Consider the following 121,896-nt stretch of genomic DNA (forward strand, 5'->3'; position numbering starts at 1 on the left):
CTAATTTTTCCTTATTCTCACACTTCATATGGTGAATGATTTATGTGCCAACAAGAGCATTATCAAAAATGGATCTTGTCTCTCCAAAGGAAATACACTTTCCAATAATAAGTTTGACTCTGCTGTCCAATGTTTTAGAGATGATTTTATAAATGACATTGCATAAGAAAATGAGTTAAAGTCTCTCATGGTGGTTGGGTTTTAATTTTTAGGGATAAGAACCATGATTGTAGAATTAATCTCAGAAGAAGGGAGTCATTTTGAATCTAAAAATTTGTTGAGGTAAAAATTTCAGAAAAACAAAGATATGAAATATTTTTATAAAAAGTCGAATTGAGTCGCATATCTAATTCAAACCTTTTACATAATCATCTTAATTTTTTATTATGTAAAAAGTATTAACAGAAAAAAAGAAGGCTATAAAAGTTGAGGAAAGACAAAAGATGTGAAACACGAGTTTGACGAGTTGAAATTGCAAACACAAAAACAACACGTATGATGGAAGGGCAAATACGTAAGTTGCGAGAAAGAAAAAAAGAAGCAAAACAAGGTATATTTGCCGCATAATAATTCAGTGATTTCCACCACAACATCTCGGAGAGTTCGCCTATATATATGCCGTCAAAACCGTTCTAAACAAACCCAACGCTAAATTTCTCTCTCTTTCTAAACACCACTTTCTCCCAAAACTCATCTAGATTCTTCTCTCTTCACCATTCCAGATGAAGAAGTCCGTCCTCGCTGCCTCCGTCGCCGCCGCCGCTTCAGCCACCGCGGCATCTCTCTCCTCTTCTTCCCATCAGGTTCGCCTCTAGCTCGTCTGGCTATCTTTAGATTCAAGTTGGGAAAGAATTTTTCAAATTTCAATACACAATTGCGAATTTCAATGTACAAAAATAATAAAAAAAGAAGAATTTGTTGCTTCGGAAATAAAAGTTCTTGACTTAAATTCAATCATACACCCTAATTTGGTGGTTGAACAGCGATAGTTATTGTAAACTTTTTTGTATGTCTTTCATTTTTACGGATAAAAAAAAACATACACTTTAAATTTCGGTGGATTTGATTATGCTGTGTGAGGCTGATGTGGGTTTTTTTTTTTGCAGGATGAGAGAAGCCGTGAGAACTCTTCGTCGCAGAATTCATCTTCTACGGAGAAATTCGCTCCCAGATTTGATGGATTGCGCTTCATTGAAACCCTCGTAACTGCCCATAGATGATGATTATTCGAGGTTCCCCACTTCTCACTCAATTGGGGCCTCACTCCTTCTAACTCATCCCTTCCCTTTACCTTTTTTTTTTCCTTTCAGTTATGCCCTTTAGGAAAAAAAAAATCATCTATGGGAAAATTTTCAAGTCTTTTACTTCTGTTTTTCCCCCTCTTAGTCTTTGGAGAATTATAGAAAGAAAAAAATTGTAATTTTACGGAATTATTTCATTGCCCTTTCTGGGAAATAAAAAAGTAAAAGGTTTTAGATTTCTGCTTGTGTTTTATTTATTTATTATTATGTATTTGTTTATTTCCATTATTCTGTCTTTTACCAATCCTCGATTTTTTTAATATTAATGTGGTGTGGCTACTCGTATTCCCCAAAATGAGAGAAATAATATTAAAAAGAAATTTTATAAATTTTTTTGTGACATTTACATTTTTTTACACTTTATTTTAATTTAAATTTAATTTTTTTTATTTTCATCATTTAAATCAAACACATCCAAAGAAAGTTCAATCTGTCAATAGCTTATCCTTTCTTATAAATATTTTATTATTATTATTATTATTATTATTATTATTATTATTTATCATCTTTACTGACTAATTTTCGTAATGAAATTTGGTTGGTCCCAAAATTTTATTGGAGAGATTCAAGTAATCAAATCCTGTACCACTAACACTAAATGTTGATGTTTGCATAAATGGTTGATTCTTTCGAAATTGGATTTGTGTACCAGTTAACCTTAATGTCAATTAAAAAAAATACAGGGGGGGAAATGAAAGAAGAAAACAAGAAAAAGAATTGGGTGTATTTTTTCTCTCTTTCCTTTTTGTTTTGATCGAAGTTTGGTGTAGATATCATCTTGTTGAAGGGAATGATGGAAGATTGGTGTAGATGCCATCTTGTTTTAATTAATTTGCAAACAACGAATATGATATATACGCGTTGGATTAATTGAATCGGTAAATGGATTAAGCCATGTTTGCCTTTCCAATAAAATTGTGTTATTTGCAAATTTATGTGATGGCTGCGTGGTGTTATCTATGGAATATTCTTTCCGAAATAAATAAATATCTTGCAACTTGTGGTAGAAAAAATCATACAACCATTTATAGGATTTCGCCACCGCCCATGTTACGCCAGCCGTTAATATTGTCTGTTAAAATTTGTGGATCTGACCATGATTGTGAAATTAAACCCCAGTTACTTTATTGTATCTTCGTTGTCTAAAGATATTGTGATGACTGTGTTTCTTTGAGGACCAGAATGCCCTTATTTGGTTAAATGGCCTCTCATTGGTGTTGCCCTTACATAGTCTGAATGTGTGATATGAGCTTCTAGAAAATTATGTTAGGTTATGGTTTGCTTAAATAGATGAAAAATGGAAGAAAAAAAAAAGAAAAAAGAGAAAAGGTGTTTACAAGGAGGAAGGTGTAAGCAAAGTATGACTGGAATGTTCCATAGTCTGAATGAAGGATTTCCTGTGAGCTATATAATAGTCAACTTACAAGGGGGTTCTTTGCCCGTATGAAAAATACCTATAAGAAGCAAAAAAGAAAAATATTTTACTTAAAGAAAACCAAACAGATCGCCGTTAATATTGCACCAATAAGCGATTGTAGCTTGTTATTTGTTAGTGTGACTCACCAATTTAGTTCCTGAAATTATAATAGTATTTTAAATCAATTCTTAATGAAATGATAAAATAATTTCTCAAATTGTAATAATTAATTTAGTTTATGAATGGTCAGTCAAATTCGTCCCTAAAATTAAAAATGTTGCAAAATATTTCCTCAACTTGTTAATCATCAATTTAGTTTATTCGATTATGTCATTTAATATTGTTAATAAGCTGAATTATCATTAGCTAAGAGCCTAAGTGAAAGCCAACTAGGCACATATGTATAACCGCATTACATGAATAAAAATGACCAAATTGAAGAAATAATAATTGGATTTTTTTTTTCATTCCTCAATCTTTATTCGTCTTTTGCTCATTAGTTTTGCATTAATCTTCTAATATACCCATTAGGAAATATTGTCATAGTAAACCCTAAAATTAGGCTTATATTTTTCTTAATTATCAAGTGATATTGTCATTTAATATCAAGTTAAATGATATTTTTCTATATTAACCTAATTTAGAAAAATATTAAGAAAAATATCACTTATTTTTCTTAATTATCAAGTGATATTGTCATAGTAAACCCTAAAATTAGGTTTATATTAGCGATTGTAGCTTGTCATAGTAATTCCTAAAATCAAGTGATATTGTCATTTAATATCAAGTTATATAAAATAATTTATATTTTTAATAAATAGTTTTTTCTTTTTAGGTTTTTAACAAATAGTTCTTTTACTATATATTTGTAGTTTTTGTAACCGGACATTCATTAACATTGAGCTTATACCTTTTTTATTCTTCACTTACTCAAAAAGCCTAACCTAGTAACATAATCTTGACTCATATTCATCAATCAGCGAAGAGTCATTTTGGGGGGCTATAAGAAGTTAAGAACCCGAGACCAAATCCTTTTCAGGTCAAGCACCTTCTTAATTCCAATTCAACTTTCAAAATGCGAAATTCTCCACTAGCAAAAAGCATGGTTTGAAATTCGTGAACAACCCAAGGAGTATGCGCACAACTTGACCTAATCAAATGCAGTGTGTGTGGGTTCATATTCATATCACATAGTATCTCCACAGGTACATGATGCTGCTTGATGCGTCAAAATTGATGTTTCCAACTTTTGATCCCTTCAACTTTCCAGCCGATTTGGCCTTTACTCTTCAATTCCTTTCGGTGTAGGAATTTCCTTGATGCCCTTCAATACTTTATGCTATTTACATCCTTAATAATGATTGCTTGCAACACATTATTAATTGGATAATTTTTCATAATAGATATTCTAATCTCCCCATTTTAGGTCAAGTTATATGTTTTATTGTCTTAAAATTGATTTATCAAAACAAAATATGATGTCTATCTTTTTTTTTCTTTTCTTTAATAACTTTTTTTACCTCGACCTATAAGCAAATATTCTTGTAATTATTTTTTTATCATTATATTACTAATAGAAGATATTATTTTATCGATAATTAATCTAATGACTAACTATTTTTAGTGAGATTTTTTTCATTATAGATAATAAAGTTTTTTCTTCTAATATTTAATAGGATTACATATTTAAAATTCAAATTTCATACATTTGATTATTTTTTAAAATATTTGTGACTAGATCACATATTATTAAAAACAATTTGAATTGTTCTATGATATTTACCCGATAATTTATCTAATTAATAAAAGAACATTTAACATCATAAGCAATCTTCAAGCTGTTTTTATAAGTTTTTTTATGACAGAACACGCATCATTAAATAATTTGAATTAGTCTCTATTAATGATACTTGCACGAGAATTTATCTGAATAATAATAGATAATGTTAAACTGTTAGTGTTCAAATAATCATTATTATTTTTGTATATCGATGCTTTAGGTGTTTCTGCGTAGCATACAAGGGAATGAAATGATGGTCCCAATTCCTAACTGTAGCGTCCCTAAAAGGATGAGAACCAACAGAATTAGCATGGCTTGTGAAAATTCCCTTACAGAATGAAACAAGCAAGCAGGTTAAAGTTTGGATAAGGTAATAACGTCATCCAATACCAATGGGGCAACGGCAAATTTATCATCTTGGAAACAAAATAAACCATTGAAGGAGGTATACACGATGATGGCATGGGTGGACCAATAATTTGTTAACTGAAAGGTTCTTGTGCCAATTGTTCAGCTCCACAAAAATTTATTAGAGTCTTTCAACAGAATGTCAGCTTATGGTCCTGTTTTTTTTTTTTTTTCAAAAATAAATCAATTTTCATACATTTCCATGAAAATACACTATCCAATAAATATATATATATATATATATTACATTCTTCTAATTTCATTAATATTTCTTATTTTACTAAGTACGTACACTAAAAACGGGATTTTTACAAAAAGGATGAAAAAAATTTCAGTTTTTTCATCTGGGGTAGATTTTAAATTATTACAAAAAAAAAAGATAAATCGTGATAAATTTTACAAATTTTGAGGTAGAAGTTGTAATATTTTTCGTGGCTTATTATTTTTCTTTTTTAACTGAAGTCCTAAATTTTTTTAGGACTTCAGTTTAATTTTTTTTATTATTTATAACTTCAAAGTTGTATATGTGTTTTTGTTTAACTTATGATCTTGAAGTAAAGTTGTAAGTTTAGTTTTTTTTACCACTTTGAAGTTGTATTTTTTTTAAAAAAGAATTACATTTAAATTTTTTTGTTTTAAAATTTTTTATTTACTTGTATTTTTTTTGTTTTGTTTTCAATTTTTTTTTTAAAATGTAAATAATTTTATTTATTTAATTATTAAATAAATATTTTTAATTTTACTTGTTATTAGTTTTATTTAATATCTTGTATATATTTTTCATATGGTTTTATTTAATATGTTATGTATTTTATATATTTAATTAAATAAAACAAATATTAAAAATATATATATATATATATATATATTATATTTTTTGATATTTTTTAATTTACTATATTTGAAAATTTAAAATTTATATAATTTTTAATAATGATATTTAAGTTGATTTGTTCTGTGAATGAAATAAAAAACTAACATAATGATATTAAATATTTTTTAAAATATTTGTTTTATTTTAAATACTTAAATTTTAAAAAACTAAAATTTTAAAACAAATATTAAAATATTTTATTATTAATATCAACTTATAATTTATGAAATAATATTATTTATTTTGTATAAAGGAATTTATTATTAACAACATCGAATAATTTAGTAATAAAATAAGTTATTAAATTAAAAACAACATTATACATTAATATAAAATGAACAATATAAATTAAACAGAAACATAAAATGTAGAAATTATACTAACCGTCTACTTATATGCAATTATCTTAAATATGTAAAATTATCTAAATTTTAAATATACAAAATATTTTAGATAAAATATTACTCAAACAATATATAAAATAAAACAATATTAAAAAATATATATATAACATAATAAATAAAACCATACAAAAAAATATATACAAGATATTAAATAAAACTAATAACAAATAAAATTTAAAATATTTATTTAATAATTAAATAAATAAAATTATTTACAATTTTTTAAAAAAATTGAAAACAAAACAAAAAAAAATACAAGTAAATAAAAAATCCTAAAACTAAAAACTTTAAATATAATTTTTTTTAAAAAAAATTAAAAATAAAAATACAACTTCAAAGTCATAAAAAAACTTATGAATTCAAATTCGTAAGTTCAAAAAAAAAATATGTAGGACTTTTAGGTCGTAAAAAAAATTAAACTGAAGTAGAAAAATTTACTACTTCAGTTAAAAAAGTAAAATAAAAATAATAATAAGTCGTCGCGCATGCTCAAAAGTCGTAACACTTGTTACAACTTATCTCATTTTCGATAATGATTTAAAATTGACCTCAAATAAAAAAAATCAAATAAATTTTACACCCTTTTAATAAAAATTCCCACTAAAATCAAGATTGTAGTTGTAAAAAAAAAATTGGATAAAAAATTCATAGGGAGAGAATTTTAACACCCATTTAATCACAAACCATCATATCATAGTAAGTTAATTAATTTTTATAAAAAAAATACTTTAAAAGTTATATTAATTATGTTTTTAATTGATTGATAATGTAAATTTGTTTAATTAGTACATAAAAAAATAAACTAAAACATTTAATGGTTTCTTTGATTTTTAAAATGTCAAATTATTTTTAAAAAACTAAATTTTAAAAACAAACAATTATTTTCTAAAAACAGAGTAGTTTTTTTGTTTGTTATATTCTAATGATAATGATAAAAAGACACACCTCAAGATTTCAATGTAAACCATATGCGTTTGAATCCAATTAGAAAATTATAATAGAAACAGTACGATGCCCCTTCCTAGAACGAATCATTAGTTTAGGCAATATAGGGATCAATGGTCAACATTTATATTTTAATATGGACAAGATAGTTATCTTAGCGATATTGATATAGTGCAAATTTTAGAATTTGGATGCTAATTCAACTTATGGATAACATCTATCAGCCTTAAATTCTATTTGAACGTACAAGTAAAATTTGAAAGATACTTTTCATTTTGTATATTGTAAATTTTGTTTTAAGAGTATAGAAATGGACAAAGACACATCATCTCTATGACCGTCAGAAATCGAAAAGTTTGAACATGCGAAGCCAAACTTAACAGCGATCCACACTACTCATCAATAACTCTCAAGTCTCAACAATTTGTTTCTTCTTCTTGTTCTTTATTAACTATTTTATTATTACTTCTATGGTCAATCATTTATTTATTAATTAATTTTCTGAGCTTAGTCAATCATTGAATGATTTGCACTGCCGACTTTCTTCGTTCATCCCTAGCGTCTGTTTAATATTTTGCTTGGTCAGTGGAAGAGGATAAAGTGATAAGCTTGAAATGTGAGATTGTTATTTTACACACACAAAAAATAATCGTAGTGCTAACCCATTCTTTCAATTTTTGCCTACTTGGAGTCTTGTATGTTACGTGGGCACTTTTTAAATCAGAACCCCACTTCACATCATCATCACCTTAAAAAGGTTGATGTTAATCTGACACTTCTCAATTTGTTAATTCAATAATTGTCTCTACATTCCTGGTGTATTATTAGTAATTGTAGCATGGTACTACTTACCATTACAGGGTATATAAGAACTTGAAATCCAGACAAAACTAAAATAATACGCCTCCCCCTCTTTCCACTGAAGAGCAAATATGGGCTAGAGGGGGTGTGCCATAGATATTTACGTTGCTAAACATAAGTGAAGCACAATCAATTGTCATGTCATTAATCTCATTGGCACAAGGGCAACCAAATTGCTTGAAAGCCTCACAGCAAAACCTTGGCTGGATAAGGTTATTGTGGTCCCTTGGACCGGCTTGAGAGGCTTGTGTAGTTCTGGTTCTCAAAGTCAACTCCAAAAGCTTTAGAAGAGATAGGCATGTTACGCTGATTAACTTTATCATGAAAAAAGCCAGAGGTTTGACATTGAAAAAAAGGAAGAGAACAGATTAATTATTTCACTTTGCCATTCCTTTATTGGAAAAAGAGTAAGGGGTCACAAAATAACTTTGCTTGACTAATATAGGCCTATATTGTAGATGTCATTATTCTCATTCACTAAGTCAACACTTCTACTTGGATACCCCTTCAATAATAGAGGAATGCGTTGCTCGTAAGCAGTTCAAAATTCATACCAAAGTATGTTGATTCCTGTTTCAAGCCATTCACTCTTTTCTTCATTGACTATATGAGAAGAACCTGATTGGTTTTGGCACGCCTTAAGATAGATAACCTCCTTACTACTTAATAGAATTGGTTTTGCATTGACAGGATTACATCCACTGTTTCTGAGAATAACTTAGATTCCACGCATGTTATTACTTTATGATTAACCACATTTGAAATGATGAGAGGAAACATAATGAAGTACCGAATAATAAGACTAAGTTTTTTTTCTTAAAAAAAATAGTTGGGAGAAAGAGAGGAAGAGAAAGGAGACACGAGGGAGATTAATAATAATGGATTCAAACCATTATGTTCCATTCTTCTCCATTTTATCTTCCAAGGATATAATGATAGATTCAAACCATGGACTACTGAATTAAATTAGAAGTACAATTCTATCTTTTCAACAGAAAAAAAAACAAAAAAAATTCACTTCCATCCAATGTTGTAAATGGAAAGTAGAATCTATAACTCATACTCCAGACTGAAATTTAAGCCTTAAAACCTTTATCAAAGGTTAATATGTGAAGGAGTTGGAAAATCCTGACCACATAACCAAAAGCCATCATTTCTCAAAGAGTCTATGTACATGGTTGAGAATTTCTTTCTCCATTTCCAAAAATTCCAATATGCTTACTGTATAAGTTGTCAGAATAAACTTGGTTAGATTTTTATTGGATGTTGGTATGCCTCATTTTTCGTGTTATGGATCTTCCCATGCGAAGACGTCTATTTGTGAGGGCATCTAATAGGACTGTTAAAGCATGTTCTACTGCTTCTGCCTGTTTTTCCAATTCAACAGAGCTAAACTGTGGAAGAAGCTGGAGCTCTGAGAGCAGACCAGCAGCTGCTGCCGCTGTACATGTACGATCCCAAGATGGCTGTGGCCTGCCATCGAAATACAATAGATGGGCATAGATTACATTAAATGCCATGGAAAGTCGATAAAGAAAGAGAGAAAGAATATATTTTGCAGCACAGGTGTCAGTTAATCATAATTTCATTTTCTTACTCACCTAAGTTTATGCATAGCAGAAGCACCAGGATTTAGGGATATACAGGAAAGGTCCTCATCTCCCCAAACTGACTTTGCTTTATCCTGTTGAAATTAAATTTCACACCAAATTACAAACTAGCATAGAAAAATTGTAGATGGTGTTTCAACATAAATTAATTCATTCCATTGACTTTAAATACTTATATGTTGTTTTGATGATCCAATGAAGTTGTCATAAAACATGAAAGCCTATTCTTCTTGGGTGGTTGTTCCACCTCATTATCAACCCACAAAAAAACAAAAAACAAAAAAAAAATATGAACTTAATGATGTTTTCCTCTTTAAGGATCCATCCCAGATAAAAATTCCATATTATGACTAATTGCCAATCCTGCCTAGGGTAGCTTTGCTATTCTTAGCCGGTCCCAAGCCCGGATAAAAGGAGAGGGTTGTGTTAGGCTTTCGACAGCCAACGTTAAACTTTGTCGAATCTCTATGACATGGATCAATTACGTAATAATGTGAATGCTAGGTCGTTGCCCGGAAGCAACGCGCTGTATGGCTCGAGTACAGTGTCAAAAGAGCAAGAGCCGCTGCATCGCCGCCCGGATGTAGTGAAAAGTAAGCAAGGGTTCCCACATTTTCGTGAACGGGTGTGGGTAAAGAAGCTAGTTCATGACAGGAGGATTCGCTTTGGTACATGGAATATAGGCACACTTACTGGAAAATCTATGGAAATAGTGGATGTTATGGTGAGGAGGAAGATCAATTTTATGTGCCTACAAGAAACTAAGTGGACAGGTGAAAAAGCGAAAGAATTAGACAACTCGGGATTTAAGCTGTGATATACGGGAAAAATCAGATCAAGAAATGGGGTAGGGATTATTGTGGACAAGGAGTGGAAGAAGGATGTCGTGGATGTAAGAAGAGTAGGAGATCGTATCATAGTCTTAAAATTGGTAGTGGGACAGGACACCTTTAATGTTATTAGTGGGTACGCACCTCAGGTTGGGTTAGCAGAACACTTTAAGGTAAAATTTTGGGAGGATCTAGAAGGGGTACTTCAGGATATACCCCAAGGAGAGAAAGTTTTCCTAGGAGGGGATCTCAATGGACATGTAGGTAGCGTGGCTAGAGGTTTTGAGGGGGTGCATGGGGGTTTTGGCCTAGGGGAGATGAATGGGAAGGGTAAATCCATCTTGGAGTTTTCGGAGGCTTTGGATCTTTCTATAGCCAATACATGGTTTAAGAAAAGAGAGGAATATCTTATCACTTACAAAAGTGGAGGGACATGTTCTCAGATAGATTTCTTCCTTATCAGGAAGTCTGATAGGAAGTATTGCTTGAACTGTAAAATTATCCCGGGAGAGAGCTTGACTACCCAACATAGAGTTTTGGTTATGGATGTAAGAATTAGAGATAGGGCAAAGAGAAGAAGTCCTCTGGTAGCACCAAGGATCAAATGGTGGCACTTGAAGGGTGAGAAACAAGGAATCTTCCAACAAAAGATATGGGAGGGTTGGTGTGGACAATCACAAGGAAGTGCAAATGATATGTGGAACAAGATGTCCCAAGAGATTATTAAAGTGGCTAAAGAGACGTTGGGTGAATCTAGAGGTTTTGGACCTAGGGGTAAAGAATCGTGGTGGTGGAATGAAAATGTTCAGAGCAAAGTTAGAGTAAAAAAGGAGTGTTTCAAGGAGTGATCTAGGTGTAGAAATTCTGAAACTTGGGATAAGTATAAGATAGCTAGAAATGAAACCAAGAAGGCGGTGAGTGAGGCAAGAGCCCAAGCTTTTGACGGACTATACCAAGCTCTAGGAACCAGGGACGGAGAAAGATCTATATATAGGCTTGCTAAGGGTAGAGAGGGGAAGACTAGAGATTTGGATCAAGTAAAGTGTGTTAAGGATGAAGAAGGCAAAGTCTTAGTGCATGAAAAAGATATCAAGGAAAGGTGGAAGGCGTATTTCCACAACTTATTTAATGATGGATATGGATATGACTCTAGCAGTCTAGACACAAGAGAAGAGGACCGGAACTATAAGTACTATCGTCGGATTCAGAAACAGGAAGTAAAGGAAGCGTTGAAAAGAATGAGTAATGGTAAGGCAGTGGGGCCAGACAACATACCTATTGAAGGGTGGAAAACTCTTGGAGATAGAGGTCTTGAGTGGCTCACCGAACTCTTTAACGAAATTATGAGGTCAAAACGCATGCCGGAGGAATGGAGGAGAAACACGTTAGTGCCAATCTATAAGAACAAGGGGGATATACAAAATTGTGCAAATTATAGGGGAATCAAGCTCATGAGTCATACCATGAAATTATGGGAAAGAGTGATCGAACGGAGATTAAGAAAGGAGACTCAAGTTACTGAGAATCAATTTGGTTTCATGCCGGGAAGGTCGACCATGGAAGCGATTTATTTATTACGGCGGGTGATGGAGCAATATCGCATGGCCCAACAAGACTTGCACTTGATTTTTATTGACTTGGAGAAAGCGTATGATAGAGTGCCTAGAGAGATTTTGTGGAAAGCTCTAGAGAAGAAAGGGGTTAGGGTTGCATATATTCGAGCTATCCAAGATATGTATGATAGGGTATCGACTAGTGTTAGGACACAGGGTGGAGAGTCAGACGATTTTCCCATCACAATTGGTTTACATCAAGGGTCAACCCTTAGCCCCTACCTTTTTACCTTAATTCTGGATGTCCTCACGGAACAAATCCAAGAGATAGCGCCGAGATGCATGCTTTTTGCAGATGACATAGTCCTCCTTGGAGAGTCGAGGGAGGAGTTGAATGAGAGGTTGGAAACTTGGAGACGAGCTCTAGAAACACATGGCTTTCGCCTAAGCAGAAGCAAATCGGAGTATATGGAATGTAAGTTCAACAAAAGAAGGAGGGTTTCTAACTCAGAGGTGAAAATAGGAGACCATATTATCCCTCAAGTCACACGGTTTAAATATCTTGGGTCTGTAATACAGGATGATGGGGAAATTGAAGGGGATGTGAATCATCGCATTCAAGCAGGATGGATGAAATGGAGAAAAGCATCGGGGGTGTTATGTGATGCAAAGGTACCGATCAAGCTAAAGGGAAAGTTTTATCGGACTGCGGTAAGACCGGCGATTTTGTACGGAACAGAATGTTGGGCGGTCAAGAGCCAACATGAGAATAAAGTCGGTGTAGCGTAGATGAGGATGTTGCGGTGGATGTGTGGTAAGACTCGACAGGATAAAATTAGAAACGAAGCTATTAGAGAGAGGGTTGGAGTAGCGCCTATTGTAGAGAAGATGGTGGAAAATAGACTTAGGTGGTTTGGGCATGTAGAGAGAAGACCGGTAGACTCTGTAGTGAGGAGAGTAGACCAGATGGAGAGAAGACAAACAATTCGAGGCAGAGGAAGACCCAAAAAGACTATAAGAGAGGTTATAAAAAAGGATCTCGAAATTAATGGTTTGGATAGAAGTATGGTACTTGATAGAACATTATGACGGAAGTTGATCCATGTAGCCGACCCCACCTAGTGGGATAAGGCGTTGTTGTTGTTGTTGTTGTATGACTAATTGCCACACAGTCTGCCAAATAGGCATTCTCATCCTAAGGTGAAAAGGTGTGATAAAACAAAGTCTCACATAAATACATGATATTTACCTACATCACAGTTCTAATCACATGTCAAAAAAGAAAAGGGCATCATAATAATGTTGCTCAAGAGGTGATTTTTTCCTGGCATGAGAAATTCTAATGCCACAATTGCTGTATTTTCTCAGCAAAAAAGACAAGTATCTGATCATAAACAGTGCTAGCTTTTGTCCGCACTGCTTCATTAAAAGTTAAACTTTTCTATTTTCTTCCAATTTCTGAGTCATCAACTTGAACTTGTAACAGAAGAACATGTTAAAGACTTAAATCAGTAATATTTTAACTATCTCCTTGGCACACATCGCATGCGCCTAGTACCAATACGACAGAGAGCTCTAACATGTGCAAGAGGACTAGGAGATTTTATCCTGCCTTAACACATGGAGCAGATTAATTTTGTGCTGTTCAACTAGAACCATATTATGAAAATATACAACTTAAGAAAAGGAAGAAGAAAGCCACCCAGAAGTAACCTGAAGGCGCCTAAACATTGCTGCTGAATTGCTCCATGTCCCATCAATCAAAATAAAATGCTGGGTTGTATCTACTTTTAACTGCTTCATAATCAAAAGAAAACTATTACCAGATTGCACCAAATGGAAAACAGGAAAATCTAAATTAAAATGTCAAAAGCAACAAAAATAAATGATATTTACATTTCAAGTGTATAACAAAAAAATACTCTCTTTAGGGTGAACGGACACTTGAATTCCAAAAAAAAAAGGACACTTGTAACTGATGAGTTGTCATTGCAGTGCCAATAAATCCATATAAATTTGCAACTTTTGTTACACCTCCTAGCAATGTAACTTAGGGCTTAGATTATGAATTGGCTGTACATTCTGTATTAAGTTTTCCTAGTGTATAACAAAAAAAATACTCTCTTTAGGGTGAAAGGACACTTGAATTCCAAAAAAAAAGGACACTTGTAACTGACGAGTTGTCATTGCAGTGCCAATAAATCCATATAAATTTGCAACTTTTGTCACACCTAGCAATGTAATTTAGAGCTTAGATTATGAATTGGCTGTACATTCTGTATTAAGTTTTCCTAGTCAGCGTTCAAGCGGTAAATTCAAAACAAGTTTAAAAGCATGACTTTGTAACTTCTTAAAAAGACTTGCATTGTCATACAAACTGCTAGAAGCAAAACACAAGATGCAACTAGGATGCTGGCAGCCAAAGTTTATTTCCTGTCATTTGCATGAACTCACTATCATACAGCAAAGGTCATACTACAACTAGTGTGGGCAAATTAATTTAGCACCTGATCACCAATTAGGAAGGTTTACAAAAGGAGAAATAAGGATGGTCCTTGAAGTGTAGACCTCATAAGCTGTTAGAGTAGTCAATCAGTTATGTTGTTATAAATAGAGGAAGATGGAGAGGGAAGAGGAGGCAGTTAGTTGGTTGGGAATAGTTTTGGTGGGAGAGGTCAGGCTCTCGAATTCCCGGGAGCTTCTATTGTAAACCATTCTTGCTTTTCTTCACTTTGGGTTCTACTGATCCAGTGTAGTAGGAGTATATTCAACAATTTCTTTTTCCTTTCCATTAACACGTGTTTTCTGAACTAGTATCAAACAAATTAACATTAAATACACAAATAGTGCATATTGCTTCATGTATTCACACGCCTAACTCTTCAGCACAGACAAAATCACTAGCATTATTTGTTAATCAACAAGTAAAAATACAGTAATCACTATAATGTTTAAATAAAACCTTGGACGGTGCAACTTCATCCCTTGCAACTGATTCCTCACCAAACACATTTTGAACTGACTTTAAAACTGCATTCTTGTTGGGATAAAGGCACCACACGTTACTTTTTCCTGAAATAAGGACAATCCAGAACCAAAGCAATTGAGTGCAAAATGAGCACCAGGTTCAGATATCAAAAGAAACAGAACAGCTACATCCAAAATAACTGGCGAATTACTAATTTAAATTATGCACCAGTATCTAAATTGATATCAGGAATCCAGTTTAATTATTTAAACATGCTACTACCATTATAAAAAGCTATTTGAAAGGAAGAAATACAACCATTTCCCCTAATCAACTTTGTATAGAATAATATATTTTTCTGAGTATTTTTGAAGCAGCAAGAGTCAGCGATATTAAACTCTCCAAGAAACAACAGACATCAGAAATTGTATAAATAATAGATGCTAGAGTATGAATCAAAATCTGACTATATCAACAAACAGCATCTACATTCACTGCCAATTTACATAAACTGACAGACCTGCCATTTTAAGGGAATTCCACATGATTTCCTCATGTTCAGGAATACCAAAAAGGCACAAAGTCGCCGCATCAACCCCAAACACCTGCCACAAAATCTTTCCAGTGTTGTTCTGTCTCAAGAAATCCTGCATGTGATGACCAAAAAGTATATGCATTATGATAAGCAAACAACCCAAAAAAATGAGAATTACCAAGAAATGACAAGTTACATCAAAACCTTTGGATGCATATACAGCCAAAATCTGATTCCAGGGTAGAGCGAACAGGATGTGACTTTTGAACACATACAATCCTCCATGGGAAGCCAACACTACAAAGATTGAAAACGAAGTTCAAAATGCAAAAATGCATTCACTATCATCCAGCAACATCATATGACTGAAACTAAAACCACTTTAAAAATAGGAGTGTTTTCAGCACACTCTCTAAGACACTGTTCTCAACGAAAAATAATTAGTTGGTTTGCAATCGGCACGGGTCTATGGCCCCGACAAATCTATACATGGCATGTATTTAAGTTTTGTCAAGAATTAACAACACTCAATTATGAGTCATGTAGAGATTAGTAGGGACCCTCGTAGTCCTGTACCGCCTAAAAATTTCTCCTATCGTCATACTCTTTGATTAAAATTTATTGAAAACTCCAAAAACAAGTGAGGCTCAGACAATTTAGTGATTTCCTACAAATTTGAACCAATAGTGTGGGTAACAAAGTGTGTTGTTAACATTTCTCTTAAAAATGACAAACCTTTTGACAAAGGTAACCCCTGCTACCTAGTATGCGACAAGCAATCTGTCTAGCCGAATAAAACTGGAGCTTCTTTTCTGAATCACCCAAAGCCTGATACGTGGCACGGTGCTTCTTATCTTCTTGTACTCTAAAATTCCCCTAATAAGCACCCAAAACCTCAATCAATTAAGACCGAAAAAACTTAAGAGCACACGAACACAATGAGTGATGATGGGTTACCTCACTTACCTGTAATTTTCCACCATTGCCTCCAAAATTCATGTGGGCATCCAAATCTTCTTCCAGAACCTTCAAATCCTCAACGATTTGGGAAACCATGGTGGGGAGTGGGGAGGTGGTGCCCCAACCCTGCCATTCCTGCAACGAGACAACAACCCCTTCTTCGGTCATGTCTGTGTCAGAGAGTGGCGAATGACGGTGATGGTAACGGTAATGGTGTGTGAGTAGAACGCGGGTTTTGTTCCAGAACCACAACGGGAAGAAGGACTTTGTCCAAGGAACCGATGATACCATGTTTATGCTCATTCGTATTCCGCTTCACTTCTAGGATGTGTTGTCACTGCACACTATCCGAAGCAGCCCAAGTTTAAGAATTAAGGTTATGGCCCATATGAAATCTCAATAATTTTAACACAGTTGAAGGGAGGTCAGAAAAATAAGTGAGTTAAAATCTTTTCTGATATGTTTGGTCCTCCAAAAGTTTAGAAAATTCTTCATAATATTCTAATGAAATGAAAAAATAGGACTATGCTATAATTTTAAGTCGTTATTTAGTTACTGTGTATATGTTAATTTTTTTTTTACTTTTATGATAATTATTTTAAAAATTATATCAACAAAAATTGTGATCGAATATAATGTAAAACTATTTTATATTTATAATACATGACCTTTGTGCTTTGTTTAATTTTTTTGCTGAATAAATCATTTTAAGATTTTATTTTTTCTTTTTTTTTCTTTTTATTGATATATTTATAAAGATGCGATGATGTAAATTAAACAATAAGTTTTAAGTAAGAGGAATGCTAATAGTTTTAATATATTTCTTCCAAAGTTTTATAACGATCATAACGAGACTTAAACTTAAAATGTTATATAAATTACTCAAATTCTCTACAAAATTTACTTTAGTGAGTTTTTATAATGAGATTATGCGGAAAGAAAGTGAGGGAGGAAAACAAAAGAAAATTTAAAGAGTAAATAATAGTACAAAATTTAATCCTAGAAAAGTAAAAAAAAATTAACAAAGCAATAAAAATTCACTTCTATTGATAATATTTTATGTATGTCTCAATGGTATGATATAGCTTTGTCATAATTTTGTTACAATCATTATAAATTTTTTCAAATTATAATAATTAGTCAAAATCTATTATTAATGTTTATTATGATATATTTTCATACTTTTTACATTTTCGGAAACTAAATTTTACATTTTCATTCTTCATTGATGCATTGGTGGTTAGCTGAGTCAAATATGACAAATATGTCCCTATACTGATAATTAAAATTGATCAGGTTGATAATAATTTCAATAATAAATGTTTTCATTTGTATCACGTATGTTATTTTATTAACTGTGACAGACGAAAGTTAATCACCAGATATATTTGTCGCATTTTTTATACTTTCAAAAATTAAATTTTATATTTTCATCTTTAAGAGACACATTTATTTATACATTCAAGGCAAAAAGTGACTATTTACTAAAATAAAAGATTATTTTTTTCATTTTTTTACTTTTCTTTAACAGAAGAAAATAATATTAAATTTAAGTAGCATGCACGTTTCAGTTGACTTTTAAAAAAATTGGAGCAGAAACGCAAATATAATTTCTTTGTAAGGAGAACGTGGATGACGCGAAATGAAACCATTTTTACCTTGATGTTAATAAAAAGAACGTTGTCGGTGTGACTTGTGAGGTTAGGTATATCATCATCTGCTGTATTATTTATATTTCTCTGTGGATAACGACGATAACCAATCTTTATTCGATGTTCTGTTTAGAATAATTTGTTTTTGCGTCTTGGATAAGTCTTCGGTTGTTGTTCCTTTTTGTTCTCATTTTTTAAGGCCGAATCGTATGTCACATGATTTAACTTTAGACCATTTGCAAATTGATTTTTTTTGTTCACATTCATTTTTTTCTACCGAAATACAATTGAATTTTTATTTTATTTCTTAATTCATAAAACATATCTATAATAATTTAGGTGATTATAATAAATTTTTATTTTATTTCTTAATTCATAAAATATGCCTATATATATTCTAATTTTGAATTATTTAAGGAAATTATGGTCAATATATATGTTTTAAGGTAATTAAAAATTGATTATTCAAATAGAGATAATTAATATTTTTTAAATGTTTGCAGCAAATTATGTGTGCTTTAAAATCATAACCTACTTTGTATATTTATAACTTTTGAAATTATATTTTAAATAAATATAATATTGTACACTTATAATTTACTTTTATATATTACAAATATTTTGTCTAAAGACAAATATTAGATGATAAATACAAAATATGGTTTAATTAATCGTAATCTTGCCATGCTCTAAATTCTATTAAATTAGGCCCTTGGGATTTTGTTTGGTACTAATGAATAACGATGATATGATTTATTTAAATGTAATGTCTCTTTTTAAGCATTTATAATGCATGGATTCTTAAATTGGTTACTTATTTTAATTTTGTGATCCTATAATAATGTCATATAGATTTTAGCATTATACAGAAAATTTATTTCAGTATTAAGATTGCCAAAAAAAATTACTTAATTTAATTTTATGAATCCTAAGGTATATAAGAAAACATTTTTTCCTTAAAATTTATCAAGCAATATGTTGTTTATATAAACAAGTGCTTGTATAAAGAATGTCAAATCACTTACTCCACTGATATATTTAGTTGAAATATGTTGCTTAATTCGAAATATTGACGTTAGAGATGACCTTAATTAGTATTCTTATGAGAATTTATTTTCATTATACAGCAATTAGAATTAATTGAATAAGGTAAGTAGTATTTCAATTAAATAAAGAAAATGAAGTACGAGAACATAGTGATCATATCACCATGTATTAGGATTTTCTAAGATTATGATTAAGTTAAAAAGTATTATAATTTTTTAGGATGAATTAGAATACAGTTTATAGAGTAGAATTTCCAATATTTTCATTTTTCAATTAGGCACTTTTTTTTTAGTTGATTTCCATATAATATTTACGTAACTAGTACACAATTTTCTTTAATAAAGTAGACCATTTTATAAATCAACTTACACCTTTTGATACAAAGAAACAATTATTCTATAATAAAATTTTCTTTAATTTTCTATGCATACAAATAAAGAAAAACCTTGAGCCTTAATTTCATATCCAAACAAACAAAATACACAATTTTATAGATTAACTCGTACCTTTTGATAAAAAGAAACAATTTGTTTAAATTTTTTAAGTTAAAAAAACTTTTATTTTAATAAAATAAATAGTATTTTACTTCACATTTTATATATGAATTAAAAGTAACCATCTATTCTATTTTTGGTCGGATTAGCGGTTTGATCCATCAAATCTAAAATATTAAGAATAAATAAATAAATAATATTTTAATTGACTTTAATTCATTTTAAATTTTATAAATATTAAATAATAAATACTTACTGAAATAATTAAATGCATTACCTTAAATTTTGAATAATATTTTATTTAAATAAAAAAACTAATTAAAAATTAATAATGTATGTATAAAATATCAAAATAAATATTAATTTTTTAAAAGATAAAAATCTGATTAACATATTGACCCGCCTAATTTTTTCTTTTAACTTATTTTTAACTTATTTTTACCGGATCAAAACAGAATGAATTAAAGAGGATTGATGAATTAAAAATCCCAATCCAACTTTCAAGAAAAGATCAAAACAAGTTAACCTAGTAGGTCTAACTCGTGTTTTGTCACTCCTAAGTTTCAATCATAACCTTATAGAACATATATTTGTATAATACTCTCACTAAGAATGTGTTATAAAAAAATCCAACTCAGATTTTTTTAATAATTTTCATATAAATTGTGTTGTAAAATGAGTTACACTCTTTAAATATATACTGGTATACTTTAAACTTATTTTTCTCACCGTATCATATACTACTATTACATGTTAAAAGAAACCAGAAATTTAGGATTAGGCATCAGAGAAATTGGTAAACCGGTGGGCAAGCCGCGGCGTTGGGTTTTTTATTTTTTATTTTCTCTTATAAAAAATGATTAATCCGTACCAGTGGTAGAAGCTTGATGGAAGCTACTGTTGATTGTTGAAGTTTCTCTTCTCTTGCTCTGACTCCAATATTTCCTTTAAAATAAAAATAGCATTCTCTTCCTTCTTCCTTCTTCCATTCATTCATTCACATTCCACGCTTTCTTCAGAGCCTGCACTTGTTCCACCCTTCAACATACCACTCCTCCTCTTCCCCAATTCTCTTATCCGTGTAAGTATCTCATACCCTTCTCCCCCCCCCCCCCCCCCCCCCCCCCCTCTCTCTCTGCTACTGTCATGGGGTGCTTTCAATTGGGTTGTGTTTTTTTTTTCCTTTGGCTCTTTGGTTCATCTGGGTATTCAAATCTTCAATAAAAACATGTTTCTTTTTTCCTAATTATCAGGGAAAGCTTTGTCTTTTACTCGATCGTCTGCCTATTATTTTCAATCACGGTTTGTTTGTTGCATCTTTTTTAATGGCGTTTGCAGAGGTTTATGTTGAAAACTGAAACCTAGTATTCTCTTTTTCTGACCCTTTATATTCAAAATCATGGAGTTTTAGACCCTTCTTTTTCTTTCTGCCATCAACGTTTGTTATTGTTCACTTTTTTGTGCCTATTAAGGTATTTTTTTTGGCTGGTCACCGTTGCTTTTTTACCCTTCTCATGATTTTATTTTTCTCAATTCAACAAGTTTGATTTGATGCTTAAATTGTTTCAGTGGATTGCACCCTGGTCTTTGTTTTTCAGTATAGGGTCCATTGTTCGTTGATTATTCAATAATGATTATTGGAGAGAGATTTAATCGCCATTGGAATTTCTGAAAATTTCCACTGGAACGATTTAGCCAATGGTTTTATATTAGAATTTGCTGAAGAGGTTCTGGGAATTGAAGATGTCAAAACAAAATTCACACTGATTGTCTAGCGGTGTTGTATAGAGCTTTATAATAAAGCATGAATGTCTTGTTCTGAATGCAATTTTGTTTTTATTTACACAGTTTCTAGGATTTTTTTCCCTTATTAAATTGTTTACTGATTTAGTTATTTTAAAACTTTTTAGATCTTATTGTGTTGATGAAACTTCTTTATGGAGGAGGGATTATCTATTAGCAGACACTTACAATTCTCACACTTTGTTTTTCAGAATCTGGCACTCTTCAGAGAAGACTTTGTAAGATAAAAAGAGAAATGGCCTTAGACCAGTATTTTGATGAGGCTGTGCCCCAGTTGGATTCCTTGGAAGATAAATCGTCTCTCGAAACATGGAAATGTGGCAGTGACGATATTGCAGATTCGGATAGAAATGCCTCTGGTGGCTTTGATTGCAACATATGCCTGGAGTGTGTGCAAGATCCAGTGGTCACTCTTTGTGGCCATCTCTACTGCTGGCCCTGTATTTACAAATGGCTTAATTTACAAACTGCCTCTTCTGAAAATGAAGAAGAGAAGCAACAATGTCCAGTCTGCAAATCAGAAATCTCACAGTCGTCCCTTGTTCCACTATACGGCCGCGGCCAAACCGTGTTACCATCTAAAGGCAAAGGCCACCAAGTAGGGGTTGTCATACCAAGAAGACCCCTTGGTCCTACACTTGATTCCGCAACTGTTTCCCCACCTATTTCTCACGTTTATCATCGCCATTATCCGAATCATCCTCAACAATTCAACTCAATTCCTGGCAGTTACACTTCAATGTTCAACACAGGTGGTTCACTAGCAAATGCTTTTGATACAACATATGGAGTCTTTGGTGAGATGATATATGCAAGGGTCTTTGGGAACCAGATGACTAACACATATACATACCCGAATTCTTATGATCTTTCAAGGAACAGTAATCCGAGGATCAGAAGGCATTTAATGCAAGTTGATAGATCACTCAATAGAATCACTTTTTTCCTCCTTTGTTGCATTGTTTTGTGCCTTCTCTTATTCTGACTGCTATTGCATATTTTTTGTGCAATACATCCCTGTATAGAATACAAGCAGTATGCAGATTCTGCCAGATGCATCATATACTCAGAAGTTGTTTGATGATGAGAGAGATATCTGTAACTAATAGGCCCTTTTGGGTACATAGCTTAATTAAGGACATATTGAGTAAATGCTTATCATACGATAATCGTTTCCGTATAAATTGTTTCTATAATCGAAGAAAAAATAAGGTTAAACTATTGTCAATCTGTCATATAAATTATAAGCTGTTTGTTTTCGTTAGTTATTCTGAAGAGTTTATTGAAATATGTACAGAAAATTTATGGACAGATCATGTTATTTTCTTTTTGCTTGAAGCAAGGTATCCTCATAGCCAGAAACATGAGACAAACCCTTGAAGGTAGAGGTCACCAAAATGAGTTTTGTTTCTTCTAACAAAATCTTTTTCACACACATGACCAAAGAACCAAACCTCTTTAGCATGGTTAAACAACTTAGTCATCTTCTAACTGATACTGTGCTGGACCTTCTTGGTTCATATATTATTTTTATAAGCTCTGAAATTGATGTTCGCCCTAAGTTTGCATTTACATTTACATTTCCAGATTTCTTTTTTGTTGGGATATACTGTCCAAAGTTCTGTATAGCAGAAGAGGGAAGTTATATTAGCTTGCATGCTTTACTTGGATTCAGCGTAGGTCGGCTTTGCTTATGAGTGAAGGCAGGAATTGGATGTCTTAATAAATTCAAGAGTTCCGTGTCGCAGGATTAAAATACTTATAATGAGATCTTAACGTGATTTTATTGTAATATATTTTTTCTTCTAGCCCATTGTAGTCATCCTAAAGGAGTTAATGCGTGTTTGGTTTATGTTGGACTTTTTAGAATGATGTTTGTCGTATTTCCTAATACCCCTTTACAGTGTTGTGCTAGAATAGACAAACTTACCTGAATAGGCAAGAAGAATTAAGATGCTATATAGGTTTTGATACTTAGTTATCATCTTAAAACTAATTAATATTAAAAGAAATTGTCTAACATATATATAAATTGTATCTTAAAAATTAAGTCAGGTGATAATGTCCGACTTCTTAACATTTTACATGTTTAGTTTTATGATAAAAAATTGATTCTAATTTAAAGTAATTTTAATAACATGTTTGATTCAACATTTCACATGTGATTTTCAAAAGTTAATAAGGAACAATTTTAATATTTCAATTGTGATTCCTCTTAATGAGTTTAAGAAGCTTTAGCGTTCAATAGAAAAAATTATAGTTTTACTACTAATCCATTTTTATAATAAAATCATTTAAACATAATTCATGTCATTTTAAAATTAATGTTAACCAAAATGAATTTTGTTAATATTTTAATGAATATTTATTTTTGAAAAAGAAAGACTCTCTAGGTGATATTTATGCTACCTTTGAATAAACAATTGAATTTTGTGTTTATTTATTAAGTTTTTATCAAATGAGAGTTTATTTGTAAATTTTATTAAGATAAATTTTAAAAAATTAGGAGTTCGCCTGTCCAAGTAAGCCTTTTAAAACACTTCTTTACTCTGCTTTTGTTGCAAGAAAATCACTTTTCTTTCTACTTTACAGAAGAGAGAGAAAAAGATGATAAGGGAATGGGGAAAATGGATGAAGTCCACTTACGTTTCTAGTTTTTAAATTCAAGTTGGTTGCAGATAAAATTCAGATTTCCAACCTTTAAAATCAGGTTTTACAATAGTAACAATGTATGTTTAGTAAGTTTTCTTGATTATCAGCATCAATTTTGTAGTAAATAGAGTTGGTTTAGTGAGTAGAATTCAATTTTTTTCACTGTATTATCCAAACAAAAAATAATTATTCTAGAATCACTTTTTAAAAAATCAATGTTTTCATTTTCAACATCAATTCTTTTAAAATTCTCTGTCAGAACTCAAAATAACCAGACAGACCTATTATCTATAAAGTGAGTAAGGAAAAATGCACTTGTTAATATGTTTTAATCAATTAGAAGTGAGATGTATTTGATGTTAAATTTTACCTTTTATTTAATAAAAATCGAGGAGGAAAGAAAGCAATATGTATATACAATATAGGAAACGCCAAATGAGTTGAATCAGCAACAGAAAATAAATTTGGGTGAAGCAGAGAATAGGATGTTCCCAAACCAAACCAGACGCAAAGATTAATGATTTATGAAGCCTTCCCAATTTTGGTCCTTAAAAACATAACATTATGATTTATAAATGCTGGCCATGGGACATGGGACTTAAATTGGAAATCATCATAAAAGATTGTTTTGTTAAATGAAAGTGACTCCTTGGCCTAATTATTAAAGTGGTTGAGGAATAACTTCTAATTAGCAGAAAGACTCGTAGACTCATAAAGCAGTCTCCTTCATTTAAACTTCAAATTAAAGGCTGAAATTGGAGTGTCCACTGGGCATACAGATATTTTTATTTTTTTATTACGTAAACTGCTTCTAGAATAGGTTTTGTTAAAAGGGTGGTTACGTATTATTGCAAAATCTTTTTCAAACTTACACTGGATTATGGATGGCGATTAATTACCTGCCATCACCATCTGGAAAGCCACACGGAGAAGGTGTGTGCATATATTTGCTAAATGTTGAAATGAAGTTGCTACATCTTTTTATTGCCTCCACCACCACCCCACTTCTAAACTCATCTTTTGGTTACGAAACTGGATTCCATAAATCATTAAGAACTAAAGGATGGAGTTTAATTACCTAACCGTGACCATTTTCAAATTTAACTTTCTTTCCAATAATCATTTGGTTTGAGTACTTAATTATATTCCTTAAACAAGTCATCAGAGGTTTGTAATTTGATTCTTGCGTATGAAAAAAATTTAATGGAAGGAACAACTCTGTTATAGTTAAAAATGAGGAGACTTCCTCTAATTATTATTATTTTTGGTTTTTAAAACACTTGTTTTTTGAAAATAATTTTCTAAATCTTATAAATTTTAGATGAAAAATTAATTATTGAATATTGGAAAATTATTTTTAAAAACAGTCTTTAAAAGTGAGAAGAAAATCAATTAAGCCCGAATTATTCATGATCTCGTTTAATTTGAGTTGAGCTGTGTAAATTCATTTAAGAAAACAAAGATCTTTCAACGCTTATTTTACCAAACCCAAATCCAATTTCTTGCTCGAGAAGGACTACTACTTTAAACTGATGAAGCCAAAATTTTAGGCCCCAAATACTTATATTATTTGTAGTTAATTAAATTTACTAATGCTTAATAAAATACAATTTGCTTGGAAAAATAGAGTTCACAAGAGAAAGAGGTACTATAGAGCTAGTCTTAGCTAGCATAGATTAATGGAATAATGGCTACAAGCTAACTATTAAAATCCTCCTATCCAGCCACAATCTAAATTGGTTAATTAGAATGTTAATTCAATCACTGGAACATAATGATGAAAGTGGGAACTGAGCCTCTAAAAACAATCAGAGTAAAAGAAACAGAGCCATAAGCTATATGCCTAGTGCTAGAGCTACACAATTTATTCTTTCTTGGAAAATTTTAACACATCCTGTACAAATAATGCAGTTGTGCCTACCTTTTAGATTCAACCATCACTTTTCCAATTTAAAAGAAGCTACGTGTTTTCATTTTCATCCACTTGATAATCTCCTTTAATAAAATCAAGGGGTTATGTATCCTGAATTTCATTATCAACATAACTTACCATTCTATCATATGAAGTTACTGAGATATGGATGTTGTCTATGAAGCCACTTACTTTAGCCCTTAAATCAATTTGAGAATTCAGATTTTGTCACTTAATATAGAAGATTTTGACTTTAAACAAAATCACTTAATCTGTGTCGAAATTTTTTCATAACACTGATAGGTTTTGACTTTCAAGGTTACGCGGTATCACAGAAACATTTTCCTTTTAGATTCACGTGCAGTTAATTGATTCTTCACATTTAAATATTTAATATCATCTTATTCATCATTGTTCAAATAGCACTACACTAACCCACAAGTCTCCCCTACATCCTATTTCGTTGAAATACTTGCTCTGGTTGAGAATGCATACAATTCTCCAATTAAATAATGATAAAGATATAATAAATAAGTTAAGTTGTTAAAACCATTTCCAGCTCCGTTTATTGTTAGTCTTTTTCTTCTTCTTAATCTCTTATATTGTAGAAAGAAAAAGATATAACAAGTAACAAGTAAAATTTGCACAGTAGGATCCATCAGCGAAATTACTCGACAGATAGATACAATTATTTTCATTTACCAAAGAAGAAGAAAAATAATCGAGCACAATTAAAATGTCAATTAAATTAATTGATGAATAAACAGGCCAACTCTAACTATTTTTGTTTTTTGGCTTTTAAAACAGTTATTTTGGAAACAATTTTAAAAACCTAATAGATTTTATATGAGAAATTAATTGTTTAGCAGTACAGAACTATTTCAAAAAAAGTAGTAGTTTTTAAGACCAAAAAAAAAGTGAGAAGGAAATCAAACAACTGAAACAGTTTTAAAAAAATGAATGAAAAGAGAATTAAACAAAACCTTATAATCCAATTCACTTTACGGCTCGATTTACATGAGTTGAGCTATTAAATTTCATTTATGCAAACAACGATCTTTCAACGCATATTTTACCGAACCCAAATCCAATTTCTCAGTTGAGAGGGAATACTCTCCATACTGCTTAAAACGAAGTGTCTCGGTAAGCATATAAGTGATGAAGCTCTTGCTTCAGGATACCGAAAATTTATGCATCAAAACTTTTTTATTTATAAGAAATTAAATTTCCTAATGCTTAATGAAATCTAATTTGCATGAGAAAATAGAGTTCACAAGAGGAAGAGGAAGAGGTAGAGAGCTTGCATAGATTAATGAAATAATTCTACAAGCTAACAAATATAATCCTCCTATTGAGCCACAATCTAAGTTGGTTAAATGATAATATTATGACAGTGAATATATTAGGATGCTAATTCAATCACTGGAACGTAATGATGAAAGTAGCAACCGAGCCTCTAAAAACACTTAAAAGGAAAATAAAACAGAGCTATCAGCTATGGCTAGTGCTAGAGTTAGATAAATTATTTTCCTGGGAACAATTTGACAAATCCTTTACAAATAATGCAGTTCTTCCCACCTTTTAGATTCAACCATTAGTTCTCCCCATCAAGAAGTTGAGTGTTTTCATTTTCAAACATTTGATAATCTCCTTTGATAAGATCAAGGGGTCCTGTATCCGGGGTTTCACTATGCACATAACTTGACAGTCCATCATAGGAAGTGACTGAGATATGGCTGTTCTCTATGCATAACTTAAGAATCTCAAGGGCTAAATCCAAGTCTCCTTTTTCTTTCAGGTATTTAACACACGCAACCAGAGTAAAGGGGTCTGGCCTCCTTCCTCCTAGATTTTTCGAGACTGCTTTCTTCATTGCCTGAACTGCTTTCTCCATATCATTACCTGCTTTATAGCCACATGCCAATCGGTCCCATGTTCTTCCATCTAATTGCTTGCCACCATCCAAAAGCCTCCTGATATAGGCCTCAGCCTTATCAAACTGACCCCATTTACAATAAGCACTGATCATCAAATTTGGAATTCTGACATCAAAATTTGCATATTTGGATTCCCATTCTTCCAAAATCTTTTCAGCCCCATCGATTTCATCCAGCTTCGCTAATGAGCTTAACATACGTATGTAACTTGAGTTGTTGGGTTTCTTAAGACTTGTGCACATATTCCAAAGTCGATAAACCTCATCCTTATTCCCAATAATAGCATACATAGTTTGAATAGATTCAAAAGCAAGCCTCCTAGTATTGCCTCTGGCTAAATGCTCAGATTTCTTTAACATTTCCGCGACCTTCTCAAAATTGTGAACTCTCCGATAACCATTAGCTGCAGTCATGTATGTATACCAGTCCACAGTTGCCACGGGATCAGCTTCCATTTGCATAAGTAACTTCTCCATCCCCTTTATGTCTGTGACGACCACATATGCATTTAACCGAATCGTGTATGTACTAGCATTGCAGATATCTTTCTCTTTCATTTCTTGCATCAACCTATCCAATTTCTCGTATTTACCCTTCTTAGCATAGAGTTCCAACATCATATTACAACATGGAGTTATATTCACAGGATGTAACTCCTTAATTTATTTCATGACAGCCTCCGCTTCCTCCACAGATTTATGTTCCGCATAGCATCTCAAAAGAGCAGCATAGATCTTGAACTCAATTTTATCATCAGGGATGCCTCTAAAATATCTCTCTGCTTGTTCAAGGCCATGGACTTTTGATATCAGGTTGATCTGTTTAGCAATGCTTCCCGGAGACAACTCATAGTTCCTTTCATTGCTCATCCACTCCAACACCTTACAAAAACCATATTTCCTTCACTCTAGATTTTAAGGGGTCAAGTGCAATATCACCAACTAAGTAACTAAAAGCATATTTCCTTGACCCTTGATTTTAAGGGGATCAAATGCAATACAGCAAACTTAATGTGAGTTTGGTTCCGTAGTGGCACCACAAAAATCACATTTTCTTACATAGAAATCTGAAAGCTACAATGAGTTTCAGTGCCCACGAACATGAAAAAATAATTGCATCTCTTTCACCGCACCACAGAACCAAACACACTTCAGTAACCAACTAAGCACACAAGGATCCAAGCAACTTGAAATAGAGTTCAACACAACTTGGATTTCTAATTCTACCTCTCTCTATCAGCTTCTCTTAGTTCTCTATCATTAAAAACCACCAAGACTAAAAGGCTAAGGTTATGTTTGGATATCTAATAGTAAGTGAAATAGAATGAAATGGAATAAAATTACCATTTCATTGTATTGTATCCACGAAACGGGAAAAACAAAACTAAGGTAAACTATATTCATTTGGTTCTTATGGTTGTTCTCACGTAAGTTTTAGTTCCTCATGAAAAAACTGTACGTAAAATTTTGAGGCTGTGTAATTGTAGCAAAATTTTATACAGTAAAAAAGTTTCCTCAAAACAAAACATCAAAACCTGGCATGGCATCATTCTATTCCAATTCACTCCATCCATTCCACCACTTTACCTCAATCCAAACACAACCTAAATAAACATTCCATTAATCCATGAATGATGAAAATCACTACATGGACACCAAATACACATTTAATAGTGGAAATTAGTCCATGAAAAAGGGCAAATGTGAAATTACCTGAAGGGCATGTGTGAAGCGACGAGATTGAGTGAGGCGGTAAGCGAGATCTTCGAGCTGAAGTTTGGTGACTTCTCTGCCTTCTTCCACCCATTGATTTAGAATGGGACTCACTGAACTCAATGGGTCCCCATTCTTAAACACGCCATTTTCGAGACTCGCCACCACGCTTTCCGTCGAGTACATGCACATTCCGAGAGACCCACAAACAGAAACACCACACATTTTCACAAGTTTGCATTTTGATCGGATTAGCATCATTTTTCTTGTTATTGCTCGCCGCTCTCAACTCTCATCAGTCATCACCACTCAGCACTTGCTTCAGTATGCAGAGGGTAGAGCACGAATTTTATTTTTCTCTTGGATTTTTTTATTTATTTAGGAAATGGGCTGCAGGCCCAGGCTATTGAACAACCACAAACCGATATTAAAATAACTAGTAAAAAACAATCAGATATATCAGCCAAAAATCGATTCACAAGGTAATAAAAAATATTTAGTATGATATCATTTTAATTTTTACAAAAAAATGAAAAATTGATTTAAGGTATTTCGTAATATCTTTTTTAGAAGTGAATTTGTTATTATTCATGAATATTTTTGTATATCATTGAAACTTAAGTCTAAGTATATATTATGATATATTTAATTTAAATTTTTGTGTATTTTGAATGTTAAGTAGTGGTGTTTTATTTTTATTTATTAGATTTATAACATTATGATATTATATTTCATAGAAATGATCGTGTTAATTAATGACATTCTATTTTGGGGTACATGGCTTTACCAACAATATCTAACTGAGATTTTTTTTTTTAACAAAAATTCTGGCAGCTGCTATATCCACTCTCTCTTTATAATAATCCACTCCCTTTCTATCATTCTTTTTCCAAATTACCCTGCAAAACACACTCCCCTCGCAGATTATTTTCCATAAATATATAAAACAAAACACACACTCCCTCTCATCTGCGATGTTTTTCCAAACAGTACTGTTGCAGCTGTGACAACATTCAAACTCTAAAACCCCAATTGAACTACCCAAAGAATAACCACTGCCCAAAATTGACTTCATTTAAAGAACTGCAACAATTATTCATTTAAAGAATAATCACGAGAAGGCAACAAAACGACAACAATTATTCACTTAAAGAATAAACAAACGGCGACAATTACAAGCTCGGGCTGTTGTGTATTGGCTACCAAAAGTGATATCGATCCAACAGAAAAAAGTGTTTTTCTCTGAGTTTGTATTCGATGTAGTGGTGTGGTTTTCGGGGTCTGATACATGAAGCTTTTAAGAGATGTTATAAACATGCTATTGCTGCAACGTTAACGTGAATAGGGGATAGTTGGCCTGGTGCATGCGAGTTTTGATGGGGGAATTTGTTTATGCTAACTGTAATATTTTAAGTAGCAGCGGAGAATTTGGAATATGTAATATTGCAGCTTGAGGGGTGATACTGGTATATGTTTTGTAACCTCTATCATGTATGATGTATCTGTTTCATGGTTGGGTCATCTATTCCAGGTTTACTTTCATTAATAAAGTTATTCCTTTGCCTAAAAAAAGACATACGCTAATATATATCGTCATGATCATTGAGTAAGACCCTATGAAAAAATACTTTTCTGATTTTTCTTGTTATACTTATTAATATTAATGTAGAGCATCGTATGTGTGAATACAAGAGTGTAGATCTGGTGCAGGTGCGGGAGTTTTTTCTTCTTTTTAGAATTACACGAGAGGGAGAGGAGGGGTGTGTTTAGTGTTTAGTGTGGGGTAGATTGGGGACAAAAATTGAGAAGGGGAGTGCTTTAGTATGAAAGGGAGTGAAAATAGCAATTCCCAAAATTCCCCTGGGAAATTTTTTACTCGTGTTATCCTTTCTTGGTTAACTAAGTACCTGTATCCATTTTTTAACTGGTCCACATAAACTATTATTGATAAATTCAGAAAAATATTATTTGAACAATAATTTGTACGTACGGTATACGAAATTTTACAACTAATGAAAAAAAGGGGAACAAAAATATGAAATATTATAAAAGATTTTTTTATCCATGATAATTAAATATGATATAAAAAATTTATAACCCTCACATGTTGAATCAATTAAGTTAGCTCCAGATAAATGTAATAAATGATGAAATAGAGAGAGATTAACACAAAATATTAAATTATTGTATACACAACACAACAATAAAGACATTGTAAAAAAAAAAAAAAACTGATAAAGACAAGTTCAAAATTTATGTAAATTGTAACAGCCAACAATGCAGATAGACAAATGGGACACTAGCATGGATCAGTTAATGTCAGGACTTGGTGCTGAAGGTGGCACAGGGCCTCTTGGAAGCAACTCTGCAAGGGTTTCGAGCCTTTTCATTTGTCCTCCATTTTCAACTTGACTTCTTGATCTTCCTATATCTTTCAAGCGATAAACTTCCCTTCCTTCTGTCAATGAAGTTTCCATGAGAGAAAAAACAAGAAACACAAACATTAAGAACCATATCAACTTCTTGCTTTGGTGCCTGTAATAAGAATAATATGCCATTGTATTTGTAATTGTATTGTGCCTATGACTTATATATACATATAATTGAAGCTTGGAACAAAGTCACCATGCACCAAATTAACTGTGCCCGCCGGCTTTGTGAACTGGGATTGCATGCATGCAGCTAATATTTTCTTGTACTTGCCGGCATATGATTCATCTGCATCCTGGAATGTTTAAAAGTCAACATATATAGTTATAAAATTCTCAATCTGCACGCTTTGCCATTTGTTTGATTTGGAGTATCATATGATAGACTTCTTAATTTGTAATTTATTTTACTCGGTTTATCGTCAGCTAAGTGTAAATTCATGTCATATATGATAGACTTCTTGCAAAACCAACATATTACATATATGGTAGCTAGCTTCTGCATAAATTTGGGACTTGATCCATGATAGACTAGCTAAAATAGGAGGGGGAAAACGTGCATCCAAACACCTTTACTTGATTCATGTAGATTTTGCATGGGTAGTTGCTTGTGCATAAATTTGGGACTTGACGTGAATATATATACTGACAAATAAGTGCACGTATCAAACGTGCAAGCAAAATACTCGCTTCTTGGTTGCGTTTTTAAGAATCCATTTCCTCTTTTTTCCATGTTGTCAGAACCTTAATGGAGCATATACTTTTGTCTGATGATAGACAATTTCCATTTCCGCTTAATATCACTCTTTGTTAATGCCTCTCTTTTTTTATCTTTTCATTTTTTATACTAGAAATTAATAATAATGGAATTTGAACCTAAGACATTATCCAAACTAGAATAAACAGCAGCAAAAAACTAGAATAAGGGATCAATTTCATCATTAAAATATTATTCTTTATCCTAAATAAATTCCTCAAATATAAGAATCAAGCTAATTAGCATTCTAAATATTAAAAAATTCTTTATACTAATCCCTGAATATTAGTAAAATATACCAATTCAAGGATTAAAGTATAGACATTCAATACTTTAAAAACATTTTATACAATTTTATTACTTTAAAAATATTTAGGAGAGAAAGTGATACTTGAAGGACCAAAATGGTTTAAATTCTCCAAACTATTGCCCCTCCAACTAAACCAACCTTGGTAAGTTGTCTTGTTTCTTGTGGTATGACGCATTTACATCTAAGATTTTTTCACTCTTCCGTTCCCATCCTTTTCTTTCTCAAATAACATTATTAACATACACCCTAGCTAAAGGGACATGAAAATAACTTCTTTCAATTTAAATAAAAATTAGTTGTACATAAATTGTATAATTTTCATCTTAAAAACAAATTCTATCTTCAAATAAAAATGAAATTAAGCAATCCTGATTTTAATAATCAATAGGATTTAGAAAATTGTCTTATTTTAAATTCAATCATTAATTTTATAACTATGACATCTAATATTTCATCTTTAATTTCTTTTTCATATCATTTATGTACATAAATATATATCTAACAAAATTATATAATATTAAAATCTTAACAATTATTTTTTTAATCATTATATTCTTTATTCACCTAAGGAAAAATATATATGGCTATAATTTTAACGTTTATAATTTTTATCTATACCTTTTAATTAAAAGTTATACTTTTTACGATCTATAAATTTTAATTAAAAATTATAATGAAAATGTTGAAAAAATATTTGAAGTATTATACTTAGAAGTTGTAGAATAAATGAAAACTATTTACCTAAGCTGAATTAAAAAATAATCATTAAGATTTTAATATTTATAATTTTATTATAATTTTAATTATTAACTTTTAATTAAAAAATATAAAATTTAAATTTTTACACATAAATAACATGAATTTTTTTTTAAATAATGCATTAAATGTCATAGTCCTAACATTAATGATAGAATTTTAATAATTGTCAAAATTCTATTTGATTATTCAAAATGTTGTTTAACTCCATTTTTACATAGGATTAATTAGACAAACCCTTCATTCAAACACGGAATCTCTATTGTTTAATACTTGCTTGCAATCCAGTGTTTACCAAGGAATAACTACAATATTGGCAAAAAAATAATCCAGAAATAAAAAGTGAGGCAACAATGGTGGCATTCTTGAACGTTATCTGTTCTTTACCATGTACACATAGGTCACTATGTCAGCATCAAGCAATGTGCACTTACACACACTCATTAGCAACAGGTATACACAATTTAATCTGGTCACTATCTATGAGGCTATATAACCCAGTCTATCGACCAACATTTACCTAAAAAGTTACACATAACTCTTAAAAATATAAGACCAATATACTCAGATGTATACGAAACGTTTGCCCGGTTGTTATGCCCCACTCTGATCATCAGCACGATAAAAATGCAGTAAATTTATGGGTTCCACTTTTTCCTGAAATCAAAGCAATAATCACAATAAATTTATTAGAAGATATTATACAATTGAAAATCTAATTTAAATGTAATAAGTGCAGAAATGTTAAAGACCTCAAATATCTCTTCAGATTGTGAAGGGAAGTGAAACCCAGTTGAGCAATTCTGCAAAACTTCAGGACTCTTGATCCAATCTCTGCGTGCATCACATGCCTTTATTTTGAATTTGAACATCTGCAAGAAGATTAGGTAATATCCGATAAATTCCAAATAAACTTGTTTTCTGAACATAAGACGAGTATATTTACCAGGAATAAAAGTATTTGTGCTAAAAAAATGAAAAGAGAAAAGGGATTGATTATATACTAGATAAGCTTGATGATTAACAAAGAATTATCGATGTAATAAACAAACCTGCGACAAAGAAAATTCTGGCTGCTCCACCCCATCTCCATCAATGATCATACCAGTACCTTGGCACTCTGGGCAGAATACAGTTCTTATATGTTTTCCTATATCTTTTTCTTTTCCCATTTTGTCGCCATCTGACGCAACCTTTCTCTTCACTACTCGTCTAATATTTGGACGGACTAAATGATTTATGATTATCTCAAATTCACACAAGATTATCCAGTGTATAAGACATGATGTATGGAACACGTGAAATGCCTGCATATAAATGCCAATGTAACTTGTGTAAATCGGTAAATGAAACATGAATATAATGAAGTTTCAATATATTAAGTTCAGAATATGCATGATATGAATACAATGAAGTTTCAATATGTTAAGATTCCATACAAGCCTCACTATCAACAAACTAACATAAAAAACAAAATCAGAATTCAGAACATTAATAAAATTGTCTTTACCCCAGTTCTATTCCGACTGCTGCATGCTACTCTTCTAGTCTTCAAATTCAAAAGAGCTGCTACATCTTTACCAGGAAGCATTTTTTGTTGACAGATGTTACACACTTTCTCTGCTGCCAGCCGCTGTTTCCGTCTCAATTCTTTCCTCAAAGCCTTGCTTGAAATGAACCTTGTGCAAAGATGATTGTTGAATTGATCTAGTGTCAATCGTGAGCTGGAGTTGTTTGAATCAGAAGACTCTTCTGCAGATGAATCATACTGATTGCATAAAAAATCGCTAACATCATCAGAGTCAGACAATGAAGTCTTTCCCTTTTGGCCAGCAGAAACAGGGAGCAATGTCTTGACATCATCAAGCAAACCAGACCGACCCAGATCATAATTATAAGCAAAAATCACAACTGCAAAATCATGCTCTAGAACCTCAACACCATCTCGTTCACCATTACTTTCTTTGCCTAACCATTCACACCATATTCTTTTAATCCCATTCAAAGCATGACACTTCTCAAGGAATCTTGCGGCAATCTTCCCCAAGCCAACTTCTTTAACTTTTAGATCAAATATTTCATCTCCAATCAGCAAATTAGGAATCACTAATGCACACTCATCATCTTGCATACCCTCAATCGAACATGGTTTAGCATTTGACTGAACCCCTTCACCAAACTTCACAATCGCAAGACTGCTGTCATCGTCGTTAAACTTCAACAACCTGTTTCGGTAACTATCTGCAACTTCCAACTCTTTATCACTTTCAGTTGAAGTATCAAAGAAAACAAGACCATCGTTGAAAGGCCACGGTTTTGGTCCAAGCAGAGTAACCTTAGCAGCAGATAGTCTCTCCCTGTGAAGATTACCTTTCAAGTGATCAAACAGAACATCATCACTGTAACACGGCGCAAGACACAAAGTGCAGAAATAAATGAATTTTTTCCCGTTCTCGCGCAACTCAACATACGGATGTCCTTGAGATCTAACAATTTTCAGTATCTTCCTCGCTGCTTGTTCCTTCGGATTGGAAATATCGGACTTCGGAGGCCCCAATTCCAACTTTCCAGCCATTAAAATTTCCCCAACCAAACACTCAAACGCAAAATTCAACACCGAACAATCTCCAACAACCAAATTAAAACACAAACACAACAGGAGTCTCTCTTAAATTCCAAAACCACGAAACTCCTAACAGGAATCTCTCTAAAATTCCAGATCAAGGTTTCAGAGACATTGCGGACTTGGTTCCAAACCCTAAAATAGCATAACAGAACATTTTCCGAGACTAACTCAAACTAAAAATTCTCCTATATCCAAACTTCGCACAGAGACAAATAACCAATCTAAGTCACTAACAACACATGATTGACGAATGAAACGGAAATCACGAGTCAACGATATCCTACTGTTGGAATTCCGAGCATAAACAGCGAAATAAACGAATAGATATGGAGAGCGAAGAAAGGACCTTAAAACGAGGGCGTAAAAGGAGATATTCGTGGGGCAATCGGTATAGAACTGTTCGGTAATCGTGGAGATCGTCCGCGTCGGAGGAAAGCGTCGAGAACCGTGGAGAGAATCTCGTAGGAGCGCGAATCCTCCATTGACGACATCTCCATGTATCGCAGAGAAAGAAGAAGAATTGCACGCTGTTTGGAGGGAGAGAAAGTGAGGGAAGAAGGAAGATGAAAAGCGTGATACGAAACGAAAACTAAAATTAACAGAAATTTGAGACTCTTTTTCTTTAACACAGGTCATTTATTAGTTTTAATTAATTAACTGATCATTGTAAATAAGGCTCTCCGCAACGGTGTGTGAAGTTCATTTCTGGCCGTTTATTGTTTTATGATTAACGGTGATGATGGAGTCCAGTTGAAGCTATTTGGATAAGGTGGGAGCGAGAGCGAAATGTATTGGGTAGATTCGAATTTTGAACGGAGATTCCTGGCCTTTTCTTTTCTTTTCTTTTTCTTCGAGTAAAGCCTACTACTCTATTTTAATTACATATTGTTATCAATCATCAATAACGATGTTGTACCAAAAAATATTAATAATAACGATGATGCTAACTCGATAACAATTAAATCAAAATTAAACATCGCGTGTGATTCATTTATATGAACTGAATTTGTTTCTGAAAATTATTTATTCTTAGAAAGAAATTTAAATAATGGTGCATTTCGATGTATAAAAAAAGGAAATATTGAAAAGGTAAAATCCCATTTCTTTTTTATCAGCGATGTAAAATCCCATGTTAGGGAGTGCTATATGTATCTATATAAAAAAAAAGGGTTATATGGATAAAACTTCTAAGAGATACTTAAAGAAGAAAAACAAGAAAGTTAAATGACTTAAACTTCTTCCATAATTTTAAATTAGATTATACTTAAATTAATTTATAAAAAAGTTTCGTTTAACTTTTTCAAAAGTTGATTTTAACTTCCAATCAGAACCTGAGTCAGTTTTACACTTTTACTAAATTCATACATGATGTTGTTCGCATTGCAACATGTAGTTTGATTTTTAGACTAAAAAAATCGTCTAAATCAAACATAAAAGTAACATGTAATTCAATTTGAAAGCAAAATTAAATTTAAATCAAACAAAATTGATAACAAGGATTTGTTTGGTTCAATTTGACAACTATTTATTTATTCTTATATAACTTCAAAATTATTTCTATTATTTAATTTGATAGCTGGTAAACCAAAATTAACACATTGTAAAATTTCATAACTAAAATTTATGTATTTATTGTGTTGTGTTGGTTTTAGAAAAACACAACTTTTTTATAATAAAAAACTAATACATTTTCCTTTTTTGTTCAACAGATACCAAATAACTGAGAAAAAAAAAACTTAGATGACAAGGGGTAAAAACAAACAAATCTTCTAGGAAATAATCTCAAATCGAGAGTGGGAGCGAGCAGAGTTATTGATAAATTAGTAGTCAAATCGATATTTTTGCATCCTTTTGAAATGATTTTGTGGTATTGTGATTCATCAAAGAAAAGAAGATAAAACTTTTTTTTTAAAAAAAAAAAAAAAAGGTAGAGGAAGTGTCAAAATGAGATACGAAGCTAGAGGTATATATCCCAGAGGGATTGTCATGACTTTTTGAAGCAGATTGTCACGACTTAAGGTTAGGATAGTGAGATTTTATAAAGAGGTGTAAAAGTAGAATTAATTCAAGCATAAATTACCTTCTATATATAAAGACCAACAGAAATTGTTCCAAATAGTAAGAAATATACTCATTATTCTTTATCATAATCTATGTGAAATTATATGTAAATATTATATTATCTCGTATTATTAGCATATGATCATGTAAATCAATTTGTTTTTAGTTTAGACGTAATTTTAGAAGTTTTATTTGAAGATTCAATCTGTATAGTTCAATCTTAGAAGATTTTATTGTAATTCTCTTGTATAAATTTATGCCTTAGCAAAACATGAAAGACAAAACAAAATTATTTTGTCAGAAAATCCTTTGTGGTATCAGAACCAACAAGTTTTGTTTAAAATTTGGTGACAATGAGTCATCATGAAGAGGAGACTCCTATAAGCAAGAAGAATATAAGATGGTGAAGAAGATTTCATCACCGTATGAATTGAATTCCAACGACGATTCAAAAACTGGACGAGGAAAAGGAGGAACAATGCGTACAAATGTTATGCACAGTGGTGAAAAAAGTGTAGACACCAGAATCTCTGAAGGAGATAATTCAGGTTTGACTGGGCTTACTACAGAGCAATGGTGGACGCTGGTAAAATTACTAAATGCTCAGAAAACAAACTCTAATGACAAGATGACAGGTGAACGTGATACCAATACATGGATAATTGACACAGGAGTTTCCAACCACATGACTAGAAATCTGAATCATATGCATGAACTACGAGATATTCAAAGTTGTCTAGTTAGACTTCCTAATGGACAACATACAACAACGATTAAAGAAGGAAGCGTAGTGCTAGACGAAGGCTTAAAACTTACTAATGTTCTCTATGTGCCTAAATTAAATTGCAATTTGATATCTGTTTCACAGATAATGTATGAATTGAAATGTGTTGTTCAATTCACTGATAAATTATGTGTTGTGCAGGATCATATTTCGAGGACGCTGATTGGACTTTATTTCCTCATAGGGGTTCGAAATGTGAGAGCTTACAAAACTGATGGTTTGCATTCCATGGACTTGTGGCATAAATGGTTGGGACATCCTTCTTTGAAGATCACCTAGTTGATTCCTGAGGTTAGAAAACACAAAGATAGCAATGTAGTGAATAAAACATGTGAAGTCTGTTTTAAAGCCAAACAAACTAGAAAGAAGTTTCCTTTGAGTAAACATAAGGCCAATAGTGCATTTGAATTAGTTCATTGTGATTTATGGGGACCATATAGAACTCCTTCTACTTGTGTTTTTTATTTCTTGATAATACTTCGATGATTATTCACATGTTGTATGGGTATACCTATTAGGTAATAAACGAGAAGTATCGACAATGCTTCACAATTTTTTTGCTCTACTTGAGAGGCAATTTCATAAACAAGTCAAAATATTTAAAAGTGATAACGAGACATAATTCACATGCATGAAAAGATATTTTCTTGATCATGGAATAATTTTTTAGACATCTTACACCAGAACACCCTAACAACATGGGAGAGTGGAACGAAAACATAGACATATTTTGAATGTGGCTCGAGCACTGCGATTTCAAGATAATCCTCCTATTAAGTTCTAGGAAAATGTATTTTAACTACAACATATTTGATCAACCGAACTCCTTCCACTATTTTGAATGGAAAAACTCCATGTGAGATGCTATATGGGCAACAACCTGCATATGAACATTTGAGAATATTTGACTTCTTATGTTACACCCATAATCAAAGAAGGAATGGTGATAAATTTGCAAGTAGGAGTAAGAAGTGTGTGTTTATTGGCTACCCGTATGACAAGAAAGGGTGGAAGCTGCTTGACTTAAAAACAAAAGAGATTTTTGTCTCTCGAGATGTTGAATTCGTTGAGATCAATTATCCTTTTTCTATTGATGTTATTATCAAAGAAGATGTTCCTCCTAAAAATTGGAGTTGTGAAGAAATTGTTGGTGATGTGACTGATGGTGTAGAAGAAACGGATCACACAAGAGGTACTGAAAAAAGTGATGATATGACAATGGATGATAGAGAGGGTGAGCCAAATGCGGGGTTCGATGAACAAGGTGTTACTCTCCAAAATATGGACACACAAGATACAATGCTTCCATCTATATCACTAACTGAGCCATTATTGGGTAGAGGACATAGAACCAAACAACCTTCTACTCGATTGCAAGATTATGTGACAAATACCACCAAAAGATTGAGCCCATCCAACTGTTCACCCTCTCCAAAGGCAGACTCAGGTGTGCCATATCTCATAACTGATTATGTGAATTATGACCATTTTTCTCTTGCACATCGTGCTTTTCTTGCATTCATTTCATAGGAAAAAAAGTCTGTCACTTATACTGACGCGGTGAAAGATAGCCGATGGAGAGATACAGTGAAAAGTGAGATACATGCCCCTGAAACCAATGGAACTTGAACAGTCACACAATTGCCTCTAAGAAAGAAAGCACTTGGCTACAAGTGGGTGTACAAAATAAAGCATAAAATTGATGGAAGTGTAGAACGATTCAAAGCACGATTAGTAATTCTTGACAATCATCAAAAGGAGGGGATCACTTACACAGAGACTTTTGCACCCGTTGTAAAAATGGTAATGGTCCGCACAGTGTTAGCCATAGCAGCCACACAAGCTTGGGAATTACATTAAATGGATGTGCACAATGCATTTTTACACCGGGACCTTGAGGATGTTGTGTACATGAAGCCGCCTCCTAGCTTTCTTCCTCAACAATATGACATGGTGTGTAAACTCAACAAATCCTTATATGGGCTCAAACAAGCACCTCGTTGTTGGTTTGCCAAGCTATCCGTTGCACTAAAACACTACGAATTTTGGTAATCTCTATCTGATTATTCTTTTTTCGTCTTGTAAAGACTGTATGCATAATTAGCTGATATTTTTACTAAGGCCCTTGGTTCCACTTAGTTCACCCCTCTCTGCTGTGTAAGTTGGGGATATGTAATTTACATGCTTCAACTTAAGAGGGGTAATGATATCATGATGAGATAACAGAATCTATGTGGAATTATATGTAATTATTATATTATCCCGTATTATTAACCTGTGATCATGTAGATCAATTTGTTTTTAATCTAGACATAATCTTAGGAGTTTTATTTGGAGAATCAATTTGTATAACTCAATCTTAAGAGATTTTGTCGTAACTCTCTTATATATATTTATGCATTAGCAAACCATGAAAGATAGAAAATAATTATTCTGTCATAAAATCTTTTATTTTCCCTACAAACTATTTAAGCCATTGTCCTTTTTTTTTTTTTTATCAAGTAAGTCATTGTCCTTTATCATAGAGTCCAACCAACACATTTTGTAAGCAAATTCACAATCATATGGTCATATGAGGAGGATTGAATCAGAAATATATCAAATTGTCAATAGTAGTTAGAGTCATTTTTTTTAATATAGGCTTAGTAGTTAACCGTCGCTTCATATTGCTTATGGTGTCAAAGGACATCACAAATTGCCCTATTAGCTTAACTTAAATTAAGAAAAGATTAACGTGAAATGACTCTCGAGTCAGGTTTGCTTGGAATACATGAGGTGATTCTTTAAAAAAAAGAAAGTAGAATATGAAGAGAAGAGTAATAATATGGGAAAGGAATGAAATATAGAGTTGCAAAATAAAGAAAAGTCATGGATGGAAATGAAAATTTTGACAAAAAAAATGTTGGAAACAAAATAAGATACACTAATGTGATACTAAATTAAATTTAGAAGATGAAAAATTAAAATTTACTAAATGATATTTTTATTACTGTACGTCTTCTTTCATTTTAATTATCTTCTTTTATTTTAGACAAAAAGGTTTTAAAGCTTTTTTTTAAAAAATCATTTATTTAACCACACACATTTTGTAAATATTATACAACTTTGGATAAAATATATTTTTATTATTCAAAATTCAGCTTTACTTTTTGTAAAAATTTAAAGTATTTTTAGGTGTAGCCTAACTAAAAAAAAAGAAATCACGTGGAAAAAAACTAAAAATAAACAAAAAATTAATACAAATTTTTATATACTGCACATGATAACCACTACACCACACCAACTTAATTATTTAGCAAGTAATTATAATATTAAATGTCTTAGAAGAGCAACCAGAACCAGATCCATCAATTCTTCGGCCCAATTTCGTGCATGCTTTGCCTTTACCGTGGTGGGCAGAGTTTTGTTTTGGACTTTTGGTTCTAATTAACACCTTAAGTTTTGAATGGAATTAGACCCCTAAATGAAATTGTGGATGAATTTGATAAAGTGTTTTTCATTCAAATCATCATGGAATTCGGTTCTGATTAAATCTTCTAACATACTTCAATTATTTAAAACACAAAGTATTCTTCTAAAAAAACATAAAGTATTGAATAAAAATTGTTGAATTTTCACCAAAAATAAAAAATTGTTGACTACTTTAGAAACTGCCAAAGCAAAAAAAATAAAAAATTGTGATGAAACTTAAAAAACATCTATTATTTGTTTTTGTATATTTGGAGGATTATTTAGGTTCACTAATTAAAATGGCATAGAACTGCTTCAGTGAAGTTTAATTTATTAAAGGCAGAAACAAGTACCTTATGTGACATTAATTATATGCACTTATGGTTAGGGGTAATGATTTGGTTTTTCATAAAAATTATCTGAAACAAACTTAAAAAATATATTTAATTTAGTTTAATTTGATTTTGATTTAAAATAAAATTTGAACGAAATCAAATCAAATATTTTGCGATTTTTTTAAGTTTGAGTTTTGTGTTTTTTATTAAATTATTATTATTTTATTAAAATTTATATATTTTTCATTTTTAAATTAAATTACATTAAAAATTTGCTAATAACAATCTACAAACTATATTAATATGCTAAACATTATACAATAAAAATCTATATAATTTTTATCCATTTTAAATCAAACATATATTAAAAAAGTTATTTAAAAAAAATTATATTGTATACACAACACTACAAATATTATAAAATTCAAATGATATATACATAGAATATTAAAATAATACGAGTGTTAATAAAAATATTACGGTTTGGTTCAATTTCAAAAACATAAATAATAAATTAAACCAAAATGATTAATTTAAGAGAAAAATCATCCAAAAAAATAACAAAAAATCAATTTAGTTCAATTTTCAGTTTTTTTTAATGATTTTTTATTTTTATGTTAAATTGATTTGAATTTAAAAACTCCTGTGCTATGAAAAACCCAAATATCCCAATACAACGGCTTGCATATTCTATTGAAAGTGTATCAGGAAGTTGGACGAGCATATATGAATAAAAAATGTTTTGATGGATTAACGCGTTACAAGCTTTTCATCCCATCTTCTTCATCTTTTTTTAACAACATTTTCTTCATCCTTTGTGTGGATAAAAAATGAAGATTAGGGCATATTCTTGGAGCATCCACACAAAACTTTATCAATTATATTTATAAATTTGTTTCTCTCTCCCTTGAGCTCCAGTTTTAATTGAATTTGTTTTTCATTGATAAAATTCTCGCTCTCTCTCTGTCTAATTCGAAGACTTCTGATGCTGAGAATAATTTATTTTGGTCACCAAACTACGTGGGAGGAGAAAAGTGATTTGTTTTTTAAATGTGTAAATGACGCCTTAAATTACATAAGTATCTTTACATGCCAAAAAATCTCAACATACTAACATTATTCCTTGTTTTCAATGTTCAAAAGACAAAGAAAGAACTTTAGTGCATATATGTAGTGTTTCAAGTTTTCTGTACAATTTAGAGATACATGCAAGAACAGAAAGAAAGGAAGCAAAATGCTGTTTTCACATCCCATTGAGCTGGGTACACTTCTGTTTTTTTTATGCAGATTGAGTGACTGACATCGTTATTACTTATTAGAATGCTGCACTACAGAAAAAAAATGTTACACATTAACGTCTTGATGATGAAATTAGCCTTTAATAATTAGTATAACTTTTCTTCAGTAGAAGTTAAACTATTACGAATTCACACCATTAGTGTATGCAAATTGCTAGCGCGATTTTATTGACATTAAAAATTATTATATACTATCGTTACATAAAAGTTAAGTAGGTTCACAATATTTGTATTAAAAGTTTAATTTCTAATAAACAAAGACTACACTAACTAAAACAATCTTAAAGCCTTAACATTTTTTTCCTTAAAAAAAAATTAAAAAACACTTTTTTACCGTTTGTGTACTTTGTAAACAACATTCTTTTTTTGTGGTGCCAAGATAACCCAATAACACGCATGCATCATATGCATAAAGCTAGTATGCATCATTTGTACTGTATTGTACAAAAATCCATAACCTTGCATCAGTTGCATACATGTTACAATGTTAGTATTTAATTAAAATTTAAGTCTAGCTTGAATAATTTTCCCAATAAACACTCACAAGAAAAAAAAGTAAAATAATAAAATCAAAGATCTTACATAAGTTAAAATTAAATTATATATATACCTATATATTTTCAACTTTTCCAGAAATAATTTTATTTAAGTTTTTCCCATAAGTTATAATTACTGTAGAACTTACTTTTAATTTATAAGAAAATGAATTATTTTATTTCTTTATTTTACCTTCTTCTTTTTTAATCATAACAATGATGAAGTATTTGTCCACTTGTTGATGACTAACACCACCGGAAACATCACTAAAAGTGAAGTCTTCCTTTTCTATTATTAAATACTTTCTTCCTTACAAATAAATACTCTCCTTATTTCAAAATTATTGGTCTTTTATTTCATTTTGCAAAATTTATTTCATGAATTTCCATATCAAATTATTAGAACTTATTTGTTTTCTATTTCTAAGAAAATAAATTTATTTTGAAAAAAATATCAAACTAATTTCAATATATTTGTTTAAGCTTAAATAAAATAGAATTAGAAACTACTTTTCTGATTATTTAAAAAATTATGTCGAGCACCTTTTGAAATAAAAAACTTCTATTTTCATAAAATCTCTGAAAAGTAAATTAATTTTTAATACCTTCTTAAAAAAAATTAAATTTAAACAAATTGATCCTTAATATTTCTTTTTAATTTAATTATCTATGATCAATTAAAGGAGAATTACTTTCTTTATTTTTTTTTATTCTTTACTGGAGGAGAGAAGCACTCCGTATCTCTTTACAAAAAGATTTAGAAGTAAAAAAAAAAATTATATAAGAATAGTGAATAATTATTAAGTGAGAGTAATAAGAGTTTAGGAACTGATAAATAATAAAATTATCTAAAATTTGGGAACACCAGAAAAAGATATATATTATTATGGGATAACAAGTTTAATGAAATATTTACATTTCATCATTAAAATAATATTGTGTCTATTAAATTAAATTTTAAACATCTCTGTATAAATTGAATTAAGTATCCGTGTAATTGCTAGTTATTATATATTTTTGAAATCAATGATTTTATCGTTTAGTCTTTACAACTGCCAAACAAAGCTTTACATGGATTAAATTTCACTATATCGAATCCTCTTTTTAAAAAGCATTCGAGTCCATATCTTTGCTTGGTTTGATTTGATGCTTTAGAGTTTAGACCTTTTGTTCTAAAAGCTTTGTATACTTACAAGTGATTTGGTAATCCCACTCAAACTTGATGTTCCGATAATTAAGGAATCAAGAGTACATAACAATTTCTAATGGACAATGGTGCAATTAGTTTCTTATCAATATCCATTTACACTAATACTAATTAAGCAGGATCAAAAGGAGCCATCATTTGAAATGTATTAGTTGATCTCAGTAAATTTGTGAGCCTGTCGGCACTTATCGTACGTGTTTCTGGTCAAAATGCGAGATATTCCGATTCAGGTAAGTCACAAAAAAGTAGCTATTTTTATTATTATTTTATTAATATAAGCTTTTAGATTAATTTTAGCTAATAAAATAAAAATGTTTAAATATTTTTCCACTTTTAATTATTTAAAATCGGTTGTAATAATTAATGTTAAAAAATCAGCATCATTATGATTATTATTATAATTATTGATACATTATTTGTAATGCTAGTAGTTTTTTATTCGTTTTCCCCCCATATCATCATTATGCTGCTATCTTACTAGTCGGCACCACCTTCCAGAATTGCTGACCTTGGATCAACTACAATTTATGAAGCTAACCATCCACGGATTTTCATGAATAATTAATCCGCAGACAGCAGGTCTGGAGATAAGTTATAAGCATGACAAGATAGGAAAAAAAACACTAATTATGATATTAGTGCTAACTAACTATATAAACTCCCTCTCCCAGTTCCATTAATTGCTTTACCTTTACGATCGAATTGATCAGTAAAATTGAATTCAATAAAACTTGATTTACCCTCACAGACTTAATTAGGCATCACTGTTATCCAAGCAGGTGTTTCAAATTATTGCCTCATATTATGTCATATCCCAATTCCTAATACAGAGACTACACTTAGCAGAAGCAGCATATACATGTGATTTTATTTACACACACACACACACATATATATATATATATATATATATATATATATCAAATGTCTGGTCCACGAAAGTCCATAAAACACAAAAACAAGGACAATAATCCCAATATTACAAGTTATAGTTGATTGCCTCAATGGCCAATAATCATTCTCAAATCTGCTCACTATTTTCTTCACTGGGAGACATGGCATTGGCATCCACTACAGAATAGACTCCTCACCCATGTTATTATCTGAAAATTCCAAGCAAGTCTTTCTAACTTTTATAATGTCATAAATATCAAGGAATTTTTTTCAAGAATGGGGACCATTTTTTTTCAAAAAAGAAGAGAAGAAAAGTCGATAGCTAATTGTTTGATTGACCTTTTTAATTTTTCTTATATAATTTATTTCTACACATGTGCGATCATTGCCTTTTATATTTGAGTTAATTAAACAAAGCCAACGATAATAATACAATAAAATAGCTAATCTTAGGTCAAAATAATCCACACCCACAATTTCGCACCAACTGCAACAAGGTGGGAACAGTAGTACTCTTGGGCGAATCGTTTTCGGGCAAACGACAATTGGGGTCCTCAAAACAACGTCATTTTCTAAAAACGCTACATTCTCGCTTTCACGTTCATTCGATCGTTAAAAAAAAAGAAAGAAAAAAGAACGAGGTTAACGGTAGCAAAAATTAAATAATTTCTGTTATGGACCAATATCATACCCACTTGCTTCGTCTTAAGAGCACGTACATGCGGAGTTTACGCTTCAACCGCCGGTGGGACCCAGCACAAAAGGACAAAAGGGACAATAAGGCCATGACAGTTATTCCGTTGAATGGACTCCAGCGTTGCACTATAAAAGAACCCAAAAGCCATTAACGGTCTCATAAAATAAAACCGCCTGTCGGCGACATATCCGAATCACTGAAAATGCAGTGCCAGCGCTTCTCCGCCGTGCTTTTTCTAAGCTTATGCTTTAGAATTGCGCAAGTATACGCGCACGGGGATTCTGATCTGGACGAACATTGGTACACCGGAACCGCCACGTGGTACGGCGACCCCGAAGGCAACGGTAGCAACGGTAAGGACTAAATTAGATTAAACACAGACTCGGCGAGTTGATTATTATTATGTAGGTGAATGTTAATGTAGATTGATGAGCACGTTAACGTTCAGGAGGGGCATGTGGGTATGGTACGTTGGTGGACGTGAAGCCTTTGAAGGGAAGGGTGGCAGCAGTGGGGCCAGTGCTGTTTAAGAAGGGTGAAGGTTGTGGTGCTTGCTATAAGGTCAAGTGTTTGGACCGTAGCATTTGTTCCAAACGGGCAGTGACGGTTATAATAACCGATGAGTGCCCGGGCTGTCGGACTGACCGAACGCACTTCGACCTCAGTGGCTCTGCCTTTGGCCGCATGGCGCTTTCGGGTGAAAACGTTAAGCTCAGAAACCGAGGTGAAATCCCAATCCTTTATCGAAGGTACTCATAACATCATAATGTCTACATTTTTTTCTCTCTCTTTTTCGGCTTAACCTAGTTTGATTGTATTTTTGGCAGAGCATCATGCAAGTATGGTGGCAAAAACATTGTCTTCCATGTCAATGAAGGTTCCACACCTTTTTGGCTATCTCTTCAGGTGGAGTTTCAAAATGGAGATGGGGTGATTGGCTCCATGCATATACAACAGGTACGCTTTCTCTCTTCTGTTTTGTTCATATTTTACTTGACATCATTTTTAACTATACATTTATTCCTTAAAATCTCAATTTCCAACCATTTACCGTCATTCACATCTAGCTAGAATAATATATACTATTACTAGAATAGCAAAATGAAGAAAGATAGTTGAACCCCATAAGAGTGAGAGAGAAGAAACCTTCAACTTCTGGTGTCCATAAAATCATTTACAACTACTGGTAGTAGCATCTGATGTCTACAAGAACGTGATGAGATACTCTATATATTTTAATATTTCATATATAGCTAGAACGTACAGATGCTTTACTTAATTAAAGTGCAACACATAGTAAACTAGTAATAATCTCTGGGGCCCAAGGAACTGTCATACTCATACCATCAAACTGATTGCGTACATTAGGTGAAGCTAATAAATTATCCATCGATTTCAAATTTAAAATTGTGGAAATGTAGTTACATTAAAAATTAAGATGAAAGCATGGACATGTATGGTTAGGACATGATTCGGTGGACAATTCCAATTCCAATTCCAATTCCAAATGTTGTGGATGTCTTTTTAGATCACGTGCCGGTGCTATGCAGTTCCATCTTTTGTACTTTACATTGGAATCATTGGATTATATGCCCAAGGTTGTAATCCATTTCTACCCTATTAAAAATACACTATCCAAAGTGTTATCCTCACATCATGGTCACCATTGGCATCCAATGTTCCTCTTGTGGTACCCTTTTCCTATATCTTTTGAACTAGAAGCCTGTGACATGGAAACTGTAAAGAAAATTCCTTTCCCAATTTCTCCCCCACAATAAATAATATCTTCTAGGTAGGTCATAGGTGCATGACTTAGATCAACCCAATTTGGATTTAACTTGCATTGCATTATTATTCTTATGATACCGTTACAACATGTTACATGTACACTATTTTTCCTTTTTCTCTCTGTAAAATTTCTGTGTCATAATAAAATATACAACAAGCATATACGTTATACAAATATAATTTCTCTTCCAATTTCATATAGACAAATGGAGAAAACTTGGATACAATTAGTTATATTTGGTTGTGTTTTTCTCTAATTAGAATTGAAGTTTTGAATAAACAATCTGCATACTTGTTTAATGTAAACTTTTATTACATGTATTAGTGAGATGAAACTTTATGTAAGTTTTGTACAATACAAATTCAACAAAAGGAATAATGAGATTGATTTTCTTTTATTGTGATTGGATATTGGTATTTGCAGGCAGGGTCGAGTGAGTGGCTGCAGATGAAGCGTGAATGGGGTGCAAATTGGTGCATCATTAAGGGGCCATTAAAAGGACCTTTCTCTGTTAAGCTAAGCACATCCACAGGGAAAAGCCTCATTGCCAAAGATGTTATTCCAAGCAATTGGGCTCCAAAAGCCAGTTATACTTCTCGCTTAAATTTCCTGTCTTAACACAGGGTTTGCCAACTGAACAATCACCAAGGCCCTTCTTCGCAAAGGGAGTAATTAATAAAGCACTTATTACAAAGTTGAAGTTGCTCAAGTTCCATAATACAGAGAGTCAAACTACTTGGCCTTCGTGTCTTAGTGTTTTTTAATAAGAAAGAAAAGTAGCCGTTGAGTGCACAAGGCTATCCAATGGTGTTTCCTTTTCTTAGTTTTATTCTTTTGTTTTTGTATACCTATAAATTTGTCATTTTTGTGGTGTGCAACTGTTTGCACCAGAAGTCATGGTATTATTGGTAGCCCTCTCCAAACAGGAGAGAGCCTGTAGTGTATCTGATAGGGAAGCATACACAGCAACAGAAAACAGAAACAAAGAAGCAGAACCAGAGGTGCAAATAGTGAAGCCCAAAAGAAAGATTAAGAAACCAGCATACCTCAGGGATTTGGTTTAGAAGATTAGCTGTGCTAGGAACAGGATCTTGCTAGGAATAAAAGTTGTCTGTTATCAGGGGACATCCCTAACAGATTTGGGCATTTTGTAATATTCCTGTAATCACAAAGAGACAAATCCTGCTAGTAAGGAATCATTATAGATAGCCATGTAATAAAGCAAGTGGAAATCAATGAGAAATATAGAATTCCTCTCCTTCTTCGTTCTTCTTCTTCTTGGAGGAGCTGACCCTCGAAGCCAGCTCTATTAGTTACTATCAGTATCAGTATCGTAGAATGTGTGTACTGTGCCCAGTGGGCTTTAAATTGAATGAATATATATATATATATATATATATATATATATATATATATATATATATATATATATATATATATATATATATATATGTTAGAACCAGTGAATATTGTTTACTATTTTACTCACTACAATTTTACTTCCCTGTTAATATAGTACTATTTGGGATGAACCTGGCATTGTGGTCCTCATAATGTGTTGTCTAAATTGAAATATCGTTAATAAATATTTAAATCTTTAGATATTAAAAAACAACATTGCAAGATAATTTATTGATAAAATAATTTGCTTATATTGCTGATGAATTAAAGTCATAAATACCATTTTAGGCAAGCAAAACAAAAAACCCCAAGTAATAGAATACTATTTTTTACTATTAGAAGAGAAACTCTAAACAGAGTTTCTCAATCTAATTACAAATAAGAGTAATATAAGTTTGCGTTAGTATAGGCTAGCGGAGCAACAATGGTTGCTTAAGATGAAGTAATATTTCTAGTTGTTTTTTTTACTTATTGTTATAGATTGTTATGCTACAAAATATGGACTTTCAACTAATTATGGTAGTTGGTGCAATTTTCCAAGAGAATATTTTGAGATGTCAGAAGCTGCATTTGTTGAAATTGCCATGAGAAAATATGATATGGTTCCATTTCAATATAGAAGGTACTGGACGAAACCATGTTTTTAATGTTTAAACTTTTGGCTAATATAACTAATTTTATGGGAAAATTCTCAATGTGAATATTGTGCTAAATAAAGGGTCAAGGGAAGTGGTGGTTTGGAATTCATGATGAGTTCAGTAATCACTTTTATCAAGTTTTCATTACCAATGCTGAGTTTGATGGCGAAGTGGTTGTTGTGAAAGTGAAGGAATTTGACATGGATATACCTATGGTAAGGAATTGGGGGCAAAACTAGCACTTCAATGTGAACCTTCAATGACAGTCTCTATCCTTTGAGGTAACAATCAACAGTGAAAAAACACTTATATTTTATAGTGTGGCCTTTGATAACTGGCATTTTGGACAAACATTTGAAGGAATTAAAATAGTTCTACAATGAGAAGGTTCGTCATTCTTGATGCTATACGTTTTAAGCAACTTAAATATTTGAATTGTTGTAATTTATGACTTTTGCATATACTTGGTTTTTAGTGAACAAAGCGACATCGTTCAATTCAAGTAGCTGACATAACTTACTAGGAAAAGGCTTTTGTTGTTATAAATGTGATTTGTGAAGTAAATGATGCGATCACTAACTACTATATTTGCTTATGAATCAAGAATTCGTGATCAAACTTGGCTTAGTTGCATACATGACGAAGATAGTAAATTATAGAAATTGTAAAATGAACTCAGAATTCCATAGTTTGACTAATTCAAGGATAGTGTTTAACTTTTAACGGTTTATACAAGAACAAACTCGTTTAGGATTCTTAAATGTGTGGTCAAACCAATTATATCTTATATGTTCTTTTCTAGTTGATTTTAATTAGTTAAAACTTATCAAAAGTAACTTGATCACCAATTAAATAAAGTTAAATGAGCAATTGAAATGAAATAGACTATAATTTTCAATCCCACTAGATCTAAGTGCACCACTTTGTGGTATCATCTGTTAGCTTGATAAAAATTTGCACTAGGAAGTAAGAACCAGTGAATCTACACAAACATCTTCTAAATGCTTTTTGTTTTTCTTGCAACAATATTTCATATTGCTCGAGCTATAAAAAAAGCTTGTAAATAGTTAGCCTAGCCATTTTTATAGCTTTGGGACCTCAATTATATACTTCAAGGTTGATATGAACAAAACAAAAGCCTTTGAATTAGCAAAAGCAAAGTTAAGTATACTTGTTACAGAGAGAAAAACCATATGCAAAGAGAAAACAATTCTAGAAAAATTATACTTTAATTAGAAGTATTAATGTAAGATGGCACCAAAAGATCTGCATCTAAAACCTACAATTCTAGGATAATAGTTTGGATTAAAGCTCTCCACTGGGCATTCTGCAAAGCCTAACGTATCTTCATTTGGCCACCACTTATTCTCCATCAATATAGCAACAAAAATTAGCAAGATCAAAGGAATACAAAATATATTTAAAAAGAATTGCTATAAAAAACAGTAATGTCTTCATCACTAAGCAGCTTTTGGTTCAGAACTAGCTACTTGCTCACCCTCAACAATAGCAGGATCTTGTGGTTCACCATTAGCAGCAACATCTTTTGCAGGGGAAGAAGGTTTATTTTCTACAACACCTGTTGTTGCAGTTGGTGTTGAGCTTTTCACATCTTTATCATCCTTCCCTTCCTTTGCATTTTTGTTATCTTTGCCATCTTTGCCTTCTTTTGCATCTTTCTCTTCTTTGGGTGGGGGAGGCATCATATGAGAAGGGGGGTTCTGTTTAAGCTTCAAAATCATTTGGCGCATTCTTGCAAGATCAGTGGGTTTTCCCGGCTTTGGACCTTGAATAACATGAACAGAAGGCTTATTCTCACCTTCTTTCTTCCCTCTTCTCTTCTCGATATTAGGAACCTCGCGAGGAATTATCTCAGCTATTGCTTTCCAGTAATGGTTGTGAGCTTCTTTGTGAAATTTCTCTTGGTTGGCCAAGTGTATCTACACATACACTCATTCTTTTTATTTGTATACAAACAAAGAAGTATGATAAGGCTCAATGAATACATGGTTCATAAAATTGAATAGAGGAATAACAACGTGAGTAATTTACTTAACTGTGGCAAATAGGGAATGAACTTTACTAGCTCTGGCTCTCAAGTAAAGTTCATTCCCTATACTCTTTTCTCTATGCAAATACGAAAGTATGACAATGCTCGTTGAATGCATGGTTTACAAAATGGACTAAAGGAATTATAATATAGGGAGTTACTTAAGGAATTAAATTATAGCATAGGAAGTATATTTCTACCTTTTCTCTTTCCCTATTGTTCTCTTTGTTTTTCTCACAGTTGACCTTTCTTTTCTCATAGAAAGCTTCCTTATACTCTTCAGCTTCCTTTATAATCTGATTCCGCATCTCTTTCTCTCTTGTCTCTTTTTCCTCAAGATGAATGGCATTTAGACTGCATCAACGGAAGTCATGAAAATTATAATATCAGAAAAGCAAATGTAATATTATATGTATAACCAACAAAGAAACACGCCTATACTCACACACGAACAAGAAAATAATACTTTTCTCACCACCACAAAAATCAAGATCCATTTAATACTTCAAAGGCATAATACTATAATGAGTTACATAAAGGGAACATTTATTACAACACAAGATTACTAAACCTATACAATTTTTTTTGCAATTCAAAGAACAATTAAACATCTACATCACTCTTTCAATTTTCAACACAATCTAATCCACAAAAGAGAAAAGCTCAATAAAAAAAATATTAAAGAAGAATTAAATAGATCAACTATGGAACAAGTTCCTTGTCATGGGAAAAAAATTCCAAAACAAACCCAAAACATGCTCACCTTTCTGGCAATAAAAAAACATGAAATCTAAAAATATTGTAAATGAGAAAAAGAAAATGTTGCATGCACACTTTTTTTTTTTTCCTGGTTCAAATATCACAAGTGTTTCTCAACATATTGGATCAAGAGACTAATCAAGATAGAAGAAGTAGAATATGGGTTTCCCATTAAATAGATCATTTTTCACCACCACCATGGCTTACCTTGCTGACATGTAAAATAGTATAAAAGAAAAACATTTGAAATGAAACTAAATCTGACCGTCGCCATTCACGTCTAGCACGGCCTTCCTCTTGCATTTGAGATGGGTCGGGGAGCATTGGACCGTCGGAGGAGAAGGTCGTGTCATCAGCGGCAGCTGGTTCGAAGGGGGAAACGAAGTCGGGGTTGGGGGTGGAAATGCCGAAGCCATAAACAGGAGGAGAATGTGCGTTATCGCTGAAGTTGTTGTTGTTTGGATCCACGTTGTTGAATTGAGGATGTTGGTCATCGTAATCATAATGCTGATGAGACTCGTAGCCCATGCCCATGTCCGTGTAGCTGTTGTCATCCTCGAAGGGTCCCCTTGTCGGCGATTGATGTGATTGTTCCTCGAACGAGTCGAACGACGCCATTTCTGATGGATGCTTCTCTCCAACGTTGCCTTCGGATCACAAATCACTACCAAACTCAGAAAATGTTGGAGTTGCCTCCCGTCCAACGTTATATCATGGGTGCAGTTTTGTTCTTTCACCTCTATTTTTTTTTTTTTTATATTTCTTATATAAATATTTTTTCCAATGAAAATTAATGTGTAAACTACGTGTTGCAGTACAAATAAAAAAAGTTAATGCTTTTGAAAATATAAATTATTTTTAGTTTCTTACGCGGTACACTTGGTTTTTTTTGCTAATAATTTTTCTAGTGAACTCTGTGGAAGGCCTATTATTATGTAGGCCCAATCCATTTCACCATGCATGAAAAATAAAAAAGGTTAACAATCATGGTAAACCAATTAGCTTCAACTTGCTTGCATTGCCCATTTTTTTACCTCCACTTCCATTACACAACTTGTGCTTTCGTTATTGTTAAGTTGCCACGCAGTTAGGCACTGTGTTAACCTATGACTGGATATGGACATGTGTTATAGGTTAATTAGTGAACTATTTAAAATTTGTTCGATTACAAAGCATGTTAAAACATATATATATTTTTATCTCTTACTAATGTGTTAGTTCAATTTATATGTGATTTTTAACTATAATATAAGCTTATTATAGCAAATTTCATATGTTTTGCATGTAATTTAACATTTAACCTTAGCATAATTTAACACTATTTCTCCTTTGTTGATATTTTATATCTTTTGGCAAAGTCTTATATAAATATGTTTTTCTTATTATAAGTTTTAACACATGATTACATGAATTAACGATTATGTTTTATATACATGAGTGAACTATATTCTTCAGTCTTGCACATTATATGTTTTAGTATTTAAAATTTAAATGTGTAGGTATATTATTGGTAATATTAAATTTACATGCATTTTATTTGAAGACAAATGCTGACCTGTATTGTTGAGACATTAATTAAAAAACTAAAATATGAATTAAACTGATGCATTGAATAGTTCTTTAACCAACACCTTGATTATCCAGACCTTAATTTGAATCAGAATAATGGATTTGTATTAAAGTTTTGTGAAGGAAAAATGATTAGCAAAATTGTGAGACATAAAATGACAACTTTAAACAATGAAATGCATTAATAAGAATTTAATGAATAATTGAAAGGAGAGAACTTTCTCATTCTTAACGATCTTATTAAGTTCGAATAATATTGTCTACCATAACTGTTATGCTTTAGGAGGATTCCTAATTAATCATCTCATATTTTTACATTCTACTATTGAATTTTTTTCTTTCATAAAAAACTCAAGCGTCTGGTTTTCTTAACCAAATAAATAAGAAATTCATAGTTTGAGATATTGAGTATTTGTATTCTACTCTGAAAAAAAGTGAAAATAAAATATTTTGTTGAAGTAGTGTATCTTCAGTTTTAATAATTAATGTTTTGTGGTATTCATATACTAATTGCTTGTGAATTATAGTGATACTTTCGAGGTTTTTTTTAATAAAAAAATCAGCATTAATAACATTTATTAATGAGCTGCACAAGATTTTTTTTTTCAAGATTTTTTTTAAATCAGCAATAATATCTATCCAAAATAAGTGACAAATGTTTCAGAATAAATCTCGAATTTGATTCTTCACTTATTATCATCCGTTGGTATCCGTTTGAAAAATACTCACTAGTATCTATGAATGATGGATACTTAAAAAAAAAAAATTAAAAAAAAAGTGATTTTCAACATCAAGTAAAATTAATGAATTGAAAACCTTTTTGAAGAGTAAAAAAGAAATATTAATACAACAAAATTAAATATAAAATAAGTATCTCTTAAATATAAATAAATATAAATCCAAAGTACAAATAAAATTATAATATCTTTGAAGCATAAGTTCAAAGAAAAATATAAGTTCAAATAATTTGAAAATACATAATATATATAAAAAACTTTTATAACTTTACGAGTATTGAATATTCACGGATAAAATCCTATGATCGATATCCATATCTTTTTTCATTAATCAGCACGTAAAAAAATACCTATAGATATATACAAGATACCCATTTAAAATATCCATGAATTTTTTTCCACCCTTGTATATAAGAGAAATTTTAGGAAAAGTTAAAAAAAGAAACACATGATAAGAGAGAAGAGTGTGAAGTATACCATTTCATGTGAAAAGAATATTCAAATGAATATAAGAAAGAGTAGCACAATGAGAAGGCAAGTAAACTTATACATTTATATATACACGAGGAGATGTGCAAAAATTGATAATATGATAATAAAATGTGAAAAAACTTAAATAGTAAAATTTGATTTATTTTATGTGAGAATTGTAATAATAATATTTGAAACAAAAAGATATAATCATCCTACATGACGTGACTCACAAATCACAATACCATAGGTATACAGAGACTACCTGAAAAAATAGAATTAGAGAGTTGAATAAGATTTATTTAAGCTTTAAAGTGAGTAATATAGTTGAAGTAAAAGAATAATGATGACATAAATCAACTTGGTGAAAAAAATAGATGAAATATATTCTAAATTTGTTATACTGCTTGCAAACTAAAAAGACTACAATTTGCCAAACTTGTATGTGCTTTGAGCTGAATCAATTTTCATTTTATTATAAAAATTAATAATTTTATAATGTAAGATATATTTGAAGAGAAAATACATTATCAATAAGAATAATTGATTATTTGAAGATCGTTAACCCAATACAGATTTATCGTTGAGACACAACCATGGTGTTCATCGTGTCACCCAATCACAAAACCTTCTCCATAGACATAAACCCTAACACCACCACCCTCCATCTCCTCAAACTCGCTATCCAACACATCCTAACCCTTCCAATCTCCCACCAGCGCCTCTTCCTCTCCCACAGTCGCCGATTATCCGCCGACAATGACGGTTCCGACGATTCCCTTCTCATCTCCGATCTCGGCGTCGGACCCTACTCAACCCTAACCCTCCACGTTCCCTTCCTCGGCGGCACCAACCCCCCTGCGGTCCCCAAACCCCGCTTCGACTTCCTCAACTCCAAGCCGCCTCCGAATTATGTCGCCGGTCTCGGCCGTGGAGCCACCGGATTCACCACACGGTCCGATATCGGTCCCGCCCGCGCCGCTCCCGACCTCCCTGACCGCTCCGCCACCACCATTGGCGGAACCTCCGGCGCCGGACGTGGCCGCGGGAAGCCCGGGGAGGACGAGGACGACGACGATGGGGAAGACAAAGGCTACGACGAGAATCAGAAGTTTGATGAATTCGAAGGGAACGATGTTGGGTTATTCGCTTCAGCGGAATATGATGAAGATGACAAAGAAGCAGATGCGGTTTGGGAAGCAGTCGATAAGAGAATGGATTCTAGGAGGAAGGATAGGAGGGAAGCGAGGTTGAAGCAGGAGATTGAGAAATACCGTGCTTCGAACCCTAAAATCACTGAGCAATTCGCTGATTTGAAGAGAAGATTGTATACTCTTTCCCCTGATGATTGGCAGAGTCTTGAGAAGTTCGAGAGTGGGGGGTATTCGTCGAGGAACAAGAAGAAGAGGTTTGAGAGTTTTGTGCCTGTGCCTGATACTCTTTTGGAGAAGGCAAGGCAGGAACAAGAGCACGTGACAGCGTTGGATCCTAAGAGTAGGGCTGCTAATGGGACTGAGACTCCTTGGGCACAGACCCCGGTTACTGATTTGACTGCTGTTGGTGAGGGTAGAGGGACTGTGTTGTCTTTGAAGTTGGATAGGTTGTCGGATTCGGTTTCTGGGATGACTAATGTGGATCCTAAAGGGTACTTGACTGTGCTTAATAGTATGAAGATTACCAGTGATGCTGAGATTTCGGATTTCAAGAAGGCTAGGTTGCTTCTCAAGAGTGTCACGCAGACGAATCCAAAGCACCCTCCGGGTTGGATTGCGGCTGCGAGGCTGGAGGAGTTGGCGGGGAAGCTTCAAGCGGCAAGGCAGTTGATACAGAAAGGGTGTGAGGAGTGTCCCAAGAATGAGGATGTGTGGCTGGAGGCTTGTAGGCTGGCGAATCCGGATGAGGCAAAGGCAGTGATTGCACGGGGTGTTAAGTCCATTCCTAATTCGGTGAAGCTGTGGATGCAGGCTTCAAAGTTGGAGAATGATGATGCAAATAAGAGCAGGGTTTTGAGGAAGGGGTTGGAGCACATTCCTGATTCTGTTAGGCTGTGGAAGGCTGTTGTGGAGCTTGCTAATGAGGAGGATGCTAGGCTTTTGCTTCACAGGGCTGTGGAGTGTTGTCCTTTGCATGTTGAACTGTGGCTTGCACTTGCGCGGTTGGAGACTTATGACAATGCTAAAAAGGTTCTTAATAGGGCGAGGGAGAGGCTGTCCAAGGAGCCGGCTATATGGATAACTGCTGCCAAGTTGGAGGAAGCTAATGGGAATACTTCCATGGTTGGCAAGATCATTGAGAGGGGTATAAGGGCTTTGCAGAGAGAAGGTGTGGTGATTGATAGGGAAGCTTGGATGAAGGAAGCAGAGGCAGCCGAGCGTGCTGGGTCCATTGTAACTTGCCAAGCAATAATTCATAATACTATTGGGGTTGGAGTTGAAGAAGAAGATAGGAAGAGGACATGGGTTGCTGATGCGGAGGAATGTAAGAAAAGAGGTTCTATTGAGACTGCCAGAGCTATATATGCTCATGCCTTGACTGTCTTCTTAACTAAGAAGAGCATATGGATCAAAGCAGCACAGCTGGAAAAGAGTCATGGTACCAGAGAATCTCTTGATGCATTACTTCGTAAAGCAGTTACCTACAGACCACAGGCTGAAGTTCTTTGGCTTATGGGTGCCAAAGAGAAGTGGCTTGCTGGAGATGTGCCCGCAGCTCGAGCTATCCTCCAAGAAGCTTATGCTGCCATTCCCAATTCCGAGGAAATATGGCTTGCTGCTTTCAAGCTAGAATTTGAAAACCATGAACCTGAGAGAGCTAGGATGCTGTTGGCTAAAGCCAGAGAGAGAGGAGGTACAGAAAGAGTCTGGATGAAATCAGCAATTGTGGAGAGAGAACTGGGGAACATTGAAGAGGAGAGGAGATTGTTAGATGAAGGTCTGAAGCAATTCCCTTCATTCTTTAAATTGTGGTTGATGCTTGGCCAGCTTGAGGAACAGCTTGCTGAGAATGAAAAGCGGCTTGATCGCATGAATGCAGCTAAGAAGGTCTATGAAGCTGGATTGAGAAACTGTCCTAATTGTGTACCACTTTGGCTCTCTCTTGCTAATCTTGAAGAGGAGATGAATGGACTGAGTAAAGAACGTGCAGTTCTCACAATGGCTCGCAAGAAGAATCCTCAAAACCCTGAACTCTGGCTTGCTGCTGTTAGAGCGGAATTGAAGCATGGATATAAGAAAGAAGCTGATATTTTGATGGCAAAAGCATTGCAGGAGTGTCCTAACAGTGGTATTCTGTGGGCAGCATCGATTGAGATGGTTCCTCGCCCCCAACGTAAAACCAAGAGCGCGGATGCCATCAAGAAATGTGACCATGATCCCCATGTTATTGCTGCTGTGGCCAAATTATTCTGGCATGATAGGAAGGTGGACAAAGCCAGGACTTGGTTGAGTAGGGCTGTGACACTAGCTCCTGATATTGGGGATTTTTGGGCATTGCTATACAAATTTGAACTGCAGCATGGAACTGAGGAGAACCAGAAGGATGTACTGAAGAGATGTATTGCTGCTGAACCAAAACATGGAGAGAAATGGCAAGCAATCTCAAAGGCTGTTGAGAATTCTCATCAACCAACCGAATCCATCTTGAAGAAAGTAGTGGTTGCACTTGGGAAAGAAGAGAATGCGGCTGAGAATAATAAACATTGATTTGCCAAGTTTCAGCTGTGTCATAAATGATTAGTTTTGAAGAGAACTTTGAACATTATTGAATGTCTCTTGTAGAATATTGAAGGAACTTGTATATTAGTTTGATCCATGTTTCTTTCATTTGCTTTTTTTTTTCTTTCATCTGCAACTTCTGTATTTTTGTGTATTAGTCTTCTGTCATCTAACCATTCTCTTGATTTTCTACTTTATTGCATATGTTCACACCTATTTAAAAATGCTTGTACTGAGTATTATTCAAGTATCTTCTGTAGGCATCTTTGTATAGGCAACTCTGTGAGTTCAGACTATTTTAGGATACTAAAGAATCTCAAACTCAAAGCTGGTTATTTAAAGTTGTCCTTCATTTATTTTGATGCTAATTTCATGAAATTCCATATACTGGTATTAGATCTCAAGCTTCATTAGGATTGTTTGAAGATGGGTTGTATACTTAGATCTCGAGCTTCATTAGGATTGTTTAACAGTGACCAAAGATGGTGATTATACATACAGTGACCAACTGACTTAGGTAATCAGATTATGATTGATAAACAATTTCTGCAGATTGATGGACGCTCGGCATGTGATGGAGGATGAAGCTGTTTAAGAACAACTTTAGGCAACCAAGTACGATCCATGCACTAAGGCAATGGGATTGGCACAAAATCTAGTTATATAATATTAGCTGTTTGACTTTTATAGTCAGCGTCGCTGGTCATCAATGAGATGATTGATCATTAATGTTGAGGATAGAGCAAAAGCAATTCTATACGAATTACATAGTATTTATCAAAATGTCTGTAGAGTGTAGATCAAAGTTCTATCGAATAAGTACTCATTCAAGTTACTTATTGCCTTATTTGGAAATAAGTGATTCCTTAAAAATCATCCCGCCACAGAGAGTTGCTTCTTATACAATATTGCATCCTACTCTGAGCTTCAGATCAGACAATCAAATGCTTTGTTTGTTAAGGAATTCAATGATGAGCTGGTTCACCTTCTCAGGAAATTGTTCATGCACAAAATGGCTTCCTTCTGGAATATATATGATTTCCAAGTCTGGCACAAAATGTTTCACTGCGCCACTTCGGATGTAGTCCTCCATTCCAAAACACTTGAAGACATAGTCTTTCTCACCCATGATCAGCAGTGCCGGAACTGTGATTTTAGGATCACTTATGCCACTATCCACTCCAAGAGTCCTGTGTGGATCATTAACTGAGATAATATTACTGAAGTACCCTAGACTTGAAAACTATTTTAGAGCATTGAAACAGAAGACTTCAACTTAAGAAACCTGGTTTAAGGAAAATGTCATGTCATGTCTCATATAAAAGAACCTTAGATACAATTATTTAGAATAAGATTTCAATTCTTGAGAATAACATGCCAATATTGAAATACAAGGAAAATGAATCCACTTTTTTAGATTTCTAGAAGAAGTACTGTACTGGGATTACCTGTATGGAACCTGCAATGCAAATCTGAAGCCAGATTTTTCGTATAGTGATGCATAGGTTGCCAGGTCTTCCTCAGAGAACCATGGTGGCAGGGGAGTAGTTGGGTCATACAAATCCATGATTTCCTGATTATCACCTGCTATTGGTATCTCACTTCCAGAGAAGAGTGTGTAGATGTTCCTTATAACTGACTTAACATCAAAGCGGCCAAAATCTGCTTCTGCCCTCCCAGGCTCCTGAATTTAGTTAATCATTAGTTCATTATTGACAAAGAGGGAGATGAAAATGATGGGAGAGAATTTACACCTGCCACTTAATAACGTAGGAGCCTTTTGGGAGGTTCTGAATAGCAGAGGGACCTGGAAGCATGAATGGAACACCTAACATTATGACTGAATCTACTTTGTCTGGATGGAGAGCGGCAACAATATACGCTGGAAAGGCACCAAAGTCCTTACCAACAAGCACAGCCTGTGACGCAAACAATTGAAATTGCACATACAATTAGTCTAAGTTTTCACTTGAATCAAAAGGGTGTTGTTTGATATAACCACATAAGTATGAGATAAATCAACCATGGTTTTAGTTTTCTATCTTGCTCTCTTTACTATGGGTCTGCTTATATTTGAAACAAGTTTTAATGGAACTAGCATGTAGACAAAGACAATGGCAAGATGCTCAGAATTGTATTGTATATGAATGTATTTTAATGGGTCTGCTTATATTTGAAACAAGTCTTAATTTCAGAATTGTCTATGAATGTATTATTCTATAATTCTTGAAACTCGTGTAGTTTGATAGATATGATAGATATTACTCAAATTGTATTGTATAGCACATGTTGTTGCATACCTTGGTAATGCTTAATGAATCCAACAGACCCACGACATCATCAACAAGGTCAAGTAAGTTTGCTTTTTCTGGCTCCGCAGGATGCTCAGAAAGTCCATAGCCTCTGAAATCAAAGGCAATAGCCCGGTAGCCAGCATTTGCTGCAGCAATCATCTGGTGCCTCCATGTATACCATATTTCTGGGAATCCATGTAAGAAAACCAGTGCCTTTTGACCTGCACCAACAGAATTATCACTAAAAAATGAAATTTGAGGAACCTAATCAATCAACAATGTTCTGATAAGGGTAGGGTGTTCAAGGAGTGACCACTTCCAATCTCAGCAACATGGAGCTTTAGTCCCTTAACTTCCACGTGACTGTGCTGGATGTTTTCCATCGAAGGAGTTTGGAGCAGGGTGTTTCACTGCAGAGTGTGTGAGAAAAGGGTGGGGAAATTATGATTTATGAGGGGAGAAAATGATAACGGACAAATGAAGAACCTTGCTCATGTTGTGTATGTGCAGATACAAACAAATGAGAAGATACTGTTATCTTATCAGTACCAAAAAAATTTAAATGGATATTCTCTTATGCCATTTGATTAACATACAAAGAAGTTATTTGTAATCTTGCAGAGTAAATTCATTTAAGATACTAGTTATCATGGTTGCAATTACACTTGTGGTATCCGTCACGAGGTTGCTTGTATGGTTTTTTTTTTTAGGCATGTTGCTTGTAAGGCTGTGAACTAGAAAACATGGATATGACCTGGGATGCACAATTTTTATTTGGGAAATCCTCAACAAATAAGGAAAAGATCATGGAATGGAAGAGATTTCGGAAAGTGAAAGAAATTACAAGTTTTTTAATATAAAGCGCAAAACATTCTCTTTTTGATAATAACAGAATACAAGCACTAAGATAAATAGATAGATAACCTTACAAGTAGGGATAATCATGACCTGACATGTCCGGAAGAAACTTTTGATGGATTTGGACTTATGAACTTAGACTCGATATATTTTAAAGATGGATTCAAACTATACTTTAGATCTTTGTAATCCAGTTATAAAGCATACTTTTCTTTGATAAGTATAATTTTTAAAAATAATTATGTATTATTAATAATAATCCTTTTTGACTAAATAAACATTGTCTGTATTTATATTATTTATCTTAAAATATAAATTGTAAAATATAATTATATATATTTTTAATTCTATGATTAATTATATTAAGATTAATATATTATGCTAACAAATTGGATTAATCAGATTTTGTCGCATATTGGTCGAGTCTTAATTGAATTTGAGTTCATAAATTTGATCCTATCAAAATTTCAAGGAATAACCTGTCTGATGAACACCTCGGCTTAGAAGAAAAAAATATATTCATTTTCTGATTTTTTTTCTCTAGGAAAATGAAAAAGGTATATAATAAAAAAGAAAATAATGAGACTTGCTTTAAAGCTTCACCTAAACATTCTTTTAGACTTTTAATGGTAACTAAAAGCCTAACGTGAGACTCCTAACAAATTTTCTGCTCCAACATATAATACTCGATCAAATCTTCAGTTTAGAGAATTATTAAAAGTCCTCCGTGCAAGCAAAGTCCTCCCCAGAATGTCACACATACAGAATACTTATATCCAACTAGTGGAATTTGTGTATCCCTGGCATAACTCCACAACCTCTTCAAATCATCATAGAGTTCATCTTAAACATGGGCTAATAAAATTAATTTGTCAAAACTGTTTTGTCCTGCACAAGTTGTTCAACTTCAACATCTCCTAACTCCATTTCACTTCCTTCCCTCTCATGTTCATTCTTAAACATGATCTCTATCTGCTCCAATGACTTCCCTTTGGTCTCAGGAACTAGCATGTAGACAAAGACAATGGCAAGAGAAGAGATAGCAGCAAACACAAAGAATGCTCCAGCCACTGTAATTGCTCGCGAAACCGAAAGGAAAGACATGTCCACAAGGCCACTACACACCCTATTCCCCACAGCTCCAAGTGAAGATGCTTGAGCACGCACCCTTAGAGGGAAGATTTCAGATGTCAAAACCCAACACACAGGGCCTAATCCAACAGAAAAGAAAGCCACATTCCCACAAACAAATAGAATTGCCAATGCAATCACAAATGACCCTTGTGGAAACAAAGAAAGACTAACACCTATGCTAAACAAACAAATTGTCATCCCAATTGTGCTTACCAATAGCAGTGGCCTTCTACCTTTTTTGTCAATAAGAAAGATTGCTACCAATATAAAGAGGGTCTTTGTCACACCAACAGCAACAGTAGCAGCTAGGAGTTTTGCATTATCCTCAATCCCAGCTGCTTTGAAAATTTCAGGACTATAATACAGAGTTGCATCAATTCCAGAAATCTGTTGAAAACACTGAATCCCTATTCCTGTGATCATCATTCGACGAAGCGAAGGCGAAGGAAACAAAAGTTCATACCACACAGGTTTCTCCTCATAATTTTCACAATTGGCCACACCAGCAGCCTGTTGTATTTCAGCTAGCCTCTCCTCCACTTCCCTATCACTTTCATTTGTTTTCAAAAGCACTGATCTTGCTTCTTCGATTCGGTTCTGCATTACCAACCACCTTGGTGACTCAGGAATGATGAAAAGAGCAAATCCAATGAAGACTGAGGGCAAAATCCCCACAGCAAGCATTATCCTCCAGTTTATGTGTGGTGAAAAGCCTGAAAATGAATAGTTTGACACATAACCAAGAAGAATTCCTATATTAATGAAAATCTCTGGAAAGGTAGTGAGAAAGCCTCTGGTGTTGTTTGGTGATATCTCTGCAATATATATAGGGCCAATCGAGCCTCCAAATCCTATTGCAACACCGGCTAAAAGTCTTCCAACCATTAGTATTGAAAATGAAGGAGCAAGAGTCATTATGAGAGAGCCAATTTGGAAAATCACTGCAGCTATGGCCATTGTCCATTTTCTACCAATAATATCCGAAGTTCTTCCACCACCTAGACTTCCCAGCAGAGAAATAATACTCAATATAGCAACCAAAAACTCTTCCTTCACCTCAGATATCTTCAGATCCTCTTTGATAAATATAACTGCTCCACTCATCACACCCACATCTACAGGTTGACAAGAGTAAATCATGTAAACATTTATGAATAAATAATATATGCACTATCAATTTAAACTATCGCTTAATAATAAATCGTCATGTATAATAAGTTTGTCAAGATTTATAATAAATATCTTAAAAGTGATACTATTAATGATTTCTGATTAGTTGATAGTATAAAAAAAAACTAAAAACACTTTTTATTTAATGTTGGAAGTTCTTCTTTCATGAACTTTAGACTAATACAGAGATGGATCACAAATAAATCAGACACTAGGCTGATAAGGCATACCATAGCCGAGAAGGAGATTGTTGAGAGAAGCATAGAAGGCGCATGCTATGACATACTTCCAGGTACTGTTCCTCCTTGCTTCTTGATGCAAAACATCATCGCAACCTTCTGGAAGCTCGGAGTTCATCCTCTTGTACTTGTTCTTTGTTCCAAAAGTGATTCCAGACAACCCCACTTCCGCATTCCCTTGTTGGAACCCCATATTTGCCCTTTGTTTCTGTGTAGCTTTCAGTAACCTCTGAGATTGTGTTTGGATCTGAGTCTTATGAGAGTGTACAAAAACCATTCCATGGGCATGAACATTGTCCTTCCGGAATACAAGGATAAGACTCAACAACAAGTGGGGGCACTTTTTATGACATGAAAGAAAAAGCACCCCCAGATCCTAGTACCATATTTTATTTACTTACATGGGACTTTTACCGGGTGTAAGTTTTTCCCATTTTTTTTTATTTGAAGACTGATTTTAAAATATTATAAAAAATAAAATAAGTCATAATATCACTTATGAGTTACAAGTTATAACATATTTTTTATTTTTTTATCTTTCTAAATTTTTTGTTTCAGGATTTTTATTTATTTCTACCTTCTTTCTTTTGCTTTCAATTTTTTTTAAAATATAAATAATTGTATTTATTTAATTATAAAATAAATATTTTTAATTTTAATTTTTATTAGTTTATTTAATATTTTGTATATATATTTTTATATGATTTTATTTAATATTTTTTATTTAAAATATTTTATATAATTTTTGAAGAATATTTTATTTAATATATTTTGTATATTTAAAATTTAGATAACTTTTTTAATAATGTTATTGAGTTGAATATGTTTTGTAAACGAAAGAAATAATATAAAAAACTAAAATTTTAAAATAAGTAAATTTAAAAATTCAAAATATTTAAATAAAAATTATATATTTTTTTAACATAATCATAATAATTGTTCATATAAATAAGTAGATGGCTAATATAATTTATAGGTTTTATGTTTTTTTTAATTTGTATTATTCAATTTATATTAATGTATTATGTTATTTTTAATTTAATAACTACTTCTCTTATTGAATTATTAGATGTTGTTAATAATAAACTCTTTTATACAAAATAAATAATATTATTTCATAAGTTAATATTAACAAAAAAATATTTTAATATTTATTTTAAAATTTTATATTTTTAAAATTTATGTATTTAAAATAAAAAATATTCAAAAAAATATATTAAATATAATTATGTTAGTTTTTTTTATTTCATTTACAAAATAAATCAAATTCAATAACATTATTAAAAAATTATCTAAATTTTAAATATACAAAATATATTAAATAAAATCATATTAAAAAATATAAAAAATATTAAATAAAATCATATAAAATGTATACAAAATATTAAATAAACCTAATAACAAGTAAAATTAAGAATATTTATTTAATAATTAAAAATAAAATTATTTATAATTGTTTTAAAAAAAAAGAAAATACAAATAAATAAAAAAAACCTAAAACAAAAACTTAAAAAATAAATAAATAAAAAATTAAACTTCAAAGTCGAAAAAAAAAGAACTTATGACTTCAAAGTCGTAAGTTAAGAAAAAAATATATACAACTTTAAAATCGTAGATAAAAAAAATTTAAATCGAAGTTGTACAAAAGTTTAAAACTTCCGTTAAAAAAATCATAATAAATGTTTTCTAACTCAGAGGTGGTCTTACTCTTTTTTCGATTAAAAAAAGGAACTTATGACTTAAAAGTAGTAAGTTAAAAAAAAATATACGACTTTAAAGTCGTAAATAAAAAAAATAAACTAAAGTTGTAAGATTTTTTTTATAATCGATGTGTGTTCAATGTTTGAGAGATCCATTGGTGGTGCATTGTACTTTGTCACCTTCATTGATGACCATTCAAGGAAGGTGTGGTTGCACCTGTTAAAATCAAAGGATCAAGGGCTTGACGCCTTCAAAGAATTCCATGCTCTAGTGGAGCGTGAGACTGGAAGAATGATCAAGAACATATGATCTGACAATGAAGGTGAGTATAGAGGTCCCTTTGAAGTCTATTGTAAGAAATATGACATTAGGCTAGAGAAAACTCCACCCAAGACACCACAGTTGAATGGGCTAACTGAGAGAATGAACCGAACAATTGAAGAAAGAGTTCGATGCGTGCTTTCTCATGCTAAATTACCTAAATCATTTTGGGGAGAAGCTATAATGGCCGTGGTTGACATTGTCAACCTTACACCATCAATTCCTTTGGAAGGGGCTATTCTAGAGGAAGTTTGGACGGACAAGAAAGCTTCATACAATCATCTCAAGGTGTTCGGGTGTAAGGCATTTATTCACATCCCCAAAGATGAGCAAGCTAAGCTTGATGCATAGACGAAGGAATGTATCTACCTTTGCTCACCCAAAGATGAATTTGGCTATCGGCTTTGGGATCCAATCAATAAGAAGGTTGTCCGTAGTAGAGATGTTGTATTCTTTGAAGACTAAAAGATCGAAGACATTAACAATTCAGAGAAGCCAAGATTGAGAAGCAGCAAGAACACTGAACTTACTCTAGTTTGACGTGAGGATAATGACACGACAAAAAATAGTGATGCTTAAGATCATGAGCCTGTGTTAGAGCAAAACAATTAGGAGACTCATGATGAACCAGCTCAGGAAGATCCTCAATCAAGCTCTCTGTCAGCGCCAGAGCCGAGACGATCCTCTAGGGAAAGAAGGCCATCCACTCGATATAACACATAGGAGTACATGATGCTCACTAATGAGGGGGAGCCTCAAAGCTATGAAGAAGCAATCAATGATATTCATAAAGAAGAGTGGAAAAGAGCCATGTGAGAAGAGATGCAATCCTTGCATGAGAATAACACCTATGAATTGGTGAAGCTACCAAAAAGGAGAAGAGCGTTGAAGAATAAGTGGGTGTATCGAATCAAGATCGAAGGTAGTAAATCAAAGTCTCGCTATAAAGCTTAGTTGGTCGTTAAAGGATTTGGTCAAGAAGAAGGCATTGACTTTGAAGAAATATTCTCTCCCGTGGTAAAGATGTCATCCATCCGAGTTATCCTTGGTCTAGCAGTAGTGCAAGATTTGGAGATTGAACAACTCGATGTCAAGATGACGTTCCTTCATGGTGATCTAGAGGAAGAGATCTACATGGAGCAGCCCGAGGAATTCAAAGTTTTGGGCAATGAAAACTTAGTGTGTCGCCACATGAAGAGTTTATATGGCCTTAAGCAAGCACTAAGGCAATGGTATAAGAAGTTTGACGCTTTCATGGCAGAACATGATTTCAAAAGGACGGAAAGCGATCATTGTGTCTTCATAAAGAGGTATGCAAGTGGTGACTTTCTCATACTTCTACTCTGTGTGGATGATATGTTGATTGTTGGACAAGATCGCATAAAGATAGCTGCTTTGAAGAAAGATCTAAGCAAGAGTTTTTCCATGAAAGATTTGGGACCGGCTAAACAAATCCATGGGATGAGAATAACCTGTGATAGGACTAAAAGACTGTTATAGTTATCCCAAGAGAGATATGTTGAGAAGGTGTTGGAAAGATTCAACATGCACAAATCAAAGTCGGTTAACACACCACTTGCTGGACACTTCAAGCTGAGTTTGAAGCAAAGTCCCACAAGTGAGAAAGAAATGAAGGAAATGAAGAAGATTCCATATTCATCTGTAGTAGGCAGTCTCATGTATGTAATGATATGCACAAGACCAGATATCGCCTATGCAGTTGGAGTTGTTAGTCGCTTCTTGGTCAACTCAAGGAATGAACATTGAGTTGCTGTCAAATGGATCCTCCGATATCTACATGGAACTTCCAAAAGATGTCTATGCTTTGGAAATGGAAAACCTGTGTTAGAAGGATACACAAATGCAAACTTGGCCGGTGATATTGATTTAAGGAAATCAACATCAGGATATCTAACTACTTTTGCAGGGGGGGCTATTTCCTGGCAATCAAAGCTACAAAAGTGTGTTGCATTATCCACCACTGAGGCGGAGTACATCGCATCCACTGAAGCTTATAAGGAGATGTTGTGGATGAATAACATGTTGCAAGAGCTGGGAATAGATCAATATAGGTATGTGTTGAAGTGCGATAATCAAAGTGCAATTTACTTGGCAAAGAACTCAACATTTCATTCCCGCACAAAGCACATTGACATAAGGTATCATTGGATCTGAGCTGTCCTCGAGGAAAAGAAAGTACATCTGGACAAGGTTCACACAAGCGAGAACTGGTCAGACATGATGACCAAAGTACTACCAACAAAGAAGTTTGAAGATTGTTGCCAAGGTGTCGGTTTGCTACTACCCCCCAATTAAGTTGGAAGAGGAAGATTTGTTGGAATCCCTCCTTAATTGGAGAGGTTCTAGAAAATTTTAGAGCTTTCTAGAAAAGTGTAAAATTTTCTAGAACGTCCTGGAAAATTCTAGAGTAGTGTAGAACTCTCTAGAAGCTTAATGTGGAAACCTCTGGAATATTCTGGAGATGTGTGGAACCTTGTGAAAGAGTATGGAAGGATATAAAAGGGAGTAGAAGAGTGTAGAGACTCCTAGAATGTGTGGAGCATTCTAGAGAATTAATCTCCACCTTAGGATACAAGTAATCTCCACCATTCATTGTGGAGATGGAGTAGTATAAATAAGGGTAGGAGCCTTCATTCCTAACCATTCAAGACAAGAGTGAATCCACTTCTTAGAGTGAGAAAGTTAGAAAGTTAGAAAACCTCTTTGAGAGTGAAGATAAATAGATTGGGAAGTCTCTATCTTCAAGCTTGAGTGAGTTATCCAGTCAATTTTGTAAACACATCCTTATAACCTTACTATTCTTTTGTATAGTGAAAGAATCTTCATATTGAAGAATTATAATCGTGTGTTCCCATTACTAAGTGTCTATCTTAACTTCACGAAGCAGGAAAAGACGAGTTTTCCCTGAATATTCAACACTTTTGTCTTTTAGCTCGTCACATGGCAGACTTGCAATTGTTCTTTAAAATATTTTCGTTTGGATCAGATTAAACTATTTCCGTTGGATTGTTAGTCGCAATCGCATAATCAAATCAAATGCATTGAACATCAGGTAAACGAAATCTATTTTTTTAATTAATAATCAATCCACATAAGATAGCATTCACGGAAAGGTATCGTAACAACTCCTCAAGGAAATTTTTAATGGTTTGATAGTGTATATCGTGCTATTTAAATTTTTTTGCTGCCCTAAAAATTGAATTACCTACGTATAGACTTCTGGATTGTCTAATTGTTATAGCCTTTTTGAGTTCATTTTATTTTAGTTTTTTAATAAATATCTTATATAAAAAATAATATTATTTGAGACACAAACACTAAATGTAAGTTTATATATAGGTGAGAAAATTGGATTGAACCACTTGATCCAATTAACTAGTTTGATCCATACCCTCTTTGATAGGTAATTTGAAAATCAGTCAAGAATACCCTATGAATCAGGTAAAAACTGGCCAGTTTAATTCCAAATAGCTATGCTACTCTCACCCTTGGCTAGTTAGTTGCAATTCTTTATTATATTATATTTTAATTGTCAGTAATAATTTTTATTGGTTGACATAAATAGCCATTAAACTTATCTTTTTTGTATAACTAGCAATTAAACGCTTTAAAATTGAACAAAACTTAATTTCTTGTAATTTTATATTAAATTATTACTTAATATATTGCTTAATATTAAAAAATATGTTTATTATTAACAATTCAATTACAGTTAAACCAATAAATTGTGAATTAATATGTTCATCAATTTAACGACTGCTATGATTTTAATTAAAAACATTATATGTAAATACACTTAAAAAGCCTTTTCATTTTTCGATAAACTTGGAGGCTTTTCAAAATTGTTGAAATAATCTCTGTATTTACTTAAGAGTGGGCCGGATAGACATACTTGAGTGTTCACACTTCAGGTAAGGTGTGTCTGCATACGTAGCAGAAACTGGCTTTATCAAGGGTGAATTATCACATTACTCCTTTCTGCATGTTACTTTATGTTTGATGTTTTAAGCATTGAGAAATTTAGTCACCAAATATACATGTTAAGATACTTCATATATGTGCTTCTCCTTTTCAGGATGGTGATTTGCTGCACTTCTAAATTAACTTATCTATCGTTTGAATCAATTTCACTTTGTAAGTAGCAACAAGGAAGCGCTAGTGTTTGATCGATCCCTATTGAAGTAGAAACATGTAATCTTAGTAAAAAAAAAAACTTGACTATTGTCTATTCTATTGCTTTTTATGGCAATTCAAATAATTGCCAAATTTATCTAGAGTATTTTTACTGTTAATCTTTTGCAAAAGACAAGTAAAATTGGTGAAAAAGAATATAAACCAAAATTTCCTAAAATGCTATATATAGTTTGAATCTTCCTAACTCCACTCTTGCATCTTAATGTAGAATGAACAATCTAAAATGCGATATAAACCAAAGGATATGTAGATTGAACAATCCATGACGAAACACTAGATAAGGATTGCAGAAAGGAAGCAAGTATAAGATTGGAATCGTCAAAGAGCCATTTGGTCATTTCATCTAACAACCAAAATATATGCGTGTGTTGATGATGTGTGTATTTGAGTCAAGGCATTTATTTCCTGCACTCCCATTGTTGCATCCTGCATCTCTCATTGTATTTTGAAAAGTCCATTCTGAAATATAAATTTACATTCCGGAATGCAATATAAGGTGTGGGATGCAATAGTGGGAGTGGTTCTACTTGGAGTTTCAGCTTGAACAATGGTAAGAGGTTCAGCTTGAGCAACTGGTATTGGACTTGTAGGTAGTGCATAATTCTAGGCCCATTTTGATTCCAAGGGTCAGACATATCTATGTAACAATGCATAGATGTCTCAAAGTGCCTCTACTTGGAGTTTAAGGCCACAAGATCATTTTATCTTTTCATGAGTGATAGAAGTGCTATTTCTGTTGTTAGTGAATTATGTCTGTTATTTTGACAGAATCTATTACAGGTTCTGTGGCGTTCTTTGAAGTGTCATGTATCGATTGCACCTTCACAATAGCATGACTTGTAGGCTTGAAGCACCTAAGTGCAGGCTTCTATTCTTAAACTATTGCATTATAATATGATGAAGCATGCAATATATCTATACTAGTATTTTTTATTGCTTGATAACGGAAACCAATTGAATAACAAAGCTTTCATATAGAGTGAACTGGCAAAAGGGAATTTGTATGGCCATCTGATTGATTAAAGGATGGTGATAACTCAATCTGGGATTCGGTCCCAGCCAACTAGGATTTTGATTTTTGAGTAATGTTTTTAAAATTAACGAGTGTTTCATGTTTTACCCCAAAAATAAGGGCACATTTTAAGAGGTGTGGGATTCTTTAATAGTATTTTCTTTCTTCCATCTATTACTCTTTTTGTTAGATCCTTTTGCTACAAAAAGCAACTAAGTCTCCAACTGATTATGAGCATTTTCAAAATTTCACGTTGCTTTGTCTAAACTGTGATATGATCAACCCTTTAGAAATATAACCGTCTATTAGTGTATGACCAGACATTTTCTCGGTTCTTTAGGGAAAAGAGATCCTATATCCTCTGTTGTATACACTATTCATAGACAAGTGTGACCAAGTTTCCTAATTACAATTTTACAATTTCTATACCTGCATGGCTGCATCATACTGATACCAGTACTTGAGTTTTTCTAGAGGCATAGCTGCTGCCACCTATAGCCTATCCTGATTGCTTATTGTTTCTGCAAGAATTGTCTTGTGAAAAAGCTGCTGAAGTCATAGGCTCATAGATATACATGCCTCTGTTTTTTATTGGTTGTGGCACTGATTTTTTGGTATGAGTCTATGAGATCACATATATTTTTCTCGAAGTATTTAACAAAATGGCATATTTAGGCACCAACTTTGATACCATTAGTTAAGCCAGAACAACAAAGTGCTAGTTGATCCACAAGTCTATGCGCTTGGTGGTGGTTGTGGCACTAGTTTAATCAAATCTCAAATGTTTTTATATGAATAAGGAAATCGTTTTCTGCTTTTTGTTTTGTATGGTTCTAGGTTTGTGGTAACAAAGAAGACCATGTAAGCTTCATCAGTCTTGGTAGATATAGATGTAATTGCTAGTTTGAATTAAACAAGACATTGCTTCTAATTACTTGAAGTTTGGGTATGATGTGGATAAGGTATTAATGCATGATTGAAACCAATAGGTGATGGATATAGTTCAAATAGTAGGAAAGCAATTATGATTTTGGCTATATGCTTGTTGGCAAGGCAACTTGGAGAACAAAATCAAGGAGCTTTGAAACCCACTTGCCTCTGAACTTGTTGAAAAGGTTTTCTTAGCTTTTACTACCTCACTTTTGAACTGAACCTGATTAGACAGTTGGCTAATTTGGCTTTCTTGTGGGATCAAAGCTAACCTTATCAGTGATGTATGCAATAATGCTATAATTGGCTGAGGGGAACTGTACAAATAACTAACCTTATATCCTTTAACGAGTTAACTTGGGAATGGGATTACGTATTTTAACTAATCCATATTTCAAAATCTTCGTTTGAATCCATTTTTTCCAGTTACTTTTAATTTCGTTCGCACAACACAATGGCAGCTGGTCTTCTTCCAGTTTTATCCCTGTGAACCATAGTAAATTGTATCATTCTGATAACTATGATTCACAATTGTATGATACATATTCGAAAAGTCTATTTCTTACATAGAACACTATATAATATATTTGACGTAATTTTTTAATATCTTAAAATCTTATGATCTGAAATAAATTATGATTCACGATTCAAAAAGTAGATTAATAATTCACAATTTAAATCTCGATGGTCTAACATTGCTCTAGACATGAAATACTTCCTATATCCATACAGGCTTAGCAGAAGCAAACATGGTGTAACACCTCAAGTGATCAAGTTGCGAATAATGATGAGTAGTCCTTAGAATCCTGGGGGATATGGCGTAGCTAAACATGTTATGAACGACCCATTTTTTTTTAAATTGAACAATGTGGTACTAAAACTAAATAATACATTCATAAAAGAAGTTAAAGTAGCAGCCCCTATTTCGAATTTATAACACAAAAACATATATATACTATATAATTATATATGTACGCTATTTAACATCTCAAGTGGCATCATATGTCCATTCGGAAGTCTGATGTAGTTTTGCTTATACTTAAGGATCTAGTTAGTGGTTTCCCTCAAACTAATTACTTTTTTTACAATACTTTATTTAACTTCTGTTAAACAAAAATGCAAGCACACGGCTTCGAAATCAATTTGTATGAGAACTCTTCGTATCAAATACCAGTCTTCATATGTAATATACCTATTTTATTTTGTTCCCATATTTGTTGATGCTGTAACACACTAAAATTGGTTAGAGGTTATGTGAAGTATAATAACCAAATTGAAAATGACTACATGCACAGGACAAAAATATATATAACCAAATTTGATTCCTAAACTTTATTTTTATATAACTCCAACAAATGACGTGGTAGCAGCAATGTGCACTATAGATCACATTGAAAATGATTATATATATGACTTTAATTAAAAATTTATTTTTATATAAGGATCAAATTAAAAGGTTGTACCATGTGTAGAAACAAATTAAATATGACACTTGGGAAGGAAAAAAAATCCATGTTTGCTTTAAAGTTTATTTATATATTTATTTAAAATAATAATTGTTATGGCAGCTCCCTTCATCACAAGGACATTAAAAGATTAATTAGGTTTGGTTTAGATGAGGATCAACAGTGAACTTACTTAACTTTGGCAACGTCACTGGCATCCTGCTCCTAGATATTTTTTTTTATCGTTTAGTATTACCTTGAACATGTATATGATCGTTATCATGCTGTTAAATTAACTACATGATTTTGGATTAAAATCATTGTTAATAATGAAAGCTCATCGTTATCGTGCCGTCGCAAGTAAGAAATGTGATGATCTCATGGGCCGGTGAATGGGCCCACTTTGCTCATCATACTTAATTATCCTTTGAAAATAAAATATTAGTTGCAATAATTAACGTGGAAACTCTGCGTTTACTTTTGTCCTTATTTGTTCTCGTTTGTCACGAAGAAAGAAGAGACAATTTTGGATTCCATATTTGGTGGGATTCATAGTCGAGAAAACAAAAGGGCAATTTTCCTTTTATAATTAGGGAAAAGTTAGCGGGAGAAGGTAAAAATAAAATGTGATAAAAAAAGATAAAATTATTATAAAAGTACTGTAAATGGTATATAGTCAAGAAGAAAAATATTTTATTTTGTATAGCTAGAAGATTTTTCTGAAACTTTTATTTAACATCTAATTAATCTTCATTCCATCTTGTTAATATATTTTAAGATAAAACAGTATCTTCAGTTAGTATTACTCATAAAAATAACTCATTATCACTAACCTTAAAATTTGGGTTTTACTTATCACACGCACTTGGAGTGTACTTTAAGTACTTTTGATTTTATTTTCAAATTAATGTATGATTTCATCTTTTCTATTTGCTACAACCTCAAATTTAGCATGTAATTTTTTTTTCATTCTTGAGAATATGCTTCCTAACAATGATATTTCTTGGAAAACATTATTTGTAGCTAGTAATTTTACCAAAACTGTTTAATATGTCTAAAGATTTCTAAAAAATGTTATCACAAGTGTGGTAAAAAGTTGCCCATCTTTATGAGATCATGCATATTCACGTCCTTTGTGTAAGGTTATGCCGTAAAACATAGTTAAGAAAATATTATTGGGAATGAATTTTGTTTTTTTTATTCTCCACATGTATCATCTTTTAAAAGACAATCTTGTTCAAAACAGACTTGAATATTAAATGTGGATCTCTCTTCCTTATTATACATATATACACATAATTGTATTTTTTTTCAAATTTTAGGTTTATTTAGTAATGAAATGTGAGAAAATTTGTTTGTCTATTATAATTTGTATACGTAGATAAAATGATATAACTTAATGTTTCTTAAATTATAAATTTTGTTAAAAATATACAGATTGATTTGAGTTAAAATTATTAATATTTAAAACAACATATAATCACTTTATATATATATATATATATAAACACATTATCAGTTATCAATTTAGTTGGCATTTTTCAAGACCAACTAATTAAATGCAGGATATTGATTGAATTCGTTAAGATGTTTAATTGAACTATTTGAAGGATAAAACCTAAATACAAATTCTTAGGTGTTGTTTGTGGTGTTCTCTAATTATAATTGGAGTTTTTCTTTGGTAATCCATTGAACAAAGTTTGCAATATTGATCAATGGATTAGGCCAATTACTAGATTCAATTCTGTTTGCAGAATAACACAACATTTAAAAACTGTATTTAAGTTTTGTCCATATTTACTACTAAATGCTAAGTTTCTTAAATTAATTTTTACCCAACGTTGATGTCTTTTAAGAATGTTTCTTTATTTTTTTTTTCCTTTGATTTGTTAATACTTTTGTACGCAGAATGATTTCTTTTAAAATATTGCAGATATAATATCTAGTTCTTGTTGTTGAAGAATATGCCCACCAACAGCTATAACAAACCAAAAGAAAATACATACATAAGATTAGTTGTTTATGAGCGCATGCTCAATGATGAGCGAGTTTGATATTTCCAGATTTGAAGTTAATCATTTGTATTATTATATTCGGCCAAAAAAATTATTAAGAAAATTCTTAATTGCTTTTATGAGAAGAGATGAGTACGAGCTAGTCTTATTTTGGTGATACACAAGTTGTCTCAAACCTGAGAGAGAGAGAGAAAAAAAAAAGGATGGATAGAGAAAGAAGAAGAAGAAAGCGATTGAACTTTAAATAAAAGTATATTTTCAAGAGACAAGTCATGCCCGTTATCTTTCTCTTGAAAATTGATTTGAGTTTAATTATACTTTTATTCTATCTTTTAATTTATACTACAAATAAACTTGATGTACTCAAGTTTTTTTCTTCATAAATTAAGGTTTTTTATTTTGAAAATTAAGCAAATTTGATATCTTCTTCCTAGAGTTCTCGAATTCTAATTTTCTATTTAAATATGTGGGAGTGTATAATGGATTTGGAATTTAAAATAATTCTTAAAGTTTAAAAATAGTAAAATTTAAATAATACTTTAAAAGTTCTGTTACATGCGAGATTAAGGTTTGAAGATAAAAAAAAAATTGATCTATTTATTTTTTATATTGATTTCTTTTTGGGTTAAACCATAGACATCCTTTTTATTAGAAATAACTCTGTTTAAATCATATATTATTATTATTAACAATTAACAACATTTTTTAAAATATTTAACATAATTGCATATTCATAATTTAAACCTTATATTTATGTTAAATTAACTACAACAATAATCTTATGTGAATTGATTTCCATGTTTTGATGGTTTTTTTTATTTATCTCCCATTACCTTTTCATTTCCTATTTATTTCTTACTTTTCGAACCTATTTCTCGCCAAAGGGGTAACAAAACGAAATATGCTCTCGGGATAACAATAGCTAGCTAGGCCGATATCAAATAAAATAAATTTATGCTTCTTCAAAAATTATTGCGTGGTCAAACGTATGGGAACTAGAAATTCCTAGTGTTTCCCCACAGACGGTGGATTGGTAACATTAGTAGTAGATTGATGTTAGTCAACATTATCTGCTTTGAATATTAGAGTAGGGGACCTAGGTCTCTGATACTTCCAACTTATAACACAAGGCAAGTATAGTAGATATTTAATGTTTTGTTATTTTCCTTTCTTCAGTTGTTCCAAAACAAAACAATAGGAAGACGAAAGGTGGACCATAAACAAGCAAAGAAGTATGTATGCTAATTACGAATTACATTCACATATATAGATGCTGCGAAACTACAAAGTGTTGGATATTTAATATAACAACAAAAAAAGGATACATAACATGGTAGCTTACAAACTACAAATGAAGTAATATGATTATATATATAAATCCATCCTTGGAGCTGAAAAACATAGCTCATAACGGATGGAGCAACCGAGAAGGAAATCAAAAAACCGTCTCCTTCTTCCCTGGTCATGCCAATCTACCTTTACCAAATACATTAAATATTTTTTTAAAAAAAACAACAAAAATAGTCAAGTAAGGAAAAAAATGCTGCAAGACCCTGAAATACACGGAGCCTTAGTTCAGCAGAAAAGAAGTTAAAAAGGAAATGAATATAGTAGTAGTAGTAGTAGGCAAGGTTCATAGGTTGTGTGGTGAAAATATGTGCTACTAGTGAGTGAGAAGTAACTAAGGAACCATCAAAGTATATAGAAAATGAACTTAAAGTTTCAATCCTGATCCTTCCATAGGTAACCTGGTCCTGTGTTTTGTTCCTGTCTCTGAGCATCATCAGCATCATTGAACTGTTGTTGATTGGGATTGGAAAAAGGAATGTGTGATTGGCAAAGAAGATTATTGGTGGCATCCAAATCATCCCACATGGGACTACCAGGACCCCAAGCAGCAGGAATAGCATTGAACCATGCAGACATTTCTCCCCAAACCAGTTCCTGAGAAACCCCTTCGGAACTCGCTGTAGCAGCAGGAGCATGAACCTCGTCGCTCACGGTGGCGTCACCTGAGTCATTTTCGTTAGACTCTTCTATCGTGACGTCACGGTGGTGGGCAGGAGGAGGTTCATTCTGCTTTGCAATAGCCGAAAGAACCGGCGAAGAAGCTTCTTCTTCTCCTTGTTCTTTTTTGTCCTTGTTGAAGAACAATTCGGGGAAATTGAGCCTTGCATTCTCTCCTCGTTGCTTGAAGGCTTCGCGGTCGTAGGCCATGGCGGCGTCTTCGGCCGTGTCAAATGTGCCTAGCCAGAGACGCGTTCTGTTTCGTGGAAGACGGATTTCAGCGACCCATTTGCCCCAATGGCGTTGCCTCACTCCCCTATAGAGTTTTGTTGTGTTTATGCGCTGTGTTGGAGGACTAAACAATGGCCTTCCATCTGGCCCCAACCTTGTTAACATTCCTCTTGGACTTAGATTCAACGCGCCACTCCAATACTGAAGAAGTTGCTGCTGATGCTGTTGTTGTTGTTGATGATGATGATGTACAAGTGAAGAAGAATCTCGGGCTATGATTGGTGGATATGCGAGATTGTTATGTTGTTGGGAAGACCCAAATGATATCATCTGGTGTTGCTGGTTTTGGAAAGATGGGTGAGGGAAAGGTGAGTTTGTTGTGGTTCCAAATTGGTGAGGGAATTGCATGGGGTGTTGGGAACCATCAAAAGCAAAAGGAAACACTATTCTTGAAGAGGAAGGAGGAGGATTAGAGAGTGGAGAAGGTTCAAAAGGAGTAGTAGAAGAAGAAGAAGAAGAAGATTGGTTTGTTTCTTGGCGATCGGGGCTGCGGATTTTCTTGAGAGGTCTATTGTATGAGATGGAAGCGTCATCAAAAACTGGCTTCCATTGACGCCTCTGTGAGCTTGAACAATCCACGCCCTTTCCCTTCTCAATCTCCCAATCTTGGCTTTCACTACCCTTTCGTGAATTCTTGTGAGTTTCATCTCCCACGTCGAATTTGCCACTGTTCGCTGCAGCCATGAGTGTCTATAAATACACAACACTCTTTGCTCGCTCTCTTAAAATCAAAGCTTGTTCTTGTTCCGAGGAAATTAATAACAAATAACAAGATGGGTGTGAGTCAAAAAAGAAAAATTCGAATCCGAGTGATCCAAGTTCAGGACTCAGATTCAGATTTGGTCGTCCAATTAAAGAAAGAACAAAATTTTAGAATCTGTATACCGATGAAATCAAAAACAGAATCTGATGCCAAAGTTATTTCCTTAAGACCTACCCATCTTCAATTTAGTGTGTGGAAAGAACAAAATCAGATAAGAGAGCAAGCGGGGATCAGGGCGATGACTGATTTTTCTTTTGGTAGTACCAATTTTTGTGGGACGAGCAAGAGAAACTCTCAGGTGGTGAAAGCAGGGGAGATTGTGTTGTTTGTGACTTGTGAGGAACAAAAGAGTGTTGGGAGAGAGGTTTTTATATGAGAGTCAGAAAGGTGTTTAAATCCAACTTTTTTTATGAATTCAATTGAACAAAGAAAGAAGCATATGAATAGAGTTAGACAGTTGCCTCATTGGTTGGCTAAAGTGGGACCCACACGGTTCTGTCTTTGCTTCAAACCAATCTCCTTCTTTCCTTTCAACCACCTTTGGTCACGTTTGGGTCACGCACTTTGAGATTAATGTATCTCACTATCTCCTATGTCTTTAGCTTTCCACATGTTGCAACAAGGGAACACCCAAGGAAAACAGTTATGTAACTGTGCTGTTTGTCCATACGCGTGATGTGTTGAACGCTGATTGGTGGCTCCATCATTGGTGAGATATTTTCTATAGACATTCTATTTTTACTCTATTTTTTATATATATTATCATATTATTGTATGAGCAAGATGAAAAAAAAAAGTGAGACAAGATTCATGACTTGATGAAAAAGCTTTTTACAGTGATTGTGCTGTGGAGGAGGTGGTGATTCATGCACTCAGATCAAAATGATAAAAAAAAGCTAATCGATGTTTTTGGTGGAAGATATTTATGCTTTTAAGTATATTTTTATAAATTTTTATATGCGGAAGTATTTTTCAATTTCAGCAAGAGATGACTCTAGCTTGCAGCATCAACAGACAACAGAATTTTCGTCTGAATCATGGCTTGTTCTCAATCTCAAATGTACAATAATTAATTAACTACTCTTACCAAATTCGATTAAAGTAGTTGAAACAATAGCACATTATAAGTTTTTTTTTTTCAAAAAAAAATTCCATTGTTTTCAAGAGGATTAAAGAAGATTAAAAAGGATACCTAGTGATTGGTCAAGACTTTTATACAAACAAAACTACAACAATCCATTAATTCAAGTAAATTCTAAAATATATTTATGGACATATTGATTATAATGACATGATTATAGTACGTTGCATAAGGGGTGTTGCTCCAAAGATGAAAGATGGTTTCTTCTTGCATAGTGTTTGGGATATTCTTTGCATCATGTGAATCAAGGGTGTTAGAAATAGAACACACATTCATAGATATGTTTGCCTGCTTTTGATATATATGGATCTTTATGGTTCTCTAAGGGTCTTAAACTGGGGAGACATGTGAACAGATACATAAGAATTGGGTCGGATAAAGCTCTTGATTGCTTTTTATTTGGTTGGAATGTGCTTGGCTCATTTCTAACATATTGAGACACTGGCTAGTTTTGTTTTGAGCCTTTTCACCAAAACTATCGACCATAAACTTTTATTATAATTGAAGCTTGAGATCAGGTTGCACGTATCTTGAACAACGGTAGTCTTCAGTTAGACAGCATGCATAGAGTTAGTTTTCTAATGTGAAACAAAAGTATTATTCCTATACTTCATTTTTATAAAGAAGAAGAACTAAACATTTTTTGCTCATAAATGAGAAGTATAACATAATGCGAGAGGGAAAAAAAGACGTGTTATTAAATATGAAAAGCTAGTGTTTGAAAATTGTTCTTTTTTAAAAGTGTAATTAGTTCATATAGAAGCAACTTGCATTGCTTGAAGTATGCTTATTTTTTATAAGCAAGTATTTTTATTATCATCTCCATCAAATAGAGTTGTTTTAGGCTTCTTTTTTTCTCCCCTTCTCAAGTCTTTGATGTTTACAAATCTAAATTCTTGTTAATTTTTTCTGCATACACTCGAATTTATCATAAATAATAAAATATGTTATGAGCTATATATAAACCTCAAATAAAACATCATAAATGAGAAGTATAACATAATGCAAGAGGGAAAAAAAGACGTGTTATTAAATATGAAAAGCTAGTGTTTGAAAATTCTTCCTTTTGAAAGTTTAATTAGTTCATATAGAAGCAACTTGCTTGAAGTATGTTTATTTTTTTATAAGCAAGTATTTTTATCATCATCTCCATCAAATAGAGTTGTTTTAGGCTTTTTTTTTTTCTCCCCTTCTCAAGTCTTTGGTGTTTACAAATCTAAATTCTTGTTAATTTTTTCTACATACACTCATATTTATCATACATAATAAAATATGTCATGAGCTATACATAAACCTCAAATAAAACATTATAAATATTATTCACTTTAATTTTCCATTTTTTATTTTATTATTTTATTATTAAGTTTTTAATTACAAGTGACCTATAGAATTGACATAATGATGTAAAACTCATTATATTTATATGTGAGAGAATAATATATTTAACGAAAAACATGTGTTTTGATTTTTTTTGTAAGATTCTTTTGGGCAGCTATACTCACATGTTATAAGCAGACTTAATCTATAATACAGTAGATTATGATCAAAATTAATAATAATAAAAAAGTCATTACGGGTAAAGCTCCTTGCCATCACTGCCATTGGAAATGTCCACACAATGAGAAGCTCATGAACAACTGCTCTTAATTTCACTATGAATTTTTTTTCCAATATCAAGAAATTAAAATCCCTAAATCAAACTCCAATTAATTGGCAATAATTTTCATAGAAATTCCTTACTTACGTTAATAACTCCGCGTGCGTTTTGTGTGAAAAAGAATTCAATCAAAGCTAGGTGCTAATTTGAATTGGTCAAATTCATTCTTCATGAGGCTGCGATCAATTCAATTTTTCTCAAGATATATAGTAGCGTTGCATGTGGGTAAAGAAAACCTGGTGAGTGAAGCAGTGCAAGTTTGTGTCAGGCACAGGATCCACGTATTGCTCCCCTCACTTTCACTTTCACTTTCGGTGGAACAATGCCAAGGATTCAAACATTGAAACCACTCTCGGATATGCTTGTGAGCTTGTCGTTACAAAAGTCAACACCATAACATTGTTTTATCATTTAGGTCGGTGAAAATCGGCACGTGTCGGTGGTCCATTATAGAGTTCCATCATTTTGTTCTCCTACTACTATAATACTATTTGTGTGCTGTTTACAATTTTTTTTTTTATTAGCATAATATTTATTTCGTTTTCGGTCAAAGTCATATGACATGCATAATTCAAAATATCAAAGCCAACCAAAACCTTTTGGTAACAGACATGAGATGAGATGAAATGAACTGTACTTGATAAGTTATTTTAATTGATTTACAATTTATTTAATTAGTTTATAAGATTATTTGATTAGAATTAGGTGTTTGGTATAATGTTTAATATTTATTAATATACAGTTTTTCGTGTACTATTTAAATATTTAATAATGAGTTTATATTTTTTTCTTTGATACTTTAATAAAAAAAGATTTATTATCTCCTTTATTATTACATTATTTATTTTAGTAGAATATTCTTTTAATATTACACTATATTTTAATTGCTACACCATTTCACTATTTTTTATCTTTTAATAAAATTTTGATTACATTTACCAACTAGTTTAATTAAAAATTAATTTTACTAAGTTTTTTTTTTCTAATATATGAAGCTAATTTCAATTAAATTATTTTAAATTAATTTTCAACTTTCATCAATTTTGTAATTTTTTTATATCAAACATAGCTATTTGAAATTATTGAATGGATCAATATTCATAGTGAATTTTCATCCAATCTTGTTATGTTAAAATTTTATATCTTTTTTTTTTCTCATGGGAATTCATGAAGAAAGGGGTAAACACGCAATTTTTATATTAAGATATTACGAGAATATTTATCATGAGAGAATACATTTTCAGATATTTTTACACATTTGATCTAATCTAAAATATTTATGATACTAATTTCTGTTCAACCGCAGACAATCTTGTTGTGTGAAAATTTTATATCTTTTTTTTCCCTCATGGAAATTCACGAGGAAAGGGATAAACACGCAATTTTTATATTACAAGATTAAGTGAATATTTAACATCTACATTTTCAAATATTTTTACACATTTGATCTAATCCAAATTTCCAAATTATTTATGATACTAATTTCTGTTCAATGCCAGGAGGGCAAAGAGAGTTATTAATTTTCTCACAAGTGTGTGAGAAAGATTAATTAAAATTAGTTTTAATTACTCATTTAATTATTATATTTTCAAACTCATTTCTTTTAGTTTCTATAGTTAATAAGTAAATTTTTTAGTTCTCAAAATTTACATTTTAATTTTCAAAAAGTCTTCAACAGAATTAAAGAATTTTAATAACATAAATATTTTGGAAATTAAAATTTAAACTTTAAAAATTAAAAAATTCACTTATTAAATTTTAAGGATTAAAAAATTCACTTATTAGTTTGGTTATTATTTTCACTAGTCATCCTAAGTATCAAATTCAAAACAAAGACCTTGATATTATTTAGCGTGATTAACCCACCCAACTCAATTTTAAAACACAAACTACGTACACAGGCTTAATTACATTTCTTCTAATAAATCTCATTAATAGTCACATTAATTTAGATATCCAACTTTGCAAGCAAACACATTATATTAGCTGGATATATGATTAGCTTCTTTTCAACGCAGTTTTGATATAGATTTAACTTTGTCTCAATATTCTTTTATTTTTTTTACAGCAAATCTCAAATATTCTGTGTTCTATTATTTACTACGTACGTAGATTAAAATATACACTAGTTCAATCACATAACTGCTAGTTTTTTCTTTTCAGATTTGGTGAAAGTTAAGGGAATATCCGAATATAGATTTAACTTTGTCTCAAATATTCTTTTTTACAGCAAAACTCTATTATTCTATGTTCTATTATTTCCTACGTAAGGTACATTAAAATATACACTAGTTCAACCACATAATTGCTAGTTTTTTTTTCTTCAGATCGGTCAAAGTTAAAGGGAAAAACTCAAAAGTTACCGTAAGAACACTAATATAAAACATAAGATTCATTTGATTGAAGAATAATAAAAAGAGAATAAAAGAAGAAAATCACAAGTTCAAATTCTTTAACTAATATTTTTTGATAAAAAATAATAACATAACATGAGTTTTGATATATATAACAAATAACAAATTAATTCAATCCAAGTGAATTTGACCTGAGTTATTTCAACATTATCGCTATTTTGATTTTAAGTTTTTATGTAAGTGTCTTAAATATTTAGATAAATTTTTTTTATTAAATTTATAGTAATCCTGTTTAACTTGAATATATTATGTTTCATAAAAATACATATCCTCTGAAAACAATATATAGTACCAAATGTTCCCGAGTCAACCAGAAAACGAAAAACAAAAATTCATGAAAATATCAACATCATGGTTCATAGGAGCAATAACAAAAAATAGAATATCATTCAATTAACACGTGGCTTCAACTCCTACATTTGTGGGTTCAAGCAAAAATATCTGAAGTGGAATCATCGGAGATGCGTTTTCCATCTCTTTTATTATAGCACTGAAAGAAGAACATTTTGGGGGGTCACTTTCTTTGACCAGGCAACACAATGCAAATGCAATTCACCTACTTCTCTTCTCTCAGCACTAATTTAGGACACGTATATGTACGATGAATATGTTGCGGAATGAAATATGAGCACTTCTAACACTTTCTCACAAATGGAAAATGTTAGTTACCATCACATAAATTATAGTATCACGTAATTTTATTTTATTTTATAATAAAAATGCAAGCAAAAGCCAATAAAGAGAAACATCTATCCCAACTATCTAGTATAATTCCAAGTATGCTTTATTTAATGTTTATAATATTATCAAGAATTTGAATTTTAGAATAATTTAAATTTATATATAATATTATTAATAATTGGGAATTAATGTGTTTGTTCGAGTTTGATTGAATCATTTGTTTTAAAAATAAATTATAAAATGATTAATTTCACAGTTGATTTTTTTAATATTGGAAGTAAAATTATTTTTGAACTTTAATTACAGGGATGTTTCAAGTGGAAAAAAAACTAATGAAACAGTATTGACGTCGTCATTAAAATAAATTATAAACTTTTTTTTTTACCGCAATCAATTATAAACTATTAAAGGATTAAAAGTGGTTCTCATTAATTGATTCTTCAAACTTAAATTAAAGTATTTAAAGGAAAAACTGTATTAGATTTCGACAACATTTTATTTGATGTTTTAAATTCTTAAATGAGTTAGCTTAACACCAGACTATAACTTATCCATTTTGGGTACATTAAATAATTTAGGACTTGTGGAAATGGTAAGAGAAAATGATACAAGTGATCACTGCTCTAAAAACAATTAATTACCCATATTTTATTTCTCATCCATTTTCGTCTCCAGTATTGTCAATCATTTTAGATAGATTTCATGACTTAAGATAGTCAGGTTCCTAGCACCAACAATTGTTCCTTAAACACGTGGACTGAAAATTTATTTTTCTAGGTTTGTATGTTTGGAAAAAAAACTTTTGTTGAAAAAGATTAACTGATCCTTAAATATATCTTAATATCTTATGGAATTAGTTTTGAAATTTTGAAAAATATTCAAAAGAAGAATATCTAAGTTCATAGGCAAATTAAACATAATATGCAATATGATTTTCCTTATAAGGGTAGCTGGACAAACAACAGAGTGGACTTTGCTTCATATATTGGAGGTCACATCCTACTGGTTCAAGCATTTGAATCCAGGGGAAAGTCATCGCCACTGGTGGCCATAGAATACAAAATTATGTTCAAACAAAGTCAACTCGTTTATGGATTGGAAATGCTCCAAACATGGCGCATATTGAAAATACATAAATATAAAAAAAAAAGAGAGAGAGAGAGAGACTTTCCGTGTTCATGAAGAATAATGTTGAGTTTAATCCATTATATTATGTGATCAAAAGTACAATATTCTACATTGATTTAACACAAATATTTAAAATTATCCATTTACTTCACATTTCGGCGCCTTTCTTTTTGCTCTCTTATTGTTACATTATGTAATGTTAATATAAAATTTGAATGGCAAGCACTCTCGGACAAAAAACACAGAATAAACTGGGCCATTTTGAAGCACCATTGTTCTCTGTAAACTTAGAATTAAGACCTTGCCAAAAGAAAAGATTATCCCATTTTGACTAATTCAGCTCCAACATGGGTGGAGGCTATGAAAGGAGTCACATTAATGAATTAACTACTTTGATTACTTAATCAGTAAAGCAAGGGAGTGAACAAAAACTTTGGCTATACCAAGTTGTTGACCTGCCATTGGCATGTAAGGCATAGTTATCGTCGAAGAGCCACTTTAGTGTAAAATATTGCGATAGGAATATTATAATTTTGGAAGAAGAGTTGTCTATATCGATATCATTCTGGCAATTGGATGAAGCATACGTGCGCGTATATCAAAGTATTGTCGTAATAATCATTGTTGCCCCATTTAGGGATAATAGTTCCATTATCAATTGCTTTCCACTCTCAAGGTATATATTGGCACTCATAATTAGACACCCTCTAATGGTGGTCCACTAATTAATTGCAAGTATATAAGTTTGGAATTCGATTAAGAGAAATGTGATAAACAGTCTCTGTAACATTTTCTCTTTTGCTGAAATCTATTGCTACCCATATTTTTAGGAATTTATTTTCAGCTTGTTACAAAGCCTTGTATATTTAATCAATGAAGTGCTATGATAAGTGAATGATATATACTTCTGTTTAATTCTTATCACTTTTCTAAGTACGCACTGTCACACATTAGTTTAATCTGGGTCAAATGGTTTAAGTGGTACATGATTGAAATCATAGAGGCTAGATAAAGATGGAGCAGTCCTATGGACAACACCATTCTTTACAAAGCTTACATAATGTAGAATTTAGTCTAAGAATTGTCTTAACCTTTGAACTTGGACATCTAACTCCGTTAAATGTAGACTATATTAAAAAAAATATATATCTAATAACTTTTATTGATATAACTCACTGCACAAGAATTTAGATCAATTAAAATTTAAATTCAAATCATAACTAATTTCTATAGTTAAAGAATTCTACCAGACTAAGACTAAGGTTTATATAAAATTATTTATTTATTATAAATAAAGTTTAGAAGAAAAAAAACTGAATTAGTAAATTAGTCTAATTTATTGTAGCTTTTTTTTTTTTTTTTTTGTATAAAACGGTTGCACTCTTATCCTTATGCATATTATCCAAATTCATTGCAGCTCTCTAGTCAATACAAATGAGTTGATTTTGATCTCAGCTAGATCGGATTGTACCAAATTAACATTAACATTTTTTTATAAGAAAAGCCAATTCCATTAAGACTCTTACTTAACACAAAATGTGAGCAAGATAGAGAAAAAGGGGTACAAATCGAAATAATATATTTAAATACAAACCCACCTCATACGAGTAAAATAAAAGAAATCTCCAAAAGTAACTCATGTGGCTGTCAAATTCTCTTTTCAAATTAACATTAATGTTAGACATAAAATTTTAAATTTCAATCCACACCATATATATATTAGACTAATTTGACATTTTTAACTAATTAATTACCAATAATCAAAATATATCACTTGGCTCGGCATTTTAACTTTGGATCGAACTCTTGCTTCGTGGAACCCCTGAACTAGGTTCCCATGGAAATTTAACTGCATAATCGCACAGATTCATTGTATGTTTGACCGGGCAAACGTCGATTTGGTGCTCTCAAGCTTACATTTACAATCAACCTTAATTTCTCTCTCTAGCCTTAGGCCATGAATTACTCTGAATTAAAAAGTGCATCACTAAATTTATTGGAAAAAAAATTAGTTTAGAAAGAGTATTATAAGCCTATATTCTCATTAGTTTTTAACTTCTTTTATTAGGTAAACAAATTTTTTTAAATAACTTAATAAAATTTTGAGTAATTTCTAACGTTTTTAAAATATTAACTTCTAACTTTTTTTAATTTTATTTTATTCTTTTTTATCCTTAAAATATTTATTTAATTTTTTAATTACTCTTTTTAAACATGTTATTTATATTATTCTATATTTTTCAGCTACTTTAATTATTAATTTTATATAATACTTATAATTTAATAAACTAATTTAAAAAATTTTAAGTAGCAACTTTTTACTTTCCGTTAACTTTTCAAGCTATTTTTTTTCCAAAAATAATCATAATAGTTAGCAAAAACTAGTCCCTAACTTTATAGAGCAAACAATGAACATATATTTTACACTTACACGCACTTTATTAATTCCATTTTCACTGAATAAACCAAAATCCTTCTATTAATAATAAATACTTTATTTTTTAGATTATCGTTGATCAATTCATGGATGACTTTTCAGTTATTTCCTTTTCTCGTTTATCTGTCTTGTTGAGCTGTTAGTCGCGTTACTATTTCTTATTTTTACATTAAAAAAAGAAATATTATATAAATTATAAAATAAATTAATTTTGATTTTTAATAGCAGCTTATAAGATTGATTTTGAACAATTTAAAAGGAAAGCTTTTTATCAAAACAAAAAAAATATTAATTAGAAATATAATAATGTGATAATACTTATAGTTCTCACATTTTAAAAAAACATCGTATTACAATATAAATTATTATTTGAAAATATTTATATATTAAATTTTTTAAGTATAATATAATTTCTATATTTAAAATATTTCTTTGAAATTTTGATTATTAAAAGATATTCATTTTACACATCACACAGATTACAATGCTAGTTTTCTACTAATTTTCTTGAACGGGCCGGGGCCCGGGAGGCAAGAAAGGCCTCCTTAAGAAAGTCCACTTTCGCAAAAAGGCCGAACGGATAAATTTGGGTTATTATTTCCTGCATCTCCAAATTACTTCCTGCATTCTTTCTGGAACATTTTCTTATCTTTCGGATTGTTCATTCCAAAAGCCGAAAAAGGGATACATTCTGGAATGTAATTTTATATTTCAAAGTGACCATTCTAAAAGTCAAAAAGGGGGTGCAGGATAGAAGCATAGTGAAGTTAACGGGATTATGTATGTGCCTTGGCTAGAGCATAAAGGATAGAAGCATACTGAAGTCTCCACAATACAATGCCTAGAAAATCAAGAGAGGAGGAAAACAAGAAGGTAGAAAAAAGTAGAAAAGTGTTTCACAGAAGTCAAGCAAACAAATAGTGGGTTTCCAATGCTGTTGTGCATGTGTTTCTTAACGTGAGTACGGAACATAGATAAGGATGAAGGGCCATATTCTTGTTTTCCAATGACAATTATTAATTATAAGGAAATAAAATTATTTAGGACCATTTAAAACCTTTGTTTCTAATAGTTTTACGAGCCGAAAAAGAATAAGATATTCTAGTACATAAACCTATTTCTATAGTTGTATTGCCGTTATACTAAAATAGCTCATTTAAGCTCAACAAACCAATTAATGAAAATCTCAATCTAATTTTTAATTTGTTAGATTGATTGGCAACCTTCTCATTTTTCTTACAGATAGTAAAAATTAAATTGTAATCTTACATGGATGAAGGCCAAAGAATATTTAGTGATATCTAAAAACAAGCTCAAATAATATTTGAATGAGTGATTCAAAATTTAATAGGGCAGTATTATACAAATGCTGTATATATGCCTCCTCTAGTTTTGGTCCTTACTGCGGTCCATGTTTTCCATGCGCTCTTTCTTGAGAGCAGTGAACTTGGCAGCAATGTCATCATAGTCTGGCAACTTAGGATGAACATGAATAGGATGTGGAGAAGGACATGAATATGTCCTTAACATCTTATCTTTGCTGTTTCTGTGCCTCTCTTGGGGCATTGTCATGGCCCTTGAATAGGTAGCTTCTGTTTCTACTATTGTTGAGGAACCACCAGTCCTTGGATTGGAAACTTTGGGAGAAGCAGAGATTTTTTCTTTTGTTTCATTGTTTCCATTACCAGCTTGGCAATCCTGGTAGTTGAATACATGATACTCAGCTGCACCACTATAACTCCTCCTATTTGGTCTCCGAGGGATGGTAACCAATTCAATTCCTTGGTTCAACTCATTATCACAAAAGAGTTGGCAGTGGCAACATTCATCAGGCAGAAGTTCTTGTTGAGCATGTGTGGCTCTGATCCCTCTCTTTTGCTTCATTGATTGAGGTTCCAAATAGTCTTCATCATCATGTAGGCAAAAATAGCAAGGTTGGTCCAAGCTGCAGCCACTCATTTTAAAGTTGAAAAGTTTTCTCCTTGTGCCATCTTGGCTGTGACATGACTGTAAAACATTTCCCTCTTCTGAGAAACCATGTAGCATCAGTCTCTTCTGGCCGTAACTTGATGGGGAAATTCCTTCTAGTGAAGGCTTATGGTGCTTTCTGCTACTATGCTTATGAGCTAAGGGACTTTTGCATGGCTTGTGATAATATATCATGTATCCAATATCCATAAGGCCAAGGTTTTCCATGGAGGATGATCTCCTTCTTGATCTTTTCTCAGGTCTCCTTTTGCTCTTTGTTGAGGTCCTTGTGCTTGAGTTCTCACTCTCTGATCCATCTTGACCAATATCACTATCATAACCAAATTGAGTTTTTTGTCTCCTGGATAGACCAGAAGATCTGAACTTAAATAGCATTTGGTCCTGGCAGCCACCATCATTTGGTACAGAAAACTCCTTAATGCCATCCACATAATCTACCATTTCTTCAGAATAGGGAGGGAAACTCACTCTTTGTGCAGAAGATGTTAAGGCCATTCTTTCCCCCTTGTTTTGCAAATCAAAATTTAGAGAAGAAAGTAGCTCAGGAAAGTCTATATCTACTACTTTCTTCTCCAAAGGATATCTCAGGAAATATGGGGGATATTGCTGAACCGCAGACGCCATAGCTGAAGTATCAGCTAAGTTTGGTTCTGGCAGAGAACAAGAATCACTTTGTTTGGAAATGGATGGATTAACACATGTGACATCTCTTGTTATCTCTTCAATCTCTGAAGGGTGAACTTTAAATCCTGAAATAATGTCAATTATTTTGGCATCACTCTCCACTAGTTGATACCCTTTATTTTCTTTCACCTGTGCAAAAGCATTCAAGATAATTTAGAATTAGACTATTAGTATATGAGAGGATTATAAATCCTTTAATACATCCAACCTACTAAAGAAGACTAACCTGCACTTGTTGCCAATCAGGGTAATATTGTATGGCTAAAACCTGTTGTTGCAGACAGTTATCCCTGGCTATTTCATCCACCATTCTGTACTTCATATCATCCGGCACAGATTTCACTGACAGGTTCTCTTTCAACTGTGATTTTAAAATTCCATGAATATGTATGCATCATTAATAAATATGAAATTTCATAAAGTGAAATGATTATACTTTGCTGAAAGAAAAAAAATAATAAAGTAGTACTTGTTTGTTTACTAGATTTCCTGGTGATAGCTCTACAGCTGCAGTTGCAAACCTCTCACCATAACGCTGTCCAAAGAGCTTTCTGATGACACCGAGCTCAGGAAGATCCCCACATCTTGCAGAAGCAAATATAAGACTAGAGACTGCTTCATTAATATCATTTGGACAGTCCCTGGTTTTTGAAAGTTGAAACATCAGAAAATTTTTGTGAAGTATAAGGGGCTAGTAAATGTATTTGGTTTAGATAGGTAGAAAGCAGTTACTACTTGTGCCTCTGGATGTAGGAGAGTTGCGTAAGGATAAATTCGCAGAAGTGATCTAACAATTCATACGCAGCTGTTAAGCTTTCATCTCCCATAAGCTGTTCCACCTGAAATTTTGAGAACAATTAGTTAATATTAGGACTGAAGAAAGGGATGCTTACTAAAGATACATTATTAGTAAGATAGGAGTAAAAGAAATACAATAATGATGAGTTAAGTTACTAAATTAGAATATCCAATCAATGATTCGTATTTTCATGTCTATAGCATACAGAATTTCATAGTTCAGCCGAAATTTAGTTCAAACAGTAATAAATTTTAGTTCTCTGTCTTCTGAAATTTTATACCTAGTACGTCATCTTTACTGTATTACTATTTGCTAACTAGAACATGAAGGGTGTTCTTAATTGTCCATACGGTAACAAACTACATGATTAAGACTTCTTATCTTTAAATTATAGACGCTCAAGTGGTTCTATATTATTCATCAATCATCACGAGCAATACTTTAGTTACAACTGTGATTCAGTACATAAATCCTGTACAGATGCTACTGCATCACAGATTCTGAACTGGCTTTGAAGGATGCACAAAATCTTCAAGTGAAATTCACATGTATACACAAGACACATACGTAAAGTACACATGCTTTGAGATTTACAAGGGAGAATTCATCAAACTAATACAAGACTTGGTACATTAAGCTATAGACCAGTAACAGTACCTACAACCGTGCAACTTTGTTTATGGAAAACCATCTCCCAATACTCATACTTAATGGAAAGAAAAAGTAGAAAACTCCCTCATATTAGAAACAAAAACAGGACATGAAGGAATATAGTCATGCAAGCAGTGGTTAACAAATGAGTATGTAGCATTAACAAACAAACCCGGTTAAATGCAGTTTCTTCATGGCCACTTTGTATTAGCTCAGCCAAGTCCTTTCTCAGTTGCCTTGCTATTGCCTGCCTCTTGTTCTTGAGTAGCCTGAGCCGGCACCGGGCTCGTTTGATCGCCTTCTTACTGCAAATCAGCAAAGCCAAAACAAAAACAAAAGGGTTACATAAACTTGAACTCGTACATGCATGATTGTCAAACAACATAATCTTAAGCTTTGATAAGTTTAGTTACCATTTGGAAGCTTTGGACCAACCGAACAATATGTCAAACATACCTATAACTTGATGCCACTTTCTGAATTTATTGGAGGTAAAGATATAAACTTTAGATTAGACGCATTATAAAAGAAAAACAAAGAAGGAAAGGGTTCAAGTTATTAATAAGCCTGATGAAAAAACACCTGGTTATTATGGATATAAAGAGTAGTAGCAGAAATGAGAAAAAAAGTGAGGGAAGATCATGGTAGAGTAAGTAACTGAACCACCACAAATTTAGATAAGAGCGGTTTGAAAAATGCAGACTGTGACAAATTAGTGGGACTTAATTTGAAAGAAGGAAGAAGGAGACAGTTGTGGTCTCTTTGGAAAATAACTGTTCCACTACTCCACCTCAGTTTTTTGGACACGTCTATTTTGCAAACTGCTTAGTAACATTCCCTGCGAAAAAAGCTAGAAGAATACGGTCATGAAATTCTCTGAGTTCATATCCACGATAGCCAAAACAACTTGAAACTTTTTTTTTTGGTGAATGGCTCAAAACAACTTGAATTATGCACCTCGTTGGAATTATGCACGCCAAGTTTCTATAGTTACTCTTAGTTAATGATTAATTAATTGTTGTCTTAGTTTGTTACTTCAACATAAAAAAATATTAGTATTTTGACACAAACTACGTGCCAAAAAATATATTTTCTGATAGATGCTAAAAATAAGAAAAAATTATAAACGTCCCACGGAACAATATTCAACCAGAGTCGATTAGGCACATCTAATCACTTTCACAGTTAATAGTATCAGACATTTCAATCATTTCATGACATTATTAATAATTTTTGAAATATATTTAACTATTAGTATCGGAAGTATAAATTCTTAACATCTTGTAAAGCAAAATTAATCACAATTAGACACTTGTGAGACATATTTAACCATTAATATTACAAGTATGGATTGATAAATATTATATAACATTCATTTACTTTGAACCACTTGTCACGTAAAGTTAATCATCATCAGACAATTTGATAATCTCTTGACACTAGTATTGCTTGTGAATCATATTTAATCACTATTCACTTATGGTAACAAGTAGTATATATGAATAATTGTATATAATCACATTCATTGCTAAAAAATATGTAGTATAAAAATGTGATATACAAATTAAATTGCAAAAATTAGTAGTGCGTGTATATGAAAACTATAAAGCACGAATTCATTACAAAAAGAAGACGTGAACAATTTAAATTTCTATGAAGTGTTTCTATGGTTTGGTATCGAAAATTCTTCCATTTCGTGCAAAATTAAAAATGCAAAATTGACACTTACACTTACAGTTATTAATTACTAGCATCTGGCGAGTTGGGTCTGCAATTAGAATTGAAATTCCGCAACTAAGGTTCGTCACCGATTTAGAAATATGATCACCCCAAGTACAACTCTTAATATAGTTAATCACATAATTAATACTTTAATGGATAATTAAAATTGGACTTGAGTGCATTGATGAAACACACGTGCCTCTGAGAAAAAGAAGCAAGCACGCGCAGCAAACACACACTGGTGTGGCACAGGGTAAAGGAATGTGTTATATCATTGAACTGAACCGTAACAAACACGCGCTAGCTGACTGACACATGTAATTGTTTTTAGTGAGGGACATGACAGAGAGGGTGACTTTGCCTTTTCAATCTCTTTGAAGGGTAGCAGTCATTGGTGAATAAATTCTAAGAAAATTACAAACAGTGCTTCAAGAAACTAATCTAATCTATGGTGTGCGTGGTTTTAGCGTTTATGTTAAGCAAAAGTGCAAAATCGATAACCAATTCGATCCACCTCCTTGTAATACAAAATTATGGGTTCACCAACTTGTTTTATTGTTCCCACATGCAAGGGTGCACCATCAAAGTGGGGCCCTCATTTTTTAGGCGTGGCCATTGGCAGAGTTTGAAAATAAATAAATAACAAAATAAATAAAAATAAAGGAAAACACATAGGAAGATCATCATTTGGGCTCTAAACTTTCATTAATTTAGTTTCATTCTTAAAGGATAAATGTTAAAAGGTACAATTATTAGTACAATGTGCATATTTTTTAATCCGGGGAAGATAGCATCTCATAATTCATGTATGATGTTCTTAAGGTGCACTTTAGGTGGTGGTTGTTTACTTGTTTTGCGTGTGAGAATCGTATGCTTTCTTTTGTGTTGTATTGTTATGTTTTTATCGTCGTTTACAATGTAGGGACTCGACAATTGGATAAGGAATAAAGTTAGGTTCTAACTTTAATTTATGGGTAAAGTATTAATACTTTTATTCAAATGTGGGAGGATTTTTTTTAATTGCAATTTGATTCAATTTTTAATTACAATCAAGCTACTAAGGTTTGAATTTATAAATTCTTGTATACTACCTTAACCCTCATTATCAGCGCATTTCTAGTAGCTTTGCGAAGGAGCTCTAATCATCAAGGTTACTTTATATATGTTACTCCTAAAAGGATTTGATTTTTCTAAAATAAACAAAGATAAAGTCATTTCAGCTGTTGACGATAAAAATCAACAGTTGATATTTCAATGCATTTATGATTTTTTTTTAATGTATGTACACTTAATTATTTTCTCATCAACCATAACATTACTTTACATTTAAAAAGTGAATTACTCACTTTAGTTGAACCAGATCCTTCGTATGTCACATATAACACTCATGCTAACCATTCATTTAAATGCACTAAAATGTACGTGAGACTTCAGGACATTGATGTACATGAATTATTCTAAAAGATTTTGAAGGTAAGGAGAACAAGATTCGTAAATATCCTTCTCATAATTACAAATATAATGAAAAATATAAGAAAAAGAGAAATTTCATTGAAAAATTTTAGGGAGTTGAGATGGGGAATTCCTTTGTTGATTAGGTTTTAAGAGAGATGTGAAATCCGTCTATGATCTCGCTTTATGTAAACATCTTAAGAAAAATGTATGTGAACGATATCAAACAAGAATTAGTCTATTAAGCTAAGAATTAACAAACATGAGTTTTGACATATTAGTATAGACATACGTACGTATTGTGAGCCAAATATCTGGATAATAAGTACTGGAATAGTATGTAAGTAGCAACTTAATAAAGGCTAATGTTAAAATGTCAGATGTTGCAAGTTTTAACAGTGGAGTGTAGATTCAACACTTTGTTACAAATTAACAAAATCTTGCCTACTTTAAAAGATACACAACATTGTTCTTGTTTATACATGTATGTTATTTGTTTGCGTGTGTGCACATGTAGATGCACTATCTTGGCATTAATCCTTGTTAATTATCAGACTTCTGAAGGATTAGCAGAAAGACATCCTTGATACAAAAGTGTGTTAACGTTAATGCTACGAACATGTTCAAAGTGATTAAATTAATTTGCATTGCTTACAGTCTGAGCAAATGAGGGTGGAAATTTGATAAACATCCATTTTCTTTGTTTTTTGGTAATGGCAGCCTTAAGCTCAGTTTTAACTTTGCACTTTGCATGCTCTGGCCACCATGTTTAATCTTTTGGAAGTATGCACGTAAGAGAACAGAACAAAGTAAATTAACAATTACCTATAGAGGTTTACTTAGCTTTTCAAACCTCTTGAAATTAATAATTACGTTTTGACTTTAGGTGTGCTAAGAATGCAAGAAACCTTTTTCTCATCTTTGTTTACACCACAACATCCCCTTTCTCCTCCACGTGCTCCCTCTATGTTAATACTTTTTCACCAATTATGGTAGAAGCATCTTTCACTATGTATGAATTATTTCTATGCAAGGTTTTAAATTACGGTAGGAGTTGTAATCGTAATATTGTTGTGATCTTTGATGTGGGAAATTACGAATAAACGTGACCGCAAAGTATCATTGTAATCTTTGATGATGCGGGGAATTATGGATAAAGTACGACTATAATTGAGATCACCGAAACTCCAAAAACATTGACGTTGTGACTGAAATTTCAGTCACAGACCGTTTTTAAAAACTTGTTTATGTGATTGCATGGTGGTATATGTAGAATTATTGAAAATTTTAGCATTAACTATCACGTAAGACATGGTGTATGTGCTTGTCTTCTCATTTCTTAAGGAGGCTAGGAAATGGATTGAGTGGATTGGTAGTTGTTGCCATTTTTGGTCGATCTTTCTGACTAGGTTGTAACATATTTGCAATTTGCAAGTCAGCCATTAGCAAATTCCACTAGGAATTCAGAAACCTTAACAAAATTATGAAAAAGAAATATTATATGAAAATTATTACTATAATAGAGTATTAGATGACAAGAAAGATATCCCCACACATTGAAACCAATTTTAGATTGAGCAGAAGATAATTTTTATGTGCGATGAGCTAAACTAAATTCAACGCATAGACAAGAAAACAAATTTTTCTCATCTCTCTGAATATCTTCTGTCTGAAACTGGTCTCCCCTGTATTAGAGTCCATATACACGTCAAATGATATGGCATTTGACATTACTCATGCTTTAAATGCCTCTACAATTTTTTGTTCATCAACCCTCCCTATTTTAATTCAAAGTAAACTTTATGAAATGTAGCTACTTCTTTGATAAATGCACTTCCCGTGTGTTATGACTTCTCTTTCTATATGAATAATGTTGCACCAAGAACACAACAAAAACTCTAGACCAAACCACAATCCCCATAATCAAACCCAAGTAAGCCAGGCCAACCCCAATTTCCTCTGCCTTCCACTCCTTCAGTAGCCAAACAATACATACAAGGATTCCAAGCGATGAAATAACAAACCAACCATTCAGAACTCTATGCCATAGCTGAAAACTTTGTCCAAAATCTTAGGACTTTTGTTGACTTCCAACTTGTCAATAACCACGGAACAATTTAAATTAACCACAACTTTTCTGAGATGAATCAAATCATTAATCACGATCCTTATGGGAAGCTTCACTGTTATCAACAAAGGAATATTCCCTTTTTCCTGGTCTTCCATAAAGTGATTTTGCATTTCAACACTAAATTCATTTTCCCCCTTCAATTCCACGGTGACCGTTGTTGTGTTTTTCCCTGGCTGCAAGAAAGGAGGGATCTGCCCCGAGCTAAGTTGAGATCCTACGTACATTATCCCAACTTCATTCTCCAAATAGTCCAATCCGATTTCTTCATTAGGATTATCCGCTTTCACGACAATGACAACATCAGTGTATACCTTACTTTCCTTTCTGATATCAAATGACTTGACATTAATGTGTTCAATGTCATAGGAAGGAACCTTAGGCTTAATAAAGTAAAATAAAGCCAAACCAATTCCCACCAAGAGTATAATTATGATAAAAATGGTGCAAATGCAGCAACGGCAGAAACTAAAGCAGCAGCAACAACACCTCAGGCACCCGCAAAAACCAGAACCACGACGAGAACGCTTACGCGGCGGTTTATGAGCAAAAGGGTTCTCTAGAGACTCATATCTTTTAGGCACATATGCTTCAGATGTCATGATAAATGGTGGTGATTAACTGATTATTGATTAATCCTTTGGGATTGTGGGCATAGTACATTCAAGGAAATGAGTAGATAATTTTTTCATTCTCTTCTCCTTGTCTTGGACAAGAGGTGCAATTTTCTTTTGGTCGTTTAGGGAACCTTCAATCGGTTAAGGATTTTGTTACGTATGTATGGACATGGTTCTCTAACCAGGTTTTCTGAGGCTAAAACTGGTTTCTTCAGTTTTCTTATTTTTTTTTCTCTTTTTTTCCGATCCTATATTTAGGAACTGGTTAATTGAGGTTGCATTTGGTTGCTGGTCTTAAATTATGATTTGCTGGGGTGCAGACTGAAATTTTCATTCAATATATTTATTTAATTGTTGAAGTTTCCATATTTTTGGTGAACTTAATATCTCAATCAAAACTCAAAAATCAGAAACTAATATCAAGAAATACTGAAATTCATATAAGAGAATAACCTCCTTCAATCAATATTTTTTCTATACAAATGAACCTAAAAATTAAGTTCTTGACCATATGCTTAAAAAAACATTATTATCTACCATCCATATCATATCATACCATACCATGTTAGTTGAAGTTCCTATAGGATAATTCAGGGAAAGGCTCCTAGAAATTAAAGAACTCTGATGGCTCATTTTCTAATGTTAGCTTAAAGACCAATCATATGTAGTTAATAATATGGTGAACATACAAATTACAAAATATAAAGATTCATAATCTATACAGAATAAATGGCAGCAGCATGGTACTCATTTTCCATTATCAACCGTACACAGAGTAGTCAAAACAAGGAAGTGATTGATTGAAATTTGAAAAAGAAGAAGCAAGAAACGTAAGCAAAGCTGGTTCCAAATCTTCACAAGTCGGTGGTGGAGAGAGAGGACTTGAATCTAAAAGAACCTGCTTTAGTTTGCACAAGCTTCAAGACAGAGGCTACAATTTTCTTGAACTTGAGAGCAACATTGTTGAGCTTAGGCGATTCGGGCTCTGTGAAAGAATCTAGCTTATAGGTTGTGAGGAAGATTTTCCTCTGCTTGGCTCTTCTGCGTCTGTAGCTAATGGACTTGAGAATGTGGTCCCTTCCACTGCTAGGCACACCCCCAAGAGTTTCATATTTGTATCTACGGCTGCGAGAGAGGGTGGAGCTGCGGAGAAAGGTGGCCATGGTGGGTGGCTATGCGAAGTTGCAAAAACTCTCAGTCTCAGACACTACTCATCACTTGATACAGAACAAGCTTTTGATTCTTGTTTATGATCGATCGTTATCATTGTTTGGTGTTTCCTTTTATTGTGCTGTCCCTACCCTTCGAATTGTTGGGTGTAGACTTCAATAAAAGGTAGTTCACCATCATTCCGGTCTTATTTTTTTCTCCCTCGTGGGGTACATTTATAAATGTTTGTTTTTTTTAAGTTTAACTACATTTTTTGTTCAAACTCAATAACTTTTCTTCTTAATCTCTGTTATCCAAAAACTGTTGTGTAGTTGCACCGGGTATCTAGACAATTTTAACTGTGCCCCGAATACGATTGAGAAGTGACTCTCTACATTCTTAGTCTGAAAATGCTTGGCATGAAATATTTACATAAGATACTTTATTGTTCAAATCAAATTGATTAAATATCTAATATAATAAATGAGAATTAATAATATCTTTACCTCAAAAGTCTAATCCTATTTTTATATATATCTTAACGAACCAAAAGGCTCATGGACCTTACTCATGATTTTCATTTTTGTTAATCTAGATTTATTTGGTGGTTATTCTAAAATAAGGTAATTAGGTTATATTTATATATGATTCTTATTTAATAAAGAAAGCCTAAATCAATTGGTTGAGCAGAGTCTATAAGTGTTTTAAACTTTATGGTATTGTACTCAATTCTTATGGATATAAAAAATATGATTCAATGTCAGGAGATTATTTATGATACTAATTTTTTCAATTCTAAACATCCATAACATCAAAGTACACAAATCTAAAACATAAAAAAAGAAGAAGAGATTATTACAACTATATAAATATAAACTCTTTACTAAACAAAATAATTAAAAGGTATATATATGTTCGGTGTAAATATCTCACACACTAAGTGTGGTACAAGTACGTCAACTCAAAAAGGAAATTATATGGGCTACATAACCAAAACATTTTCCTGCGTACATATCTATCTCCTTGCAAAAGTGTGCACTTGCTTATCCTAAAAAACATAAATCTTAAATAAATGAGACAAAAGTCTTAGTGAGTGTAACATAACTCGTATGTGAGACATTTCCCCTTTTGTGTACTCTTTGGTGGCAACCCAAACCTTTCTTTAATCTCATTTATGTACCCTGATCCAATGCTTGAATATATTCCTTACCCTTAGTTAAGTACCCTTTTATTTTTGTTATGCTTTAGGTCCACTTTGGAAATTCTATTATAACCCGGTTTAGAAACTCTTAGGAGACTTTTGTTACTCTAGCCTCCAATATGATAATTAGGGTTTTCTATCCTCTTACTTCTCATTGTTCTTTTGCTCCCACGCTTCCATGAGGATCTAAACTCTTCTTCAAATTTTAAGGATTGTGAGCTCTATGTGTTTTCTACCCCTTTAGTTTTTTAGGTATTTATTGTTGGCAATGAAATTGGATTTCTAAAATAATCTATCATACGCGAACATACACTAACAAAAATTTAACGAGATTCAAAAAATATGTCTACATCATAAAAAATAGAGCGACTATCTTTTTTTATTAACCAGTAAAAGGATTACACCGGTTTATATAACAATAATAAATAAACCTAAAGCTACAATATAGTATTACCAAATGACAATTGTACTGTATCAAACAAACCTAATTCGTAACCTGACAACAAACAGGCCTAAGTCTACGTTTTTTTTTTTTTTTTAAATCAGTAAAATGTATATTAATATGCATAAAGTTGGTACGAGGGGTACCTGTGATTACAAAAGGTAAGTAACAGAGTCATTCTAACAGCACCACGGTTAAGCCATATTTATAGGCTAACTAAAAGCTAATCATAATAACCTGAATATATAATCCCTACCCAACACACATGAATCATATCAATGACCCCCCACACCGAACCAAACTAGTTGGCCCAAGCCCAAGTGACAGATGCTCGCACGATTCGTCCCACTCGATCCGCATCTGCGCCTGCCTATGGAATATGAGATATGCGCAACATTTATATTTCTACTATTTTTATACCAAACACTATTTTGTTTATTGTGCAAGATGACTAATTGTTCAATTAATGAAACTGTGTGGTTAGTGTCTAAGCCTTTAAAATCATTTCTTATCACAAATATGTGAAAGACATCCCAATTATTTGAGTAGAAAATATGGATTTAAGAATTTTATGTAGAGAAATTTCAGGAGGACTTAATTGTAACTATTTAAAAATAAGTAATTAGATTTGAGTAAAAAATTGTAGAAGAAAAACCAAAAAAACCTCACATTATTTATAAGAAAGAGTCTAAAATATTTAAATCTAATATTAAAATAGTATTTTTATTTTACTAATTTGAAAAATACAAATTTTAAAACATTTTATGTAACTAAAGAATGGATAATATGTCCCACTATAGATATTTAAGAATGGATATATACCAAAGCTCTTAATGGTGTAAATATGCATTATTGGAGTACACAACTTCTCTAAGAATATAAATATGAACATAAGTGTTTTAGTCTGAAAATTTGTATTTATATATACTATACAGAGAGAGATGAAAAATTGTAATTGATGTAATGAAAAAATAAGATTATAAAAATTGATACAAAAAATAATTATAGTATCTTCCAATCTCACCCATTTTCATCGATCGATCCCAGCCTCTAAATCCATGAATACATGCGAAGAGAAGCTATTGATGGTAGTCACATCAGAGCTTAGGGTGCTAAATTTATCAGCCGAACTGGACTCGATGGCACATGAACATTAATTAAATGGTAAAATGTAGTGATAGCAAGCAAACGCAAGTGCCCAAGATGATGGTGCATTTATGCTACCCAACAATACTTGGGCATGTGTGGAAAGGCCTTGGACAGTACTCACGTAAAAGAAGCACTTTTAACTCTTGCGTTTTAAATTCTTTCTGCTTCTCCTTTTCTCTCATGGAACAACAAAAGCTAGCGCGAGCAATCCTGTGAATAAGTGTGCGTAATATTTCATGTGACCTCTTCTTGCGCAATCCTGTGAACTGATTCAATTCCATGATATCTATTACCACTCTACACCCCCTTTATTCTTTATATATATATATACACACACACACCTTTAGTTCCTTCTTCTCCATTCACCGCTCTACGTTTTCTCTTTACGTACGCATCTCAAATATATTAGCAACATCGATCGATCTCACAACACTCAGGAATTGAGAGAGAAAAACAAGAATGAGGAGGAACTCTCTCTATATTGCTGCATTCGTGCTTGTTTTACTTTGTGTTCCAATAATCATCTCGGCAAGGCACATAAACCGGTCACGTTCACGTAACTCTCAAATTCTAAACTTTTCAGGTCACCAAAAATCTATTATAGGTTTCGGTCGAGATAATTAATATACGTAGTTTTTTTTTTTTTTGAAGTTGAGATAATTATGTAGTTAGAGGTTATATTTCTTTGAGTAGTAATAGATGGACACACGTTGCATACACCTAATTAACATAATTTTTTTCTTTATCACTTTTTTTCACATTATATTATCTATAGTATTTACATTTTTCTCTCGCTCTTTCTCTAAGTGTAGATTAGCATATGGGTGCTCATAGATCATTTTTGTTTCTTTTAAGTACTACCTATTTCTTTTGAGATATATAATTAAGAAAAAAATAGCATAAAAATTAAATGGCCAATTTGCATTAATTTAAGAGTTTAATTTTATTACATTATTAGTATATAAAAAAAATACTCTCTCTCAATCTATTAACAATCATTCTTGATATAATTTTCAAAACAATTATTACAAAAAAAAATATTTTTTTATTACAGAACAATCTATGATAATTAAAATGATAGCATAAAGACTATCAATATATATATTTCTAATAAATTCTTAATTTAATGTTAAGTAGGACATGGTGGGCATCCAGATCCAGGAGAGAAAAACACAAAAGATGGAATGAACATAGTGGCAAAAGAAAAGTTGCATTGGGAAGGAAGAGTAGTGGCAAGGAAACGTATTGGTCGTGGCCCCGACACACTAGAAATAGCGGGTTCGAGGTTGCCTGATTGCTCTCACGCGTGTGGATCATGCTCGCCATGCAGGTTGGTGATGGTCAGCTTTGTTTGTGCATCGCTTGCGGAGGCTGAGTCCTGTCCAATGGCTTACAAGTGCATGTGCCATAACAAGTCCTATCCTGTCCCATAACCTCTAATTTCAATTTCTATCCCCGTCTAACATATATACTGCTAATTTTCTGGGGTTTTTTTTCTCCCTCTCTTTTGTTGTTCTGCTTCGTAAACACGGATTCCTAGCTATAAACATGGTTTTTCGCAAGGTGGACAAATAGTGTTCTAGTTCATGCTAGTTGTTAAGAAAGTAATCGTTAATTTTGAGTTTAAGGTTATGAATCACGTCCTTATTATTTGGTGATAAAATAAATAGTGATCGCAATCCCATGCTTGTTACTTGTCAAAAAAATAAAATAAAAAAAAGGCATGAGATATTCACGATCTGTCGACCTCAATTTTATAGTCATTATTATAGAATGGGCCAATTGGGCTGTCTTGTGAATTCCACGATAATCTTTGAAGGCAATTGCTCCCTGAACCTCCCATATTGTTTATGGTACTTTCTTAAGCTTTCAAAACAACCAATCTGGAATACACTCCAGAAAGCTCTTTCCAAAAATGTAAATAATTTACATTCCAAAAAGACCTTTACGGAATGTAATTTTACACTCCAGATTAGGTGCAAGAAGCAATATGGGAAGTGCATGAAGTAACTACTACCTCTTTGAAGCTTGCAAAGCAAAATAGGCTCATTCTACAATGGAAGCCGAGTACTACATCACAATCTCGGACAAAAAAAGAGTTTATGTATTAGAATCGGAGCCATGTGCTGTGAAATGCTCTATGGCCCACGCACTTGGTTTATTTTATTTATTTATTTTTTGTGTGTAATTTTATATTTTAATTCATAGGATATTTGTAGGAAGTTGAAACTTCGTCATCTGGTACCTTTGTCTTATATTCGGTTTCAGTGTGAATGTATGATACAAATTTTTGTTTGGTACTAGGAATTAATAATAATAAAACTATATTCACCTTTAATGTGTAGACTTTTATCACACATATTTAAACTGAAACTTCAATTCTGAACGAAAAACACATGAAAAATAGCATATAATTTTGTCCGTATTGTAGACTACAGCTTCTTAAATCAGCACGATGAACAATGAAGCTGACGAAAACCACCTCATATATATCCTCAGTGATTGCACAAAAAAGCTTTTTACATCTATAGTGACTAGTGAGAATGGGAACTCACAGGCATGATTGTTGATTCGATTCGTTAACCCAATAACCAGTGCACTTATTGGACATGATAGTGTTTTAAGATGAGACCACTTGAAATCATCATCATGGCATGGCACACAATGCAAGTTGAGAAAACAAACGTGCAAAAGAAAAAGAAAATATCGAATACTTAGGGGTAGCTTTACTTGCTACATATATATGATATTGCAATTTCTATCCATTCAGAATGCTTGCATTCTTTTACTTTACTTTTGTCCTTGTATTCCTCAATGATGAAATTTTAGCATCATAGCATGGCCGAACGGAAAAGTAGAAAGAAATCATTTTGATCATGCAATTACATTATCTATGAGGAATAACAATGATGTCACGCAATCAATATATAAGTTTTTTTCTCTTTAAACTACATGATTTTGGAATATAATCTTCTTATCTGAAATATTACTTGATGCAATAGAAAACGGAACCATAAATTAAGCTTATGTAGATGGGATTTAACATGATATTATAGTCTACAGTCTTTTTTTTACCATAAATTATATTTTGTATCAGTATTATAGCCGTCTTATATTGCCAACAAAAAAAAACTGAATTATATATATATTCGACAAATTCACTTAATCTTAATTAGTTTTAAGATGAAATTTAATAATAATTACAATATTTCTTATAAAATCCTTAAATCCAATCTATATATCATTAGGTCCCATGGACAAGCACTTACTGATTCATTAATTTATTGTTTCTATGTTATAGGAATTTATATATATATATATATATTAAAATGTAAGTATTTACATGTTTATTTAACAATAATAAGTTCAACAGTTTATAGGAGTTCAAAGATTGAACTTTCCTCCAACACATATACTTGAAAAAGATGTAAAATTAAATTTCAATCATCGCTTGTTTTTTTTTTCCATAAAATATTTAATATTTAAAAAAACGTATGCTTTTTTCTTCCTATACATTAAGTGCATATGTTAAGAGGTTAAAAAAATATTAGAAAGAAAGAATTTATCATAGATAATAGAAAAAATATTTATTACATTAAAATCTTTCTTTGCTTTAACTTTTTTAATCTATACACAAGGTGCATTAGGATAGAAAAGCAGATACAAAATTTAGTCAATCAAAATATTTGTGAGATTTTTATGTTTAAAGTTATTTTTGAGATATTGTAGAAAGACAAAAGAAATAAAATAATTCAACTCTAACATCTAACACACTACATTTATAACATATTTGGTATTAAAGCTTTCTTGCACATTAACATTATTGAAAAGAAGATAAAAGGAGTACGTGATGGAAGAGTGAGATAATACGTTAGGATGACTTCAAAACGCACACAAATACTATCTTTTCAAAACACACACGGGGGATAAGATTTTCAGAAGGCACCATGGAACGGGGCCCAATTTCTTGTTAGGTTTTAACGCTGCGTCCTGCTTCATAAAGGTCAAAAAAACACTATTTCTTGTATTTCATGGAACTTCTGGTGCGACTTATTGATATACGATGTTCATTTGCCTATTAAAAAAAGTTTGACATAGTAGATATTTTAAAGGTAAATTAAGTTTTGTATTATAGAAATTTTATTGTCAATTAAATTACTTTCATCCTATTTTTTTTCTTATTTCTCTCTACTTTTGTTTATCTCTCCCTTTCACCCTAAAAGAGGATGGACATTTACAATTTTTTGAACGAAGTCTTTATAAACATGCACATTATCTTTTTTTTATAGGGAAAATATTTTTATTGTATTTCATTTAAAAGAGTGTCAAAAATACAATTGGGAATATGATCCAAAGTATGGTGGCTAGCATGAAACTTAGATGTCCTTGCAAGTAAATGGACAATTTGATTGGTTTGCCTCCTAATTAAATTCACCCTAGAGTTTGGAAGTGTGTCTAAACAAGTTTTGCATTTTTCATTTATGTAGTGAAATTCATCTACTCCTTGTTTCATAGAGTGTAAAGTATTAGTAACTTGTTTACAATCTGTTTCTAGGATAACACTTTGGAAATGCAGCTCTTGCATCCATTCAAGTGCCTAGAGTAGAGCCAAACCTTCAGCTTCTCTTGGTCTCTGGGTTGCCATTCATGTGTACTGTTCTAGCTAATAGGAACCTTCCTTGGTCATCTCTGGCTACTAAGCCAGCATACCAAAAGAGTTCAAGTCTGCAAAAGTTGCTGCATCTGAATTGTAAAGTATTTGTTGATCTTTGTTTTCCTCCTTTTCTATGTGGGTTGATTTCTCTTTTTATATCTCTCTCGATCCCTTCTTTTCTCTGCGTCTCAATGTTAAAGAAAACATAACAAAATACATAATAAAAGGATGTAATCCAATTTGCTAAAATGGTAGAATTAGGCTTGATTTAACTTCACTTACAAATCCTATATTGGGAATAATACAATTTGATTCTTTGTTTCATCTGCTCAATTTTCTAATTTGTTTTTATTGTAATGTATTAGATAAAAAAAAATTATTCCCTGTTAAAGTTCTAATACTCCTACACCTATTAAATATAATTCAATGATAAAACACATGTCTGAAGTTATTCTTTTTATTAAAGATAATTAATGCATGTTTAATTTCACTTTTCTAATATAATTTCTTTTATAATTTTAAGAAGCTAATAATTATAACTTTTACATTTTAAATGTGATTTTTTCTTTCTCAATAAGCTTCTAAACACACTATAAAAGACTTATGTGATCAACACTCGTTGAGAAGATTTATGTTTTGTCTTTTTTTATAGAATTGTTTTCAGCTTCGTTGTATTTGAGGATTTAAGGGATGTGCATAGTAAATTAATGAATTGCAAATCAACTAATAAAACGATTATGATTTAACGGAATAAAAAGGACCTAAACATCACTTTCAAAGTTTCAATACTGACAGAAATTAGAAAAGAAAGATTTTACTTACAGCGGCATCATTGTTTATGGCCACGTTTGGCAGTTGCCACTTTGCATTTTAGCTGCATCACATCCAAATTTTAGGACAATTATTTGATTAAATATATGCGATAGTGAGATATAAAAATAGATGGGGCGTGTGGCGACCATAATATCTATTATTCATTTTCACTAAAACCTCTCTAATTATAAATCCACCAAACTCATTAGTTTTTCATAATTCAATCAAACTAATTTTGTTGCCAAATAAATAGCTGGGTTGATTGATTCATGAGTGGCATCAAAATTATAGAACAGATGCTAACATCGAGTTAGTTCAACCAGAAAAGGTGTTCAAACTTAATTTTGTTTTTTAAAATAGAATTAAGTGATTATATTAACGTATACTTAGAAGCCAAAATAACAGTAAGTGTTTAAATTTAGAAATTTAGATAAAACAATCAAAAAATTTATAGACTTATTTAGAATTTTTAAATTTTAAAAAATTAACGTGTGCGTTGTATTTTAAAGATCAAAATGAAAATTTACTTTTGATTTATTCGTTCGTGTGTCATCCATGATTTTGCTATTTTTATATATAAAGAAAATAGAGAGATCAGAGTATGATACTATTATTTGTGAGTTAACGTCAATTTTTTATGTTTTGATACGTATAAAAAATATCTGAATGTTCCATGGCGCAGCAATATCTTCTAGTTGTCCTTTCTCTCTTAGAACAGGTAAAATTAAAATGAAAGGGAATTTGTCAGTTCATTCAAGAGGTAAAACTAAGAAAAATGAACGCTTGGTGAAGCATAGTGGTCTCTCTGTCTTTTTTTTTTTTTTTTTACTTCACCGTGACCCTTTTTAAAAACAACAGTCTAGACTCGAGTGGTATTTGTTGCTCGGACCATGTACAAAAACTTACTACACTGCAAACGATTTTAATTTTAATTTTTGGAAATAATTTATTAATGAGTTTAATGATGGGTTGTAAAATTTTAAAAAAATGCCCTGTACAAAAAAATAATTCTTTTACCAAAAAATTGACAAATAAGCTTAATTTAAAATAATTTTACATTATTATCTAACAAAAATTAATCATATACACATAATAAATTTATTAACTTTTATAATAATTTAACAATATTTTTTAATTAATTGCATAGTCATCAAATTTGTGTTTGTATTTATAATAGTTCAAATTTTTATTCCAATATTCTTTTATTAATTAGAAGTAGTATTTCTTTTTAAGGATGTAAAGTCACATAAGGACACTTAACATCATATTTTAACCCAAAACCTTAAGGTTCGGGTTTATACGTCTTCTCCTCATTGTCGTGTCGTGTTGTTAGGCGAAACAACAGAAGCCAAAATAAATTCCTTCAAACTTGCAAAGAACTTGTGAGAAACACTAATAAAGTATAGAGCGCAAAATAGAAATTAAAAACAAAATAGAGACATAATTTATTTAACATGAAAAACCCCTCAATACAAAGGTAAAAACCATATGTCATTTAGACCACATAAATTAACTCCACTATAATAAATAAAAATACAAGAGAACCTCCAACAAGAGCACTAAAATATGCTACAAACAGTCAAATCAACATAGACCACAATTGGTACCATAGAGACAAGAAAATAAAATTCCCAGAATATAAATGTGAAACACTTATCTTTCTCTAGATATCTTTTTCACAATCCAACATTTTTTCCTTCTCAAATGAATCTCTCTTAGTGTATCTCATTTTCTAATGGGATCCCTCTCCACTTAAATAAGTGAGACATACTGACCTTTTCATTTGGACTTTTACTTCACATGGGAGAGAAGTCAAAAAACCCAACAAATTCATCATTTAAAGGAGATAGATTTGTTAATTAGTATTTGAACATATCCATCATCTTTTTAATTAAATTCTAATAGTACTTAGATAATTAGAAGTACTAATAATAAGAAAAAGAAAAAAACACAAAAAATATAATAATAATAATAATAATAATAATAATAATAAAAAGCAATAACAATATAACTGATTCTACCAATTAACATCGTGTGACAAGCTTAATAAATAACATGTTCTTTATACATGTGATAAAAAAATATTAAAAAAGAATAATCCCTTAAAAATTTCCACCTCGAGAGATTGTCATATATGGATCAATTCATCAAAATATTAATACAACTCAGATTTTTTAAAAAAAAAAGAAGAAAAAAATGAAGAAGCAGCAACAACTCATGACATTAACATTACCCATTTACCCCCAAATTTTGGTTATGGTTTTTGTTTTATTTCATGTCCATATATTTATTGCTATGGGTAAGCTCATTCATCTATTCTATATGCATGACAGCAAGAGCCATATTAAACATGGATGAATATGGAAATAATCCAAGATATTGCATTCTTTCTTTCCTTTTCTTCTCTTTATTAAATGAGTGCGCACAACAACAAAAATAGAGAGATGTCATTGGTCTAGAGGGGTGCTTAATTAACTATTGCAAGCAAAAGCCGGTGGGAACCGGTAACAAGACACAAAGAAAAAAAATTGGCAAAAATGTGCAACCTGATTCTACATCATTTGTGACATCCATTAACCATTATGATCAATACACAATATACTCACTTCTTTCCCTCTGACCTCCCCCACCTATCTCTCTACATACAATTACCTCTTCTTGATGAGAGGCTGTTGAAAGGAGTCAATTCACACACGCACACCCTTTTTGCTTGGTTGAAACTTAACAAGGGTTTTTGGTCCTTAAATGCCTCAAGGGTTAAAGACCAACAACTACTACTACATACGTATATATATATATATATATATCCTCATTTCTCACACTCCCCCTCAAGAGAAAAGAAGAAAAGAAAAGAAAAAAAGGTGCAATTAATGGTCCAAGAAAGCGCACATAAAAAACCAAAGATCCGAGAAAAGGATGATTTTGTAGCTTTGCAAGTGCGAACTCTTTTGTAGAGTAGTGGATTATTTTGTTTTTAGCCGTGCCGAATGCCCACGAAGTGATTAAAGTCATGATGCTGGACCCTTAGTTGCTTCAACCATGAATCTGCCACACTCAATAGTGACAATAGCCTTTCTTGGTCCCGACCACGATTTCCTGCGACCCACACGTTTCCCCCTTGCATTTTGTAAGTTGCCAAACCAAATGCTGGCAGTGCTATGCCTTCCCCTTCCTTTTTCTTCTCGTGGCCACCCTCTATGTCATCATCAAGGTCCATGCCTACACAAGTAAGAACACAAGTTCCATGAATTTTTTGTATATTCCTTCTCAAATATACAGAAGTAAATGTTCAAGGACCCCTTCATATCCCCACTATAAATAGGAAAGTGAGCTTTTAGGTTCAATTTGTTTTTTGTTAGGCATTTTTTTAGATACAATCTTATTTGAATATTTGTTTATCAGATACTAAATACAAATACCTCTCTCAAAGAAGATTTAAATATTTTGTTTGTCGCATTGTGAGAGACAAGCTCTTTGGTTGTTTGTTTTAGGTTCAAATCTTGGTGAGGTTGTTATTATTATACAAACAAAAACAAAATAAAAAATTGTAAACCCCCTCTCTTTTTTAAAAAGATGGGATCATGAGAAATACCTTGAAATGAAGATGAAAGCGTGTGATAAGTGAGGAAGCATGTAGAAAGATCTTTAATTGTTCTTCCCATGGGGATATGATATATTGGGTACCTGAGAAAAAAGTATATTCGTTAATAAGCTATATCATAAATACTGATGACCCTACAAAAGTTAAGATCAAGGATGTGCGTTGGGATCAATTACAAATGCATTTAAGCATTTGGACTATATTTTGGTGACAAAGTTACATGGATAAGAAAAGAAAAAATAAATCATGTTCAAGTAGTTATATATAGGATGAGACAAAATCAATTACCACGCAACGGCCATCCAACTTGCTGGCGAAAGATCAACACTTCTTAATGACATCAACCCTGGGTATCTTTGTGCTAATCCAGTAATCTGAAAGTAAGATACGATCCCAGCAAGTCAGCAATCGAATCTCTATACTTTTGTGCATTACTGGTTATGCTACAAGAATATTTATGTTGTTTTTATGCATTACTGGTTATGCTAGCCGAATATTTTTTTGTTGTTTTTATAACAATCACTATTGTCCAAGCAATGAAAACTACATACATTAACAAAGCTTTGGAAGAGGAACATATGCTAGACAAGCCTAACAATTACATTGATAAGAAATAAAGAGAAAGGGAATATGCATAATTTTCATTATCACTTGGACATATTCAGAGGGGGAAAAATGAGTCTCTCTATCTACTCATGTTGAAAAGTCAAAGCATGTATGTATCTTTTTACGGATGCCTATCCTTAAATGGTTTTTTGGTAATTATAGCTCTGCCTTTTAGTGCTTTCACATTTTCCATACCAAATCAATTGGTTTGGATCTCATCTAAGAACACACCAAAAATAGAACATAGACATAGATAGATGAACTGCTACTGAAGGCAATAATTAAACAAAGAGAAAAGATGCTGAAGTAACATAAAGGGCACCAATGCAACACACCTTATCCATGAGAGGAACTCTTCCATATGGAGTTGCTCTTTCAAAATATTGGCAATAAAGGTGACCCAATCTGTCATTGAAATGCCAGAGACAATCTTGCTCAGAGCCTCCTTCTTCTGAGGAAGTTCCATCCCACCTCCATAACTTGTCACACTCACTCTCATCGCTGAAAGAATCACTATAGGAATCCCTTGTTTCACAGTCACCTGATTCAGTCTCTTCCCTGAAAAACTCACAATTTTTGCATTAATTACTAGCTGAATTATAAGCTACCATATCATCAAGCTGACAATGATGCTTGCACACAATAATTCACCAACCCACTTCAACAGAAACAACAACAAAAACTCAACAACCCATTTTCCAAAAGCAACATCATAGAGTGATGATAGAATCCGCGTGGAAGTTTGACCATAAAAAACATTATCACCCAAATGGTGGTGCATTCTATCAGAAAACTTAAAAAGAAAAAAAAGATTTTTTCTTTACCCCATTTCAATTCAAAAATCTACTAGTTATGAAACAAAAAACAAAAGCTTTCAATACAAGTGGATAGATATTCATGATGGAAGCTCAATTTGGTAAAAAACTATGATGATCAAATTCATGCTAATGAATTAATATATATATATATATATATATATATATATATATATATATATATATATACATACATACCTGAAACTGTTGCTAGTGAATATCTGAATTGCGGAGAGATAAGGCACATAGTACTGCACAAGTGTTTCTCCACTTGTCAAGGTAATGGGAACTCCTGCTCCATAAGCACTCCATTCGTCGTAGCAATTCCAAAGATCCCCCAACGTGAAATATTCCACGCTTTCTCTCTCCCACGGTTGCCACAAACGGTTAAGGCTTGTAATCTCGGACTGCACACAAAAAACAAACACCACAAAATTTAGGACAACAACAACAGCATAATCTGATGATCATGTCACAAGGGAAGAGATAAAATGGAAAAGGTCAAGACCTTGGGAAGAAACTGAGATTGAACCACAGGTGTGGTACACCGTACGAAACAGTCAAGGTTAGAATGCATTGACCCTTTATTAAAAATCATTTTTTGATAGAGAGAAGATAGAGACAGAGAGAGAGGGAGAGAGAGGAAGAGAGAAGGGAGGGAAGATGGAGTTTTTAGCTTCTCTCCCTACCCTGAAAAACAGAGGGAACCACCCAGATGGGGAAGAAAACAAAAAAAAAAAAAAAAAAGGGTGAGAGAGAGAGAGATTGTGGGGATTGCAATTTAGCCTTTGAAAGAGAATCGAAAATGCAAATCGTTTCCCCCACAATGAAAGACTTCTATTTTTTGACGTTAGGACACCGAATTTCCCGCAAAATCTCAATACCCTTCACTTTTTTATTTTATATCTCTCCCATGTCTTTTTCCTTCTCTCCTCAATCAACAATGTTGCAAATTCAACACCTTCACACGGGGGGAGACAGATTCTTATGCAAAGAAACAAGGCTATTTTTCTCTCTCTTTCGCTGTAAAACCAAGCCTTGAAGAAAACTCAAGACAAGACTGCTTTGTTCAACGTTTAAGATACACACTTCTCAGGAGATAATTAACAATAACACACTCACGCTTCAACCTTGTATCTTGAGATTAAATCAAAGCACACAAACAAAGCCACATAGTCACCTTAAAAATGAAAAAAGACACGGGTAAGAAAAGATCATGGACAAGGTCAGAGAGTACAAAGATGTATCGGAAATTTACAAACAAGAGAAGAACTCGATCTTCGGTTTAGTTGTGATGAGTGAGTGAGTAGTAGCAGAGGAGATAGATAGATAGATGGAGATTATGAATTATGCATAGCCATAATTAAAGCATCAGAATACAAGATTTATAACATTTATGAGATTCACCCATCTCTTCAAATAGTCCGTCTCACTCTATGAAATACTTTTATGCGCAATACAAATAATATATAATATATAATTATTTTTTAAAGTTTTATGATTTTATTATAGGACAAGGTTTGTTACTATACCACAAACCCGTAGCTTTCATCTTTGAAACTTCGTTCGTTTCGTTCATAGATTTAAATTTAACAGCTAATACTCTTTGTTAAAGAAACAAACCGGGTTTGTAATTTTCACATAGAAAATAAATATTATAGTAGATTCTGTTAAATTTTTTTTATTCTTTTGGGATTAAAGATGAAAAGTATGTTCACAGGGAAAGAAAGAAAAAAGTGTAAAGGTGGAAAGAGAAAATACAAGGAGAATTGACTAGTCTGTTTTAGTAGTACTAATTTTTGTGCATAATTATATGTATGCAATACATAAACTTAAAGTAGTTTAGTTTAGACGACTGAATTAAAATAATGTTGAAATGCCAAGCTAAAGGTTCTCTCTTCTTTTCTATTTTCTTTTTAGTACCGTAAGGTTTATAATCAAAACTGATTAGGTTGCAGGCTTTGATGTAAATTAAAGTAACACTGTTTCTTCATCCGTTAATTTTGATGAAATTATAAAGTATTATGTGACTCCCAAGTAAGTTTATTAAAACAGCGTTGAACTTACATTCAAATAATCAATAGGCTTTTAATTAGGTGTCGATTACAAAACTGCAAAAAAATACTGTTCTCTTAACGCGTAATCACATAATAATAATAATAATAACAATAATAATAATAATAAATGCCCAGGCGTTTAATCTCCGTTGTTGCCATTCACTTTCTACCTTACGTTAGTTAACAAGACACTATTTGGCTGTTAATATTTCTATATTCAACAATTGATGGCTTCTCATGTTAATTTATTTCTCTGTAAAAGCCCAATTTAGTAAGCTTCCACATCTTAAGGACGAGACTAACTAATATTAGCGTTTTCTTTATTTAATCATAAGATCTTTTAGTGGGCTTCAAAAAAATGATGTTAATCTTTCTAATTAGTTTTATAATAACAAAGAAAGAAACATTAATTATTGAAAGCGAAATCCTTGAGAGAAAGCATATGCAACTAATCTCTTATCCAATCACGACTAAATTTAAGTGTCTTTAAACTTTTGTTGGTTAGCATAAAAAAATTGTTTGGAGCAAAACAAAAGGTACACTTACAATGATAGTAGTTTCTTTTTTTGCTTCTAATTTGTATTTTACCTTTATCTATAAACTATATAGTGAGGAAAGGCATGGAAGTTGGAAACCGCATGGACGTAAGTGCAAGGGTACTAACTATAATACTATTAACCTTTTTATGTGCTTACAAAACTAAGCGTGAATTAACTTAACCATGACACAGGGAAAAAAGGTGCATCATACAAAGCTTCAAGCAAGCAAAGCCACAGTTTTGAGGGTCTAACTACGCAGATGCAACGAACTGGTGAATGATTTCTTATTCGACACCTGGATTAGCCAGCACGGCATGGCATTTGAAGATAAACTTTGTGGAGAAACACGAAAACTGTTCAAACCAAACTAATGAAACGAGATGATTATTATTACACGCCACATTCACGTTATTGTGACTTCAATGTGTATTATTGCAATGCATTTGTAGTTTTGTGACTGCAATTCCAACTTCTAATTTGAAGGGAGTGAAAATAAACAAACAAAGTTTGGAACTAAAGGGAAGAAAATGCCGTAACTAAAAGAAGATGGAAAAGTTTATGTGGAACCTCTTGGTTGAGCAGTCGCCTCCTTCATTTTCTGTATGGTTTTGGATGAGATTTGTAACAAAATCACAAGACATTTAAATCGTTTTTATCCTAATAAACCCTCAAAATACAAAGGCCAAACAGTTTTTTATGATAAGAATTTAATGGAGAGATGTCTTAGAGCGCGCCTTCGAGTTGAGTATTCAATGAGATTTTTTTTACTCCAGTATTCATATAAGATTATTCTTTTCATTTACACAATTATCACTTTTTTTTTTCACGTGTAATATTTTTATTGGGATTTAATTTTTACTTTTATTTCTTTATTTTTCATTTTTTTCTGCTGTTATAATTTTTTATATTCTATTATATAATTTATTATATCTCTTCCTCTCTTTTGTTCTCCTTTTCTTTATATATTTTTTTTCGCAATATAAAGAAAAATACTGATACTTTATATCTCACTCTGCATTGTCAACGTAACAACGGATTTTTGTGGTAATTGATTATTGTATTCTAAAAAATAATTCTAGACTTAGAGTTTAAAAGATAAATTGATTATAGGCCAGGATGGTCAATTATATATAAAAATATCCATTTCAATGTGTTTCTTCAAAAAATATGACTTTAAAGCTTTCTAAATTAATATAAAAAACTTGGGTTGAGTTTTTGTGCATATAAAAGCCATTTTAACGTAGTTTAAGCCTGTTATAATTTTAGATCATTAATCCCCACTATTTTTGGCAATGCATTAATCCCCGATATTATTCCTTGTATATATCCGTGCCTTACATCCCATGGATATATACCAAAAATTAATATTAGCCGTGAAGCCTATAGTGATACTATAGTCATATGAATATGAATTTGATTTAATGTCAAAAATTAATTTATAGGATGAAAGTTATTTCTTATTTATATACTTTATTTTAACTTTATCTTTAGTTAACATAAACTTAAATTTTTTTCAATACATTTTTTCAGGTTCAACACTTTTGGGTTTTGTGTGTGGTCTTTTTGAAATAATATTGGATAAACTCTAATATCATGTTATGAATGTGGGATTGAGTTTAATTCAACTTTAAAAATTAGTTCATAGGATGAAGGTTATCCTCACTTATATATTCTATCTTGACTTTATTTTTAGTGAATCTGAGACTGAATTCCTTTCAATATAAAGTCTCCTGTTTTTTGCTCCCAAACATCCCTATACGGCTATGTAAGTCCTCTATGCTATTGGCTTTGCAATAAACTAAGAGAACTGGACGTCACCCTTTTGAAAGCTAGCTAGCAAGGGATCCGCACAAAAGGATCCATGTAAGTGTCAACTTAGTTGTCTTTATAAGTTAAATGGTTAATTGAAAGTTAAAAAGAAAACTTAGAAATAAGCTGTTTGAAATATGCACTAACAGTTGGGGAATCATACAATTTGTAAAAAAAATAAATAATAATTTGTTTGCAGAAAAACATGATTAATTAATAAAAATTTTAATTTGAATCACATTTTTTTCTTATTTAAAGAATTTGAGTTCAATTCCATTCATATCAATGATATGTTGGCAGCTTTTGTGTATTAAATTATTAATATATGCTAAGGGTTTATACTAACAAATATAGTTGTTAGAGAAATGTTAGTGATTCTCTCTCACTTTCTTTCAAATATTTTCTCTATGATTAGTCTAACATCTAATGTTTATTTAATAAAAATTAAATTCTTTTTTATTAACTAAATATTAAATTGTTTATATACATGTTAAGGGTTTATACTAACAAATATAGTTGTTAGAGAAATGCTAGCGATGTTCTCTCTGACATTTTCTTGTTGATACTCTCTTTATGATTGAAAATCACTAATTTTGATAAAATTTGTTTCCCATTTAATATAAATAAAAAAATAGAAACATTGGTATTATCATGAAAAATTTGATATGGGTTTAATATAAAATTTGATATGTATTGTCATAAAAATAACTACAAGAAATTGGTTGAGTAAAACAAGACAAGCTCTAGCATCTAATACATAGCAAGTTCAAACTCTATTCATTTTCTTGAAGTGAAATAAATTTAAATACATCTATAATTGTTATTGAGCCTTCGACTTTTCCTATCTTGAATTGGATATCATTCAGTTTTCCTAAATTTTAGTTTCAACCCAAAAAGGAAAATCAGTGCATTAAAAATTACTATATAATATTTATATTAACAATTTATTTTTTTATAGACAAAATCTATACGGATATAATTTCGATATCTAACATTTTTGTCCATTAGTAAATGTTTTTTTTAGTGACAGAAAAAAGTGGATATAAATTAAAACAAAAGAAAATTTAGAATGAGGGCTGCCCCATCTCAAGATTAGAACACATGCATATTGAACCAGCAGGATCCCAACCAATTTAGTTGACGCAGTTTACTTCTACTAATTGTGGCCAATCATTGTTGGCTGAAAAGGTGAATAATTTAGCAAGATGTGTTATTAGGCCATGAATGTTAAATAATACTACAAGGTATCCCTGTCTCTTTTTCCATTATTAATTCCTGTATGTAGTGGTAACGCTGATTTTGGAAATAATTTATAATGTCTGGAGCATATTTTGATTAAACATTTTGATGGCTCTTCCTGCCTTTCGTTATTGTGAGCTTAAACACCTGAATTAACAATCCCGCGCATATAAAACAATGAGGAATGCTAGTATTCTTTTATATTGGTTTTGTTTTTTAATTAATGTTTTTTTCTGATTTATATTAAATGAGAAGTCAAATTTATTAAAATTGATAATTTTTAATAAATTTCAATCAATTATAAAGAGAATATCCGAAAGAAAGGATCAAAGACAGGGTCGCTGGCATTTCTCTAAAATAATTAATTAATCATTGAAATCTAACTTAAGCAAATTAAATGGGAAAAAATTAATATTAATCTCTTGTAACCTGTGATAATTTATTATGCAAAGTTGCTTGTAATTTGTGGCTTTTGTAAATACATTTTTTTTTTTTATGTTTTGCCGAAATGTTTTGCATAACTAAATTAAGTTATGCCTTTGATGATATTACATTTAATTTTAAATTAAATTAAAAATTATTTCAATTCCATTTTTTTCAAACATCAAAAGCATTTTATTTTAAAAATTAAAAATCACAACCACCTCAAACTTCGTTTGATTATACTCACATTAATACTTTATTAGATTTTTTCATAAAGCGAAATGATCATATTGTTACAAATACTGCTGCACAAACTCGTGTGATGATGTGGGATATATATTTTTGGTCATATTCTCTAATGTTATTTATCCATTAATTAATATGCTGCATGGTCACTATCCTATAAAGGATAAAGTTAAACAAGTAGGATTCGTGCAATTGTATGGGAGAAAATTTCTTACCAAATAGCAATGTCGTTTCCAAAACTCTTCATACATGACAATTTTATCTTCAAGTATAATTGGTTAGTGGTAAGTAGATATTATATTGACGTTAAATCAGTGTTGGAAGAATTGGACATGA

The 121,896-nt window shown here is 32.1% G+C and overlaps 15 protein-coding genes and 1 long non-coding RNA gene across 24 annotated transcripts; 5 read left to right on the top strand and 11 right to left on the bottom strand.

The window, feature by feature from the left end:
• The first annotated feature begins 640 nt into the window (after window positions 1-640).
• Window positions 641-1,479, top strand: LOC100500586 (uncharacterized). Its single transcript, NM_001364631.1, has 2 exons — window positions 641-803; window positions 1,107-1,479. Exons 1-2 carry the CDS (start codon window positions 723-725, stop codon window positions 1,218-1,220), a joined length of 195 nt encoding a protein of 64 aa, NP_001351560.1. The 5' UTR covers window positions 641-722; the 3' UTR covers window positions 1,221-1,479.
• A 7,380-nt stretch (window positions 1,480-8,859) lies between these two features.
• On the bottom strand, window positions 8,860-16,839 carry LOC100306372 (DTW domain-containing protein). Of its 4 annotated transcripts, none has more exons than NM_001250865.2 (8): window positions 16,453-16,839; window positions 16,222-16,362; window positions 15,691-15,783; window positions 15,472-15,598; window positions 14,946-15,055; window positions 13,697-13,777; window positions 9,592-9,674; window positions 8,860-9,463 (listed from the first exon to the last, which is right to left on the bottom strand). In NM_001250865.2, the coding sequence occupies exons 1-8, from the start codon at window positions 16,747-16,749 to the stop codon at window positions 9,247-9,249; spliced, it is 1,149 nt and encodes a 382-aa protein (NP_001237794.2). In that variant the 5' UTR covers window positions 16,750-16,839; the 3' UTR covers window positions 8,860-9,246. The 4 variants fall into 4 exon arrangements, with proteins under 4 accessions (NP_001237794.2, XP_014620634.1, XP_014620635.1 ...); XM_014765148.3 differs by having other exon boundaries at window positions 8,927-9,463; window positions 13,697-13,780; window positions 16,444-16,833; XM_014765149.3 differs by having other exon boundaries at window positions 8,927-9,463; window positions 16,444-16,830.
• Window positions 16,840-20,427: 3,588 nt separating this feature from the next.
• LOC100785491 (E3 ubiquitin-protein ligase RMA1H1-like) lies at window positions 20,428-22,677 on the top strand. Of its 2 annotated transcripts, none has more exons than XM_026124810.2 (2): window positions 20,428-20,718; window positions 21,634-22,594. In XM_026124810.2, the coding sequence occupies exon 2, from the start codon at window positions 21,678-21,680 to the stop codon at window positions 22,425-22,427; it is 750 nt and encodes a 249-aa protein (XP_025980595.1). In that variant the 5' UTR covers window positions 20,428-20,718; window positions 21,634-21,677; the 3' UTR covers window positions 22,428-22,594. The 2 variants fall into 2 exon arrangements, with proteins under 2 accessions (XP_025980595.1, NP_001304444.2); NM_001317515.2 differs by having other exon boundaries at window positions 20,518-20,720; window positions 21,634-22,677.
• A 4,621-nt stretch (window positions 22,678-27,298) lies between these two features.
• Window positions 27,299-30,050, bottom strand: LOC100807217 (pentatricopeptide repeat-containing protein At2g20710, mitochondrial). Its single transcript, XM_041008454.1, has 2 exons — window positions 29,656-30,050; window positions 27,299-28,824 (listed from the first exon to the last, which is right to left on the bottom strand). The coding sequence occupies exon 2, from the start codon at window positions 28,561-28,563 to the stop codon at window positions 27,601-27,603; it is 963 nt and encodes a 320-aa protein (XP_040864388.1). The 5' UTR covers window positions 28,564-28,824; window positions 29,656-30,050; the 3' UTR covers window positions 27,299-27,600.
• Window positions 30,051-31,818: 1,768 nt separating this feature from the next.
• On the bottom strand, window positions 31,819-32,550 carry LOC121173346 (uncharacterized). Its single transcript, XR_005888000.1, has 2 exons — window positions 32,253-32,550; window positions 31,819-32,113 (listed from the first exon to the last, which is right to left on the bottom strand). It is a non-coding gene; the product is annotated as an uncharacterized lncRNA (long non-coding RNA).
• Window positions 32,551-34,250: 1,700 nt separating this feature from the next.
• Window positions 34,251-37,174, bottom strand: LOC100807746 (uncharacterized). The gene is made up of 4 exons (XM_003541865.4): window positions 35,418-37,174; window positions 34,960-35,214; window positions 34,660-34,779; window positions 34,251-34,564 (listed from the first exon to the last, which is right to left on the bottom strand). Exons 1-4 carry the CDS (start codon window positions 36,480-36,482, stop codon window positions 34,502-34,504), a joined length of 1,503 nt encoding a protein of 500 aa, XP_003541913.1. The 5' UTR covers window positions 36,483-37,174; the 3' UTR covers window positions 34,251-34,501.
• A 10,823-nt stretch (window positions 37,175-47,997) lies between these two features.
• On the top strand, window positions 47,998-50,202 carry EXPB9 (expansin-B3-like). Its single transcript, NM_001261432.1, has 4 exons — window positions 47,998-48,148; window positions 48,244-48,544; window positions 48,623-48,752; window positions 50,008-50,202. The coding sequence occupies exons 1-4, from the start codon at window positions 47,998-48,000 to the stop codon at window positions 50,200-50,202; spliced, it is 777 nt and encodes a 258-aa protein (NP_001248361.1).
• Window positions 50,203-52,980: 2,778 nt separating this feature from the next.
• Window positions 52,981-55,311, bottom strand: LOC100808804 (clathrin light chain 1). Its single transcript, XM_006594791.4, has 3 exons — window positions 54,698-55,311; window positions 53,874-54,027; window positions 52,981-53,563 (listed from the first exon to the last, which is right to left on the bottom strand). The coding sequence occupies exons 1-3, from the start codon at window positions 55,048-55,050 to the stop codon at window positions 53,084-53,086; spliced, it is 987 nt and encodes a 328-aa protein (XP_006594854.2). The 5' UTR covers window positions 55,051-55,311; the 3' UTR covers window positions 52,981-53,083.
• A 2,350-nt stretch (window positions 55,312-57,661) lies between these two features.
• LOC100783360 (protein STABILIZED1) lies at window positions 57,662-61,030 on the top strand. The gene has a single exon (XM_003543290.5). It carries the CDS (start codon window positions 57,806-57,808, stop codon window positions 60,908-60,910), a length of 3,105 nt encoding a protein of 1,034 aa, XP_003543338.1. The 5' UTR covers window positions 57,662-57,805; the 3' UTR covers window positions 60,911-61,030.
• A 647-nt stretch (window positions 61,031-61,677) lies between these two features.
• Window positions 61,678-64,099, bottom strand: LOC100784428 (bifunctional epoxide hydrolase 2). The gene is made up of 5 exons (XM_014765961.3): window positions 63,530-64,099; window positions 63,223-63,437; window positions 62,677-62,841; window positions 62,371-62,606; window positions 61,678-62,112 (listed from the first exon to the last, which is right to left on the bottom strand). The coding sequence occupies exons 1-5, from the start codon at window positions 63,597-63,599 to the stop codon at window positions 61,863-61,865; spliced, it is 936 nt and encodes a 311-aa protein (XP_014621447.1). The 5' UTR covers window positions 63,600-64,099; the 3' UTR covers window positions 61,678-61,862.
• Window positions 64,100-64,574: 475 nt separating this feature from the next.
• Window positions 64,575-66,985, bottom strand: LOC100784959 (probable polyol transporter 4). Its single transcript, XM_003543293.5, has 2 exons — window positions 66,609-66,985; window positions 64,575-66,323 (listed from the first exon to the last, which is right to left on the bottom strand). The coding sequence occupies exons 1-2, from the start codon at window positions 66,892-66,894 to the stop codon at window positions 64,939-64,941; spliced, it is 1,671 nt and encodes a 556-aa protein (XP_003543341.2). The 5' UTR covers window positions 66,895-66,985; the 3' UTR covers window positions 64,575-64,938.
• A 12,508-nt stretch (window positions 66,986-79,493) lies between these two features.
• On the bottom strand, window positions 79,494-81,719 carry LOC100809887 (ethylene-responsive transcription factor ERF053). The gene has a single exon (XM_003541868.5). It carries the CDS (start codon window positions 81,236-81,238, stop codon window positions 79,979-79,981), a length of 1,260 nt encoding a protein of 419 aa, XP_003541916.1. The 5' UTR covers window positions 81,239-81,719; the 3' UTR covers window positions 79,494-79,978.
• A 10,330-nt stretch (window positions 81,720-92,049) lies between these two features.
• LOC100810417 (uncharacterized) lies at window positions 92,050-95,898 on the bottom strand. Of its 4 annotated transcripts, none has more exons than XM_014765964.3 (7): window positions 95,689-95,898; window positions 95,312-95,374; window positions 95,071-95,203; window positions 94,184-94,287; window positions 93,918-94,089; window positions 93,675-93,809; window positions 92,050-93,577 (listed from the first exon to the last, which is right to left on the bottom strand). In XM_014765964.3, exons 2-7 carry the CDS (start codon window positions 95,350-95,352, stop codon window positions 92,162-92,164), a joined length of 2,001 nt encoding a protein of 666 aa, XP_014621450.1. In that variant the 5' UTR covers window positions 95,353-95,374; window positions 95,689-95,898; the 3' UTR covers window positions 92,050-92,161. The 4 variants fall into 4 exon arrangements, with proteins under 4 accessions (XP_014621450.1, XP_003541917.1, XP_006594857.1 ...); XM_003541869.4 differs by having other exon boundaries at window positions 95,481-95,898; XM_006594794.3 differs by having other exon boundaries at window positions 95,312-95,898.
• Window positions 95,899-100,103: 4,205 nt separating this feature from the next.
• On the bottom strand, window positions 100,104-100,802 carry LOC102667828 (NDR1/HIN1-like protein 6). Its single transcript, XM_006595387.1, has one exon. The coding sequence runs from the start codon at window positions 100,800-100,802 to the stop codon at window positions 100,104-100,106; it is 699 nt and encodes a 232-aa protein (XP_006595450.1).
• Window positions 100,803-105,112: 4,310 nt separating this feature from the next.
• LOC102662905 (protein EPIDERMAL PATTERNING FACTOR 1) lies at window positions 105,113-106,995 on the top strand. 2 transcript variants are annotated; one of them, XM_006594797.2, is made up of 2 exons: window positions 105,113-105,314; window positions 105,896-106,995. In XM_006594797.2, exons 1-2 carry the CDS (start codon window positions 105,218-105,220, stop codon window positions 106,189-106,191), a joined length of 393 nt encoding a protein of 130 aa, XP_006594860.1. In that variant the 5' UTR covers window positions 105,113-105,217; the 3' UTR covers window positions 106,192-106,995. The 2 variants fall into 2 exon arrangements, with proteins under 2 accessions (XP_006594860.1, XP_006594859.1); XM_006594796.2 differs by having other exon boundaries at window positions 105,128-105,314; window positions 105,893-106,995.
• A 5,680-nt stretch (window positions 106,996-112,675) lies between these two features.
• Window positions 112,676-116,680, bottom strand: LOC100786536 (uncharacterized). Its single transcript, XM_003543296.5, has 6 exons — window positions 115,756-116,680; window positions 115,446-115,654; window positions 114,768-114,990; window positions 114,115-114,200; window positions 113,818-113,909; window positions 112,676-113,444 (listed from the first exon to the last, which is right to left on the bottom strand). The coding sequence occupies exons 1-6, from the start codon at window positions 115,843-115,845 to the stop codon at window positions 113,200-113,202; spliced, it is 945 nt and encodes a 314-aa protein (XP_003543344.1). The 5' UTR covers window positions 115,846-116,680; the 3' UTR covers window positions 112,676-113,199.
• Window positions 116,681-121,896: the final 5,216 nt, after the last annotated feature.

This window comes from Glycine max, chromosome 13, assembly GCF_000004515.6.
Source record: "Glycine max cultivar Williams 82 chromosome 13, Glycine_max_v4.0, whole genome shotgun sequence".
Taxonomy (NCBI): Eukaryota; Viridiplantae; Streptophyta; class Magnoliopsida; order Fabales; family Fabaceae; genus Glycine; species Glycine max.

Coding starts and splice junctions, on each gene's coding strand:
- LOC100500586 (NM_001364631.1), top strand. CDS start 723: ATGAAGAAGTCCGTCCTCGCTGCCTCCGTCGCCGCCGCCGCTTCAGCC. Junction 804..1,106: donor TCTCCTCTTCTTCCCATCAG/GTTCGCCTCTAG, acceptor TTTTTTTTGCAG/GATGAGAGAAGCCGTGAGAA.
- LOC100306372 (XM_014765148.3), bottom strand. CDS start 16,749: ATGAGCATAAACATGGTATCATCGGTTCCTTGGACAAAGTCCTTCTTC. Junction 15,599..15,690: donor GGCTGTATATGCATCCAAAG/GTTTTGATGTAA, acceptor CATCACATGCAG/GATTTCTTGAGACAGAACAA. Junction 9,464..9,591: donor TCTGCTATGCATAAACTTAG/GTGAGTAAGAAA, acceptor TTTCGATGGCAG/GCCACAGCCATCTTGGGATC.
- LOC100785491 (XM_026124810.2), top strand. CDS start 21,678: ATGGCCTTAGACCAGTATTTTGATGAGGCTGTGCCCCAGTTGGATTCC.
- LOC100807217 (XM_041008454.1), bottom strand. CDS start 28,563: ATGATGTTGGAACTCTATGCTAAGAAGGGTAAATACGAGAAATTGGAT.
- LOC100807746 (XM_003541865.4), bottom strand. CDS start 36,482: ATGGCTGGAAAGTTGGAATTGGGGCCTCCGAAGTCCGATATTTCCAAT. Junction 35,215..35,417: donor GCAGTCGGAATAGAACTGGG/GTAAAGACAATT, acceptor ATTTATATGCAG/GCATTTCACGTGTTCCATAC. Junction 34,780..34,959: donor CAGAATTTTCTTTGTCGCAG/GTTTGTTTATTA, acceptor ATCTTCTTGCAG/ATGTTCAAATTCAAAATAAA.
- EXPB9 (NM_001261432.1), top strand. CDS start 47,998: ATGCAGTGCCAGCGCTTCTCCGCCGTGCTTTTTCTAAGCTTATGCTTT. Junction 48,149..48,243: donor CGAAGGCAACGGTAGCAACG/GTAAGGACTAAA, acceptor GTTAACGTTCAG/GAGGGGCATGTGGGTATGGT. Junction 48,545..48,622: donor ATCCCAATCCTTTATCGAAG/GTACTCATAACA, acceptor TATTTTTGGCAG/AGCATCATGCAAGTATGGTG.
- LOC100808804 (XM_006594791.4), bottom strand. CDS start 55,050: ATGGCGTCGTTCGACTCGTTCGAGGAACAATCACATCAATCGCCGACA. Junction 54,028..54,697: donor GCTAGACGTGAATGGCGACG/GTCAGATTTAGT, acceptor CCGTTGATGCAG/TCTAAATGCCATTCATCTTG. Junction 53,564..53,873: donor ACAATAGGGAAAGAGAAAAG/GTAGAAATATAC, acceptor GTGTATGTGTAG/ATACACTTGGCCAACCAAGA.
- LOC100783360 (XM_003543290.5), top strand. CDS start 57,806: ATGGTGTTCATCGTGTCACCCAATCACAAAACCTTCTCCATAGACATA.
- LOC100784428 (XM_014765961.3), bottom strand. CDS start 63,599: ATGGAAAACATCCAGCACAGTCACGTGGAAGTTAAGGGACTAAAGCTC. Junction 62,842..63,222: donor ATTCATTAAGCATTACCAAG/GTATGCAACAAC, acceptor TTTGCGTCACAG/GCTGTGCTTGTTGGTAAGGA. Junction 62,113..62,370: donor GCATTGCAGGTTCCATACAG/GTAATCCCAGTA, acceptor TGATCCACACAG/GACTCTTGGAGTGGATAGTG.
- LOC100784959 (XM_003543293.5), bottom strand. CDS start 66,894: ATGGTTTTTGTACACTCTCATAAGACTCAGATCCAAACACAATCTCAG. Junction 66,324..66,608: donor CAATCTCCTTCTCGGCTATG/GTATGCCTTATC, acceptor GTCAACCTGTAG/ATGTGGGTGTGATGAGTGGA.
- LOC100809887 (XM_003541868.5), bottom strand. CDS start 81,238: ATGGCTGCAGCGAACAGTGGCAAATTCGACGTGGGAGATGAAACTCAC.
- LOC100810417 (XM_014765964.3), bottom strand. CDS start 95,352: ATGTTTGACATATTGTTCGGTTGGTCCAAAGCTTCCAAATG. Junction 95,204..95,311: donor TGGTCCAAAGCTTCCAAATG/GTAACTAAACTT, acceptor GCTGATTTGCAG/TAAGAAGGCGATCAAACGAG. Junction 93,810..93,917: donor GAAATCTAGTAAACAAACAA/GTACTACTTTAT, acceptor TTAAAATCACAG/TTGAAAGAGAACCTGTCAGT.
- LOC102667828 (XM_006595387.1), bottom strand. CDS start 100,802: ATGACATCTGAAGCATATGTGCCTAAAAGATATGAGTCTCTAGAGAAC.
- LOC102662905 (XM_006594796.2), top strand. CDS start 105,218: ATGAGGAGGAACTCTCTCTATATTGCTGCATTCGTGCTTGTTTTACTT. Junction 105,315..105,892: donor CATAAACCGGTCACGTTCAC/GTAACTCTCAAA, acceptor TTTAATGTTAAG/TAGGACATGGTGGGCATCCA.
- LOC100786536 (XM_003543296.5), bottom strand. CDS start 115,845: ATGATTTTTAATAAAGGGTCAATGCATTCTAACCTTGACTGTTTCGTA. Junction 114,991..115,445: donor TTCACTAGCAACAGTTTCAG/GTATGTATGTAT, acceptor TGAGTTTTTCAG/GGAAGAGACTGAATCAGGTG. Junction 114,201..114,767: donor GAGTTCCTCTCATGGATAAG/GTGTGTTGCATT, acceptor TCTTACTTTCAG/ATTACTGGATTAGCACAAAG.